The 121,039-nt window shown below is 39.3% G+C and overlaps 7 protein-coding genes, 1 non-coding gene and 1 pseudogene across 11 annotated transcripts; 5 read left to right on the forward strand and 4 right to left on the reverse strand.

The window, feature by feature from the left end:
• Positions 1 to 84: 84 nt before the first annotated feature.
• LOC129553580 (olfactory receptor 2AG1-like) lies at positions 85 to 1,056 on the forward strand. Its single transcript, XM_055422396.2, has one exon. It carries the CDS (start codon positions 85 to 87, stop codon positions 1,054 to 1,056), a length of 972 nt encoding a protein of 323 aa, XP_055278371.2.
• Positions 1,057 to 8,257: 7,201 nt separating this feature from the next.
• On the forward strand, positions 8,258 to 9,181 carry LOC129554572 (olfactory receptor 2D3-like). The gene has a single exon (XM_055423474.2). It carries the CDS (start codon positions 8,258 to 8,260, stop codon positions 9,179 to 9,181), a length of 924 nt encoding a protein of 307 aa, XP_055279449.2.
• A 15,526-nt stretch (positions 9,182 to 24,707) lies between these two features.
• On the forward strand, positions 24,708 to 25,631 carry LOC129554574 (olfactory receptor 2D3-like). The gene has a single exon (XM_055423476.2). It carries the CDS (start codon positions 24,708 to 24,710, stop codon positions 25,629 to 25,631), a length of 924 nt encoding a protein of 307 aa, XP_055279451.1.
• Positions 25,632 to 34,447: 8,816 nt separating this feature from the next.
• LOC129554571 (olfactory receptor 2AG1-like) lies at positions 34,448 to 35,942 on the reverse strand. The gene has a single exon (XM_055423473.2). The coding sequence runs from the start codon at positions 35,477 to 35,479 to the stop codon at positions 34,547 to 34,549; it is 933 nt and encodes a 310-aa protein (XP_055279448.2). The 5' UTR covers positions 35,480 to 35,942; the 3' UTR covers positions 34,448 to 34,546.
• A 4,540-nt stretch (positions 35,943 to 40,482) lies between these two features.
• On the reverse strand, positions 40,483 to 78,929 carry LOC129554569 (olfactory receptor 2AG1). 3 transcript variants are annotated; one of them, XM_055423469.2, is made up of 3 exons: positions 78,792 to 78,897; positions 54,278 to 54,585; positions 40,483 to 52,735 (listed from the first exon to the last, which is right to left on the reverse strand). In XM_055423469.2, exons 2-3 carry the CDS (start codon positions 54,346 to 54,348, stop codon positions 51,769 to 51,771), a joined length of 1,038 nt encoding a protein of 345 aa, XP_055279444.2. In that variant the 5' UTR covers positions 54,349 to 54,585; positions 78,792 to 78,897; the 3' UTR covers positions 40,483 to 51,768. The 3 variants fall into 3 exon arrangements, with proteins under 3 accessions (XP_055279444.2, XP_088699240.1, XP_055279446.2); XM_088843114.1 differs by lacking the exon at positions 78,792 to 78,897 and adding an exon at positions 64,325 to 64,414; XM_055423471.2 differs by lacking the exon at positions 54,278 to 54,585 and having other exon boundaries at positions 78,792 to 78,929.
• Positions 41,328 to 41,433, forward strand: LOC129554961 (U6 spliceosomal RNA). The gene has a single exon (XR_008685684.2). It is a non-coding gene; the product is annotated as a U6 spliceosomal RNA (small nuclear RNA).
• Positions 63,415 to 68,585, reverse strand: LOC129554570 (olfactory receptor 2AG2). The gene has a single exon (XM_088843115.1). It carries the CDS (start codon positions 64,687 to 64,689, stop codon positions 63,757 to 63,759), a length of 933 nt encoding a protein of 310 aa, XP_088699241.1. The 5' UTR covers positions 64,690 to 68,585; the 3' UTR covers positions 63,415 to 63,756.
• On the reverse strand, positions 68,665 to 73,612 carry LOC129554573 (olfactory receptor 2D3-like). The gene has a single exon (XM_055423475.2). The coding sequence runs from the start codon at positions 73,595 to 73,597 to the stop codon at positions 72,674 to 72,676; it is 924 nt and encodes a 307-aa protein (XP_055279450.2). The 5' UTR covers positions 73,598 to 73,612; the 3' UTR covers positions 68,665 to 72,673.
• Positions 78,930 to 89,647: 10,718 nt separating the features above from the next.
• On the forward strand, positions 89,648 to 106,800 carry LOC129553836 (interferon-induced very large GTPase 1-like; annotated as a pseudogene). Its single transcript, XR_016038994.1, has 5 exons — positions 89,648 to 89,762; positions 95,861 to 95,941; positions 97,528 to 97,822; positions 102,117 to 102,215; positions 102,824 to 106,800. The product of XR_016038994.1 is annotated as an interferon-induced very large GTPase 1-like (transcript).
• The last annotated feature ends 14,239 nt before the right edge of the window (positions 106,801 to 121,039 follow it).

The following is a 121,039-nucleotide window of genomic DNA, read 5'->3' on the forward strand; positions in this document are numbered from 1 at the left end:
AAAGGCAAGGAGTCCCCAGTGACCATATCAGAACTATCTTATCTGATTTTTCATAATTTCAGGTACCAAAAAAAAAAACACAGAATGGAGCTCTATAACTCCACCTTGGAAAGTGGTTTCATCTTGGTGGGGATTCTGACTGACAGCGGGTCTCCTGGACTGCTCTGCACTACAATTTCAGTCCTGTACACACTAGCCCTAACCAGCAATGGCCTGCTGTTCCTGGTCACCACAATGGATGCCCGGCTCCATGTGCCCATGTACCTCCTGCTCAGCCAGCTTTCTCTCATGGATTTGATGCTTACATCTGCAGTTATTCCTAAAACACTTGTGGATTATCTGCGTGGAGAGAATGCCATCTCCTTTGAGGGCTGTGCCCTTCAGATGTTCCTAGTACTGACCCTGGGTGGTGCAGAGGGCCTCTTACTGGCCTTCATGGCCTATGACAGGTATGTGGCCATTTGTCATCCTCTGAACTACATGGTCCTCATGAGGCCCAGGATCTGCTGGCTCATGATGGCCACACCTTGGACCCTGGCATTTCTGAATTCTGTGATACACACTTCATATACCATGCATTTTCCTTTTTGCATGACCCGGGAAATCAGGCACCTCCTCTGTGAGATCCCACCCATACTGAAATTGGCCTGTGCAGATACCTCCAGATATGAGTTTATGGTGTATGTGTCAGGTTCCATCTTTCTCATGCCTTCCCTTGCTGCTATCCTTGCCTCCTATACGTTTGTCCTAGTTGCTGTCCTCCACATGTCCTCAGGAGAGGGAAGGCAGAAAGCCCTCTTCACATGTTCTTCTCATCTGACTGTGGTGGGAATGTACTATGGAGCTGCCATGTTTATGTATGTCCAGCCCAGCTCCTACCACAGTCCCCAACAGGACAACATACTCTCTGTATTTTATATTGTCATTACTCCAGCACTGAACCCTCTCATCTATAGTCTGAGAAACAAGGAGGTAATGGGGGCCTTCAGGAGAGTATTAGGGAGGTTTTCTCTTATCCAGGATGGTGGCTGTCAGTGTCATATTGAAGCCCTATAACTCCTAGATGGTGCTTCGTATCCGCTCTTGATGAAAATTCTGAAAATCTGCCACATTAGAACTAAGTCCTCACTTGGTCTTAGAGACACAATTTTATCTCCATCAGCTCTGTATTTTGATAGGTAAGAAGCATTCATTTCTCTGATCAATATCCCAGGATATGTTTGAAATTCTTTTTTTGTTCTGACAGAGTGACTTTACATTTTACTTCAGTATTTTCTTTTCTTACCCTATGACAATCCTACACCCAATCACAGAGAAAGCTAGCCAGATTTTTTGGACAGCTCAATTTAAAGCAGAAATAAAAATTAGAGAGGAAAATAAAATGAAGATACAAATGTTAAATTTTGCTTGTTGCTATTGACAGAATTTCTCAGTTCTTACCTTCTTATTAGTGAGCATTTGTAGTCATATAATATTAAACACTTTACTGTGGGCAGACCTTCCCAGGTTTATATCAGAGTCTTAGACACTGGGAAAAAAAATTCTTATCAGTTACCTGTACCTTGGTTTCTGCATCAACTCCTCAAGCTACTCATGTTGTATCAGGACAGCCAAGTACTTTCTTTTCACATTATTTACAAATAAATCACAATATAAATTATCAATGTCTTAAAGGTCATATGTGAAAGCAGCCAGCACACTTGGTAATGAGCATCTAAATTCAAGAGCTCCCTGCTGGAAACATACTCCTTTAAAGACTCAGCCCTGATTGGTACTCCTGAATAGAAATTAATGGTCAAAATCAACATTTGAAATGCAATCAGTCTTACCAATATCTGCATCATCACCACTTACACTTTGCCCAGTGACCTTGTTTTTCCTTTATTAACTCCTTTCTGCCTCAGACCCTTTGAAGATTTCTTAAATTCTGAATTTAAAATGAACTCCTCAGTTCTACATACCTTGCCTGGAAACTTTCAGCTACTCTATAATGCTTGAAGCTAATTACATAAGGAAACAAATTTTAAAAAGATACCTTTCCTTGAAAAAAAAAATCTTGTCCTTTGGACAAGATTTAGCAAAGATCCAATCTATCAGCAAGTTTTGTGGTATTTTTCTTTCCCTAAAAATATCCCAGATTTCAATACTCAAATATTCCACTCTGGTCCCAATTACCATTATCTCTACCCTGGACTTTTACTATAGTAGATTACTAACTGGTCTTTGTAATACCAGGAGCTAGATAATATACCCTTATTTTAATGCATAATGTATCCGCAAGTAATATATACATATGTATGTATGTATAAGGGATTTCCTGGAAACTCAACTGGTAAAAATCCTCCTGTAAGGCAGGAGACCCTGGTTCAATTCCTGGGTTGGGAAGATCCCCTGGAGCAGGGATAAGTTACCCACTCCAGTATTCTTGGATTTCTCTGGTGGCTCAAACAGTAAAGAATCCGCCTGCAGTGCAGGAGACCTGGGTTCCCTGGAGGAGCATGGCAACCCACTCCAGTATTCTTGCATGGAGAATCCCCATGGACAGAGGAGTCTGACAGGCTAAAGTCCATGGGTCACAGAGTCAGATATGACTAAGCAACTAAGCACACCACAGGATGTATATATATAAATAAACTAGTTCTATACATGTACATATAACATTCTTAAGTATTCACCATCTAGCGTTAGCAATACCACTGACACCTTGGCTTTTCTTCCCTGCTGCTGCTGCTAAGTCGCTTCAGTCGTGTCCGACTCTGTGCGACCCCATGGACTATACAGTCCATGGAATTTTCCAGACCAGAATACTGGAGTGGGTAGCCATTCCCTTCTCCAGGAACAGGAGAAACATATCAAAATATGCTTTTGATATATTATCAAAAAATAGCAAACAAGAGAAACATATCAAAAGAAGAAATGAATCAATCAGCAAGCACACAATCAGATATGTGTGCCCATGAGTGTGTGTGTGTGTGTGTACCCCAAGATTTACATAAGAGTTTTTACTCCCAGATGAAATATAAATAACTTGTGTGAGAAATAAATCCTGATCAAAAGCCCCTGGACTTTGATTGTTCCTATAACTGCCATCTTAAGACCTATCTTCACCCATTTGCCCTAAGGATAAGATGTTCCAATAGCTAATTTTCTACTCCAACAATTATAAAGTTGAAATTGATTAAATACGTTCCCATTCCTAGAAGAAAACATAGGGCGAAATTCCTTAACACTGGTCTTGGCAAATATCTTTCGGATCTCAGACCAAAGACATAGACAACAAAAGCAAAATAAACAAGTAGGGCTACATCAAACTAAAAATCCTCTCCACAGCAAAGGAAAGCATCAGAAAAATAAAAGGGAAACCTACAACACAATAGGTGAAATATTTTCAAATTGTATTACATATATGTCTAACTTATTTTACTAAGCATTATATTTTCTAGTTTCATCCATGTTGATGCAAATGGCAATATTTTTATGGCTGATTAATATTTCAGACAAATAAATACTATATGACATCAGTTATATGAGAAATCTAAAATATAATCAGATGAATCTTTCTGGAAAACAGAACCAGACTCACAGACATAGAAAACAAATTACAGTTACCAAACAGGAAAATGAGGTACAAAGGACAAATTAGGAGTATGGGATCAACAGATATAAGCTACTATACATAAATTAGGTAAGAAACAAGGATTTACTGTATAGCACAGAGAATTATACCAAATATCTTATAATAGCCTATAAAGGAATATATTCTGCCAAAAAAAAAATAATCACTCTGTTGCACACTTGAAACTAACACAATATTATCAATTATTCCTCAATTAAAAAATGAACTTAAAAAAGAAAGATAAAATTTTCTTTACAATATATTCACAAATTGAAAATATAACATGACAAACAGATTTGAATAAGCAACAAAGATGTAGTGGAGATAATTTGACAGAGTAAATTTGTCCCATTTCTCTGGATAGTTGTAAGGACATGTGAAATCACAAGGAGATTTCATAAACCAGAATGCATAATGATTTGACTGAAAAAAGAGGTAAAAATTAACAAGGAAGAAAGGTAAGAAAAATTTAATCACATATCTATAATATAAGAAATGCAGTTTGGATTCAACAGAAAAATTACAATGAGAAATATAACTTGACTTATAAATTTTAAAAATTACATCTGAGCAGTAAATAATTTTCCTACTGCCAGAATAAAAAGGAAAGAAAGATACATGGGAAAATTTAGTAGCAAAGATAATAAATGACTACAGTATTTTTCTTTTATTAAAAAGAACTAAATATCAATGAGTAAATAAAGCATTAAGCAGTTTAAATCTAGCATGTTTCAGAAAAGTATGGATCTGTCTTTCAGTTCAGTTCAGTTTCTCAGTCGTGTCCAACTCTTTGTGACCCCATTAATCACAGCACGCCAGGCCTCTCTGTCCATCACCAACTCCCGGAGTTCACTCAAACTCATGTCCATCGAGTCGGTGATGCCATCCAGCCATCTCATTCTCTGTCATCCCCTTCTCCTCCCACTCCCAATCCCTCCCAGCATCAGAGTCTTTTCCATTGAGTCAACTCATCGCATGAGGTGGCCAAAGTATTGGAGTTTCAGCTTTAGCATCAGTCCTTCCAATGAATACCCAGGATTGATTTCCTTTAGAATGGACTGGTTGGATTTCCTTGCAGTCCAAGGGACTCTCAAGAGTCTTCAACACCACAATTCAAAAGCATCCATTCTTTGGCACTCAGCTTTCTTTATAGTCCAGCTCTCACATCCATACATGACCACGGGAAAAACCATAGCCTTGACTAGACAGACCTTTGTTGGCAATGTAATGTCTCTGCTTTTTAATATACTATCTAGGTTGGTCATAACTTTCCTTCCAAGGAGTAAGAGTCTTTTAATTTCATGGCTGCAATCAGCATAAAGTATCTCAAACCTGTTATTTTCTAAGACTAGTTAAGCTTCTGTAAAAGGTAGCCATAATATCCTCAAATTAACAATAATTTTTTAACAATAATTTTAAAAACAGGTAAAGTGAGAAATAAGGGAAAGGATGCATATTTCCACTTTTCTAAGGATTTAAATTAAAGGATGGACAAATGCCTGTGGGCATAATTTTACATATTGCTTCTGCTCCCTAGAAGAGAGACTTGATTCTTTCTCATATTCAGAACCTATAGAATTTTTTCTTTGATTAGAAAAAGTCTGGGAATTAGAGGATATTCACAGAACTCAATCTATGATTATAAACAGGAAAAAGAAAAATCTACAAAAGATCCCCTGGTATCTCATTGTGTAGAGATAATAGAGGGAGCTGTGCTCAGCAATACCCTGGGGACCTCCTGCTGGCATCATCTCTCAGGACCTCATCTTTTATGATCCTCTCAGAGAAAGACTCAATTCAGTATTGGTGCTTAAAAAGTAGTACAAAATTCACCCAAGAAAACAGTCAGAGATTGAAACAGAATCCACGGAAAAGTCCGTTTCATACCCAGCTGTTAGGAAAGAGGACTGAGAATCGCTGTCATCCAAAATCAAACTCTGGATGTGCAGCTTGGATCTCTGGATCTCACTCTGCAGGACTCACTGGCAGGTCCGCTTACCCACAGTTCCCCATCTCTAGAACAAACTCACCCTTGGTTTCCAGGTAAGGAGGAAGATGCTGAAGGCATTCAGTTCAGTTTAGTTCAGTCGCTCAGTCGTGACCGACTCTTTGCGACCCCATGAATCACAGCACGCCAGGCCTCCCTGTCCATTAAGTCTCTGCAAAACCAGAGTTTATCCTGGGAGAAGGACTGTGTCTTTATTTTTACAGCCCACAGTCTATTTGGGAGAAGAGATTTTTCTTTATCTCTCTTTTCACGAATTCTCACTCTTAGAAATCTTGCTACTGGGCACTTACCGATGTGGTCAGCTTGTGTGCTAAAAGGCACAAGAAATCAAAAGATCCATTGTCTCTCAAACTCGCTACCCCTTTTCAACTATAAGAATCTTCCTGTGTTCTTACCTTTCATCCCTGCTACATAGGTGTTCTCTTCCTGTTTCACTTTTTCCACATTCTCTGGGTGATTCCCACTGAACTCACAGGAAAATATCTAGGACTCAAGACAGAGCTTCTTGTAATGTACGAGGCATTGTCTGGGAGGTGGGAAGAGTCCAAGCACAGGAGTGCTAGTGTTAGGTGTGTGGACACTTCCTGCTCCAGTACCTGGTATTCAGGCTGCTGCCACACTGCACGTCTACTCTCATGGGTAAGAATGAAAAAGAGAACAGGATGCATATTGAGGGTCTGTTCCTATTTCCTCTGGAAGCAGAAAAACTACCACTGACGCCTCTCTCTTATACCAGTGTTCCAGGTGGCCACACCTAGTGTTCCTCCCTCTTCGTGGTCACAGGCTCTCCCCATCCCAAAGATAACATGAAGCTGGACCTGCATCACCTGTGTCTTCCAAATTTCATACTATGCTTTTAAAAGGATTATTAGCTTAGGAGTGTTTGCGTGCAGGTTTGCGACAGTGCCTGTGAGGACGAGAGGAATCTATTCATTTCTGCATGTATTCATTTATATACTAATTCCGTCAGTGGACATTTCCTAAAAATTTCCTGTATACTGGGTGATGCAGTCATATGGATTGAGATAGGATTTTTACACTGAAGAAACATAAAACCTAGTCTGGGAGAGAGGCTTGTACACAATTATGTATAAATTAATGAGAATTTTAAAAACACATGTAATTATATACAGATATCAAAACTCATCAGATTGTACACATGAAATATGCACAGTTCATTACAAGTAAATTTACAGTGATGAAGCAGTGAAAAAATATGGGCTTATCAGAAATCTTTGGGAAATGAAATCAGTAGCGGATTATTTTGGCTACTGAGGTGGCAGTTTATCAATGATTCTCTTGTGTATTCCCTTTACATTGCATCAATGGAAAAGATATTTCTCATTTTGTTTTACCAATTCCTCAAATTATTTCCTGACTTTGCCTTCCTGGTCCCTCAAGGCCAATATATTCTACAGTTGGCTCAGGCTGGATCCATTGCATTTCCATCTGGATAGATATTTATGAATAGAAACCTCACAGTAACCATGTGGTCTTTAAGTCCTACTTAGCAGTTCATGAGCAGGTGGTCCAGTCACAACTGATCAGGTCACATTTGTCTTATATTGCCAGTTAGATGGGAGGTTTTATCTTTGAAAACAAACCCTTGTATGTTGGCAGTCTTCGACTCCACCCCCCACCCCATCCCAAGATGTCCCCGCCAGGTAGCTGACTTGCTGCTCTGACATCTCCTTCATTGTAAAGGGCAGTTCTAGGACTAGTACTTCAGCCTTTCCCTGGAATATCAGACTCCAGCCCTGATTCCTAGCCATTTGCCCATGACCCTGCTACCTTCTCTGAGTCTTTCTAAACTCTTTCCCCAGGAGCTTGGATTCAGCAGATTATTCCTTGCTTGTTCCTGAGGTAAAGCTGTAGACTTTAACAAGTGTTTTCTGCCTACCTGCAGAGCATTGAACCAGTGCCTGATGCACCTCTCTGACTGATTGAACTTCTGATACATCTGCAGCATGAAGGAGTTCGAACATGGTTATGCCAGATGAGTCACTGCAACTCTGCAGGCAGTTGTTGTGGCTGCATTGGGTCACCACAAAAGGCCCTCCCTATTTCCCAAGTGCGTGATGCTGCCTAAGTCGGGCTGGTCTCCACTATCCTGCCTCTGTCATACAGAAGTCTGATCATGCCTTACTCTTGAGTACTTCCATCAAACCTTGATTCTCTGATCCAGTGAAGAATTTAGGACATAATCAGGACTGTGGATTATAAAATCATATAAAATGGTCTCATAAGATTTACTTTCAACTTGGAAGTTTGATAAGGCATCTCTTGGAATCACAAAGGAAAAATTAATTATTTGTTCTGCTTCTTGATGAAATAAAAGTGAAAGTCTGCTGACTAAAAACTACAAAAAATAAAAACCTGGGTTCTCTACTAAATGCAGAAAACTTCATAATTTTTCAAATACACATAATATGTTAGTGTTCTTTTTATACAGCTTCAGTAGAAATATGGTGGTGGAAATTTTTAGAAATTCATGTCAAATATTTACAAGAATTTTTTAAATCAAATACATATTTTATTCCAGTGAGAGCTTTACTTTCAGGATCTGATGCTCAAATGTAGTCAGATTTTTATAGCTCTATTGATACTTATTGTGTAGACAGGAATAAACATCCATGGGCACAAAAAACCAAACCTATCTGACTGAATTCATCTTGCTGGGCCTTTCTTCAGATCAGCAGACCCAGATTGTGCTATTTGTGATATTTTTCATCATCTACCTGCTGACTGTATTTGGGAATCTGCTCATCATACTGTTAATTCATATTGACTCTCGACTGCATACACCAATGTATTTCTTCCTTAAAAACCTGTCGTTTAGTGATCTCCTTTTCTCTACAACAGTTGTCCCCCAGATGCTATTCCATTTGCTGGTAACAAGAAAGACCATTTCCAAGTCAAGATGCTCAATTCAGATGATTTTTTTTCTAGTAGCAGGGTGTACAGAAAGCTCCCTGCTAGCAGTGATGTCCTATGACCGCTATGTGGCTGTCTGCAAGCCCCTGCACTACTCCACCCTCATGACCCAGAGGATTTGTGTTCAGCTGTCTATAGGATCTTGGACTAGTGGAGCACTTGTGTCTCTAGTAGATACAACATTTACTTTATATCTTTCATACCATGGCCAGAACATAATTAATCATTACTTTTGTGAACCTCCTGCGCTCTTGAAGTTGGCTTCAGAAGAAACCTACAAAGCTGAGATGGCCATCTTTGCCATGGGTGTGATAATTCTCCTCGGTCCTCTCTCCCTTATCCTTTTCTCTTACTGGAATATTATCTCTACTGTGATTCAGATACGGGCAGGGGAGAGGAGACTCAAGGTCTTTTCCACGTGTGGTTCTCATCTCATTGTTGTTGTCTTCTTCTATGGATCAACAATATTTACCTATATGCGTCCAAATTCCAAGAAAATGAATGAGGGGGATAAGGTGATCTCAGTGTTCTATTCAGTCATAACATCTATGATGAACCCATTCATTTATAGCCTAAGGAACAAAGATGTTAAGCAGGCATTTAGAAAAGTATTTGGAAAATAGAGTCCCTTAGAGCCAATAATCTCTATATTGACATACCATCATAGGGATGAAGACATTTTAAAGTGATTTAACATCTGTGATAGCTTTCTCTCTGAAGTGTCTCTAGGCTGATACATCAGTAAGGCACATACAGGTGCCCTTGTACATCTAGAATGTTTCAAGTTTGTCTACTGCATCTTGATCAAGATTATTCTTTGTGTTTATAGATTACTTGCCTCATAATAATAATAATCTATTATGAGGCAAGTAAAATACTATATTGCATAGTATAATATTATATTGATTAGATTTATATATTGCATTATATATTGCATTATGTGAATACTTTAATATATTGAATAGGATCTTCATTTTCACTGCACTATTCATTCACTAATCCATATTCACCCAGTGATATTACCTTTTGATTCTAAACTTCACAGCTGGTTGTCAGTCTCATCCCATGCTAATATCAAATACAGTCTTCTACAGATCTTGGAGTCCTACGCTAGACTCTAAAAGTTCTAATGAGAAGATATCAATGACTTTTTTTACCCTGAAACTCTGATACTGGACCCTTGCCTTTTTATTTGTTTCATTTCCTACAGTCTCAAAATACTCCTATAGCCAATTCAGCTGCACATGGTGGCGCTGTTGGCACAGACAACAATGTGTGGGACCTCATATTCCAGTAAATATGATACATCTTCTGTATGTCATGTTTCTTTCCAAGGATCATTGCTGGCTAAGGGAACTAGAATGGAGAGGAACACTGCCCACATCAGAACTCTCAGGTCCTTTACCTGTGACACCAATACACCACAGTTGCTCCCCCTCAGACATGCTCTCCTCTCTTCTGCAGGTGTAACTTGCCAACCCCCATCAGTCCTCTTTTTTGGAAAGTGGAAAAGAATCACTGACATATGAGAAGCAATCCTAGAAGGTGAAGATTAGTCTGTAGGATGAAAGGATGCCTTTAGTCTTTTCTAACTCTCCTATAATCCTCCGTAAGAGCAGAAGCAGCATCACTGATAGACCTGTAGCTTCTAATCAACTTCCAGCCTGGTACAGTGCTCCTCCCTTAGAAGAAAATCCACCGTCCTCTTCTCCCCTGCCCTGAACTAAAGATCTAACTCTAAAAATCAGGAGTTTGAGCAAGCTCCCGGAGATGGTAAAGGACAGGGAAGACTGGTGTGCTGCAGTCCATGGAGTTACAAAAAGTTGGATGTGACTGAACGACTGAACGACAACAGCAAAGATCTAACTGCAAGTATTGAGTGAAATTTCTTAACGCTTCATTGTAAGTGTGAACACTCCCAATTCACATCCATGGCCTGTTTCAGGGATTGTGAGCTGTGAAAACATAGTTGGGGACCATCCCAATCCTGCCCATTTGCCCTCATGGTTGTCCATTTCTTTTGGCAGAAGTCCCATGACACAAACTCATTCCATTACTCTTTCCTCCATTTCCAGACTTACACGTACCTCCTGACTCACCCCCACCTACCTGCTATGGAGCCATATGCAGGGATTCTTGTCATATGAAGACGAGTGCTGCTAACTGTAACCAGATCATCCTTTCACAAAGGGAGAAGATTATGGAAACACTTACCTTTTACTGAGCAATTCCACTTGGAATTCTGTTCTCACTTCATGACCTTCTCTTTAGGCATCTGCAAGGTGATTGTGGAAGAAGGATGGCATGAGCCAGGAATAATGAGAAGCCCTCATGAAAGTCAAATTTGCCACATTGACTTCTGGCAATTCCAGCTTCCATGTCCATGGCCTTTCATGAGTACCCAGTGCTGTTCAGTATATGTGACAAGGTCCTTGCTGAATTGAATGCATTGTGTAGAATGATCCTACGTGGGAGAATAAATCTGTGCAATACTAGATTCACCATGTACATAGATGTATATTGTTTCAGATTATGTGAGCCAGTATGCACCTATACAAGGAAACAAAATCCTGCTCCAAAGATTTTTTGAGAAACTAAGTTATAAACAACAGCAACTACTTACACATGCTGCTGCCTCATGACCATTCAAAAGCTCGGTCCATTACTTGCTCTTTTCTTTCCATTTAGTAAAAGGGAAGTTGTAGCACATAATTGGAATGATTGTTGCAAAAGTGGCCATGGGTCACTTTGAGTTATAGAAAACTCAAACAGAATAAGAAAACACAGATACTTAAACACATTTTTAAAAGATAACACCCCCCTCTGACTGGATGCCAGACTATTGATGACTGTGCAGAAGATAGATGAATTAAAGTGTGTGAGAAACTAACAAGCTCCTGAAGTCACCACAATCTGGGAACTACTCATGTTTTCTAAAGCAAATAGTTTTCCAAGTTTTAAAAGAAATAAATTTCCTTTCATTATGCTACAGGTTGTATGACTGTTATTTTTGTATTAAATCAACCCATATAATATTGCTTTCAATAGCACAGTTTGAGCTTATTTATGCAATGAATATCTAATTGATTTATTAATTAAATATTTATTGAGAACTCTTCTAGGTGCTGAATACATAGGAATGAACAGTTAAAATTCCTATCCCCACTGAATTTACATTTTAGAAGAGGGTGATAAAAATGAATAAACAATAAAACACATAACTTGTCTGTTGGTGATAAGTGCTTTGAGAAAACAAAAGCAAGGAAAGGTAGGCTGCAGTTTTAAGCAGGTGGTCAAGAAAGAGCTTTCTGAGAAGGTGATATTTCATTAAAGGACATCTTATATCTTGTAGATATCAACATTTGTGCTGTGACCAGAAGGTTGAAAATAAAGAACCAACCAAGAAGAGATTTAGAGATGAGCGTTTGGGCAGAGAAAACATAGAGTCTAAAAGGCTTGGATTGGAATGAGTTTTTTTGCAATAAGGACAGAAACAGATCAGAATGTTTGGAGGCTGATGAGTGATGGGGTGTGCAATGAAAGAGGTCGTAGACAAAAGCAGAGGACAGATTGGTATTAGCGTCCTAGGGCCGCCACAACAAATTTCCACAAACTCTGTGACTTAGAACAATAGAAATTCATAGTTCTGGAAGCAAGAAGTCTGATGTCGAAGATATCTGCAGATTATGCTCTCTCAGAAGGCTCTAGTGGAGGAGACTTCCTTGGCTTGTGGAACCATAACTCCAGTCTGTGCCTTTGTCTTCAAAATGCCTTGCTCCTTCATTCTCTTTGTCTTCCTCTTTTCTTAAAAAGGCATCCTTCACTGGGTTTAGGGTCCACTAGCTCAGGAAATGGCAACCCACTCCAATGTTCTTGCCTGGAGAATCCCAGGGATAGGGGAGCCTGGTGGGCTTCTGTCTATGGGGTCGCACAGTGTCGGACACGACTGAAGTGACTTAGCAGCAGCAGTAGCAGCTCAGGATGATCTCATCTTGAGATCTCCCATAATTACTTCTGCAAAGAACTTTGTTCCAAAAAAGTCACATTCTGAGATTCCAAGTAAACATCTTTTAGGGTGACACAATTCAATTCATTACAACCTTGGAAGTCCTGAAAAAGGTGGTTGATTTTATGTTCAATAGAAAGCCATCCCAATATGCTTTTAAAAGTTCCCTTTGAGCATTATATGGAGACTGGATTGTAAGTGCACAAGGTTAGAAGCAAGAAAAGCAATCAGTAAGACTGAGCTTTGCTATGGTAACCCGGGAGAGAGATGATGGTCTTCACTAGACTTGTAGCAATGGAGAGGTATAGGAGATGGTAAGACTTAGGAGTAGATAAGAAATAGAGACGGAAAAAGAGAAGAATGAAATATCTCTGCTAAGGCTTTGAGCAATTCTGTGTATAATGAAGAGGACTCAAATCAGGGGGAGTTTGGTTAGAAAATTAAGAATTCTCGTTTGGAATTGTTTATATAGTCCTGTATTATATGTTTAGTTCTCAAAGTCTTCTGTATTTGAATAGTTATAATAAAGCTTTCATTTAAACAGTCATGACATCTTAAATTGCATCTTGTGCCTCTAGTTTTTTCCCCCATTAGCTGAAAATAATTAAAGCATTCTTAGTATAGGTGCAGACAGGGATCCTGAAATCTCCTGGCACTTTTTAGATAGGGAGGTATCATCAAGATAATTTAGCATATACATATGTCAGCTGTATTTTATTTTCATTATTGAAAACTATTTTAAAAATTCTGACAGAACTTGGAGACCTCAGAGTTTCTCAGACTGATCTGAAAAATAGTAGTGAGGAAATTGACAGCAGGCAAGTTTCAGGTATTTCAGTTTGTGATTACCATAAAAAATGCCCCAGGGTATCTGTCATTGTAGAAAGGTTTAAAAAAAAAAAAGGAGCTAAAAGTGCAGGTTGCTCCAGGGAATGGCCTGTTTACAATAGCTCTTAGGATGTTAGGTTTAAAGACTTCCTTCAAGGAAAATCCTCCAGAGAAGTTTAAAATTTTAACAAAAGGCACACCTTGGCTTGGAATAGAATAAAACTTATAGCCCAGGTGATGTCCAAACCTTCAGAATATTTTGTAAACTGCAGTGGAGGTTGACTGTTAGGATATGGATTAGCAGACTGCAGAAACCACAGCTTTCTTCATTCATTAACTTATTACTTCATCACTGATCCCACTGTCTTGTGTTTGCCTCACGCACCTATCATCCAGGTGAGACTGGGTAGGGCAACTATGGAGCATTGATTCTTTTAGGGAGTCTGAAATTTCGAGTCTGTTCTTTGGAGTTGGGCTTTGCCTTTCACCCTCCTGTTCCTCTCTCTTCAACCTGGTTTCTAGAGAGAATACTTGCTGTCTTTTGCAGCTTCTCCTGAATAACGGACTCATGAATCCTTTAGCGTTAACTCCATGGAGGAGGATTAAGCTATTAACCAGGGATACTAGAGTGACTCCAAGGCTGTGGATACCCACTGCCTCTCTTTTTGCATCAAAAGCTAATCTGCCAGATTCTCCTCTGCCGATTGCTATCTCAGTGCTCTCCTTTCAGAGACTGCTTCCTCCTTCCTTTTAACCACTTAGGTTTGAACACTGGGAAGAAGGAAGACCAGGATGGAATCTGAACCTCCTGTCTTGGCAGGATGGTGTTGTGTTTGGAGGTCCCTGAATGGCCACACAAGGCTATATGAGTCTACTCATTTGTGTGTTCTGACATACACAGATCTTGGTATCTTGTCCTTTATCACACTGAACTTGTCCTTCTTCATTTGGATGTGGCTGACAGTTCACTCACTCTCTTTAATCTGATAATCTAGGATTTAACCTAGGATTTTCATCTTTAACCGAGGATTTTCTAAGTCAAGATCTTCCACCCCAGGTCAGAGTTTGACGGTCCCACAGCTAAGGTAGCCCTCTCTTTTCAATTAAATTTCTCTTGAGAGAGTGAATGTATTGGTGTGCTGTGTAGGCATGAGTCTGTTTATTGATTCATTTAACTCATTTTTAACCTTTACTATGTGTCAGGTGATGTTAGTATACAGATAAGTGAGATAGATTTTACTATCTTGAAAAAACAACTTAGTTCAAGAAGATGGATGTTTAATCAAATACTTCATGTACAGTGTAACATTTTCATGAAAACAAGGATGTATAAATCTTTTTCTGGACACTGTGAAGATAACAGTCAGTTCTACTTTGTATTCTGATTATAGACCTTTAAGAAAGTGATTACATTAAAGCTGACTCTAGGTAACTAAATGGGTGGTTAAAATAGAGGAACCAGAACATTTATGTGAAGGAATGCAAAGTTTTAGAGAACTATAGATGATTGCTTTGACTGTAGTCTAGGGTAATATGTTAAAAAGAGAAAATGTATGATGTATATGTTGGCAGAAGACAGATTACCCAAAGAATTTGAAAAGAATTAAAAGAATGCTATGAAGTTGAGAATTCAGATTTCTACAGTAGTATCATTTGCATTTTTTATGATTCGTTTTCTCACATGGCTTGAGACAACCAGAAATTATAAGTAAAAATTCGGGATGGAGTTGAGAGGACATAATTAAGATGTAAAAAAATAAGAGAAGAAAAGCAGAAAGTGATCCTACAATAGCAAAAGTGAGATATTTTTAAGAAATATTTATAGTTAAATTATCCCAAATTCCTTAGATATTGAAGATGACATGGGATGAGAAAAGGTCATTGAATGGACAAAAGAGTATCTTTGATTTCAATACAATCATAAAAATAAGAAAAGAGACTGAAAGGATTTGAAGAGTCAATGATATGATAAAAAAGTAGAAGTAATGGGTAATGAGTAACTGATGAATTTAGGAATAGAAGTCAGATAACAACAAGGAATACCATGATGAAGGAAGGTTGTGCTGCTTCTCTTTTTTTTTCCCTAGAGGAAAAAGTTAAGATAGTTAAAATTTAAAAGTTACTTAACTATCTTAAGGCTCAGTTTCACCATTTATGAAAAATAATTGGATGATATTACCAAAGAGTAAGATCATTCTAAAGAATGAATGGGATAATGACTATCAAGAGTTAATGCAAGACTTCTCAATGAAAAGCAGCTTTAAGAAACAATATTCATAGTGGTGCAGAATGTAAAGTCAGAGGATAGGAAGAGGCAAGAGATGAGAGTGAAGAGGTAAGCAGGCAACAGACAACAAAGGATTGAGTGAAAGATTGCTTATTTTCTGCATACAAAGCGATTTGTTTTTATTAGAGATATAAAATCACATAAAAATGGAAAGAAAAAATTTTTATAATCCTATCACCCAGAAAGACACACACATGAACACCTTGGCCAGGCAGATTTTTAAATGAGAATATTTTTAAATATAAAATATTTTTATAATTCACATTCCATCTTAAATATTTTGCAAAATTTTGATATTAAATAATTTTATAGTTTTTCAGGGGCTGCATAGTATTCCATCATATGGATGTTCTATATTTGATTTTTTGAGAATATTTCTTCTTTTAAAGAGTTGTAGTTATAATATTGTAATAAAATCCTCACAGCTTTATTTTACCAATATATTTTTTGGCAAAATATTATTATATTTATTCATGACAAAATAGTATGTCTGAATTTACTTTATCAAAGGATACTGCTCATTTTAATGCATTTTCTGTATGTTGACAAATTTCCCATCATGCGGGTTTTAATATTTTTGTTTAAAAAAAAACAAGAACTTCATTATGTTTGAATACTGCAAATTTTAAAAATTCATGCCAATGTGATGGTCAAAAAGGCATCTAATTTTAATTTGCCTTTTCTTGTATTGAGATTGAAATTTACTAATTATGAATTGTCAACTCATGTGTATACCTTTTTCCTATAATATTTATAATTTATTTTCTGATTATCATTAGACTTTTTATACTAATTATAAAATTAATATCAAGAGTATTAATCCTTGATCTCCTACATTTGCTAAAGTTAACTTTTCCATGTTGTTTACTTTCAAATTTTGTTTTGTGAATGCATTAAAAAAATTTTCTCCAGCTTTAATGAGGTATAATTGACAAATAAAAATTGCACATATTTAAGGTACACAATGTGAGGTTTTGATGTGTATATACATTGTGAAATGATTACCAAAATCAAGTTAATTAATATATCTGTCTCCTCACAGTTACTATTGGGGGGGGAGAAAAAAATCTATTCTCAGCGAATAAGTATCAGTTCAGTTGAGTTCAGTCGCTCAGTCATGTCCGACTCTTTGTGACCCAATGAACCACAGCACACCAGGCCTCCCTGTCCATCACCAATTCCTGGAGTCCACCCAAACCCATGACCATCAAGTCGGTGATGCCATCCAACCATCTCATCCTCTGTCGTCCCCTTCTCCTCCTGCCCTCAATCTTTCCCAGCATCAGGATCTTTTCCAATGAGTTAGCTCTTAGTACAATATTATTAACCATAGTCACTGTGCTATATGTCGGATCTTCAGAACTTATTAATCCTGCCTGATTGAAACTTTTTACCCTTTTATCAACATTTTTCCATTTTTCCTACTTGCCAGTCTCTGGTAACCACCATTCTACTCTTGGCTTCTATGAGATCAATTTTTCAGATGCCACATATGATTTAGGTCATAAAGTACTTGTCTTTCTGTCTCTGGTTTATTTCAATTAGCGTAATGTCCATCAGGTTCATCCAAGTTGTCACAGATGGGCAAAATTTCCATCCTCTTTAGGATTGAATAATATTCCATTGCATATGTGTGTGTGGGTCTGTATCACAATTTCTTTACCCAATCACCCATGAACAGATCCTTAGGCTCTTTCCATAATCTTGGCTATTGTAAATAATGCTATAATGAACTTGGGAGTGCAGATGTCTCTCTGAGATACAAATTTCACTTCTTTTGATCATATATCCAGAAGTGGGACCACTGGATCATTTGGTAGTTCTATTTTTAATTTTGAGGGGAAATTCCATACTGTTTTTCAAATCGCTTCCCACCAACAGTGTAAGTGGCCCCTTTTCTCTGCATTCAGTCAAAATGCATTATCTTTTGTCTTTTTAATAGTAGTTCTCCTAATAGGTGTGAGATTATTTGTCATTGTGGTTTTATTTACATTTCCCTGATGATTAGTGGTATTGAGCCTCCTTTCATGTCCCTGTTGGCCATTTGTACGCATTCTTTTGAGAAATATATATTCAGTTCTTTCACTTTAAAATCAGGTTATGTATTTTCTTGTTATTGTGCTGTTTGAATGAATTTGTAGAGATTAAAATTGAAGTAAAATAAGTTGTTTTTTTTTTATAGTTTGTCCTTTTGTTGTAATGCTCAGAAAGGTATTCTACTACATGAGATCAATGGATAATTACCGTATTTTTAAATGTTTAAGGTTATTTATATGTGTGTGTCCATGTGTAATGATCAGACACATATCCTTCACCCTTCTGAAATGTTTTCTTTGTAATGAATGAAGTGGACACATTTCATTTATTTGTCAACTCTAGGCATACCTCAGAGATATTATGTGTTCAGTTGCAGACCTCTGCAATAAAGTGAGTATTGCAATAAAGTGAGTCATGTGAGTTTTTTGGCTTCCCTGCACATATAGTCAGAGAAGGCAATGGCAAGCCACTCCAGTACTCTTGTCTGGAAAATCCCATGGACGGAGGAGCCTGGTGGGCTGCAGTCCATGGGGTCCCTAAGCGTAGGACATGACTGAGCGACTTCACTTTCACTTTTCAGTTTCATGCATTGGAGAAGGAAATGGCAACCCACTCCAATGTTCTTGCCTGGAGAATCCCAGGGACGGGGGAGCCTGGTGGGCTGCTGTCTATGGGGTTGCACAGAGTCGGACACGACTGAAGTGACTTAGCAGCAGCAGCAGCAGCACATATAGTAAAAGTTATATTTACACTAAATATACTAAAGACTATTAAGTGTGCAATGACATTACATCTAAAAAAACAATGTACATGCCTTAAATAAAAAATACTTTATTACTAAAAATGCTAATCATTATCTGAGTCTTCAGCAAGTTATAATCTTTTTGCTGGTGGAGGGTTTGAAATATTGTGAGAATTACCAAAACATGATACAGATACACTAAGTACAGAAATGCTTCCGGAAATAAATGGTGCCAGTTGACTTGCTCAACTCAGAATTGCCACAGATCTTCAATTTATTTTAAAAAAATGCAATATCTGCAAAGCACAGTAAAGTGAAGTGCAGTAAAAAAGAGGTATGCCTGTGGTCAATCATTCCAGCATGGTTTGCTGAATAATAAATGGCTGTCTGAGGAAGCCTTACAAATAGCTGTGAAAAGAAGAGAAGCGAAAAGCAAAGGAGAAAAGGAAAGATATAAGCATCTGAATGCAGAGTTCCAAAGAATAGCAAGGAGAGATAAGAAAGCCTTCCTCAGCGATCAATGCAAAGAAATAGAGGAAAACCACAGAATAGGAAAGACTAGAGATTTCTTCAAGAAAATTAGAGATTCCAAGGGAACATTTCATGCAAAGATGGGCTCGATAAAGGACAGAAATGGTATGGACCTAACAGAAGCAGAAGATATTAAGAAAAGGTGGCAAGAATACACAGAAGAACTGTATAAAAAAGATCTTCATGACCAAGATAGTCACGATAATGTGATCACTGACCTAGAGCCAGACATCTTGGAATGTGAAGTCAAGTGGGCCTTAGAAAGCATCACTACGAGCAAAGCTAGTGGAGGTGATGGAATTCCAGTTGAGCTATTTCAAATCCTGAAAGATGATGCTGTGAAAGTGCTTCACTCAATATGCCAGCAAATTTGGAAAACTCGGCAGTGGCCACAGGACTGGAAAAGGTCAGTCTTCATTCCAATCCCAAAGAAAGGCAATGCCAAAGAATGCTCAAACTACCGCACAATTGCACTCATCTCACACACTAGTAAAGTCATGCTCAAAATTCTCCAAGCCAGGCTTCAGCAATATGTGAACCGTGAACTTCCAGATGTTCAAGCAAGTTTTAGAAAAGGCAGAGGCACCAGAGATCAAATTGCCAACATCACTGGATCATGGAAAAAGCAAGAGAGTTCCAGAAAAACATCTATTTCTGCTTTATTGACTATGCCAAAGCCTTTGACTGTGTGGATCACAATAAACTGTGGAAAATTCTGAAAAAGATGGGAATACCAGACCACCTGACCCGCCTCTTGAGAAACCTGTATGCAGGTCAGGAAGCAACAGTCAGAACTGCACATGGAACAACAGACTGGTTCCAAATAGGAAAAGGAGTACGTCAAGGCTGTATATTGTCACCTTGCTTATTTAACTTATATGCAGAGTACATCATGAGGAACGCTGGGCTGGAAGAAGCACAAGCTGGAATCAAGATTGCTTGGAGAAATATCAATAACCTCAGATATGCAGATGATACTACCCTTATGGCAGAAAGTGAAGAAGAACTGAAAAGCCTCTTGATGAAAGTGAAAGAGGAGAGTGAAAAGGTTGGCTTGGAGCTCAACACTCAGAAAACAAAGATCATGGCATCTGGTCCCATCACTTCATGGGAAATAGATGGAAAAACAGTGGAAACAGTGTCAGACTTTATTTTTTGGGGCTCCAAAATCACTGCAGATGCTGATTGCAGCCATGAAATTAAAAGACACTTACTCCTTGGAAGGAAAGTTATGACCAACGTAGATAGTATATTAAAAAGCAGAGATATTACTTTGCCAACCAAGGTCCGTCCAGTCAAGGCTATGGTTTTTCCCGTGGTCATGTATGGATGTGAGATTTGGACTGTGAAGAAAGCTGATCGCCGAAGAATTGGTGCTTTTGAACTGTGGTGTTGGAGAAGACTCTTGAGAGTCCCTTGGACTGCAAGGAGATCCAACCAGTCCATTCTAAAGAAGATCAATCCTGGGTGTTCATTGGAAGGACTGATGTGAAAGCTGAAACTGCAATACATTGGCCACCTCATGCGACGAGTTGACTCACTGGAAAAGACTCTGATGCTGGAAAAGGTTGGGGGCGGGAGGAGAAGGGGACGACAGAGAATGAGATGGCTGGATGGCATCGCCGACTCTGTGGACATGAGTTTGAGTGAACTCCGGGAGTTGGTGATGGACAGGGAGGCCTGGCGTGCTGTGATTCATGGGGTCGCGGAGAGTCGGACATGACTAAGCGACTGAACTGAACTGCACTGAACTGAACTGATGTGCTTTACTGACTTGTCAGAAGCATTTACACAATTCTTGCACAGCCTTTGAAGGTTCTAATTTCTATTCTGATTCAGTGATATATCTTTCAGTTTTTACATTATTCTAATATTTCTTCATTGTTACAATTTGTATTGTTTGTACTATATTATTGTATTCCTTCAGGTCGTTTTAAATAATTTAAATTTTGTTTTTTACTTAGAAAATGCAGGCTACATTGTTCAAGTGAAATAATACAGATAAGGTTAAAAAGTAACAGCGTGATCTCAGTTACTTGCCCTGCTCCCTTGAGAATTCTACTTTCTGGGGATAATCACTGTTAACAGATTAATTTCTATTGATCTACAAATCATGTATACAAACTATTTTTCTATAGCACAATAGACTTTGTAAGAATCCTTAAATATGGTTATTTTTATTTTTTATGTTTGAATTTTGAGAAAAAGCTAGGTTCTAATGTTAGACTTCAGTTCAGTTCAGTCGCTCAGTCATGTCCGACTCTTTGCGATCCCATGAATCTACAGCACGCCAGGCCTCCCTGTCCGTCACCAACTCCCGGAGTTCACTCAAACTCATGTCCATCGAATCGGTGATGCCATCCAGCCATCTCATTCTCTGTCGTCCCTGTCTCCTCCCACCCTCAATCCCTCCCAGCATCAGACTCTTTTCCAGTGAGTCAACTCGTCGCATGAGGTGGCCAAAGTATTGGAGTTTCAGCTTTTGACAATAATTTCTCTTTTAAACTTTTAGTAATAAAGGAGCTTTTAAATAGCTATCAGTATATTTTATTATGTCAAACTCTAATAAATTAGATGATCAAATTATCAAAACTGATTAATGCATTTGAATCTTATTATTAGGTATTTAACATTTTATTTACTATTCTCTTCACTTTCATATATGTTTGGAAATTTCCATAGTAAGACTTTCAAAAAGAGAGAAAAACATGACTAAATCAAACTATTAAGTTTGTCTTTGCCCATCATTCCTTATACCTTGAAGCCTCTCATCATCCCCTATCATATTTGGCCTTAACATTGAATTCTGCTAGCAACACAGATCCAGTTCCAAAGGATGAACAAAGGGCAAAAGAAGGAAAAGTGTAAAAACAGGGAGAAGAAGCGTTTTCCTCACTCAGACCTAGCAGCCATGTGTTACTGTGCTTTGTCCTTGATTTTCCTAATCTTTCAGTTATTTCTAGATTACAATCTCATTATTATAATGGGATATTATAAAATATTATGGGCTAGCTTTGTTTACTGTCCTAATTTCTTTAAATGCTTTGTATGTTATTTAATGTTTACATAAGCACTATATGTATTATTAATCTCATCATTTTGCAGATGAGGAAAGCAAGGCACAGAAAAGCCAAGTAATTTGCTAATGGTCACACATCAACCAGAAAAACTAGGATTTAAACCCTGTAGTTTAGCTCCAGAGCTCCAACTGCCAATCAGTGAGTTATGCCATCTCCTGACAAATGGCAGCAGCCCGTGAGCAGTTGACCCTCACTATAGAGAAATGACTGTGGAAACACACATATACCACAAATATACGTGTATACACAGATACACACACCCATTCACACTCCATTTAAAAGATTAAAATGATGTATCACATACAAAGTCTGACAATTTGCCTATATATGTATTTATGTTATACAGTTATATATAATTGATTTTGTAAGTCCTTTATATGTTAAGAATAATTTTAAAATTCTGTTAAAGTGTTTACAAATATTTTCTCAGATTTATTTATTTTAAATTTTGTTTAGAGTGGCATTCACTCATAGCATTCTGATATTCTTAAATTGCCAGTTTTGTGGGCATTTTTCTTAATGATTTCTTTCTCTTTGTGTGTATATGTGTGTGTGCTTATTTAGGAAAGTTCTTACTACCCAAAGATTGAATAGATCGATAGATAGATAAATAAAAAAATAGGTAGACTATCTAATTACATAGAAAATTAAAATGTTTTTAAAAATTAGATAATTCAATTGGGATTAATTATTGCTTATACTTAACATTATATGTACATATAAATATGCTTATATAAACATATACATGTAATATTCTAAAGTGAATATCCAGTTGTTCTATATCTTTTACTAAGTGATGCACTTCAGATGCCACATTTGTCAAATATAAAATTTTCATACATACTAGGAAATGTTTCTGTTCTATAATATATTTATTGGTCAAATGCTTTATGGCGGTTCAGTATATACAATATTAGTAAGGAAGGAAAATTTTATTATATATTTTATATCTGGTTGGGTATGTTTCCTCTACTCCCTCGTTTTTCTTTTCCACACTTCAGTTTCTACTATAAAATTACTAATCTAGAAGAAATTAAAAATAAGCTTTTTAATTCCATTAAGAAAATCTTCTGTGAATTTGGTTGGAATTTCAATCAATTTATGGGTTAATTTGGATGAAATGAACATCTTTACAAGATTATGTTCTATGTAAGTCGGACACAACTTAGTGATTGACTGAATTGATGCATAAAATTAATCTGTCTATTCATTTATTCAAATATAATGTTTCATGGTTTTCTTCACATAGGTCTTTGAATGTTTTGTTAGCTGTACACTGTTAAGTTTAGCGACTGTGAAGGAATTCTTTTTTTTACTAAAATTTCTACTTATTTTTCACTTACTTATCTTACTAAGCTTGCTTTGGATCCCTTTGAGTTTTTTAAAGATGTACAATTAGAGATCTGCAAATAATCTTTGTCAGTTTTCTCAATATTTTTCCTTGAATTCTCTCTATTGTCCTTTAGGCGGGACACCTCAAAATGCTTTAAAATATGTTCAAATATGCCTGTTATTTGTGAGCCTATAAATATGAGTTTGAGTTAACTCTGGGAGTTGGTGATGGACAGGGAGGCCTGGCGTGCTGCAGTCCATGGGGTCGCAAATAGACACGACTGAGCGACTGAACTGAACTGATAAATAGCTCTGCCATAGTGGATGAGCTCTAGAACCCTTAAAATGGAAAAAGTCTGTGGATTTATCTTCAAGGAGTGGAGAGAACTGGGCTAAACCTTAACCTTCTCTAAAACCAGTTTTTTAGTAAGAAAGGAACATAATTGCAGGATATAGAAAGGGTGACAAAGGCTTAGAGGAACCAGTTTGAAAATTTCTGAGTCTGTTTCATCATCTGTATTTGGAGGATAATAATAATTAAGTCATGGAATTAAGATTTAAAATTAAAAGGATAAAGAAACAATAATGACTGGCCCCAGGAGAGTGCCTGACACACAGTAATTAGTATTATTCTTGACAAAGGGCTTTGTGCAAAGAGAGAGAAAAGAGTGTGACAGAATAGGGCATATTTAAAGGATACCACAAAGTACAATGACCAAAGAGGCAGCTATTTTTACTGATGCACCTCAGCGTCCTCTTCACATTGAGAACAAATGACAGGTCAATTTAAGGGCCAGGATTACAAACCACAATACCTTCCTTTAACTTCCTTTTCCTGGCTTCAGAGCACTTGTTCAGGATTACTTTGTCAATATAAAGACAAAAACCTGCCTTCACAAATGTTATCAGTTTGCAGCATAAAAATCTAACAGGTTTAAAGCAACTGCAGTGTGTTTGTTTCCCAAACTAATGTAAAAGGAAGGATGTACTGTGAGCAGCAATTAAAATCTTCTCAGAACTATGTGTAGTCCAGCCAAAGCTCGGTCACATAGTATATTCAAGATGATTGCTGGCTCTCTCGTTCTACTGAAAGATTCAAGGGCAGAGAAAATCAGAAATGGATTTCAACTGTCAGAACTACCAAGCAAAACGAAAACTCTTTCTTCTAACGTATGGAAGCAGATAAGAGTTGGCCCAGTTTTGTATATTGATTGATAAAATACTTGCTACTCATATAGTTTTTAACTGATCGATATGTGTGTGCTTTTTTCCCTTGGTGCTGGCCTAGAAAGAATATCAAAAACTCATGGGAGAAGAAAACCAAACATATGTGACTGAATTTGTCTTCCTGGGCCTTTCACAGGATCCACACACACAAGTCCTGCTCTTCTTCCTTTTTCTGATCATCTACCTGCTGACTGTGCTGGGAAACCTGCTTATTGTTGTGCTCATTCACATAGATTCCAGGCTCCATACCCCCATGTACTTCTTCCTTAGAAACTTGTCCTTTGCTGATCTCTGCTTTTCTACTACCACAGTTCCCCAGGTGCTAGTCCACTTCCTGGTAGAAAGAAAAACCATTTCCTTTGCTGGATGCTCAACACAGATAGTTGTTTTACTTCTGGTTGGATGTACTGAGTGTGCACTGCTTGCAGTGATGTCCTATGACCGGTATGTGGCTGTCTGCAAGCCCCTGCGCTATGCCACCATCATGACACATTGGGTATGTGCCCAGCTGGCCATAGGGTCCTGGGCCAGTGGAGCATTTGTGTCTCTGGTGGACACCACATTCACATTGTGTCTGCCCTACCGAGGGAACAATATCATTAACCATTTTTTTTGTGAACCTCCTGCCCTTCTGAAGCTGGCTTCTGCAGACACCTACAGGACAGAAATGGCCATCTTTGCAATGGGTGTGGCCATCCTCCTAGCTCCTGTCTCCCTGATCCTGGTCTCCTACTGGAACATCATCTCCACTGTGATCCAGATGCAATCTGGGGAGGGGCGGCTCAAGGCTTTCTCTACCTGTGGCTCCCATCTCACTGTTGTTGTCCTCTTCTATGGCTCAGCAATATTTGCCTACATGAGACCGAATTCCAGGATAATGAGTGAAAGAGATAAAGTGATCTCTGTTTTCTACTCAGCAGTGACACCCATGCTGAACCCCATCATCTATAGTCTGAGGAACAAGGATGTCAAAGGGGCTCTCAGGAGGGTGACTGCAAAATAGTTTTTTTTGAAAGTGGGAATCTCTGATTTTATGACAATTTTAGGGATGTGGAGAGAAGTGACTTTATTATAAAGTTTTCCCATTTTCATTCCATTCCTACACTTCTGTTTTCTTCTCCTATTTTCCCACATGTCTTCTCAAATAAGTTCAGCATATTGCCTAATCAAAGCAAGGGACCTTGATAGACACAGGAAAGTAATATAGAAAGGAAAAGAAGGGAGAAAAATATAGGAAGAAAGGGAAAGAGAAAAGAAAGGAAGGAAGGAAATAAAAGATTGATGAATAAACAGTCACTACTCTTCAAGCCCATACAAACTAATAAGGAAATCAAAACAACTAGACAACTGTACATCAAAAAAACAAAGAAGCAAACAAAACTATCACAAATACAAGAATGTATTTCTGGCAAATGGATTCATTTTCTTCATACTTGCATGAATCATCAAATATATTTTGAATACATCATATATTTCAGGAAGATCAGGCTATAGATGTAAAAAAAGTAAAGTCTTGATGGTGTTATATTTCTAGCATAGCTTAAAATTCTCATTTTAACAATATCTGAAATTTTAAAGAGAGAATATTTAAGGAACAGCAAATGGCAGAATTTTTCTAGGAGTATGTATATGTTAAGAAAATAATGAGCTATAAAGATGAAAGTAAGACAGAGTTTAGACTGAGAAATACTCTTTTTTGTACTGAAGAATTTGCCCAGCATGTAATTCTGAAAATGCTGAATATGGGTAATTTATAAAACAGTAATAGATAATAAGGATGAAGTTAAAAAAATGAGAACTGTGGCACTACTTTATACCTTGGTAAGGCATTTATAACATAGACCATAGTTTTATATATTATGACTTAAAATGATTCTTAGGTCATTTTTTGAAAATATTGTTCAAAACACGGTGGAGTAGGGAAGCTGATCTTAGGAATCTCCTTTTGTAGAGTCTCAAGTGATTCTTAAGCACACTAAAAATTGTACACTACATTTTAGGTAATGGAATGGCTTTTGTAGAAGCAAATTGTGTAATTATTTGCTTAATATCTGATTCATCCATTAGGCTGCAAATTCCACGGCAATAAAAACTGTGACTGCTCTGCTGATCTCTATATTATCATTTATAGTAAAGTATCCAGCCATTGTTATTGCTCAAGAAATATCATTTTCAAATGAATGGATAAAGTTAGAGTTTAAAAGAGAGATATGGGCTGGAGAAATAGATCTTCAAGTTTACTGTAAATAATTGCAAGTGAAATTTGACATATCTCAGGATATGTGCCAAAGGTTTTAATCACAAAACCTTATACATTGCAGTCTTGAAGGGGTTATATTAAAATGCAAATTCTTGGTCCTCTTATAGACCACAGGGGTGGCAAAGATGGAGGCAATACAGATGTTTTGTAACAATATCCCAAGGTAATTCTGAAGTGCGATCGTGGATGAGAAGTGATATTCAAGAAAGATAGTGGGAAAGAATCCAAGACAGCACCTTGCAGTTACCAACGTTTCAAGGTGGAAGTATAGCCGATCAAGTTAGAGGCAGCAAGAATCAGAGAAACAGATGGAGTGTCAGATGTGGTGAGAGGAGTGAACAGGAAAGATTTCTCAAATGACTCCAAGTTTTATGTATTATTGATAAAAAGCCTATTGAATTTGTCAATTTGGTCATTACTGACCTTGGCAAAGATTATTACAGCAGAATAATTGAATGGCATAATTACAGACTTTTGGAAATCATACAGAATCAATTTGTGAGGAGGCAACATTTAAGTTGAAAACTGAAGGATGAAAGAGTCAACCAGATAAAGGTGTGATTGGGGGAGGGGGTGGATAAGAGGCTAGAATCCTTTTCTTTTTACTAAGAGAGGCTTTTCTCACACTTAATATAACAAAAATATTCTATGTCATCTTCCAGTTCTAGTTCTAGTTTTGATAGCCCAAATCTGGATTCACCTTTTGGTGGGTATCAAGTCAAAAGACACAGCTAAGGGAGTGAAAAGGTTGGTTTGAAGCTCAACATTCAGAAAACAAAGATCATGGCATCTGGTCCCATCACTTCATGGGAAATAGATGGAAAAACAGTGGAAACAGTGTCAGACTTTGTTTTTTTGGGCTCCAAAATCACTGCAGATGCTGATTGCAGCCAGGAAATTAAAAGACGCTTGCTCCTTGGAAGGAAAGTTATGACCAACCTTGATAGTATATTAAAAAGCAGAGACATTACTTTGCCAACCAAGGTCCGTCTAGTCAAGGCAATGGTTTTTCCTGTGGTCATGTATGGATGTGAGAGTTGGACTGTGAAGAAAGCTGATCGCCGAAGAGTCGATGCTTTTGAACTGTGGTGTTGGAGAAGACTCTTGAGAGTCCCTTATACTGCAAGGAGATCCAACGAGTCCATTCTAAAGGAGATCAATCCTGGATGTTCATTGGAGGGACTGATGCTAAAGCTGAAACTGCAATACTTTGGCCACCTCATGCGACGAGTTGACTCACTGGAAAAGACTCTGATGCTAGGAAAGGTTGGGGGTGGGAGGAGAAGGGGACGACGGAGAATGAGATGGCTGGATGGCATCACCGACTCTGTGGACATGAGTTTGAGTGTACTCCGGGAGTTGGTGATGGACAGGGAGGCCTGGCGTGCTGTGATTCATGGGGTCGCGGAGAGTCGGACACGACTGAGCGACTGAACTGAACTGAACTGAAGGCAAAGTCAGGAGAAGGAAGGATTTCTTGTTTTTCTTGCCTTTTCTGTATTTTTTTGCTCTCTTAAGATCATTAATTACTGAGACCTGCTCAAGGGCCAGCAATATGGCTAGACTTAGAGCACAAAATGGTTTAGGTGAAAAATGGCTTCTTCCTATGTCAAGAAAGCCATGCCTGGTTCTCTTTATACAGTGATCCCCTACATTATCTGCTTACAGTTTTCCTTTATGCAAAATAATACTATTTGCTTTAGCATAGTTGTCAACAAACTTTTTCTGTAAAGGGGTAGAAACTAAATATATTTAGGCTTTGCAGGCCATACTGTCCCATCACAACTACTATTGCAGTGGGACAACGAGTCATAGACAATACAAAAATGAATGTGTTCCCATAAAACTTCCCCAGGTGTGTTTACCAATCCTTGTTCTAACAGATAAATCTCAAATCTCAGTGGTTTAATAAGTAGAAGCTTATTTTTCACTTATACAAATTTTAGTTGAGGGGTGGAGTGGAAGATGTATAGGCCTAGGTTGACAGAAGTTCTGCTGTTTGTGGGTTCATGGTTATCTTGCATGTCAGTATCCAGAAAAATGATCAAAAAGTTTTTCATTGGTAGGTTTTGTGCCTTAGAAGGAGCACACATCATACTCCATTGGCTGAAGTTCAATCACATGGTCCCACATATGCACTGAAACAAGAGGGACATGAATCTGGGGTGGGCAGGCTGACATTAGACTGTGTTTTAACCATTAGATCTTAAAAAAATCTGGAATTTATTTTAGGAGAATATATATATATATTCATGTATTATAAATTAATATGGTACTATTTTCCTAAATATTTAGCCATTTTTTCTAGTATCATAGTTACTCATCTTTTCCCATTAATATCAAATACACCATAAAATATATTAAATTTCAATATGAATATTGCATATTTATCAACTACCACACTTTGTAGTTTTAGTTGGTAGACCATATCTCTTATATATCATCTATTCTACAATTTTCTACTTCTTAGCTTGTCCAAATTCACTTTTAAAAATGCCATTAAAGTTTTGATTTGCCATTAAAGTTATAAATTTGAATTTATAGGTTATTTAGCAAAAAACTAATATATTGTATTTAAATAAAATAGTAATCTTTGTATGTATGAACATAGCATACTCCTCTATTTCATCAGTGAAGATACATACATGTACTTACATGCATATGCATTGCTATCGTAGAGACTATTCTATATTCGTACCTCAATTTTTATGGAGAAGAAGCTATGAAACACACATAGCAGAGTCCATGCTCTCAAGGAATTCTCATTTTGGAAAGTGGAAACAGAGTGAGCAGATAAACCAAGGTGTAAGAAAGTTTTACATAATGATAAATACAATGAAAAAAATTAAAACAGTGTGAGATAATGCCTTTTGGTTTGGGTATATGCCACTTCAATCGGTAACCTTTTCGAAAAGCCAAGATTTTTAAGATTAGATGTGAATGACAAGAAATAGTAAGACAAGCAGATTTGACAGAAAACATCACAGGCTAGGAGAATAGCCACTAACTGGCTCTAAAGCAGAAATAATTTTGAACCGTGTAATGGACAATAAAGTCAAAGGAGTTAGAGGGAATGTAAGAGAGCACAGTTTCAAGTATGGACTGACCGGTAGACACAGCAAGATCACGTGTCCCTCTTGAAAAGTGAAATGCTCTGACGTGTTTATGACGGTCCATCTTAAACCATCATAAATAGTTTAAGGAGGGAGAAAGGGAGAAAGCAGATTATAGAGGGACAAGAATGGAAATAAGAAATAACTACTGTGGAACAATAGGCAACAGATTATGGTGACTGGACTAAGATGCTTTGGGGAGAGACTGCAGCAAGTGCCCATATTTGGAATGTATTGTATAGATGAAACCAACAGGATTTACTGGAGTCAATAAGCAAAAAGAGAAAACAGTATCTGTCATTTGTTGTACTATAAATGGTAGCAGCACAGCATATTTAAGCTACTAGAGAATAAGTATGTGTTTTGTATGTGCATGTGAGTCCTCCTTTACAGCATAAATACATATCTGTAGACTCACACATCTACACAGGTCAAACATACCTTTTGCAAGTGTAAGGACATTTCAATATAGCCTTGAGATAATGGAAAACCAGTCTTGTTTGTGTGCTTGTTTATTGTGAAATAATAAACATAGCTGTTTACTTACAGCCTTTGTTGATGCCTTGTTTTTCTCTTTTACTCATTTCAGTATTTTTGGAATTTTCAGTTCAGTTCAGTTCAGTCGCTCAGTTGTGTCCGACTCTCCACGACCCCATGAATCACAGCAGGCCAGGCCTCTCTGTCCATCACCAACTCCAGGAGTTCACTCAAACTCATGTCCACAGAGTCGGTGATGCCATCCAACCATCTCATTCTCTGTCGTCCCCTTCTCCTCCCGCCCCCAAACTTTTCCAGCATCAGAGTCTTTTCCAGTGAGTCAACTCATCGCATGAGGTGGCCAAAGTATTGCAGTTTCAGCTTTAGCATCAGTCCTTCCAATGAACACCCAGGATTGATCTCCCTTAGAAAGGACCAGTTGGATCTCCTTGCAGTCCAAGGGACTCTCAAGAGTCTTCTCCAACACCACAGTTCAAAAACATCAATTCTTCGGCGATCAGCTTTCTTCACAGTCCAACTCTCACATCCATACATGACCACGGGAAAAACCATAGCCTTGACTAGATAGACCTTTGTTGGCAAAGTAATGTCTCTGCTTTTTAATATGCTATCTAGGTTGGTCATAACTTTCCTTCCAAGGAGTAAGCGTCTTTTAATTTCATGGCTGCAATCAGCATCTGCAGTGATTTTGGAGCCCCAAAAAATAAAGTCTGACACTGTTTCCACTGTTTTTTCATCTATTTCCCATGAAGTGATGGGACCAGATGCCATGATCTTTGTTTTCTGAATGTTGAGCTTCAAGCCAACCTTTTCACTCTCCTCTTTCACTTTCATCAAGAGGCTTTTGAGTTCCTCTTCACTTTCTGCCATAAGAGTAGTGTCATCTGCATATCTGAGGTTATTGATATTTCTCCCGGCAATCTTGATTCCAGCTTGTGCTTCTTCCAGCCCAGTGTTCCTCATGATGTACTCTGCATATAAGTTAAATAAGCAAGGTGACAATATACAGCCTTGACGTACTAAAAAGTCTCCATGTCAAAAACAAAACAAGCGAAGATAAACAAATAAAAACACCTGTTGGAGTGTCCAGACAGGGGAGTTTCCATGACGGCTGATGTTTGGAAAAAGGAGGAGTGAATATGATGCAAATACATCCAAACCACTACTAGTGTGGGCATTAAACTAGGCTGCTAACATGATCTTTTAAGAAGGTTGTATGCACATGCTCAGTCGCTCAGTCATGTTCAACTCTTTGTGACACCCCAGACCATAGCCCACCAGGCTCCTTTGTCCATTGAAATGTCCAAACAAGAATACTGGAGCAGGTTGCCATTTCCTCCTCCAGGGGATCTTCCTGACCCAGGGATCGAACCCATGTCTCCTGCATCTCCTGCATTGGCAGGCGAATTCTTTACCACTGAGCCACCCGGGGAAACCCTTTTAAGAAAGTAGGTTGGTCTAAAATTTGTACAAAACTCAAGTCCCTGCCCCGATGACTACATCTCATCAGCTGTATGATCCATGCTTAGGCTTCCCAGTTGAAATTTTTGGGGGGACCTTATATTGATTCAATATGGACTCCTCCAAGTCAGAGGTCATGTCTGAAGTTTGCAAAACCTCTCTCCCTATTTAACCCTGTAGTTAATTGGGAAAACAAAGGGTAAATTTTAAATACAATATGATCAAATAACAAATGCTGGAGAGGGTGTGGAGAAAAGAGAACCCTCCTACAATGTTGGGGGGAGTATAAGTGCAGCCACTCTAGAAAACAATATAGAGATTTCTCCAAGAGAGAAAAATTGAATTACCATATGATCCAGCAAGCCCACTCTTGGGCATCTATCTGGACAAAACTACAAGTCAAAAAGATACATGCACCCTTTTGTTCATACCAGCACTATTCACAGTAGCCAAGATGTGGAAATAAAGTAAATGCCCATTAACAGATGAATGGATGAAGATGTGGTATAGGTATATAATGGACTACTACACAGCCATAGAAAAGAGTGAATTAGTAAGTATAATTACAATACTTAATTATGATATAAATAACTATAATTAAATAATTATATATTATATCGATACAGGTACTATATATTTATTGATTTAATTATATACTTGATTTACTATCAATAATTAATTATAATTATCATGTGCTGTGCTTAGTTGCTCAATTGTGTCTGACTCTTTGTGACCCCATGGACTTAATTAATAATTAATGAATTAATTCATTCTTCCTATGTCTGAGTAGTATGGCAGCCCACTCCAGTGTTCTTGCCTGGAGAATCCCAGAGACGGTGGAGCCTGGTGGGCTACCGTCTATGGGGTTGCACAGAGTTGGACACGACTGAAGTGACTTAGCAGCCTTCATCTGTTCATCTGTTAATGGGCATTTAGGTTGCTTCCATATCTTGGCTATTGTGAGTAGTGCTGATATGAACTTGGGGTGCCTGTATCTTTTTGACTTGTAGTTTTGTCCAGATAGGCATCCAGGAGTGCAGTTGCTGGAGCATATGGTAACTCAATTTTCTTTTTTTTTCAAGAACCTCTATACTGTTTTCTATAGTGGCTACACTAACTACAATCCCACCAACAGTGTAGGAAGGTTTTCTTTTCTCCACACCCTCTCCAGCATTTGTTATTTGATCATGTTGTATTTAAAATTTACTCTTTGTTTTCTCAATTAACTACAGTGTTAAATGGGGAGAGGAGTTTTTGAAAACTTGAGACAGGACCTCTGACTTGTGGGCGTCTATACTGAACCAATATAAGGTCCCCAAAAAAGAAAATTTCAACTGGGAAACCCAAGCAAGGACCATATAGCAGGGACAAGGACCTTGAGTTTTGTACAAATTTTAGACCAACTAACCTTCTTAAATGGAGAAGGAAATGGCAACCCACTCCAGTGTTCTTGCCTGGAGAGTCCCAGGGATAGCAGAGCCTGGTGGGCTGCCATCTATGGGGTCGCACAGGGTCGGACACTACTGAAGCGACTTAGCAGCAGCAGCAGCAACCTTCTTAAAATGGTGGTTATAGGAAGATGGGGGCTTCACTGATGGCTCAGATGTTAAGAATCTGCCTGCAATGCAGGAGACTGGGTTTGATCCCTGGGTCAGGAAGATCCCCTGGAGTAGGAAATGGCTACCCATTCCATTATTCTTACCTGGAGAATTCTATGGACAGAGGAGCCTGGTTGAACTACACAGTTCATGGGGTCACAAAGAGTTGAACATGACTGAGTGACTAACACTTTCATTTTTGGAGACATGAATTCAATCCCTGGGTCAGGACGATCCCCTGGAGAAGGGAGGTGGCAAGAACACTGGTATCTTGAAAGATACCACGGACAGAGGAGCATGGTGGGCTACAGTCCAAAGGGTCGCAAAGAGTTGGATATGACTGAGCAGCCAAGCACAGGCACACAACAGGAACATGGATGGAAATAGAGATCATCATACCAAGTGAAGTAAGTCAGAAAGAGAAAGAATACCACAGGATATCACATATTTGTGGAATCTAAACTATAACACAAAGGAACCTACTTACAAAATAGAAACAGACTCACAGACATAGACAACAGACTCCTGGTTGCCAAGGAAGAGGGAAGGAGGAGGAGGGATAGACTAGGAGTTTGGGGTTAGCAAATCAAACCATTACATACAGAATAAATAAACAAGGTCTTACTGTATAGCAGAGGAAGTTATATTCAATATCCTGAGATAAGCCATATATATATATATATAATTGAGTCATTTTGCTATATAGAGAAAATCAATACAACATTGTAAACCAACTATAATTCAATAAAAATAAATAAGTGAATAATTAAATAAATACAGTCTGATACATATAATTACTTCACAGAAAGACAATTTAAAATAACATTTGACAAGTAAAGGTACATTCTTCATTTTTCTATTAAAAGATATACTCTCCACTATGGTGCTTTTGCCATGAATATTTCATTTTTAGCAGAAAACTTCTGACTTTGAGGAGGAATGAATTTTGGTGTCAAGCTATAAGCTCTCCCAAGATGATGAAGTGTGTTCACAGCATATATTTTCGTAGGACCCTCCTCAAGGCCCCCATAACCTCTTTATTCCTCAGACTATAGATGAGGGGGTTCAGGGCTGGGGTGACAATCGTGTAGAAGACAGAGATGATGTTGTCTTGCTTGGGGCTGTGGAGGGAACTGGGCAGAACATACATGAATGTGGCAGCTCCATAGAACATCCCGACCACAGTCAAGTGGGAAGAGCAGGTGACCAGGGCTTTCTGCCTCCCTTCATTTGAGGGCATGTGGAGCACAGTAAGTAGGATTAGCGTGTAGGAGGCAAGGATAGCAACAAGAGGAGGAATCAGGAAGGTCACACCGGTCACATACAACATGAGCTCATATCTAGAGGCATCTTCACAGGCCAACTTCAATAGAGGTGGAATCTCACAGAGTAGGTGGTTGATTTTCCGGGACATGCAGAAAGGGAAGTGCATGGTATACAGGGTATGACATAATGCATTCAAGGAAGCCAGGACCCAGGGTGTGGCCATCATGAGCCAGCAAACCCTCGGCCTCATGAGGACCATGTAGTTCAGAGGATGACAAATGGCCACATACCTGTCATAAGCCATGAAGGCCAGTAGGAGGTCCTCTGCACCACCCACTGTGAGTGCCAGGAACATCTGAAAGGCACAGCCCCCAAAGGAGATGGTATTTTCACTGAGCAGAAAATCTATGATGGCCTTGGGAGTGACAACAGACGTGAAGAGAAGGTCCATGAGAGAGAGTTGCCTCAGCAGGAGGTACATGGGCACGTGGAGCCAGGTATCCATTGTGATGACCAGTAGCAGCAGGCCATTGCTGGTGAGGGCCAGCATGTATAGGACTGATATTGTGGCACAGAGCAGCCCAGGAAACCCACTGTTATTCAGAATCCCCAACAATATGAAGCCACTTCCCAGGGTGGAGTTCCAGTCCTCCATTCTGTGTTGTTACTTTAGTTGCCTAGAATCAAGTAGATTCTTGGTGAATTTTTGTTATGATGGCTCCATAGTTTTGTAACATCAGAGGCCCTATAGGATGACCAATCCAATGGTAACTGATTTTTCTTCTTGATCTCTCAATTTCTGACTCTATATCTTGCTAAAAAGAACCCATCTAGTTGGAGAATAAGCATCACAGTAATAGCTAAACAGTAAGAGGTCACTAGATGAGAATATTATTCAGGATCTAAAACCTAAATATGTATCTCCCCAGAAATATCAAATCACCTCTCTCATAACAATAAAGCAATATTCTGACATTCATGCTTCTGATTTTTCTGGTACTTAGGTTTTAAATATAACGTTTAATCAAACGATTTACCTACCCAGTCAGTGTTCTGCATAGGCCTATTTTGAAAATGTAATCCTAAAACAGGTACAGAAATGTGATTTCAATAAAGCACCTCAATATACTTCCCCAAATAACTTATGTTCACTTTGCTTACAGCATTCAAAACTGTAGTCACAGCCTCATTATAAGAGATAAAGTATGTCCAACTTAGTTCACTGGACCAGGCTTTCACTGTCTATGAGCCTACAAGGGAAGGGATTACAGACTGAGACTAGAGATTGGTGAGTTTGAGGGACTGTCACTATTAGAGGTAAACTTTTAGGATCAATGCCAAAAAAAAGGAGTTTTTTTTTAAACAGGTTATGATAAAATGTCAGCCTGAGATTACTGAGAAATATGATAAAAAATAAGGACCTACTCAAGAAATTCAGATTGTTTGGGGCAGAAGTGGTAAAAGATGTCGGAAGCAAAAGAGTCTGTGTTGTATGTTGTAATCAGGCTCAATAATCCTAGCTTTTCTCTCTTGCACCGTATCCAGATCCCCATTCTCCCTCCTGCAGGGCCAGGGTATCCACACACCACTGAGGAGTCGCAAAGAGGAAGAAGATGAGTTCCTGTTCTGGAAGCTGCTCTTGGGGTGTGGTACCCAATCTGAGGGAGAAAATCAAAGAGACAGGGATCTGAGGATGACAAAAATCAGCCTCATGCATCTTAGGAACTGGGCAGATAAATCTAACTCTGAACATAGGAATCTGTAAGTGAAACACAGTTCTCTGAGTCATTTCCCTCTACGGTGTCACAGATTTGACATCTACTGGTTTCTATTAGTCCCTATGGGGTTTACAGGGTTTTAATGGTAAAAAGGTGTTAGAGCATGTGATAGACCTTTCAGGTGCTTTTTAAAGTTCCTTTGGAGGCATTTATTATAATCTAAGTGTAAACACGTTTATCAGAAGCCAGAAAAAGTACATGGGGTCTGAAGACAGGTCCTGATGCTTCCACCAGGAAGTAGATACCCTGGCCTGGGATGTAACATAGAATCTTCCATCAGTCCTCACTGATTCCTTTTCATGTTCAGTAAACCAAGAATAGAGGGAGTTGGGAAAGTGCTAGAGATCCTAGAAGACAGAGTAGCTGAAGTTCTTAGGTCTGCACTGGACTTCATCTTTCAAGAGATTAATGGTATGGACCTAACAGAAGCAGAAAATATTAAGAAGAGGTGGCAAGAACACACAGAAGAACTGTACAAAAAAAGATCTTCACGACCCAGATAATCATGATGCTGTGATCACTCACCAAGAGCCAGACATCCTGGAATGTGAAGTCAAGTGGACCTTAGAAAGCATCACTACAAACAAAGCTAGTGGAGGTGATAGAATTCCAGTTGAGCTATTTCAAATCTTGAAAGATGATGCTGTGAAAGTGCTACACCCTATATGCCAGCAAATTTGGAAAACTCAGCAGTGGTCACAGGACTGGAAAATGTCAGTTTTCATTCCAATCCCAAAGAAAGGCAATGCCAAAGAATGATCAAACTACCGCACAATTGCACTCATCTCACACACTAGTAAAGTCATGCTCAAAATTCTCAAGCCAGGCTTCAGCAATACATGAACTGTGAACTTCCAGATGTTCAAGCAAGTTTTAGAAAAGGCAGAGGAACCAGAGATCAAGTTACCAACATCCTCTGAATCATGGAAAAAGCAAGAGAGTACCAGGAAAACATCTATTTCTGCTTTATTGACTATGCCAAAGCCTTTGACTGTGTGGATCACAATAAACTGTGGAAACTTCTGAAAGAGATGGGAATACCAGACCACCTGACCTGCCTCTTGAGAAACCTGTATGCAGGTCAGGAAGCAACAGTTAGAACTGGACATGGAACAACAGACTGGTTCCAAATAGGAAAAGGAGTATGTCAAGGTTGTATATTGTCACCCTGCTCATTTAACTTATATGCAGAATACATCATGAGAAACGCTGGGCTGGTAGAAGCACAAACTGGAATCAAGATTGCCAGGAGAAATATCAATCACCTCAGATATGCAGATGACACCACCCTTATGGCAGAAAGTGAAGAGGAACTAAAAAGCCTCTTGATGAAAGTGAAAGAGGAGAGTGAAAAAGTTGGCTGAAAGCTCAACATTCAGAAAACTAAGATCATGGCATCCAGTCCCAATACTTCATGGCAAATAGATGGGGAAACAGTGCTGACTTTATTTTGGGGGGCTCCAAAATCACTGCAGATGGTGATTGCAGCCATGAAATTAAAAGACGCTTACTCCTTGGAAGGAAAGTTATGATCAACCTAGATAGCATATTAAAAAGCAGAGACATTATTTTGCCAACCAAGGTCCGTCTAGTCAAGGCTATGATTTTTCCAGTGATCATGTATGGATGTGAGAGTTGGACTGTGAAGAAAGCTGAGGGCCGAAGAATTGATGCTTTTGAACTGTGGAGCTGGAGAAGACTCTTGAGAGTCCCTTGGACTGCAAGGAGATCCAACCAGTCCATTCTAAAGGAGATCAGTCCTGGGTGTTCACTGGAAGGACTGATGCTAAAGCTGAAACTCCAATACTTTGGCCACCTCACATGAAGGGTTGACTCATTGGAAAAGATTCTGATGCTGGGAGGGATTGGGGCAGGAGGAGACGGGGATGACAGAGGATGAGATGGCTTGATGGCATCACCGACTCAATGGACATGAGTTTGAGTGAACTCCGGGATTTGGTGATGGACAGGGAGGCCTGGCGTGCTGTGATTCATGGGGTCGCAAAGAGTCGGACATGACTGAGTGACTGAACTGAATTGAACTGAACACATCCCTGAAAGTGAGACAATATTCTTATCTCAGGTGGTTGAGAAACCCAGCTGCTTGACCACACAGACTACCCAGGGGATTGTTTGAGGGTCAAGGAAGATCCAGTAGAAAAGGAGAAGGAAGGGGACTTCCATGGTGGTCCAGTGGTTAAGACTCTGCAGGGAGCAAGGTTTCAAGTCCTGGTCTCGGGACCAAGATCCCACATGCTGTACAGTGCAAGAGTTGAATAAATAAAATAAAGTAAAATAAACTTTTTATGAAGAGAAGGAAGATAAGACCTTTCCAGCAGTATTCAATTTGTAAAATTTTTGCTAAATTAGGTTAGAAGTCTGAGGAGTCTGACCAAGAGAAGTATAGGATTCCTGTTCCTTCAGTTTCTCTGCAGATGTGCTCTGGAAATGTGGCACTTACAGATAGAGAGCTAATTGAGTCCTTGGGCCTTGGAAGTTTCTATGAAACAAGAATATGGCTTACCTCTTGTCAAGCCTGTAGAGAATTAGGAGAAACTGCTTCTGTCACACAGCTCCTCAAGCAAGAGGCTCATCTAGCTATGGTGCATTTGTCAGACAAAGTTCATGGGTACTGATGTTACTCTTGCTGGAGCTGGGAGAAAAAATGAAAGCAGTAGAAATCTGGAGGAAGTAGATATTAGAAAGGCTGCTCAAAGGAGACCCAGCAATGACTGATCTCACTGTCCCTGGGGCCAACACTGAGCCAGGGCCTGTCCTGGGGGAGGCTGCTCAGTTTCCTCATCCCATGCTCCCACTCCTCTATTCTGCCCCTGTGTTTAGAGGGACATTACCTAACCTCTCAGCTGAAATGGTCTCCCCTAGAAATGCTGGTCATAGAAACAGGGTGGTAATGAATCCCTTTGGGTCTGTTTCCTGGTCCTGTATCCCTGCACTCTTCTCTCACTAAATGAGCTTGGAGGCCCTGGGTTTCTGTCACCAAAGGGAGGCACTGATGGCCCGTTTCCAAATTACTGACAGAACTGAGCAGGAAGCAAAGGTCCCTTTCATGGTCAGCCAGTCCTCTGCCCCAGATTGAAGATGGGTTTTAAGGCATCTGTGGAATGTTGCTTCTCACCTCCATAACCCTGGCCTATCTTATCATCCTCTTCAGTTCAGTTCAGTTCAGTTCAGTTTTTAAAATAAGAAGCTAAAAGCAGAGGTTAGGTAGCGACAGCACACAGACATCTCAATAGTACTGAGTTTCTGTCCTGTACTCCCACCCTACTCCTTGGAAGGAAAGTGATGACCAACCTAGATAGTATATTAAAAAGCAGAGACATTACATTGCCAACAAAGGTTCATCTAGTCAAAGCTATGGTTTTTCCAGTGGTCATGTATGGATGTGAGAGTTGGATGGTGAAGAAAGATGAGCGCCGAAGAATTGATGCTTTTGAACTGTGGTGCTGGAGAAGACTCTCGAGAGTCCCTTGGACTGCAAGGAGATCTAACCAGTCCATTCTAAAGGAGATCAGTCCTGGGTGTTCACTGGAAGGACTGATGCTAAAGCTGAAACTCCAATACTTTGGCCACCTCATGCGATGAGTTGACTCACTGGAAAAGACTCTGATGCTAGGAGGGATTGGGGGTGGGAGGAGACGGGGATGACAGAGAATGAGATGGCTGGATGGTATCACCGACTCGATGGACATGAGTTTGAGTGAACTCCGGGAGTTGGTGATGGACAGGGAGGCCTGGCATGCTGTGATTCATGGGGTCACAAAGAGTCGGACACGACTGAGCGACTTAACTGAACTGAAGGGATGTTTATAATACAGGAAGCAATAGTGAACACGGAAATTAACTCAATAAATGTGTTGCTAATTTTAACTGACCAATAATAAATACATTTGTATTTCAAAACAGTACAATCGAAATTCTTGACAAAAATCAAAAGATGGCAGGGGAATTTTTCTATTGGTACTTAAAGAAGGCTGTCAAATTAGAATATTAAAAAGCTTCATATATATTTATCTCCAATTATTATTTCCCACATTTTATCATTTTTATTAAGGTACAATTTTCATACAGGAAAGTTCACCATTTTTAGTACATATTTTGCAGGTTTTGACAAATATGTATAGTATATAACGACCACCAAAATCAAGATAGAGACGTTGTATTGACTCCCCATATTCTCTGTTGCCCGTTGGTATTCCTATCCCACCCTCACCCAAACTCTTGCCAACTCTCTGATCTGTTTACTGTTGCTCCTATTTTTGTGTTTCTGCATGTTATATGAATGATTTCAGATGTTTTGAATCTAGCTCCTTTCACTTAACGTAGTATGTTTGAGATTCATCCAAATTCTGCTATTAGTAGTCTGTTACCATTGTTTTGCTGAGCAGTGTTCAGTTGTGTGGGTGTATCATAATTTGTTTATCCATTCACCAGTTAAAGGACATTCATGTTGTTTCCAGTTTCTGTTGTTTGTGGGAAAAGTCATTCTAAATATTCACATATAGGTTTTTGAGTAAATATAAGTTGTTATTCACTTGGGTAAGTACCTTGTAGCAAGCTTGCTCAGTTATGATAAGTGTATTAAGTTGATAAGGAACTGTTTTCCATTGTGACTAATCCATTTTCATTCCCAATTTTATTCTCATTTTTCATTCTGTTAAGCGATTAAATATGGAGTCTTTAAATTCTGATTAAAAGTGAGGAAAAGTGCTTACTTTGGCAGCACATATACTGAAATTGGAGCAATACAGAAAAGATTAGTGTGGCCCCTGTGCAAGGATGACAAAAGATTCATGAAGTGTTCAAAATTTCAATTCTATCATTTATATAACAATGTTGATGGACCTAGAGAATATGATGGACTCTTTTGAAAGAAAAAACACTATGTGCAGATGGGCTGGTAAATGTGGTATTGGAAGATGAGGGAGTCCTATATGACACCTTCTCTTCTCAGTGATGCAAAATCATAAGCTAAGAGTCCAGGGCATTTTTTAAAAGAATAACAGATTTATTAGGGTATGGCAATAGGATACTATGTCCCTGGAATTTAAGACTGAGTATTGCAAGAAGACATTATTTCCAAATCAGTGTATGAGTTACATACAGTTGCAATTAATATACAAATAGGATTTTTTAGACATTTAGCAGATGACTCAAAAGTTCATCAGGAGGAATAAACAGATGATAAAACTTTAAGAAATAGGAGGAAATATGGGAAAGGATACCCCTTATCAAACACAGACACTAGAGAACATACCCAGAAATACTCCCTACTGCTCTATTTCTAAGAAGACAGTTTATAGTCAAGGGATTGTAAATAATAATGAGAAGATCCATGATAGGAGAGAGTTATTAAGGAAGCTAAAAGTAAAATCAGCTATTTAGAAACATATTAACTTAAAGTTTCACCATCCATCATGTATCAAAAAAATTAATTGCAGAGAAACTAAAGTCATTTGTGAGATAATTAAACATATCTAAGAGAAATATGCAAATTTATCTGAATAAAAAATGGGAATTTTAATGGCACAATCGCCTTAAAAATACAAAGGAAAATATGAATATATGAAACTACATAAATACTGTAGCACTTCTCTATCCAACATATTCCACTATATAGCTAGGTAATAAACTAAAAATATATGTTGGAACATGAATAACTGTCAAATTATTGGGGACCTTTGTCTATAAAGAGCTAAAATAAAGAGTTAAAATCAAGTAAGTAATATAAATGAAAACATCTGTTACATTTTCATTGATATGTTTAATAAATTAGCAAAGAGTTCATATGATGAGACAGCCCTAGAAAGAGTACAGTGAGGCAGGCACTCCCACATAATCCTAGCCAGTATGCAAACAGTTTCTAACTTTCTCATAAGCAGTCAGCTCTGGCTCTTTGTAACAAGAATTAAAAAAATTTTTTGCCTATATCCAGTAATTTCACTTCTAGAAATTTCACCTACCATAAAATCATACATTCATGTAAGAAAATTTGGGGGAAAAAATTAAGTGTAAACAAATCCCTAAATACATTATATAGGATTCAAATGATGATACTACATAGTCATTTATATTGATAATTTATCAAGACTATTTATTAGTTATTCATATAACAGCTAGCACATATTAAGCACTATTTGCCAGGCTCTGGTCTAAGTGTGTAATTATCTTATTCAAGTCCCTACAAAACATCATGAGGTTATCATAAATCTTGTTATTATCATCACTTTTCAGATGAGCAAACTGAGACACAAATGGTTCAATTTAATGTTCCCAGATGATAAAGTGACAGCAGAGATTACACTCGGCACTCTGACCCCCTCCCTCCCTCCTCCTCTTCTCTCCACCCCTACACTATAGTGTTCTCTCTTCACAAGGAAGAAGCTTCACCAAATTTTAAATGACAATAAAGCAAGACCTTAACCAACATGTACAGAACTAGTTGGTAAATTGCATGTATGAATAACCGAAAAAAGTGAATGGCAAACTTGAGAGTCCCTTGGACTGCAAGGGGATCCAACCAGTCCATCCTAAAGGAAATCAGGCCTGAATATTCATTGGAAGGACTGATGTTGAAGCTGAAGCTCCAACACCTTGGCCACCTGATAAACCGACTCATTTGAAAAGACCCATGATGCTGGAAAAGATTGACGGCAGGAGGAGAAGGGGATGACAGAGGATGAGATGGTTGGATGGCATCACCGACTTAATGGACATGAGTTTGAGTAAACTCCAGGTGTTGGTGATGGACAGCGAGGCCTGGTGTGCTGCAGTCCATGGGGTCGCAAAGAGTCAGACACGACTGAGCGACTGAACTGAATTGAAACTTTATAGGTGATTTTTGCTTCTTTCTGAATTTTCTGTTTTTATAATGAACTTGGATTATAGTTTCATAGGTTAGCTTTTGCCTTTGCATTATGGTTGATCTTAATAGATTAAGTAATTTAAGATAGTTCTGCAAAAAATATATATTTCTGAATCTTTACAAAGCCCTATCTGCAAAAATAATTCCAATGATGTGAGCAGGAGTACTTTGTCACCTCTTAACAGAATAGACTGAAGTTACCAGATTTGTCCAAAATATTCCCACACTAATAAATAAAATCACAGAAATAAGGCATAATTAAGGTAGATAGAAACTTTTATATATATATATATATAGAGAGAGAATTTATATATATATATCCCTCCTTTCACATGGACACAGAGATATACATATACTCATTTCACAATTGTTTTGATGTTTTGAAAATTTTCTGTACCTATGTAAACTACATGTTTAAAAAATTCAAGCAATATACACAATAGATGTTTCTATGGCTGTATCTCTAACCCTAATTTCATACTGAGGAATTCTACATTCAGTTTTATTGGTTTCTATCTTTTAATTTTAAATTAAATTTTCCCATTTGGATTTTTCCATTATCTCAACAAAAACTCTCCCTTAAAACTGAAGTAGATGCATAGACACAAACTGATTCTTCTTTCCAAATAATTATTTGAACAACAGCTACATAACAGACAAGAACTCCAGTATATCTTCTGAGGATTCTTGTTCCTGCAACAGTCTAAGAATCTTGTTCAAACAAGAGAAGTCTTCCTCTGATTTTAAGAGGCTATTGGAGTTTGCTCAGGCTAAATCTACTGCTATTGATGATCACTGATACATGATATTGATTGAAACTTACTCCCCTACCATGTCTATTTTGTAACTGTATCAGGAATGTCCACAGCATGTATTTTTGTAGGATCCTTCTGAAGGCCCCCATAACCTCTTTATTCCTCAGACTGTAGATGAGGGGGTTTCAGGGCTGGGGTGACAATCGTGTAGAAGACAGAAATAACATTGTCCTGCTTGGGGCTGTGGAGGGAACTGGGAAGAACATACATGAATGTGGTAGCTCCATAGAACATCCCGACCACAGTCAGGTGGGAAGAGCAGGTGACCAGGGCTTTCTGCCTCCCTTCATTTGAGGGCATGTGGAGCACAGTAAGTAGGATTACCGAATAGGAGACAAGTAGGAGAAGACTCTTGAGAGTCCCTTGGACTGCAAGGAGATCAATCCTGGGTGTTCATTGGAAGGACTGATGCTAAAGCTGAAACTCCAATACTTTGGCCACCTCATGCGATGAGTTGACTCACTGGAAAAGAGTCTGATGCTGGGAGGGATTGTGGGTGGGAGGAGACGAGGACGACAGAGAATGAGATGGCTGGATGGCATCAGCGACTCGATGGACATGAGTTTGAGTGAACTCCGGGAGTTGGTGACGGACAGGGAGGCCTGGCATGCTGTGATTCATGGGGTCGCAAAGAGTCGGACACAACAGAGCGACTGAACTGAACTGAACTGAATGGTCGAGTGGTTTCCCCTACTTTCTTCAATTTAAGTCTGAATTTGGCAAAAAGGAGTTCATGATCTGAGCCACAGTCAGCTCCTGGTCTTGCTTTTGCTAACTGGATAGAGCTTCTCCATCTTTGGCTGCAAAGAATATAATCAGTCTGATTTCAGTGTTGACCATCTGGTGATGTCCATGTGTAGAGTCTTCTCTTGTGTTGATGGAAGACAGTGCTTGCTATGACCAGTCCGTTCTCCTGGCAAAACTCTATTAGCCTTTGCCCTGCTTCATTCTGTACTCCAAGGCCAAATTTGCCTCTTACTCCAGGTGTTTCTTAACTTCTTATTTTTGCATTCCAGTCCCCTATAATGAAAGGGGTGTTAGTTCTAGAAGGTCTTGTAGGTCTTCATAGAACCGTTCAACTTCAGCTTCTTCAGCATTACTGGTCCCGGCATAGACTTGGATTACTGTGATACTGAATGGTTTGCCTTGGAAACGAACAGAGATCATTCTGTCGTTTTTGAGATTGCACCCAAGTACTGCATTTTGGACTCTTTTGTTGACTGTGATGGCTACTCCATTTCTTCTAAGGGATTCTTGCCCACAGTAGTAGATGTCATGGTCATCTGAGTTAAATTCACCCATTCCAGTCCATTTTAGCTTGCTGATTCCTATGTCAACATTCACTCTTGCCATCTCCTGTTTGACCACTTCCAATTTGCCTTGATTCATGGAACTAACATTCCAGGTTCCTATGCAATATTGCTCTTTACAGCATCAGACTTTACTTCTGTCACCCATCACATCCACAACTGAGTGTTGTTTTTGCTCTGGCTCTGTCTCTTCATTCTTTCTGGAGTTATTTCTCCACTGATCTCCAGTAGCATATTGGGCACCTACCGACCTGGGGAGTTCACCTTTCAGTGTTCTATCTTTTTGCCTTTTCATACTGTTCATGGGGTTCTCAAGGCAAGAATACTGAAGTGGTTTGCTATTCCCTTCTCCAGTGGGCCACATCTGGTCAGAACTCTCTACCATGATCCATCCGTCTTGAGTGTCCCTACATGGCATGGCTCATAGTTTCATTGAGTTAGACAAAGCTGTGGTCCATGTGATCAGATTGGTTAGTTTCCTGTGATTGTGGTTTTCAGTGTGCCTGCCCTCTGATTGAGAAGGATAAGAGGCTTATGGAAGCTTCCTGATGGGAGAGACTGACTGAGGGGGAGACTGGGTCTTGTTCTGATGGGCGGGGGCATGCTCAGTAAATCTTTAATCCAATTTTCTATTGATGGGTGAGGTTGTTTCCTCTCCCTGTTATTTACCTGGGGCCAAACTGTGATGGAGGTAGTGAAGATAATGGTGACCTCCTTCAAAAAGATCCCATGCATGCCCTGCTACCCTCAGTGCCCCGAACCCTAAAGCAGGCTACTGTCAACCCATGCCTCCGCTAGAGACTCCTGGGCACTCATGGGGGAGTCTGGCTCAGTCTCTTGTGCGGTCACTGCTCCTTTCTCCTGGGTCCTGGTGCCCACAAAGTTCTGCTTGTTCCCTCCAAGAGTCTGTTTCCCCAGTCCTGTGTAAGTTCTGGTGGCTCTATGCTGGGGTTAATGGCTACCTCTTCCAAGAGGGCTTATGGCATACCCAGGTCTGTGGCACCCAGAGCCCCTGCCCCTGCAGCAGTCCACTGCTGGCCTGTCTCCACAGTAGATGGTCAAACCCAGCTCTGGCTCAGTCTCTGTGGGCTCTCTGGGTCCCGGTGCACACAAGGTTTGTTTGAGCCCTCTGGGCATCTCTGGCGGGTATGGGGTTTGATTCTAAATGTGTTTTTGCCCCTCCTACCATCTTGCTGGGGCTTCTCCTTTGCCTTTGGATGTGGGGTATCTTTTCTCAGCCTCTGCTCCAGCGCTGTGCTGTGTAATCACTTCCATTGCATCGTAAGGGCTTCCTTGATAGCTCAGTTGGTAAAGAATTCGCCTGCAATGCAGGAAACCTTGTTTCAATTGCTGGGTTGAGACGATCCACTAGAGAAGGGGTAGGCTACCCACTCCAATATTCTTGGGCTTCCCTTGTGGCTCAGCTGGTGAAGAATCTCCCTGAACTGTAGGAGACCTGTGTTCAATCCCTGGGTTGGGAAGATACCCTGGAGAAGGGAAAGGCCACCCACTCCAGTATTCTGGCCTAGAGAATTCTGTTGACTGTATACTCCATGGGGTCACAAATAGTTGGACACAGCCAGTCCCATCACTTCATGACAAATAGACAGGGAAACAATGGAAACAGTGACAGACTTTATTTTGGGGGGCTCCAATATCACTGCAGATGGTGACTGCAGCCATGAAATTGAAAGATGCTTACTCCTTGGAAGAAAAGTTATAACCAACCTAGACAGCATATTAAAAAGCAGAGACGTTACTTTGCCAACAAAGGTCCATCTAGGCAAAGCTGTGGTTTTACCAGTAGTCATGTATGGATGTGAGAGTTGGACTATAAAGAAAGCTGAAGAATTGATGCTTTTGAACTGTGGTGTTGGACAAGACTCTTGAAAGTCCCTTGGACAGCAAGGAGATCCAATCAGTCCATCCTAAAGAAATCAGTCCTGAATATTCATTGGAAGGACTGATGCTGAAGCTGAAACTCCAATACTTTGGCCACCTGATGCAAAGAATTAACTCATTGGAAAAGACCCTGATTCTGGAAAAGATTGAAGGTGGGAGGAGAAGGGGACCAACAGAGGATGAGATGGTTGGATAGCATCACCAACTCAATGGACATGAGTTTGATCAAGCTCCGGGAGTTGGTGATGGACAGGGAAGCCTGGTGTGCTGCAGTCCACGGGGTCACAAAGAGTCAGACACGACTGAGCAACTGAACTGAACTGACTGAACATTAAATACCTTTTCAAAGCAGATAGGATATAAATAAAAATTTTGAAATTCACAGAAAAAAATCAAGATGACGGGGACTTTTTCTATCGGTACTTAAAGAAGGCTGTACAAACAGAATGTTAAAAACTTTATTCAATTATTTCCTACTTTTTAAATTTTTATTAAGGCACAAATTTTCACCCAATAAAATCTGCCTCTTTTCCTATAGAGTTCTGCAATTTTTGACAAATATATGATAGTATATGTTAAAAGGGAAAATGAAAGTGTTAGTCTCTCAGTCTTGTCCAACTCTTTAAGACCCTTTGGACTGTACCTCACCAGTCTCCTCTGTCCATGGGATTCTCCAGCCAAGAATACTTGAGTAGGTTGGCATGCCCTCCTCCAGGGGATCATCCTGACACAGGAATCAATCCCACATCTCTTGAGTCTTCTGCAGTGCAGGTGGTTTCTTTACCTGCTGAGCTATCAGGGAAGCCCATAATAGAATATAACCACCACCAAAACCAAGATATAAAAGTTGCCTCAACCCCCCAAATTCTCTGGTGCCTTTTGATAATCATCCCATGCTCACCCAAACCCTTGGGAACTCTCTGATCTGTTTACAGTCACTCCTGTTTTTTCCTTACATGTCATATGAATGGTATCAGATACTTTGAGTATCTGATAGCTCCTTTCACTTAGCATAATATGTTTTAGATTCATCCAAATTCTGCCATCTATTAATAGTCTGTTCCCATTTTTTGCTGAGTAACATCCAGTTGTGCGGATGTGTCATAGTTTCTTTATCCATTCACCAGTTAAAGGACATTTGTGTTGCTTCTGGTTATTGTTGTCAGTGGAAAAAGCCATTATAAACATTCATGTATCAGTTTTTGAGTGACTATAAATTGTTATTCACTTGGGTATGTCCCTTGTAGTAAACTTGCTCTGTTGTGAGGTATGTGTTTAATTTGATTAAAAACTGTCCATATGTTTTCTGTAGTGACTGAACCTAAATTCTCATTTTGCATTTTTAAGCTATAAAATATGGGTTTTTTAAATTAAAAATGAAGCATATATTGCCTGAAGTTTTAAATTTCATGTCTTCCTAATTAGTATTTAAAGATAAAAAGAAGAGCTCTGGGGAATGAGCAGGATTATTTATGCAAGTAAAGAAGAAGTTGCAATTCAAGACAGAAAGTCATACAGGGACACACACACATACACACACTCAGGACTGGAGACTGAAAACCTTAATGATAGTTAAATCCTGTCTAGTTAGCAATTCTGGAAATATTTACAATTATTTAAAATTTTTATGAGATACGTGGACTATAAAGATCTATTGTATCTCCTATGGAATATAGGTTTTAATCTCTAAGCCCTTTGAGGCTCATTGGTAATCACAGGTAATGATTCTAAAATTCACATTTTACAATTTTATAAAATATATAAACTATTATTTCTTTGTCAGAACAGATGAGAGATATACCTCTGTCACTGTCGACACACACAACTACAATGTGGTATGGAGGGGAGGTGTTCCTGGCTGTGGAGGGGAGCTTGATTACAGTGACATGAATCATGAATGGTAGAAAAGGACCAGAAGGTATAGGTACGGTGAAGTCTTTTAAGACGATTTTCTCTGAGGAATGGGGTAGTACTAGACTAGTACTAGAGACACCCTCTACCGCTATACTTACAAGAAGAAAATATATAGTCAAGCAATTGTAAATAATAATAACAAACACAAAATAAGTAAAGATTATTAGGAATGCTAACAGGAAAATCAGCTATTTAGAAAACAACTAACTTAAAGTTTCACTATCCATAATGTATTTAAATAATATCAGAGAGATTAAAGTTTATTAAGCAAATCTAAAGATTTATGGCAATATTATCTGAATTAAAAATGGTAATTGTAAGGGTACTGTTGCCTATAAAATACAAAGGAAAAATTGAATCTATGAAATTTTATAAATGTTGTAACACTTCTCTATCCAACATATCTTACTACATATGTAATAAACTGAAAATAAGTGTTGCCACGTATATAACTGCCTAATTGTCTAGGACCTTAGTCTATATAGGGCTATAGAAAAACCATGAGATTAAAACAAAATAAATATTATAAGTGAAAACACCTGTTACTTTTTGTTTATGTGCTTAATAAATTATCAAAGGGAGTTTATATAAGACAGCATGGGAAAAAGTACAATGAGGCAGAGACTCACAAAATGCTAGCCAGCACTCAAAAGGTCCCTAACTTTCTCATGAACAGTTAGCTCTTTAAAATAAGAATTTCAAATAGTTTCTTTGCTTATATTCCATTATTCACACTTCAAGAATTTGACCTCACATAAAATATACCTTTACATAAAAAAATTTGAAGGGACAAAATTAAACGTAAGGAAATCCTTAAACACATTATATAAAGGATTCGTATGATGCTATTATGTAGTCATTTGAAATGAAGTTTTATCAAGACTATTTACTAGGCATTCATATAACAGTTAGCATGGTTTAAGAACTATTTGCGAGGCACAGGTCTAAGTGCATTATCATGTTATTCAGTTCAGTCAGTTCAGTTCAGTAGCTCAGTCATGTCCAACTCTTTGCAACCCCATGAATCACAGCAAGCCAGGCCTCCCTGTCCATCACCAACTCCCAGAGTTCACTCAAACTCATGTCCATCGAGTCGGTGATACCATCCAGCCATCTCATTCTCTGTCGTCCCCGTCTCCTCTCACCCCCAATCCCTCCCAGCATCAAACTCTTTTACAGTGAGTCAACTTGTCACATGAGGTGGCCAAAGTATTGGAGTTTCAGCTTTAGCATCAAGTCACCCTAAAACATGAGATCATCATGAGTCTTATTATTCTCACTGCTTTTCAGAGGAACAAAGTGAGAAACGAATGGTTTAATTTGTGTTCAAAGATACACAGATGATACATGGTGAGCAGAGATTAACCTCAGCACTCTGGCCACCTACCTCCCTAAGCCACCTAGCCCTAAACTATAATGTCCTCTCTTCAAAGGAAGAAACTTCAAATTTCAAGCAGCAAAAAAGCAAAACTTCAGCCAGAATGTACATAGTTATTCAGTAAGCTGCATATAGATAAGCAAAAAATGAATAGAAAATCTTATAGATTTTTGCTTCTTTCTCAGTTTCTGAATTTTCTGTTTTTATAATGAACTTGGACTAGTTCCATAGATTATTAGCTTTTATATTATCATTGATCTTAATACACTAAGTAATTTAAGACAGCTTCTGAAAAGAAAATATTTCTGAGTTTTAAAAAAACACTACCTCTCAAAATAATTTCAATTAGGTGAGCCAGGAAAGTTTGCAGTTTTTGTTATAAATATTTCCACACAGGTAAATCAAATGATACAAATAAAGCATATCTAAATTAGCAGAAAGTGAATTATATATGATAGCTTTCCTTTCCTGTGGACACAGACAAAGACATATACTCACCACGCAATTGTTCTGATGTTTCAATACAGGTCTACATGTACATAAATCACATTTTTAAAAACTCAAGCAAAATACACAACACATGACTCACACTGCTATTATATTTCCAATGCTCACTTGAAATCTGGGAACTTCCACATTCTGTTTTACTCATCTCTGTACTTTAATTTTCATTTGTGGTATAAAAATGACCCATCAGCCTTTCCCACTCTCTCAACATAAGTATTTGTACAAATGTACACAAATCGATTATTCTACCCAAATTGTTTGAACAACCATCTACCTAATAAACAAGAAACCCAATATGTCTTATGAGGCTACTTCTCTCTACAATTGTCTAAAACTCCAATGAGAGCAGCTCTCCTCTGATTTAAGAGGCTATTGGAGTTTGATCAGACTTCTATAAGCTACCATTATCACAGGCACATGATACTTAGTTCCCTGTCATGTCTACTTGGCAACTCTGTCAGGAGTGTGTCCACAGCATATATTTTCCCAGGATTCTCCTTAAGGCCCCCATGACCTCTTTATTCCTCAGACTATAGATGAGGGGGTTCAGGGCTGGGGTGACAATCGTGTAGAAGACAGAGATGATGTTGTCTTGCTTGGGGCTGTGGAGGGAACTGGGCAGAACATACATGAATGTGGCAGCTCCATAGAACATCCCGACCACAGTCAAGTGGGAAGAGCAGGTGACCAGGGCTTTCTGCCTCCCTTCATTTGAGGGCATGTGGAGCACAGTAAGTAGGATTAGCGTGTAGGAGGCAAGGATAGCAACAAGAGGAGGAATCAGGAAGGTCACACCCATTACATATACCATGAGTTCATATCTGGAAGTATCTGCACAGGCCAACTTCAACAGAGGTGGAATCTCACAGAGCAGGTGGCTGATCTCACGGGCTTTGCAAAAGGGATAGTGCATGGTATACACAGTATATACAAGGGCACTAAGGGATGCCAAAGTCCAGGATGTGGCCACCATGAGCCAGCAAACCCTCGGCCTCATGAGGATCATGTAGTTCAGAGGATGACAAATGGCCACATACCTGTCATAGGCCATGAAGGCCAGTAGCAGGTCCTCTGCACCACCCAGTGTCAGTGCCAGGAACATCTGAAGGGCACAACCCACAAAGGAAATGGTGTTTTCACTGAGCAGAAAATCCATGAAGGCCTTGGGGGTAACAACAGACGTGAAGAGGAGGTCCATGAGAGAGAGCTGCCCGAGCAGGAGGTACATGGGCACGTGGAGCCGGGCATCCATTGTGATGGCCAGGAGCAGAAGGCCATTGCTGGTGAGGGCCAGTATGTACAGGACGGTGATTGTAGCGCAGATCAGCTCAGGAGACCCACTGTCATTCAGAATCCCCATCAATGTGAAGCCACTTCCCAGGGTGGAGTTCCAGTGCACCATTCTGTGTGGTTTCTTTAGTTGCCTAGAACCAAGTAGATTCTAGGTGAATTTTTGTTAAGATGGTTGCAACATTTTGTAACATCAGAGGCCCCATAGAATGACCAATATGAGTCCAATATGGTGATTCCTTTCCCACTGGTAGCTAATTTTATTTCTTGATCTCTGTTTCTGAATATTTTAAGTATCTTGAAAAGAATCATCTGAATGGAGAACAAGCATCACATTAACAGCTAAATATTCAAAGATCACTAGATAAGAATATTATTCAGGACATCAAACCCGAACATGTATCTCCCCAGAAATTCAAATCATCTTTCTCATTACAATATATCAATATTCAGGTATCCACGCTGTTAATAATTCTTATACCTATGCTTTAGTTATAATGTTTGACTGATGATTTAGGTAACCAGTCACTGTTCTGTGTACCTATTTTGAACATGAAATACTAAAACAAGAGCATCAGTGCGATATCAATAATGTACCTCATTATTTTTTTCCATATATCATATGTCCACATGGATTTGCAGCCCTCAAAGCTGTAGACACAGTCTTATTAGAAGAGCTAAAGTGTGCACCTTAGCTCACTGGACCAGCCCTACACTCTCTGTGTGCCAAAGAGGGAAGAGAAGTTAGATTGTCTGAGACTATGGAATAGTGTGCTTGAGGTGATGTCACTTTCAGAACTTAACCTTTAAAATCAAGGCAAACATAGCTGTTTCTTTTATAACGTATTATAATAAATGTGACCCTGAGATTACTCAGAAATATGAAAAACATAAGGAATTGATAAGGAAACTCAGGGAAAGCTGTAGGAGAAAAAAGAGCATGTGTTGTATTTGTAATCAAGCTCATTAACTTTAGCTTCCCTCTCTTTCACCATCTTAGGTCCCCAAACTACAGAGCCAGGGTATCCACACTGCACTGAAGAGACACAGGGGGAGGAAAAAGAGCTCCTGTTCTGAAAGCTGCCATGGAAGTCTGGGACCCATTCCCAGAGAGAAGCTTTCTAGAACAGGGACACGAGATTGACAGAAATCAGTCTCATGCATCATGGAAACTGGGCAGATAAATCCAACTTTGAACATATCTTAAAAAGTCTGTAAGTGAAGCATATTTCTAAAACTCACTTTCCTCTATTATGTCATATATTTTGACATTTAACTAGTTTCAGAATTTTAATAGTAAAGAGGTACTAAAGCATGTCACAAAACTATCATCTGATCTTAATGGTCCAGAGGCATATATTATAACATAGCTACAAATATTTTTATCAGATGCCAGCAAAGCCTATGAGGTCTAAAGACGGATCCTGATGCTACCACAAGGAAGCAAATACCCTGGTCTGGGATGTAGCATAGAATCTTCCATCAGGCCTCACTGATTCCTCCTCAAATTTAGAAAACAAAGAATAGAGGAGTTTGTGATGAGGTATAGAGCCCAAGCACCAGAGAACCTGGAAGATAGAGTAGCTGAAGTTCTTGGGATCTGCACTGGGCTCCATTTCTCAAGTCAAAATTCCTCGAGACTGCACCCTTCCCTGAAAGTGAGACAATACTCTTACCTGAGGGGGTTAAATGCCAGCTGCCTGACCACATGGACAACGCTGGGGATTGTTTGAGGGTCAAGGAACATGCAGTAGAAAACAAGAAGGAAGATGGGACTTCTTCAGCCGTATCCAATAGGTTTGATTTTGCTAAGCGATGTTAAAAGTCTGAGGGATCTGACCCAGGTCGGTTAGGATTCCTTCCGTTCCTTCAGTTCCTCTACATGTCTGCTCTGGAAATGCAATGCTTGCTGACAGAGCCAACTGAATCCTTCTGACTTGGAGAGCTTCTACAGAACAAGAATATAGCTTTCCTGTTTTTACACCTGTGGAAAATTGAAAAAAACTGCTTCTGTCACATAGCTCCTCAAGTAAAAGTTTCATCTATTTATTGTGCATTAGTCAGACAGAGTTCATGGGTACTGATGCTCAGACTTTTATTTACTCTTGCTGGGGTCTGGGAGAAAAAAATGAAAGCAGTGGGAATTGGAAGGAAGTAGATATTAGAAACGCTGCTCAAAGGAGACCCTGCAATGACTGACCTCACTGTCCCTGGGGCCAACACGGAGCCAGGGCCTGTCCTGGGGGAGGCTGCTCAGTTTCCTCATCCCATGATCCCACTCCCTCTGTTCTACCCCTGTGTTTAGAGGGACTTAGCCTAGCCTCTCAGCTAAAATGGCCTTCCCTGGAAAGGCTGGTCCAGGAAACAGGATGGTAATGAATCTCTTTGGGCCTGTTTCCTGGCCCTGTTTCTTTGTACTCTTCACTAAATGAGCTTGGAGGCCCTGGGTTTCGATGTCACCTAAGGAAGGCACTGATGGCCCATTTCCAAATTACCGACTGAAATGAACAGGAAGAAAAGACTCTTTCATGGTCAGTCAGTCCTCTGCCCCAGATTTAGGTGGGTTTTGATGCATCTGTGGGACGTTGCTTCCCACCTCCATCCCCCTGCCTCACTTATCATCTTCTTCATCATCTTCTTAGCCTGGACTATTTAATTCAACATAACTGTGCTCTGTGGAGTCTGTAATTACCAAGTCTTCCCTCCATAACCTTTGGCAATCTGTTCTGTCCTGTACACACAGATGTGTGTTTGGTGTTATATTGTGTGCCACAAGTGACATTTGAAGAGAAAGTGTGCAACTTCATAAACATTGAGCAGTCAATAAAAAAAAAGTTATCCAGACATTACTGAATATGGAGAATATCAGTGTTAATGAAAATCTTTTAAATTCTCTCAAAGAAACAAGACAGATTTCCCACTGATAAAGACAGAAGATAGTGGAGTTTTCACTGAAGTTATCAGACAAGAGAGAAATAACTTCAAAAGTGCTGAGGGAACATAACTGCCCCCACAGAGAGTTTTCTGCATAGATAAAGCATCAGTAGAGAGTGACAAAAAATGACAAACAAAACCATAAGGCTTTACCACCAAAGATGCCCGAAAATAATAATTTCATCAAGAAGGAAGGTGATGCCTCAGTTCAGTTCAGTTCAGTCGCTCAGTCGTGTCCGACTCTCCGCGACCCCATGAATCACAGCACGCCAGGCCTCCCTGTCCATCACCAACTCCCGGAGTTCACTCAAACTCATGTCCACAGAATCGGTGATGCCATCCAGCCATCTCATTCTCCGTCGTCCCCTTCTCCTCCCGCCCCCAACCTTTCCCAGCATCAGAGTCTTTTCCAGTGAGTCAACTCGTCTCATGAGGTGGCCAAAGTATTGGAGTTTCAGCTTTAGCATCAGTCCCTCCAATGAACATCCAGGATTGATCTCCTTTAGAATGGACTGGTTGGATCTCCTTGCAGTATAAGGGACTCTCAAGAGTCTTCTCCAACACCACAGTTCAAAAGCATCGATTCTTCGGCGATCAGCTTTCTTCACAGTCCAACTCTCACATCCATACATGACCACGGGAAAAACCATTGCCTTGACTAGACGGACCTTGGTCGGCAAAGTAATGTCTCTGCTTTTTAATATACTATCAAGGTTGGTCATAACTTTCCTTCCAAGGAGCAAGCGTCTTTTAATTTCATGGCTGCAATCAGCATCTGCAGTGATTTTGGAGCCCAAAAAAACAAAGTCTGACACTGTTTCCACTGTTTTTCCATCTATTTCCCACGAAGTGATGGGACCAGATGCCATGATCTTTGTTTTCTGAATGTTGAGCTTCAAGCCAACCTTTTCACTCTCCTCTTTCACTTTCACCAAGAGGCTTTTGAGTTCCTCTTCACTTTCTGCCATAAGGGTAGTGTCATCTGCATATCTGAGGTTATTGATATTTCTCCCAGCAATCTTGATTCCAGCTTGTGCTTCTTCCAGCCCAGCGTTCCTCATGATGTACTCTGCATATAAGTTAAATAAGCAAGGTGACAATATACAACCTTGACGTACACCTTTTCCTATTTGGAACCAGTCTGTTGTTCCATGACTGGTTCTAACTGTTGCTTCCTGACCTGCATACAGGTTTCTCAAGAGGCAGGTCAGGTGGTCTGGGATTCCCATCTCTTTCAGAATGCCTAGGGATGTATATATATTACAGGGAGCAATGATGAACATAGTAATTGGCTCAACAAATGATCTGGCAAGTTTAACTGACAGAATAAATACAATTGTATTTCAAAACTATAACACTAAACTCTTGACAAAAAACAACATGGCAGAGGACTTTTTCTATTGTTACTTAAAGAAGGTTGTAGAAGCAGGATATAAAAAGTTTCATATCCTTTTATTTACAATTATCTTTTCCTATATTTTTTTCAGTTTTACTAAGGTACAATTTTCATACAGTTAAATTCATCTTTTATAGTATATAGTGCTGCAAGTTTTCATAAATGTATATATGCTGTTCAGTCACTAAGTTGTGTCTGACTCTTTTGCGACCCCATGGACTGCAGCTTGCCAGGTTTCTCTTACCAGGGGACTTCCCAAGCAAGAATACTGGAGTGGGTTGCCATTTCCTTCTCCAGGGGCTTTTTCTGACCCAGGGATCAACCCACATCTCCTGCACTGGCAGAGTCTTTGCCACTGAGCTACCAAGGAAGCCCATATATAGTATACAGCCACCACCAAAATCAAGATATAGAAGCTGTATCAACCTCACAATTCTCTGGTGTCCTTTGGTAATTATATCCTACCCTCCACCAGTCCCCCACCAACTCTATGATCTATTTACCATTGCTACTATTTTTCTTTTTTGCCTTTTCAGCATATCATATGAATGGTATCAGATACTTTGAGTGTAACTCCTTTCACTTAGCATAATATATTTGAGATTCATCCACATTCTCCTGATTATTAGAAACCTGTTCACACTTATTGCTGACTAGTGTCCATTTGTCGGAGAAGGCAATGGCAAGCCACTCCAGTACTCTTGCCTAGAAAATCCCATGGATGGAGGAGCCTGGTGGGCTGCAGTCCATGGGGTCGCTAAGGGTCAGACACAACTGAGCGACTTCACTTTCACTTTTCACTTTCACACATTGGAGAAGGAAATGGCAACCCACTCCAGTGTTCTTGCCTGGAGAATCCCAGGGATGGGGGAGCCTGGTGGGCTTCCCTCTATGGGCTCACACAGAGTTGGACACGACTGAAGTGACTTAGCAGCAGCAGCAGCAGTGTCCATTTGAAAGGATGTATCATAACTTGCTTATCTATTCATCAAAGACATTTGTGTGTTCTTTCTGATTTTTGTTATTTGTGTAAAAAGCCATTACAAACATTCAGGTGCAGATTTTCAAATGAACATTAACTGTTACTGACTTGGGTAAATATCTTTCAGTGAACTTGCTCAGTTTTTTGGTAAGTGTATTTTTGAGGAATTATCTTCCATAGTGACTGAACCATTTTCATTTCCAACTTTATTTTCATTTTGCATTCTATTAAATTGCAAAATATGGCTCTTGAAGTTGTTATTCAAAATGAGGGAATTATTGTCTCAACCCTTAAACCTCACATCTTTCCAATAAGCATTGTAGAAAACAAAAAAGGAGTTTTGGGAAATGAGCAGAATTTTTTATGCCTATAAGAAGGAGTGCAATTCCAGAGAGAAAATCATGTAGGAACACACAAACTGAGTGTAAGACTAAAAACATTAATGGAATTCTGTATAGTTAGCTGTGTTGGAAGTTCCTACAAATTGTTCAAAATTTTTCTGAGACATGTAGATTATAAATATTTGTTGTATCTTCTATGGAATTTAGTTTTTAATCTCTAAAGCCTTTTTATGGTCATTGGTTATCATGGGTAATTAAAGTTCACATTTACTATTTTATAAAATATACAAACTATATTTTCTTTGTCGGACAATGAATCACAAACCTGTCTTTGTTGACAAGCACAACTGCGGTCCTCTGGGTATGGAGTGGAAGGGAACCTGATTACAGTGGCACGCGTCCTGAATAGTAGGAAAGGACCTGAAGCCGTACGTGCAGTTAGGTCCTAAACCCATAGTTTCTGATTTGTTCTGAGAAATAGGTAGTAACTGGAGGGGAGAGTAACTTCAAAGAAGAGTTCTTTAAGATGGGGGTTACTGGAGCAAGTGTGTAAACTGTAGCAAATGTTTCTGTAAAGAGATGCTGCAGAGCAGAAGCAGATAATTCTAATACCTATTTCTTTGAGTACTAAGAGAACTTGGTTCAAGAGCCCTTAGTGTAGTGTTTGGTCTCTCACAGGCACTCTTTAAATTTTAACAAAGAAAAATAACTCAGCCATTTAAAAAAGAGTGAAATTCTGCCATTTGTAGCAACATGGATTGTCCTGGAGAATATGATGGGCTCTTCCAAAGATAAAAACTCTATGTGCAGCTATGCCAGTCAAGCTGGTAGTGGAAGATGACGAAGTTCTATATAATTACTCCCCTTTTCCCTGTGATGTATGATGCAAGTCATAAGCAGAGAGTCAAGGTGTGAAATGGTATTTTTCAGTTCAGTTCAGTTCAGTTCAGTCGCTCAGTCATGTCCGACACTTTGCGATCCCATGAATCACAGCACGCCAGGCCTCCCTGTCCATCACCAACTCCCGGAGTTCACTCAAACTCATGTCCATCGAGTCGGTGATGCCATCCAGCCATCTCATTCTCGGTCGTCCCCGTCTCCTCCTACCCCAATCCCTCCTAGCATCAGAGTCTTTTCCAGTGAGTCAACTCATCGCATGAGGTGGCCAAAGTATTGGAGTTTCAGCTTTAGCATCAGTCCTTCCAGTGAACACTCAGGATTGATCTCCTTTAGAATGGACTGGTTGGATCTCCTTGCAGTCCAAGGGACTCTCAAGAGTCTTCTCCAGCACCACAGTTCAAAAGCATCAATTCTTCGGCAATCAGCTTTCTTCACAGTCCAACTCTCACATCCATACATGACCACTGGAAAAACCATAGCCTGGACTAGACGGACCTTGGTTGGCAAAGTAATGTCTCTGCTTTTTAATATGCTATCTAGGCTGGTCATAACTTTCCTTCCAAGGAGTAAGCGTCTTTTAATTTCATGGCTGCAATCACCATCTTCAGTGATTTTGGAGCCCAAAAATATAAAGTCTGACACTGTTTCCACTGTTTTTCCATCTATTTCCCATGAAGTGATGGGACCAGATGCCATGATCTTTGTTTTCTGAATGTTGAGCTTCAAGCCAACCTTTTCACTCTCCTCTTTCACTTTCATCAAGAGGCTTTTAAGTTCCTCTTCACTTTCTGCCATAAGGGTGCTGTCATCTGCATATCTGAGGTTATTGATATTTCTCCCAGCAAAAAAAAAAAAAAAATGGTATTTTTAGGGAATAACAAATAAATTATATTAGGTGAGGCAATGGGATACTTCATTCCTGGGAGTTAAGACTGAATACTGCAAAAAGATAGCATTTCCAAATCAATGAATGAGTTAAATACAATTGCAACAGTATACCAGTGGGGTTTTTTGGACAGTTAGCAGTTGAAACTGCAATACTTTGGCCACCTCATGCGATGAGTTGACTCACTGGAAAAGACTCTGATGCTGGGAAAGGTTGGGGGCAGGAGGATAAGGGGACGACAGAGAATGAGATGGCTGGATGGCATCACCAACTCTGTGGATATGAGTTTGAGTGAACTCCAGGAGTTGGTGATGGACAGGGAGGCCTGGCGTGCTGTGATTCATGGGATTGCGGAGAGTCGGACACGACTGAGCGACTGAACTGAACTGAACTGAGCAGATAATTCAAAAATTCATCAGGAAGAATAAACCGATGATAAAACCTAAGAAAATTTTGGTGAGGAAAAATGGAAACAGAGACTCTTTATTGACCAACAGAACTAGAGAACAGGAGCAGAAACATTCTCTACTGCTAGACTTACAAGACAGCATATAGTCAGGCAATTATAAATACAGTAATAATAATAATAAACACATACTAGGGAAAGGTGATTAAGAATACTAATAAGAAAATCAGCTATTTAGAAACACAATTAACTTAAAACTCACCATTCATCATATACCTAAATAAACTGCAGATTAAAAAGTCAAATGTCACTTATGAAATTATTAAGCAAATCTGAAAGAAATTTGAAAATATTTTCTGAACAAAGAATGGGAAATGTTAGGAACTACAAACAGCTACCAAAAAAACCTCATTAGATGAAGGAAAATAAGTAATATAAATGAAAACATTTGTTACATTTTCATTGATATGTTTAATAAATAAGCATAGCAAGTTCAAATGATAAGACAGCTCCATAAAGTGTTCAATAAACAGGCACTTCCAACTCAACATTATGACAGAATGGAAAGGGTTTCTAAATTAGTTGTTAGCAATCTGGCTCTTTATAATAAGAATTTAAAAGTAGTTTCTTTGCTTACACCCCACTATTTCCACTCCTACAATTTGACCTAATATAAAATATACACTTATGTAGGAAAATTTGGAGAGACAAAATTAAGTGTAAGGAAATCCCTAAATACATTATAGCAGATTCATATGATGACATTATGTAGTCATTTGAAATGAGGCTTTATTAAGAATATTTACTAGTTATTCATGTAATAGTTAGCATGGTTTACAGAGAAGGCAATGGCAACCCACTCCAGTACTCTTGCCTGGAGAATCCCAGGGACGGTGGAGCCTGGTGGGCTGCCGTCTGTAGAGTCGCGTAGAGTTGGACACGACTGAAGTGACTTAGCAGCAGCAGCAGCAGCATGGTTTAAGCACTTTGCCAAGCTCTGGTCTAAGTGCCTTATCATCTTATTCAAGACTCCTTAAAACATCATGAAATCATCATGAGTTCTATTAATGTCACTGCTTTTCAGATGAGCAAACTGAGAAACAAATGGATTAATTTAGTGTTCAAAGATGCACAGATGATAGGACTCAACACTCTCCCTCCCTGCTACTGTCTCTCTTTACCCCTACACTATAATGTTCCTTCTTCACAGAAAGAAGTTCACCAAATTTCAAACAACAACAAAGAAATAACAGAACTTTAACCAAAATGTACATAACTATTCAGTAAAATACATATGTGAAAAAGCAAAAAATAGAAAACTTAATAAGAGATTTTGGCTTCTTTATCAAGTTTTCTGTTTTTATGATGAATGTGGATTAGTTCCATAGATTATTATATTTGTATTATCATTTATCTTAATAGATTAAGCAATCTAAGACAGTTTTTATAAAGAAAGAAAGTTTTTCTGAGTTTTAACAAAGCATTACCTCAAAAATAATCTCGACTATGTGAGCCAAGGTGTTTTTGGAGCTTCTCAACTGAACAGATTTTAGTTCCCAGTTTTTGTTATAAATCTTCCCACACTGATACATTGAATGATAAAAATAAAGCATATCTAAACTAATAGATATGCTTTCCTGGTAGCTGAGATGGTAAAGAATTTGCTTTCCAACGTGGGAGACCTGGGTTCAATCCCTGGGTCATGAAGATCCACTGAGGGGCAACCCACTCCAGTATTCTTGCTTGGAGAATTCCATGGACAGAGAAACCTGGAGGGCTACAGTCCATGGGATCGCAAAGAGTCACACATGACTGAGCGATTACATTTTGTTCTGAGCTAATAGAAACTGAATTATATTTGGTAGTCTTCCTTTCCTGTGGACATGCTGCTGTTGCTAAGTTGTTTCAGTCGTGTCCGACTCTTAGCAACCCCATGGACTGCAGCCTACCAGGCTCCTCCATCCATGGGATTTTCCAGGCAAGAGTGCTGGAGTGGGGTGCCATTGCCTTCTCCGTCCTGTGGACATAGACATATACATATACTAACCATGCAATTATTCTGATGTTTCTAAACAGGTCTGTATGAATGTAAATTATATTTAAAAAAAAAAAATCAAGCAAATACACATCACATGACTCTCACTGCTATTGTATCTCCAGTCCTCACTTGAAATCTGAGAATTTCCACATTCTATTTTATTCATTCCTATAATTTTAATTTCAGGCAGTATAAAAATGTCCCATTTAGCTTTTTTTTATCTCAACATAAGGGCTTCCCTGCTGGCTCTAATGGTATAGAATCCACCTACCAACGTGGGAGACTCAGGTTCAATCCCTGGGTCGGGAAGATCCCCAGGAGAAGGGAATGGCAACCCACTCCAGTATTCTTGCCTGGTGAATCCCATGGACAGAGGAGCCTGGTGGGCTACAGTCCATGTGACTGCAAAGAGTTGGACACAACAGAGTGACTAACAATTTCACTTTAGCATTTTCAACATAAGTATTTGTACAAATATAGTCACAAATTGATTATTCTTTCCAACTAGTTGTTTGAACAACCATCCTAACAAGACAAGAAGCCCAAGATATCTTCTGAAGATATTTCTCTCTACAACTAAGAATCCAGTTCAAATGAAATCAGTCCTCCTCTGATTTTAAGAGGCTGTTGGAGTTTGCTCAGCCTGTTATTAGTTATATCATTATCACTGCTATATGATATTGAAATTGAAACTTAGTCTATCACGTCTGCAGCCATGAAATTAAAAGACGCTTGCTCTTTGGAAGAAAAGCTAAGACAAACTTAGACAGCATTTAAAAAGAAGAGACGTTACTTTGCCCACAAAGGTCTGTCTAGTCAATCTATGGATTTTCCAGTAGTCATGTGTGGATGTGAGAGTTGAACCATTAAGAAGGCTGAGCACTGAAGAACTGATGCTTTTGAACTGTGGTATTAGAGAAAATTCCAACCAGTCCATCCTAAAGGAAATCAGTCCTAAATATTCATTGGAAGGACTTATCCTGAAGTTGAACCTCCAGTTCTTTGGCCACCTGATGTGAAGAGCTGACTCATTAGAAAAGACCCTGATGCTGGGAAAGACTGAAGGCAGGAGGAGAGGGGATGACAGAGGACAAGATGGTTGGATGACATCAGCGACTCAAACGACATGAGTTTGAGCAAGCTCTGGGAGAAATGGCGAAGGACAGGGAAGCCTGGAGTGCTGCAGTCCATGGGGTCACAAAAAGTCAGACACCAGTGAGTGAGTGAACAACATCTACAACATCTACTTAGTAACTGTGTCAGGAGGTATGTCTATAGTATGTATTTTCCCAGGACCCTCCTCAAAGCCCCCATGACCTCTTTATTCCTCAGGCTGTAGATGAGGGGGTTCAGGGCTGGGGTGACAATCGTGTAGAAGACAGAGATGATGTTGTCCTGCTTGGGGCTGTGGAGGGAACTGGGCAGAACATACATGAATGTGGCAGCTCCATAGAACATCCCGACCACAGTCAAGTGGGAAGAGCAGGTGACCAGGGCTTTCTGCCTCCCTTCATTTGAGGGCATGTGGAGCACAGTAAGTAGGATTAGCGTGTAGGAGGAAACAATGGCAGAAAGGGGGAGCAAGAGGAAAGTCACACCTGTCACATATACCATGAGTTCATATCTGGAAGTATCTGCACAGGCCAACTTCAACAGAGGTGGAATCTCACAGAGCAGGTGGCTGATCTCCTGGGACATGCAGAAAGGGAAGTGCATGGTGTACAAGGTATGTCCTAGAGCACTCAGGGAAGCCAGGACCCAGGATGTGGCCACCATGAGCCAGCAAACCCTCGGCCTCATGAGGATCATGTAGTTCAGAGGATGACAAATGGCCACATACCTGTCATAGGCCATGAAGGCCAGTAGCAGGTCCTCTGCACCACCCAGTGTCAGTGCCAGGAACATCTGAAGGGCACAACCCACAAAGGAGATGGTGTTTTCACTGAGCAGAAAATCCATGAAGGCCTTGGGAGTGACAACAGACGTGAAGAGGAGGTCCATGAGAGAGAGCTGCCCGAGCAGGAGGTACATGGGCACGTGGAGCCGGGCATCCATTGTGATGGCCAGGAGCAGAAGGCCATTGCTGGTGAGGGCCAGTATGTACAGGACGGTGATTGTAGCGCAGATCAGCTCAGGAGACCCACTGTCATTCAGAATCCCCATCAATGTGAAGCCACTTCCCAGAGCGAAGTTCCAGTGCACCATTCTGTGTGGTTTCTTTAGTTATGTAGAACCAAATGGGCTTGACGAAAGCCTTTCTAAGGGAGATTACCCTAGTTTTGTATGGTCTTACATCACTATGGAATAAGAATTCCATGAGATGATATCTTTTCCTCTTGGTAGCTAGATTTGCCTTCTGTCTTCTGAATTTATGAATCTTTTCATTAAATTATTATAAAGTATCATATAAATTAGAAAGAAGCATGCTGGTCATAGCCTGTCATCTTTAAATAAAATAACCAAGAGAATGAACCCAAGCAAATATCTTTGTAAATTGACAAAATCATAGCTATCTTCCCAACAAAAAAAAATACACTGCACACTGGCTTTTAATTCAGTTGCTTTTCTGCTTTAAATTTCCTTGGGATTCCAATTCTGTTTTTTCTGCTCCCCTAGACATGACATCTGGCTTCATTTTCCAGTCTCATTGTTCTTAACAGCTTTCTCAACAGGGAACCTCTTGGCTCTTGGACCACTTGGTCTCTTGTGTTCTTGAACTGTCCTCACATCCTTGATGAGCATACTGCTACTTATGGAAGGGAAGAGGAATTCCGTGCATGACTGAATCATTGAGATAGTATAGATTTTGGAGGTCCATATTCAGGAACAATACAAAAGATGTTTGCTATTTTCAGGTAATGATAAGCTGTTTGCTCAGGAGGAATGAGGACAGAAATGAAGGTGATGCATGAGATTTGAAAAGATATGGCAAGGTATTTGTGTTTAGGGTACATGATAGAAGGGGTGAGTTATAAAAGAGGGGGATTTATAGAAAATGTCCAAAGCCATCCCATCACTTGAAAGTCAAAGTAAGATCTTGAACAAAAAAAGAGATCCTCTATCTCATAGTATTAGCTGTATGAGGAAAGATGCTGGTTCTGCTGAGCCCTGAATCTATGTGAAAGTACTGGTGGTAAGGTTGGACCAGGAGACCAAGTGGTGCGTGGAACAGTGCTACTTAGTCTCCTCTACATGAATGCAGACCTTTCATAGTTGGATGGAGGACTCAGAAGGCACTCTGGAAAAGAAGAGAATAATCCACCAAATGTTTAGCTTTCCTTTGGATCATCTGCTCTTACCCCTCTGTCTTCAGTTTATGTCACCAACATTGTCAACTTAGGTTTGGGACCTTTCAGTAGTTGGATGATAAAATCCTAAAATTGGAAGGCTTTTCCAATTGATCTAGTTCATTTCATTCATTCCATAAATATTTATTAAGCACTTACAATAGACCAGGCACTGTATTTAATGCTAGGGAAATTGCATTCACACATCTAATGGCAATGAAATATGAAGGAAAGTATAATATACTACGAGTCTATCTAAGTGAAGTATCAGGGAAGGAAACTTTATATAATCACTTATATGTCACTTATACAAGGTACAGGCTGCGATTAATATAAGGTGGCTAAGGAAAAAGGGGTCAGACTGCAAAAACAGAGAGGTCAGAACATTGAAGGTCAAAACATTGAAGCAGTACAAGTGCAAGTATCCTCCTTGCACTTATGCCACAATGAAGTCTAGGCAAGAAGTCAATCAGAAAATCATCTTCTTGTAAAATTGTTTCATCATTCTTTGGGGCCTGAGATCTTTCTCTGGCCTCACAAAACCAGGTATATACGTTGAAACTAAGAAATACTGACTGGAAGAACTTCTGTGTCCATTGGCAGCGACAAAAACACAAATTCAAAGACAATTCTTAGTACTGTTCCTAGTATATATATGACTTGAAATACTTTCCTTGAATTAAAAAGATGAATGGATATATTAATAAAGGGAAGAAAGTAATTAACTGGTTATATTTATCCAGATTTATGCTCCAGGAATTTGGACAGGACTTAAAAGATAAAGCAGAACTTAAGTAAAGTGGTGATACTTAGGACTCAAGATCTTTTCTATCTGCCTTCCTCCCCTTGATTCAGAGCCCTGCTCTCCCTCCTTCCATTCTCTATTTTGTCTCCACTATGGTCATCTGAAAATAAATGCCAGAAAACATATAGTGTGCCTACACGGGATGAGACCCCTTTCTGGAAAACTGGTGATGGGTGAATAGCTCACACCAAAGGAAGAGAATAGAAACCAAGATTAACAGAGGGGCATTGTTGTACTTTATAGGAAATGGTCAGACAAAGCCAATGAAGAAGATGGAGTCAAAAATTTGGAATCACATCTTTATGTTATTACTCTGTATCACTGTTAGCACACTTTAAAATATTCATTGACTTCAATTAGCTTTTTCTGTAACATTGGACTTTAATATCAAGCAGGCATATAAGGAACAGGCACTTCAACTGATTTTACATCATCCTCTTTTGAGATCCCAGTCTTTTATGGGTACACATCAGACCATCTGAGGCCAGGATAATCTAGGTCTAGAGATAATACTGAGACTTTTACCAGGATGCCAGCATCAGGAAGTATAGGAACCCAGGTCTTGCCAGTGGAACAGATCAATTGTGGGTATTTGAAAGGGTACCTAAAATATAGAAGGGAATGGACGAGCTATAATGGCTGAGGGACTGAGAATCTAAGAAGCAGAGCAGTGAGGTCTTGACCATATATCTCAAGACTTCCAGATTCCACTCAATTTTCTTGAAACAAAGAAAGAACCCTTACCTCAGATGGGGAGGGGTTCAACTGCCTGAGTACACCTACTGCCCTGTGATTCATTTGAGGGATGAAGATGTTCAAGAAGATGGAGAAAGAGGTGATGGTTCTTCTGGTAGGGGAGGATGTAGGCAGGTGTACAGCTGTGACTGAAATCAGAGGTCAAAGACACCTCCAGTCACATTGCCAGTCCTCTCTGGAGGTGGAAATGGATGCCAACGAGCAGATAAGAACCTAGGCAGGATCCTGGGGAAGCAAGGAGCTAAATCTCTACGCACTTCTCTTGTCCATTCTCCTTACTAGAAAGCCTTCGGCGCCTTAGAATCATTCTAACTGAATTCTTGAGTCCAGGTACTCAGACTTTCAGGTATTCCTATCTTACTGGGAGCCACGAAAAAAGATGAGAAGGAATTTGACTAAAGGGTATAAAAGGAGCTGCCCCATGGAGATTCTACACCAGCCTCAGTGTCCCTAGGGTGACAGTGAGCTGGGGCCCTGTCCTGGGGGAGGCACCATGGTCTCATCCCCTCAGCTGACATGACCTCTCCTGAAAATTCTCCTCCAGGAAACAAAATTTTAATGACTCTCCCGGCATGTCTCCTGGCCTCCAACTCCAGCAAACTTTACCCACTAAATGAGCTCTGAGGCCTGAGGGCTATGCTGCCCTCACATGGATTTACCAAGGCCGTTTCCAAAGTCCTACTAAATGGACAGTGTCAGTGAATGACCTAAGAATCAAGGGCCCCTGGTTAGCTCTCTTTCCAAACTACAAAGTGTATCTTGTGAGTTCTGTAAATGCTGCCACTCCCCGTCCCCCAGTTTGTGCCTCTAGCCTGGGCCATTATCAGCCAGAGAGAAATGAACTTTGCAGTGCTTCTGTCATATCAGGCCTTCCTTCCTTGAGCTTTAATTAGCATCAAAGCACTGATTTATTGAACCTTTCTAGACTTTTAAGTTTTTTATTTCTCCCTTTTTCTTTCATTAATTCATGAGCACACATGTGTGCATGTTCCTGCTCTCAGTTCAAGTGGACTCAGCTGCTTCTAAGATAATGAATGATGAGGCACCTGCCTCTATCCATCACCGCTTAACTTCAGGCCATTCCCTCACCCAATTTTTTGCCAGGTCTTCCTCATTCTTTAGTCTCTCTTTAATCACTTATTTTTCCAGAAAATTCTGAAACCGCTGCTGAAGTTATATCTTTTTTCTTTCAATTTTAAGAAAATTAAAAATACATTTTTAATGTTCTGATTATAAAAAGAATATGCTCAAGAAAATTATTGTAGAAGTACAACAAAAGAAGTAAAATACAAGATTTTTTATTTTTCTCATTATAAAAAGAATGTACCCCAAAGAAGATTTTACACATGTGAAATGTAAGAGCACATTATTCACAATTAGAAAAAAACAAACTGGAAACAAGCTTTATGTCCATCAACAGTGGAATAGATAAATATTCACACAAAAGAATATCATGCAGCCATCAAAACAAAGGAACCAGACATATAGCAAAACAAATAATTCAGCAATTTAATATTAAGTGAAAGTTCAGTTCAATTAAGTGAAAAAAGAGCCCTAAATATTAAGTATCATGGTACTTCATTTATAAGGTTAAAAACTCAGAGAAAATCTTTTCTTTTAATTGGCAGATAATTGTTTTACAATGTTGTGTTGGTTTCTGCTGTCCAACAATGGGAATCAGTCATAATTATATATACATGAGCCTCCCTCTCTGCTCTCATCCCACCCCTCTAGGTCACCACCGAGCACCAGGCTGGGCTCCCTGTGTTTAACAGTGGCTTCCCACTAGTTATCCATTTCAGACATGATAGTGTATTTATGTCAATACTACTTTCTTAATTAGTCCCACCCTTTCCTTCCCCCACTGGGTCCACAAGTCTCTTCTGTATGTCTGTGTCCCTGTTTCTGTGCTGTGAATGGGAATTTTTAAAATAAAAAGTACGGAACACTTTTATAAGGAATAGGAATAACTTTTATAAGATTAAAAACTCAGATAAAATCTTTAGAGGAATACTTGTGGATTCAGTAAAACTGTATAAAATAGAACAAAAGAGAATGATGGACATAGGATCTGAAATAACCTGTTACTACACTGAAGGGAATCAGAAAGAAGGATAATATATTGAATTATTGAAGTATATAATTCAATATTAACACTTATTTAATTTTCTGAATTATATTATTATCAATTATTTGGGATTTAGTCATATTAGAACTGGAAAGGAATTGAAATATTATATAATTTAATTCCATATTGATTTTATAAGTGGATTTATAAGAGGATTCTTGTTGCCAACAGGAAATGACTAAATCATGGATAAAAAATGAATAATAAAAACCACTGCCTGCAGGCACCTATCCAATATCTCTTCTTCTTTGATGAGCAGTCTTTCAGTTCTAATCTTTTTGACTATCCTTTTGCATGTCACTATTGAGTACTTCTCATTTCTTAAATCTTTTTCTTTCTTGTATTTATGACACACCACTATAGCCAGGTTATTGATATTTCTCCCGGCAATCTTGATTCCAGCTTGTGCTTCTTCAGCCCAGCGATCCTCATGATGTATTCTGCATATAAGTTAAATAAGCAGGGTGACAATATACAACCTTGACGTACTCCTTTTCCTATTTGGAACCAGGCTGTTGTTCCATGTCCAGTTCTAACTGTTGCTTCCTGACCTGCATACAGGTTTCTCAAGAGGCAGGTCAGGTGGTCTGGTATTCCCATCTCTTTCAGGATTTTCCATAGCTTATTGTGATCCACACAGTCAAAGGCTTTGGCATAGTCAATAAAGCAGAAATAGATGTTTTCCTGGTACTCTCTTGCTTTTCCCATGATCCAGCAGATGTCGGCAATTTGATCTCTGGTTCCTCTGCCTTTTCTAAAACCTGCTTGAACATCTGGAAGTTCACAGTTCACATATTGCTGAAGCCTGGCTTGGAGAGTGAAAAAGTTGGCTTGAAGCTCAACATTCAGAAAACTAAGATCATGGCATCTGGTTCCATCACTTCATGCGAAATAGATGGAGAAACAGTGGAAACAGTGTCAGACTTTATTTTGGGGGGCTCCAAAATCACTGTGGATGCTGATTGCAGCCATGAAATTAAAAGATGCTTACTCCTTGGAAGGAAAGTTATGACCAACCTAGATAGCATATTCAAAAGCAGAGACCTTTGCCAACAAAGGTCCATGTAGTCAAGGCTATGGTTTTACCAGTAGTCGTGTATGGATGTGAGAGTTGGACTGTGAAGAAAGCTGATTGCCGAAGAATTGATGTTTTTGAACTATGGTGTTGGAGAAGACTCTTGAGAGTCCCTTGGACTGCAAGGAGATCCAACCAGTCCATTCTAAAGGAGATCAATCCTGGGTGTTCATTGGAAGGACTGATGCTGAAGCTGAAACTCCAATACTTTGGCCACCTCATGCGACAAGTTGACTCACTGGAAAAGACTCTGATGCTGGGAGGGATTGGGGGCAGGAGGAGAAGGGGATGACAGAGAATGAGATGGCTGGATGTCATCACCGACTCAATGGACATGAGTTTGAGTGAACTCCAGGAGTTGGTGATGGACAGGGAGGCCTGGGGTTCATGGGGTCGCAAAGAGTCGGACACGACTGAGCAACTGAACTGAACTGAACTATAGCCAGATTCCTTTTACAGATGTTGGATTTTTATTAATTTTGCCATTCCATCTTTCAAGTTGGTTTTAATCAGGATGTTTCCAAATGAATACAGATAATTTCAGAGATAGAAGTCCCATAAGCACAAAAGCAAGCAATAATGGAGACAGAGAGTGACTGGAAAGGGTGTTGTCTTAGACTGTATGTTTGGTGAAGGCCCCTGCTGAGCTGACAGTTTTGTTGAGAATCAACTGTCAATGTTGAGTACGAGTTAAGTGCACCAAGGTTGATTAGCAGAACATTTCAGATGCAGGGAATATCCAGTGCTAATGATTGGAGGTTGAATGCACTTTTCATTTTTGAGGAAGAAAAAGAAAGTCATTGTGGCTAGAATATAATGAATATAGACCTCTCAGACATTTTAATAAAAAAAAGCTCAGTGTGAGTTAATTAAGAAAATTACAGAGATTAAAGCATTAGTTAGATAATATGATCAATAAGATTTCTTTAAACATTGAAATTAAATAATTAAAAAAATATTTTTTTTAAATTGTGATCCTCTGTTCATGCAGCTTCTCTTGTGGCTCAGCTGGTAAAGAATCCACCTGCAATGTGGGAGACCCAGGTTCGATCCTGGGTTGGGACGATCCCCTGGAGAAGGCAACGGCTACCCACTCCAGTATTCTGGCCTGGAGAATTCCATGGACTGTAAAGTCCATGATTGAGTGACTTTCACTTACTTAAAGCTATGCAAATTGCCAAGTTTAATTTTCCATTTAATCATGGTCTTTTTCCTAAAAGGAAGGCATGACCACGCAGTTTTCCATAGTGGCTGCACCAATTTACGTTCCCATCAACAGTGTAGGAGGATTCCTTTTTCTCCACACCCGCTCCAGCATTTGTTATTTGTAGACTTTTTAACGATGGCTATTTTGACCAGTGTGAGGTGACTTCTCATAGTCTGACTTGCATTTCTCAAATAACTAGCAATGTTGGGTATCTTTTCAGGTGCCAATTGGCCAACTGTCTGGTGGCACTAGTGGTAAAGAATCCACCTACCAGTGCAGGAGATTCACGAGACGCAGGTTCAATCCCTGGGTCAAGAAGATCCCCTGGAGTAGGAAATGGCAACCCGCTCCAGTATTCTCACTTGGAAAATTCCATGAACAGAGGAGCCTGGTGGGCTGCAGTCCATAGGGCTGTGCTCAGTTGGACACAACTGAACACACACACACAAACGGTGACAGTGACTGTCTTCTTTGGAGGAATGTCTGTTTAGGTCTTCTGCTCATTTTTTGATTGGGTTGTTTTTTTTGTTATTGAGTTGGTTGAGCTGTTTGTGTGTTTTGGAAATTAAACTCTTGGTTTAATTTGCAAATATTTTTCCCAGTCCATCAGTTTTCATTTTGTCCATGGTTTACTCTGCTGTGCAAAAGTTTGTAAAATATTTCTTCTTTATTTAGCCTTTGAAAGAGTTACCTCTTAAAAGAGTTATATTTGTGTTATCTTGTGAATTTCAAGTTTTTTTTAAGAAAGGCATTAAGTTACTCATCTTTTGAGGTTCTGGGCACAGTGTTTTCATAGGGTAGGCATTCAGTGAATATTTGTAGAGAAGAAAATCAACTGAAAATCAACTGAAGCTGGTAGAGCTATTGTTGTCTATCACAGTGTTCAAAGTACTTCTTTAAAATCTCAAAAATCACTGCCTCTGAATGTTGACTATCTTCCAGCCAGTTTTCTCAGAGCTCCCTTCACATCCTTGTTCCTCAGGCTGTAAATTATGGGGTTCAACATGGAAGTCATAACTGAATAGAACAAAGAAATGACCTTATCCCTTTCATTCATTGTCTTGGAATTGGGTCTCATGTAAGCAAATATTCCAGAACCATAGTAGAGAACCACAACAGTGAGATGGGAGCTACAGGTAGAGAACACCTTGAGCCTCCTCTCCCCTGACTGCATCCGAATCACAGTGGAGATAATATGCCAATAAGAGACCAGGATAAGAGAGACAGGAGCTAGGAGAACAATCACACCCATTGAGAAGAGGGCCATTTCAGCATTGGAGGTGTCTGCAGAAGCCAGCTTCAGGAGTGCAGGAGGTTCACAAAAATAATGATTAATTATGTTCTGTCCCTGATAGGGGAGACAGAGTGTAAATGCACTGTCCACTGAACATACAAATGCCCCACTGATCCAGGACACTATGGCCAACTGGACACAAACCCTCTGGGTCATGAGAGTAGAATAGTGTAGGGGCTTGCAGACTGCCACATAACGGTCATAGGACATCATCGCCAGAAGAGCGCACTCTGTACACCCTGCTAGGAGGAAGACAACTATCTGCAGTGAGCACCCAGCAAAGGAAATGGTTTTCTTTTTTACAAGGAAGTGGACCAACATCTGGGGAACGATGCTTGTAGAGAAACAAAGATCAACAAAGGACAAGTTTTTGAGGAAAAAGTACATGGGAGTGTGAAGTCGAGAGTCAGTTTGGATAAGGATTATTATGAGCAGGTTTCCAAAAACAGAGAGAAGGTAAATGATCAGGAAAACACAGAACAGCAAGATTTGGATCTTTGGATCTTGTGAAAGTCCCAGCAAGGTAAATTCAAGTACAAAAGTACGGTTTCCTTCTCCCATTGATGTTTATCCCTGTTTACCTGTTATCAGAAGGAGAGTAGATGCACTCTGAATGTTTGATTTCACAAGCTTTATAAACAAGTGCAATGTTAGCAAGTGTACCTTGGGGACTGTTTGCTTCTGGCTGCTTCCTACAATGTGCCAGTTAGCAATAGAATGCATATTGTCCTTTCCACCAGTTTATATAGCTTTTTAAGCCCAGTTTGCCTTGCTTGATCCACTTGGTAGTCTGAGTACCACAGTCTATAGTTTCCTGACAACTCCTAACAACAAGGTACTTTACATATTGCTAAATTACTGTGAAAATATGTTACAGGTATTGTCTTTGTTTTGACTTCATTTTTTCATCTCAAGAAATATTTTGTACTTGTGAGACTCAGCAGTCTAAGAATGAGGTGAACTTGTTTTGTCAATAAAAGCCACTCAGTTTTTATATTTCAAAATAAAAAAATAGGGGTCAATGTCAAATTTGTCCATAATACTCCCAAAACATAGCTTGGGAGTTCAAACAGATAAATCATTATTATTAATTCTTGCATTTTTCCATTGTGTTTTCATAAAGAGGCTTAAGTAGCAATCCAAACAGGACAAGGAAGAAAAGAGGAAGTTATGACCATGGACTATAATCCTGACCCTTGTACAAATATTTCACATGATAAAGAGGAGCTTCTGAACTGAATATTACACAGCCCTGTCACACAATTTCAGCTCACCTCAGACCTCAGGTTTAGCCATGGTGCACAGTTCTGACTCCCCAGGCACCACAGACAATTTACCTCAGGGACCCCCTGCTGTCTTTCAGCATTCTGCCCACAGTGTTGGAAGCATGGGCAAGTTAATGTCCCAGAGGCAAACTTTAACCAATGGGCAATGGGAATTGATGAATAAATGCATCAGACATTTCTGGGAGGCAGCCTGTAGAAGTTGAGCTCTATATAGTTAAGCCCCCATTGTTTATTACTCCTACCGTTGTTATTATTTCCCCTAAAGAGCTTTTTTTAGAGTTTTTTTCCTAATCACCATCTCTCATGAACCCATCCCTGGAATCAGTTTTCAAATAAACTGTACCCAAGCTCTTTTCTCAGGTTCTGCTTTCAAGGACCTAAACTAAGAGAGAAAGTACAGAACCTGATATGGAAGCCTAATGAAGGCAATACGGATAGGCTGCCTTCTGCAGCTGGGGAGTCCCAGCTGTGCCTGCCAATAGTAAATAACACTTCTTGGGTGCTAGCAGGGCCAACACGCATCAAGATCAGTTTGAGTCTGGTGCCACCAGTGGCCATACAATTACCATAAATTTACCTTTAACACTCAGATTACTGGATTAGACTTGCAATTTAGAAGATTTTGTAGAGATATAGGAGCCTAACTATTGTGTCAAGGATCTTGTATGCAGGTACTAGAGCATGCTTTCGAGTTGTGGTGCTAGAGAAGACCCTTGAGAGTCCCTTGGACTGCAAGATCAAACCAGTCAATCCTAAAGGAAATCAACCCCAAATATTAATTAGAAGGACTGATGCTGAAGCTGAAGTTCCAATACTTTGGCCACCTGATGCAAAGAGCTGATTCATTGGAAAAGACCCTGATGATGGGAAAGACTGAGAGCAAGAGGAGAAGGTGGCGATAGAGGGTGAGATGGCTGGATGGCATCACTGACTCAATGGATATGAGTTTGAGCAAACTCCAGGAGACAGTGAAGGACAAGGAAGCCTGGCATGCTGCAGTCCATGGGATCACAAAGAGTAGGACATGACTTAATGACTGAATAACAACAGAGCATGCTACTGCTAACACTACTACTAATAATGAAAAAAAAAGGTAACATAGATTTAAATTACTGAAAATCCATTTTAGGGCTGGCTTCAGGTGAGGTTCTATCCAAACCCTCAACATATTTCCTTATAGTCTTCCATATAGTCCTCATCCTAACTATGAGGGATGCACAATTTCTTGCTCTCATCTAATCATTAAGTTTCTTTGCAACAGCTTTCTCATCAAAGGTACTAAGATAAAGTCTGATGTGGAATAGAGTCAGATTCCCTGCAAAAATATGTATCCCCAAAAGAAATCAGGGAATTCTGAGCAAAGATAAAAGGATATTAAAAAGATAACCAACAAATATCCAATTCACCTATATATTTTCCATTTTATTTTACAATACATGCCAGAATCTAATGCAAAAAAATATGATAAATAGAACACAAACAGTGACGAAAAATAATGGAAGAGAAAGTACAAAGAATTATTTTTTAATCTTGGAATGAGAAAAAAAATAATTATGATACCAAAACCATTAGCCATGAAGAAATAGGCATCTGATCACGTTTGTTACCTTATTTATTCAACAGGTAATTATCAAGTGTCACTTTCTAAAATCAAATTCCCCCAGAAATCAACATTACTTTTAAAGAATTGTTAACAAAGGCAAGAAGTTTCTTTTTTGTCTTTTGGAAGTAACAATACAATTTGAGTTTCTTTTCTTATATTTGATTTTGTTTTTGTCTTCATTTAGCCAAATATGTTAAAACATCCTTTATATTAAAATACACACAGACACAGATACACAAACAGCCTCTCTTTGGTTCTACTGTCCTTTCTAGCCATTGCCTGATTTTGTCTTCATTTTGCTGCCAAACTTTCCAATCATTCTCTTTCATTGCCAAATATATTCATGACTGAAAGTTCCCATCCATTTTTCCTTTTTAATTATTTTCAATATAATTCCTACTCCTGTGATTCTACTGAAAAACTACTATTCCAAACTCTCCCATAACTTGATACTCAACACTTTTGGGTACATTCTTCATTTCTCTGTTTTTGGCACTGTTTGGCACTCTTTCTCCTTGAAATTCTTTTCCACTGGGTTGTGTTAAATCTATATATAATTTCCTGAATCTGAAGTCTGTATTAATTTGATTTTGTCTCATATATATTTCAGCTGTTAGGTTAAGTTGGATAAAAAGCACAACAAATGCCGAAGTTTCTTATGACAGCCAATTCCTCCACAAATCTTGGTCTCTTTTCTTTACTTCTTCCTTGTGTCTTTCCAATACTCCCATCATAGCTAGGGAAACATTATTCCTCTCAAGTTCTCTGCCCTAACCCAACTAAGGTCAATCTCATCACTCAGGATTTTCTCTCTGACTGTATAACAGAGAAATTAAAATGTCAACATAAATAGGTTCAACTGCTCACCTCTTCACATCCCTACATCTGTGTAATAATCCACCCTTTCCTCTCAGCAGAAGAGTTGTCTTAGCTATAATAAGGGGATTCCCTTGTGCTTATAATATCAAATATTTCTTCTCTGGCTATTTTTCCAACATAACCTCTTTTTTTTCCTTTTTACTTTCCCCATGTTTTGTGCTACTGGTTTCTCTTTCTAACAAAGGAATTTTATCTTTTTAGTCTCTTCTCTAAGCTTCTTGAGACAATATTTTTAATCTCTCCAATAAATCTATTTTGCACAATTCAAAGAGACCTTTCAATGCTCAAGTATATTAATTGTGCTTTTGATTATCTTGTGTGATCACTCAGTCACACGTACAACTATGGATACTCTTGAAGCTATATTCTCCCTTGCCTTCTCTTAGACCTTTTTTCTCCCAATGACACCTCCTTTTGTTTTCTTTATCATACTTTTCTTTTGCCCATCATTTAGTATTGGCATTTTCCTCTTTTCTACACTTTCTGAGCCTATATACTCTCTGCAAGATCTCACCTACTCTTCTGACTTCAGCCATCATTTAACTGTCTATGGCTTCTAAATCTCTATAAGCAACTGAGTCATTTTCTTTCAAAGTTCTGATTCACATATCAAACTTCCTACTGAACCTCGCTGACAATTTCCTTTTATATATAATAGAAATAATAGCAATAGTAATTATTATAATTATGATGTTACAGTGATGGAATAAGTCTTGTGGCCAGACAACTTGATTTGAATCTGAGCTCTATAGATCATATTGAGCAAGTTATTTATGCCACATAAACTTTAGTTTCTGCATCTATAAGATAAGGATATTAGTATCTATTACAGTAATTAAATTAAATTATTTATAAATACACAGTTATTGTTTGGTGTACATTATGGTTTAATTATCTAGAATAATAGTAAATATTCATGACTGAATGCACACATACAGACCAATTACTTCACATGCATTTTCTTGTTTAACTTTTAATTTAAGATAGCCAAAGTTGAAACTATGATCTTTTTTTTCCCATAAATACTCCTTTCTTTCCCTTATATTGACACAACTACTAAGACAAATTTTCAGATTGAAAATTGGAGTTATTTTCTCTTCCTTTTTTTCCTTTCCATCAATTGGACAATTTAAATAGTCACTGATTTTATCTCAGGAGATCCCAAATCTCTCTCCTCCTCTCAATTGCTAGTATCACCAACCTATTTTCTGATCTCATAATTTCTACTTATTATATCTCTCTGACTTCTCTGCCTCCCTTATTGCTCTTTCAAATAATAGAGTTATCTTCAGAAAATGCTAACGGTATCATTTTCAACTCCCCGTTAAACCAGTTCAATAATTCTTCATTGTTTATAGACTTAAACCAATTGTATCGTCAGGTTCTAGAGCATCTCTGCTTGCCTGGGAGATGTCTGCAAGGTCATCTCTCCTTGCTCACTAACTCTTACCCATGACGTCCATACCTAAAGGTACATGGACCTGTGCCTTTGCCTGCACCCTTTCCTCTATGGAACTTCACTTTTTGCTTGATCAAGGAGATAAACTCCTCGTCATTCTCCATTATCCTCCTCTAATGGCTTCACCCAAGCTTCCATGCACTCTGTTAAGCTGAGTTGCTATTTTCCATTTTTCTGCTTCTCTAGGTTTTATCCCGACAACTATTAATACATCTTTTCTATCACATAATATATACTTGCTTTCAAGTCATTCTGGTTTTTTCTGTTTTGAAGAGAAATATCATCAGCTATTTTATCCCCACTGCTTGACACAGATAAGTTTTTCAATAAATATCTGTTGGACAAATCAATAAATCAATATGTGCATGTTTATCCCATGTTCATATTATCACATATACAAATTTACATATATTTACACTCATATACCTAAACATGAATACTCACACAACTAGGAACAACAAAATGAATTAATATCTATTAGCATTGGTACCCACAGAAATGACCATCAAGAAAAAAAAGCATGCTCACCTGGGCTTGGGAGTAGGTAAAGTTGCAAAAACCATAGATTTTTCTTCCTTCCTTGAGTTCAAGAAGAAGCAAATATTATAAAGTGGACAAACACTTTACCTTCCATAAAAGTTGTGGCAGAGATGTTAGAGCAAGGTTTTGGGTCTTGTGGAACCAAAAGTCCTCAAGTAGCTGTTGCATTCATCTCCAGATCCAAGAACTTTCGAAATTAAAATAAAAAAACAGATTTCCTGTAACTTTATACCTGTAGTAATAGGAAAAGTACAAGGGGATGAGAACACAGAGTCATCCAAGGACAGCGGGTGTGTGGCAGGCTCCAGCTATCAGAAGAAGGTCATTGTGGGAGATTATCATCCTACAGATTTCAGGGTAAAATCCTAAATTTTTTTTTTCAGTGTAGAATCCGATCCCTGCAGGCATCTTGAAACAGGATTTCTATGCTGCGTTTTATGTAAGAAGAATTAAAGAGAAACCCTCCACAAAAAGAAGAGAAAGAGACAAAAGAAGAAAGGAAGTGAGGAAGGAAGGGAAGGAGAGATAAAGGTAGGTGGCACTGAAGAGAAAATGCCAAGTCTCTCCAAACTGCAAAAATGTCTAGAGAGAGGCAGCCTCCTTGACATATTCTGTACTCTGACCTGCTGGGCTGAGGACAGAGCAATGGAGTCAGTGGAGAGGGCGTCAAGGGCTGAATACAGGACAGCGAAATCTGCAGTTTGAAGATCAAAATCCCATTTAGCATTTCTCACTGGATTTTTATTTCCCCATCCTAAATCTTTGCCAACCGCTAGTCTCAAAGACCTGAACCTAAAGTCTCTAAGGGCTTGAACAGTGGCTTTTCCTGGGAGGAAGTCATTAAAATTAAGGTCCTGAGAGCTGAAGTAAACAATGCGTTCCCATGAGTCTGACTTCGTAAGATATTCTGAAGCCGTTTATATTATGTTTGTAGACACAGATCGGAATCTCTGTGTCTCCCCTGATTTCAAATTCTATTTAACACAGACCAAACTTTAAATGGACATGTAGAATACAACATAAGTACATGTGTTATCTAACCTAGTACTTCCATTCCTAGGTTCAGTTCAGTTCAGTTCAGTCGCTCAGTCGTGTCCGACTCTCCGCGACCCCATGAATCACAGCACGCCAGGCCTCCATTCCTAGGTACCCAACATAAATTAAAGCCTTTGCTTATACAAAAGCTTATAATTGTTCTTATCAACTTTATTCAAGCTAGCCAAAAGCTTGGGAAAAAACCAACTGTGTATCAATAGATGAATGCACAAAGAAACTGGCGTATCCTTATGGAGCATCCATTTAACAAAATAGTACTCAGCAGAAAATAGAAAATAATACACTATTGATAAATGAACATCGTGGTTGAATCTCAAAAACATTGTGCTGAACCAGTGAACAAAGACTGGCTTAAAGTGGAAGAATGGGGGGGAAATTGTAAATTTTTTGAAGCAATCAGAGGCCAGAGGTCACAAGGCCATAAAACAGTCAAAAATAAAAGTTGAGATCTCCAAGAAAAGATCAACCAAGCTGATCGCCAGTGGCAGAGCCACTATTATTTCATGTGCACTTGAAAACAATGTGTATTAGATGAACTATTCTTTCTATATCTATTAAGTTCATTAAGTCAAATGTGTCATTTAAGGCCAATATTTATTTACTGATTTTCATAAATCAGTATGAATCATTTGTACATTGATGTAAATGGGGTACTGTGGGGTTTCCTCCCCGGCTTCCGGCCTGGCTTCCTCTTTCTCTTCCCCTTATCTCCTCTCCTGCCTTGTAGCGCTCCAAGGCAGGAGCCAGAGACTGAGGGGTGCCTCGGCCTCGGCAAGAAAGCCGCCCAAGATTAGCTCCTCCAGGAGACTGGGTCTGAAGGAGCGAGCCCCAAAGAGGAAGTGAGCGGGCCGCAAAGAGGAAGTGAGCGGGCCGCCCGCCCCACAGTCTCCCTCACCCGGAAAGAGAGACACTCAGACGCAGCGGGGGGGTTCTGTCAAGGCAGTTCCCGTTTTATTGGTGTAAGTTTCTCATATATATATGCAAGCAAGGGGTAAGCGCGGGATTTTTTAAAAGAGGCTTTCCACTCACATCAAAGCATGTAAGGGTGGGGGTGTTTAGGAGCCACTCAGAACCTTTTGGGTTTATCTGGGCCGCGCCCCCCTGACATCTGTCAGGCGCCATCTTGCTGTGAGCACATGTAAGGTGCCTTGGCCACGCCCCCTGTCATCAGTCAGGCACCGTTAAGGCACCCTATAGGGTACTGAAGTTTCCTACTATTATTGTATTACTGTCAATTCCTTCCTTTATGTCTGTTCATTCTTGCTTATATATTTAGGTGCTCCTATGTTGGATTTACAATATATCCTCTTGGATCTTCTCTTTATAACAACATAATGACTTCCATTTTAATTTGTTGCTGCCTTTGTTTTAAAGTCTATTTTGTTTCATATGAGTATTGTAATACCAGCTTTCTGTTTCCATTTGTATGAAATATCTTTTTCCCCATGACTTTACTTTCAGTCTTTGTGTGTATATAGATGTGAGAAGAGTCTCTCATAGGTAGCATATAGATGGGTCTGTATTTTTTATGCATTAATTCATCCTATGTCTTTTGATTGGAGCATTTCATTGTTTCACATTTAAAGTGGTTATTGATATATACGTCCTTTATTTCCATTTTGTTAGCTGTTTTCTGATTGTTTTTGTAATTCTTCACTACTTTTTCTTCCCTTTGTCTCTTCCTTGTGGTTTGATTTTTTTTTTTTCTTAGTGTTTTTTGTGGGTTCCTTTGCCTTTATTTTTGGTGTATCTGTTGTAGGTTTGTCATTGGTGATTGCTATTAGGTTCATGAATATACGTTGTTGTTGTTCAGTCAATAAGTCATGTCCAACTCTTTGCAGCCCCACAGACTGCAACATACCAGGCTCCCCTGTCCTTCACTAGCTCCTGGAGTTTACTCAGATTCATGTTCATTGAGTCGGTGATGCTTATCTAACCATCTCATCCTCTGCCGCTCCTTCTCCTTTTGCCTTTAATCTTCCACAGCATCAGGGTCTTTGCCAGTGAGTCACCTCTTCATATCAGGTGGCCAAAGTATTGGAGCTTCAGTTTCAGCATCAGTCCTTCCAATGAATATTCAGGGTTGATTTCGTTTAAGATTGACTGGTTGGATCTCCTTCCAGTCCAAGGAACTCTCAAGAGTCTTCTCCAGCACCATAGTTAGGAAGTATCAATTCTTCAGTGCTCAGCCTTCTTGTATGGTCCATCTCTCACATCCATACATGACTACTGGAAAAACCATCCCTTTGACTATATGAACCTTTGTCTGCAAAGTGATGTCTCAGCTTTTCAATTTGTTGCCTAGGCTTGTCCTAGCTTTTCTTCCAAGGAGCAAGCATCTTTTAATTTCATGGCTGCAGTCACTGTGAATATATATATATATATATATATATATATATATATATATCAGTTTATTTTAAGCTGCTGCTGCTGCTGCTAAGTTGCTTCAGTCGTATCTGACTCTGTGCAACCCCATAGACAGCAGCCCACTAAGTTCTGCCATCCCTGGGATTCTCCAGACAAGAATACTGGAGTGGGTTGCCATTTCTTTCTCCAATGCATGAAAGTGAAAAGTGAAAGTGAAGTCGCTCAGTCGTACCCGACTCTTAGCAACCCCATGGACTACAGCCTACCAGGCTCCTCCATCCATGGGATTTTCCAGGCAAGAGTACTGGAATGGTTTGCCATTGCCTTCTCCGTATTTTAAGCTGATGATCACTTAACTTTGAATGCATTCTAAAAGCACTACATTTTTACTCTTCCTAATGTTATGTGTTTTTAACATCATATTTTACATCTTTTTTGTGTGTATCCCTTAACTGCTTATTGTAGTTATAATTTTACGACTTTTGTCTTTTAACCTTCATAGTAGTTTTATTAAGTGGCTTATCCACTACCAGTGGATCTCTACCAGTGACAGTTTTTTCTTTTGTGTATTTCCTTATTTCCAGTGATTCTTTTTTTTTCTCCACTTAAAAATTTGCTAACATTTCATGTAAGGCCAATTTAGTATCAATAATCTTTTTTACTTTTTACTTGTCTGGGAAACTCTTTTTGCTTGTCTGGGAAACTTGTTTATCTCTCCCTAATTCTAAATGATAATCTTACCAAGCAGAGTATTCTCCGTGGTAATTTTTTTTCTTTTCAGCACTTTAAACATATCATGCCACTCCCTTCTGGCCTGCAGCTTCTGCTAAAAATCGCTGATTTTTCAGTCTTCACTGATATCAGTCTTATCAATATTTCCTTGTATGTAACTAGTTGTTTTTCTTTGCTCCCTTTAAATTTGTCTCTTTATCTTTAACTTTTGCCATTTAAATTATGATATGTCTTTGGTGGTTCATTTCAAGTTTATCTTGTTTGGGACTCTGTGATTCCTGGACCTAGATATGTTTCCTTCCCCAGGTTAAAGAAGTTTTTAATCATTAGCTTTTCAAATAAGTTGATCTCCCTTTCACTATCTCTTATGCTTCTGGGACCCCTAAAATGTAAATGTTACTATGCTTGATTTATGACTTCAGGGATCTTCACTTAAAAATATTTTTTTCCATTATGCTACTCTGACTGGATGAGCTCCATTGCTTTGCCCTATAGTTCACAGATTTGTGCTTCTTCTTCGTCCATTCAGCTGCTGAACCCCTATATTTTTCAGTTCAGTTTAACTTTTGTTTGGTACTTTCTTATATTTTCTTTCTTTGTTGACGTTCTGATTGTGTTCATCCATTCTTCTTCATTTTTACAACTGTTACTTTGAACTTTCATCAGACATGTTGTTTATCACTGCTTAATTAAAGCCTTTCCGGAAATCAAGGGACTTCCCACATGTGGGCCCAGCATGTGCCCCACCTGCTGTGGCAGGGTTGCAGCTGTGGTGTGGGTGTGGGTGGAGCTCTCTCCCTCAGGCTGGTTGGGACGTGCAACTGTTGCCACAGAGATAAGCAGGGCTCTCAGTGAGGGACACACCCAAGCTCTAAAGATTTCCAGTGGAGTACCAAAGTGGCCCCTAGCATTAGCAAGATAGGATGGATAAGCTCACCAAAGTGGTGCTTCCCAGAGAGGATTCCCTGCTTCTCTGACAAACACTTTAAGATTAGCGAATGAGGCTCCTTCTCTTTTGTTCTAAGCATTTTTCCAACTGGTGTTTTTGTGTATGAGTCGAGTTATAGGGTAAGTGAATCTAAGTCCTTTCAGAGAGAGCTCTTCATCTCCTGCAGTTCTAGGGCTTTTCTGGATATAATTAATCCCCATTAGTTTTCAGGGCCAGACATTTAGGGGGCTTGTCTCTCCTGTGCGGTATCTAAGGGCTAGGGACACCTTGGCAGGACAGCTGGAGCAACAGTGAGCATGGGCCATGCGTTCTGGGAAATAAACTCACTCAGATGGACAATGCAGACAGAGGAGTGCAGTTATTTACACCGGCGGGCCCAAGGCAGAGTCTCCTCTTAGCCAAGGACCCCAACCAGTTTTTGTGAAAACTTTATATACCCTAAGTGTGCGTGCTCAAACCCACCTCCCCAAACTCTCTGAAGCTAGTCTCAACAAAGGAAAAGAAAGATACAATCAAAGTTAACCCATGGTTCATGTGTCATAAGCCTAGATAGTTAAATAGTGGACATTTATCAATAGGCCTGTAGTCATACCCCTATAAGCATAATGGGATTTACGACTTTGTTCTGTTACAGGGTAATTAGCATATTCTTTTAGGCGCCAGAGCGTCTAGGTACAAGTCCTGAGGCTCCTTCATCCAGGGGGTCTGGTTGAGACCCCATGGACTGCAGCACTCCAGGCTTCCCTGCCCATCACCAACTCCCAGAGTTTATTCAAGCTCATGTCCATTGAGTAGGTGATGCCATCCAACCATCTCATCCTCTGTCGTCCCCTTCTCCTCCCTCCCTCAATCTTTACCAGCATCAGGGTCTTTTCAAATAAGTCAGTTCTTGGCATCAGGTGGCCAAAGTATTGGAGTTTAAGCTTCAGCATCAGTCCTTCCAAAGAATATTCAAGACTGATTTCCTTTAGGATGGACTGGTTGGATCTCCTTGCAGTCCAAGGGACTCTCAAGAGTCTTCTCCAACATCACAGTTGAAAAGCATCAATTCTTCAGCACTCAGGTTTCTTTATGGTCCAACTCTCACATCCATACATGACTACTGGAATTTTTAATTAATTTTTATCAGAGTATAGTTGCTTTACAATGTTGTGTTAGTTTCTACTGCACAGCAAGGTGAATCAGCTATACATATACATATATTGCTGCTTCTTTGGATTCCTTTCCCATTTAGGTCACCACAGAGCGCTGAGTAGGATTCTCTGAGCTATACAATAGGTTCTCATTAGTTATCTACAATATACATAGTATCAATAGTGTGTATGTGTCAATCCCAATTTCTCAATTCATCCCACCCCCCATGAATCAATTTTAAACTTACTCTAATGATTGATGTTTCAAAAAACTCCTGGTGATTATTTCCTTATTTTATACTGGAACAAATTAAGTTAGGGCTTCCTAGTCATGCACCAATATTTTCCACTCTCAACAGCATACGAGGCCATCCCTGCAAAGTTCCTTCTACTAATTTTCAGGAATCTCTGCTGCCCTAATCTTCTCAGCCCCAGTTTTAATGCCTTTCATGTCCCCCGCTATCTAATGCTACCAAAACATTTGACTTACCTGAAAAGGAACTGACATTAATGGTCACACACATCCTTACCCACTCCAATGACTTAAGGAACTGTTGCCTGAGAAATCCATCAGGCCAAACAGTGTTACTCTTAGCACTAACCACAGAAACTGATCAGTATATAGGTATATTACTTCATTTTCCTGGACACTCAGCTAGCAGTATTGAAGTTTAAGATCAAATGAAGCTGGGATGGAGAAGTTGGGTAATGGTATGAGGGCAATCATTTTGAGAAATATATATATATATATGTACTATATCAATACATTGTACATTTGAAACTTACAGAATATTACATGTAAATTATACCTCAATAAAGCCGGAAGAAGTCAAATGAATCTTACTCAATAGGACCATCTGACTTTGGCTTATATGGAGCCAGTTTGGGACTGAAATTTTAGGATATTTAAAAATTATTATTATTAATTAATATGAAGTCAGATCTCTTAATATTATATTGCAGTAAAGATTTATGCAAAAAAGCAGTTAAGAACAGGGTCCATTTTACCCCGAAGCTGACTCTGAGAAGTTGCAGTGTTTTGACTGTAATTTCTCTTGGGGCATGATGCAAAGAAGATAACTGGAGGTGATTGTAAATGAGAAATAGCAAGCCCTCTCTGAATTCTTAAAGTGCCAGAAGTTCTGAGTTTTAATTATCAAAAAATGAGCATATCTCCAAGCCTTGATTCTCTAGCAAGTTTTGACAAGCTTAAAGAAGCTTTCCCTGGAAATTCCCCATGCCAAGGACAGCTGCAGCTTGCATGAATATGGGCCAAGTTGAGACAACTCAAACACACACACACACAAAACACACAGCTGCTGGGAAAGGAGTAAAAGAAGTAGAATTGGGGTTGAAAGAAGTGCATGGAAGCCTATAGACACACAACACATTCATTCAGAGCTACATCTTCCTTTTTTTTTTTTTTTTTGTTCATTTATAAAAATCCCTACTTTCCTGCCTCAGAGAAGAGCATAATGCAGAAGGAGAAGCTATAGAAATGAGAGAGACTCTCCTTTGTGACTTTTCAAAATTAGCAATAGTTGAGGAAGCAGAGGTGAAAAATATTAAATCTGATCATAATACTAAATGCTTCCAAGATCATTAATCTGGTCAGACAGAGATCTGTACTAAACCAATAGGGACAGAATGAAGGGAAAAAATAGGTAATTAAATTGTTAATCCCACTAGGGGATTGTAAGTAGAAAGATATGGGTAGTGGTGGTGGATTAGTCGCTAAGTCATGTCTGACTCTGGCGACCCCATGGACAGTAGCCTTCCAGGTTTCTCTACCCATGGGATTCTCCAGGCAAGAATACTGGAGTGAAAGATATGGGAGACCCCCATAAGTTAATGATTACTCAAGAAAGTAGGTTTGCTTAACCACAAAACCAAGCAGGCTTTGCTTAGCAACAAAATCATACAACAGAAGCATGGAACATGCCCCCAAACAATAAAACAATGGTGCCATGAGACCCACATTCTGCCCAGTGAGCTGACGAAGTTAAAGATACTTAAGATATACTCACTACACACATAAAAAACAATAATTTGTGGATCCAGCTTGACAATGTATGGACAAGAAAACTTCCCTGCTCAACCTGAAGGAGAAACTAATGAAGAAAACATAACGTCTACTCAAGAAAGACAAAGAAGGACTTCTCCCTCTCCCTACTTTTCCTTTGATTATAAAACGGTAGCCCACTAAGTTCTCGGGGTATGGCATTTCTCACCCACCAGTTTGGAAGCCTCACAAAGTCCTGTTCTAATAAATCACTTCTTATCTACCACTTCACTCTTGCTGAATTCTACTCTGAACTGAGACATACAGGAAAATGGTATCATAACTCTTCGGAGTGCCTCTCCAAAATGATACCAATCATGTCAAACAAGATAGGTATTATATCCCAGGGGCTAAATATCAAGGTTACAACCTTTTAGACTTATCAAATGTTCAGGTCAAAGAAACAATGCTCTTGGAAGCCTTGTCTAAAGGAAACACTCCATCTACTTTTCCCAATACTGTGAAACAAATCAGCTAACAATTCATACTCAATGCAAGACAGCACCTCAAAGCTCACCCCTGCATCAGCCATGAGACTGTCATTATTTGCTACACAATTAATGAACTGGTCCTAGTACTACAATAGTCATGATTCTCCTAAGTGGTTTTAAAATTTTCAAAGACAATAAGTTGTAGGACTGTAGGTCCTTCTCACTTTTCTTTACTAGAAAAATTAATAATCAAGAATGTGGGCTCAGAAGCCAAACTGCCTGAGTGTTAGTCCCAGTTCTGTCATGCCCTGGCCTTTGGAATTTAGGTAAATTAATCCAATTTCCTATGCCTTAGTTTCCTAGGGGAGCAAAATTCACCACCCCAAAGCATGATTCTTTGGCATGACAATTAATTTATGCTATTTAATTTTAAGAAACCGAAGACACAGGAAGTCTTTCATTTTACCTAAAATTTAGCTGTCTAAGATATTTAGATAAAGGACCTGCTACCAGAATAGAGCTACTACCAGAGATAGTAGCTAGGTGTGATGAATGAAACCCAGCAGGGTTTCAGGATCAAGAGTCTGCTGTCTGCCCCATTGTCTCTGCACGACCCAGTAAGCATTTGTTTACCAAACATTTGCTTTTCATCTCCATTTCAACTGCCTTCTTCCTCTTTTTGAAGTCCCAAGCCAGTACCCCTAATACATTCTCTTGTCTTTAGACGAAGATGGTATTTAAGATGAGGGGTTTCTGCCATTTTGGGTCCCTTTTACAAGTATAAAAGTTATAAAATTTTTGCTTGGTTTTCTTTGGTTTATCTGTCTCAGGGTCCCCCACTAGAAGAAAAATAATAGTTAACTTTTATTGAATATTAAGGGCCAAACACTATGCTATATGATTTACATGATTATTTACTTTTCAAAGCAACTCTTGGATAGAAGTATTGTTTTTATTCCCATTTCATAATTAGAAGACAGAGAGACTGTGAAAAGCTAAGTAACGTCAACCACAAATCGGCACTTGCCATCTGCCTCAGAGTGGAGATTAGAAATGAGGCACTCTCTGCTGGCAGTGTTAGAGTCCGGAGTCGCCCTTCCCTCAAAGGAACAGAGGACACTCACGATAATGCAAGACACACAGAGAGGTTTATTTCTAGCTAGCTGGGGTCCAAGTGTCTGCCCGACGCAGCGGGTTTCAACAAGGACCCCGAGCACTCAGAGCCAAGGGGTTATAACTCACAGGAATTTTTCATACACACACACACACACAGCAGTGCATACCTCTATCCTGGTGTCTTAATGAGATAAGTTTATCAGACCTGTTTACCTAATTTTCAGTGTCGCAGCCGCCCACATTCTTGGTACTTAAGATAAACTTGTCTCCCAGGTTTTATCTAGTTCTTCTTCCCTCAAGTCACATACTCAGTAAAAATGGTTTTTCCGGCCTCTAAGATGGCCGTTCTTATGCTAACCCATTCTTACAGCAGGACAGGTCTTCAGACAGTTAAAACGTTTTCAGGAGCTGATTTTGTGAGCCTAATTATTGTATCTCCTCATATCTAGGAAAGAACTAAAGTCCTTCATGGTGATGACTGTTCCTTGTGACTAGCAGAAATCTTCTGGAAAAATATGTGCTTGATTGCATGTATTCCCCCCTTCACCAAAATGACATATATACTGACCTTCCACCTGCCTCTTCAGAGCAGTTTCTCAGAGCTATCTGAGGTGCTGCCTCCTGGGCTGCAGTCTTCATTTTTACCTCAAATAAAATTTAACTCACAGCTCTCACATTGTGTACTTTTTTGAGTCAACAGTAACTTGCCCTAATTCAACTAGTAAGCAATCACACAGGGCCTTAAGGTCATATCAGTCTGAATACAATTCAATCCATTCTCTTATTTACTAGCTAGATGGATCTTAAATCCCCAAATTGAACTTTATTCAACAGATAAAGAGATGCAATTGACAAAGCTTTAAATCAGGGGTAAGATAACACTTCTAGTTTTGCCCCAGTCCCCCCCACCCCCCGCCCTGTCCTCTCAGCAGCAGATGAGTAGGTGTGGGCTGGCAGTGATTTGTATTACTACACCCTACATTATTCAGACACATGTAAAAAAAATCAAGCCAGCTGCTTGGCTCACACAAAACAGCCACATTTCTAACCTGCCAGAGCAATCTCCCATCCCAAGGTCTGAATGAACTGGAAGAAGACCTAGGATTCATACCTGTGAGTATCCTCTTGCCCAGGGGCCCATGATGGGGTTGCTGCTGCTGCTGCTGCTAAGTCGCTTCAGTCGTGTCCGACTCTGTGCGACCCCATAGACGTCAGCGCACCAGGCTCCGCCATCAGCTTTCCCTTTACCCATGTGGAAGATGGGAGCACAGCTGACTAAGAAAGGTCTGTAGTATGTATGAAAGTCTTCTTGCTCCTGGTCTTTGCTTTCCTTCCTGATTTGACTGTCTCCGTCTGTCTATCTCAGTCTTTCTCTCGTATATATGTGTGTGCGGGTCTCTTTCCTCATCACTCTCTATTGCGCTGTTATGATTGCTCTCTGACTCGCTCGTGTCACCCTTTCTGTCTTTGTCTTCTTTGACTTACAGTTTGTTAAGGTCCTGCTTTAAGCACATTTTGTTATGCCCTGCGTCCAGTCCCCCCATACTGGTAGAATAAGACACTCGCAGCAATGCAAAAGCAAGAATGGGGTTTATTTCTAGCTCAAGCTAGGGCTCATGCCTCCTCCAGCGCAGTGGAGTGCGGACAAGAGCCCCGAGCCCAGGTCACAGCGGTTTTTGTAGTCTCAGATTAGGTAAGCACCTATTTTTGTTCAAAAGATCAAGCTGGCAGAAGCTCATTGGCGAGCTCATGCGCCTACGCGGGGTTTTTCTGGGGGATTTCCCTTTTTCCTCTGATTGGTCTGATTTTTGGCACCGGCAGGACTTTTCTAGGGAGGAGTTTCCGTGAACTTTAGCCTCCACCCTGTCTCCAGGAAATCGAAACTTAGGCCTAAGCAAGGTCTCAGGCCTATCACGGCTACTCAGATGTCAGGGCTTCTAACAATTTCAGAGTTCTTTGCTCAAATTTAGGAAACCTGGAAAAGAGTCCTCATTGAGGACTCCAGGTCTGAGCTATCTCTGAAAATGTGAACAGTCTCCAGAGGACACACAAAGACCAAAGTACATGTACACCTTGGTTCAGCCTGAACTCAACAGAGAATATGGTGTGAGGCAGACGGAAGGTCTCTGGATAGGCTCGAATTGGGTGGGACTCATGGCTTAGCCAGGAACTAGCCTACCTGTAGGTCCAAGATTTCCCATCTGCAAAATGGAGGGACAGGTTAGACAATCTCTAAGTAATTTCCCATGAAAGTTGGAATCTCCTAAAGACTGTGTAAGAACTCTTCTGTCTTTAAATTCATTGAAACCTGGGTCCATTTTTTGGCTATCATTGTCACTGGAACTGCTCAATACTGGCTTTTGCTCCCATTATGTTCTACTATGTCCTCTACTGTATCTATTTTTGTCTTAAAATACACAGGTAAATCAGATCTGTGTCCATGTCTTCCACCAGACACTCAGCACTTGAGGAATGGGATTTTATCTTATTAGTCTTGCTTAAAAATAGCTTTTTATCTAAGTAAAATGAATGAATTGAATAAATAAATGACAATAATTGCTGTATTCTCTGGGCTCCTAAACCACACTATAAAATAATTGCATTCAAGCTTAATCACATTCATGCCATGGTTATATGTGCCATTTTTCATAAATCTCTTGAGGACAGGAAAGATATCCCATTTCTCCTTTATTCCCCATTATCTGCCACAGCTCCACAGAATATATTGAATAAATACTTATTTTTAAATGAAATAGTGAATATTTCTCCTGGCAGGGCCCACCCAGGGTTCCTTAGATCCTGGGAAACTAGGGTGGTGGTGGGGTATATAGGCTAGAGAAGAATCTAGTAGTCCCCCATATGGAAGCACTGTGTGTAAATATTTAATAGTTGATAAGGTTACCCTACAGCCTAACAGCTGTATATCAGATCTGTATAAATAGGGCCTGCTAATCCTTTCTCTGAGCATATTTTCCCTGCCTGATTGCATCTATTTTTTATTAATTTGACTGTTATCTATATGCTGATGATTCCTTAATCTAAATCTTCAGCCCAAACAGGTTTCTGGTATGCAGGACCGTGTAACCAGCCTAATAGCAGGCATCCTCACTTAGATGTTGATGTGGTAGCTAAGGGCATTTATTCTATAGCCAGGTTTTCATAGAATCTTGAGCAAGTTACATCTCTGAATAATCACGATAAAATAAAGATATAATAATACTTATCTTAAGAGGCAAGTTTGTCATCAGTATTAAATTAAACAATATAGGGACTTTCCTTGTGGTCCAGTGGTTAAGACTTTGTGTTTCCACTGCAGGGGGCATGGGTTCAATCCCTGGTCAGAAACTAAGATCCCACATACTGTGTGTCATGGCAAAAAAAAAATTAAAGTAAAAACAAAATAACAAAAATCAATACATGTAAAGTATGTAGAAGAATGTTTGGAAAATACAAACAGCACATGTTAACCATTATTTTAATCTCAAACTCAATCTGTTAAAATTAAATGAATCATCTTCCTTCAGTCTCAGATCTGCTCCATACCTTGTAGTCTCCTAGAAGGCATTGGGCATTTCAATAAAATGCCCAATTAAGTATAAACCTAGGAATCACCTGCAAGACCTTCATTTCCACAAACAATAAAAAAAAGTTCTATTTATTTAAAACTCTTAAATATGTTTTGACTCTATATCCTTTTCTCTGTCCTTCCTAACACAGTTCTACTTCTTGTCCTAATCATTAGCCTCTCTTTTCTCTCTCTCGGATGCACACTTTTCTTATATATCTGATAGGCTAAATAATAGTCCTCCCTCCTTCCAAAATATCCATGTTCTAATTCCTGGAATCTGTAAACTTTACATGGCAAAGGGACTTGCAGAGGTGATTAAATTAAGAATATTGGGATAAAATTCTGAATTATCCAAGAAAGCCCTAAATGCTACTAACGCATATATATGGAATTCAGAAAGATGGTAACGATAACCCTGTATACAAGACAACTAATCTTCGAATGTACAGGTATAAAGTTGTTTCTATTATTTATATTCTTAATGCTTCTATGAGTAATTCCCATTTTGAGTATTGTTTATTTGCAAGATCTTTCTTGTTGATTATTGTTACCTGATGTTTCCCTTTTTAGAGAAGCTTTTTAAGGCAGCTTTGACTCTGTTGAGCCTCTCAATTTTATCTTTATTTTTATTGCATTAATACCTGGTATGTATTAGTTGCTTTCTTTTCTTTATGATTATTCTGTTTATTCTGCTAACTTCTTAAACCGGCTGTACACTTGTATACTCATTGCTTTTCCTTTTTATGTAAAGTCTACTACATTTAAGGCCTCAGTGGATAATGTTTTCCATATCCCGTAGGTTTTAAGACTTTGTATTTTTGTTATCTTTCTGTAATGATGTAGTTTTTAAATGCCATGTACTCAGTAAGTGATATAAACACATTGTAAATTTCAGTTTTCTAATAAAAATTTTTGAAAATTAAAAAATAAAAAATATTGGGATAATATCCTGAATTATCCAAGAAAGGCCTAAATGCAGTCACCTAAGAGAAAAGGCCGGAGAAGGCAATGGCACCCCACTCCAGTACTCTTGCCTGGAAAATCCCATAGACAGAGGAGCCTGAAAGGCTGCAGTCCACGGGGTCACTGAGGGTCAGACACAACTGAGCGACTTCACTTTCACTTTTCACTTTCATGCATTGGAGAAGGAAATGGCAACCCACTCCAGTGTTCTTGCCTGGAGAATCCCAGGGATGGGGGAGCCTGGTGGGCTGCCATCTATGGGGTTGCACAGAGTCAGACACGACTGAAGTGACTTGGCAGCAGGTTAGTGAGAGAAAAGGCAGATGGAATTTTTACTACAGAAAGGGAGAAAGCAATGTAACCACAGAATCAGAAACTGGAATAATGAGGTCACAAGTCAAGGAGTGCCAGTGGAAGCCAGAAAAGGTAAGGAGTGGATTCTCCCCTGGAGCTGGTTCTCCAAAAAACTATACGTCCTGCCATAACCTTGATTTTAGTCCCATAAGACAGACTCAATATAGAATTCTGGACCCAGAATTATGAGACAAAAATTTTTTTTGTTGTTTTAAGCCACTAATTTTATGGTAATTTTTTAATAGCAGCAATGGGAAATTAATACAGTCTCCTTCATCAAAAATTTCTCCCTCCCTATAGGATCATTCTTACCAAGTGTTTTGCTAAATCCAACACCTAAAATAAATTTTCTTAACCACATGACCCATTCCTGTAATAGTCCCTTTACTCTGCCTATACTGAGAGCAAAATATATTGAAAGACTTAGCTGATCATCTTATCTCAAAATTTCTCTTTATGCACTTCCAGTAAGCTTTTTCCCCCACCAATAGAAATGGCTTTTATCAAGGTCATCAATAAATTTCTTCTTAAAGGACACAATGATTAATTCACTATATTTATCCTCCTGATGCCTCAGAAGCACTTAATATGGTTGACCACATCTTTCTTTTAGAAACACTTCCTTCTCCAGGATTCAGTGAGTTCATATATGCCTCATTCCCCACCTCTTCTGCTTCCTTTTAGTCTCCTCTTAACTCTCATCTACGTGCTGGAATGCTGCTCACCTTCAGGGCCCTTCTTTCTTCTCTATCTATACTTTTTTCCTAACCAAGCTTACCAGTCCCATGTCTTTAAATACTAAATATGGGCAACTCTCTGGTCTGTATCTCCAAATTGGACCAATTCCTTTAAAGGTATGCCCACTTTAGTCTACTTACCACCTCCACCAGCCTACCTAATTAATTCTGTAAATTAAATATTATGTACAATCTGTTTATATAAAGAACTGACCATCTCAGGGCATGACACCAGAATCAATCTATTATACTCAGGTCAGAATCTTAGAAGTCATCTGTGTTGTTTTTTAATCTCTGCACAACAAATCAGCAAAAAATTAGTAGCTTAAAACACCACCAATTTATTATTTTACAGTTTCCATGGATTAGGGGTCCATGTAAGAGTTAGATAAGTCTTTTGGGCAAGATTGCAAAAGGCTGCAATTGAAGTGTTTTCCACGCTCCTTATCTCATCTGGAGCTCAGGGTCTTCTTCGAACTTCATTTAGGTTAGAAAAATTGAGCTTCCTTCAGATTATGACTTAAGTCCTCATTTTCTTGCTGGCTGTCAGCCCAGAATCACTCTCAGACCCTAGGAATATTACCCAAACAGGCAGTTCAACACACTCTGTCTTCCAGATCAGCAAGAGCATACCTAATGCTGCTTCTTGCCACTTTTAAGCGCTTACCTGATTAAGTCAAAACCATTCAGAATAACGCTCCCCCCTTTTTTTTACATGAGCTGTCCTGTGCTTGGTCGCTCAGTCGTGTCCAACTCTTTGCAATTCCATGGACTGTAGCCTGTCAGGCTTCTCTGTCCATGGGGATTCTCCAGGTAAGAATACTGGAGTGGATTGCCATGCCCTCCTCCAGGGGATCTTCCCAACCCAGGGATCGAACCCAGGTCTCCCACTTTGCCAGCGGATTCTTTACCGTCTGAGCCACATAAGGTAACATAATTTCACAAGTCATATCCCATCATATTTATAGAATCTGCCCAAACTGAGGGGAAAGGGACTATATAGGGCACGAACACAAGAGAGGGTGGGGTGGACTCTATCTTAGCATCTTAGAAACCTGCCTACTACATTATCCTTGAGTTTTCATGTTTCTTCAAACCCATAATGAATTCATCAATAATTCCAGACAGCTATGTCTATAATATAAACTCTATATATGGCTATTGTTCATTATCTTAACTTGCTAAAAAATTTAGTCAAGCTACCATCGTTTTTAGATCGTTAAAAGTCTCTTAATTTTTACCACTTTGTTCTTGTGGTAACTCGATTCTCTGTCCTCATCCAGAAGACAGAATGATCTTCCTAAAGTTCAACCATATTATGTCATTCTCATGTTTAAAATGCTCCAGTTGCTTCCCACAGCACATAGAAGAAACCCCAAATCTTTATCATGACCGAAAATATAGAATATGAATCACAACTTTCTATCATCTACTACTCTTTCTTCTTTTTCAATTTTGCATCAACAACAGTGGCCTTTATTTTGTTCCTCAAAACATCCAACTGGTTTCTGTTTCAAGCCTTTGCATTTGCTATTTCCTATTCATGGAAAGTTCTCCAAGTTCTTCACATTCCTCTCATCTTCTTTCAGGTTTAAACTTAACTATTGCTTCTCCTGGCTTCTCTGATGGCTCAGCAGTAAAGAATCCACCTACCAATGCAGGAGATACAGGTTTGATCCCTGGGTTGGGAAGATCCCTTAGGGAAGGAAATGGCAACCTACTCCAGTATTCTTGCCTGGGAAATCCCACGGACAAAGGAGCCTGGTGGGCTACAGTCCATGGGATCACAAAAGAGTCAGACACAATTTAGGGACTGAACAACAACAACATTGAATCTTCAGAGTTCAGTTCAGTTCAGTTCAGTTCAGTCGCTCAGTTGTGTCCGACTCTTAGTGACCCCATGAATCACAGCACGCCAGGCCTCCCTGTCCAGCACCAACTCCCGGAGTTCACTCAAACTCATGTCCATCGAGTCAGTGATGCCATCCAGCCATCTCATCCTCTGTCGCCCCCTTCTCCTCCTGTCCAAAATCCCCTAGCCCCTGTCCCCTAGTAATGTTTCACCACATCACATTCAATAATCTTTATAGCAGAAAAATCACATTAAAGATTTTTATTTTCTTGATATTGTCTTTCTCACGCATATCCCAACATCCTACCTTGCCATAGAATGAAATTTCTTTGTGGAAAGGTATTCTGTCTTGCTCATAACTGAATATCCAGCACATGGATCATTGCATGGTGTATGGTGAGCGTTACACAGTTATTTGATGCACTTTTTGGCACTGAAAGTAAGAAAGAAATAAGTAAATTTATAGGGGTCGTTTTCAGAAATGTGGGGCAAAAGAAGCAAAAGTTAGGGTTTTTTTGACAATTATAACTATTTTAAAAATCATTCTGATGTGTCCTGAAGTGTACTCAATGAGGAGTAACACATTATCCATTGGAAATACTGAAAGAATCATGGTTTTGGGATTTGAAAGACTTGTGTTTGATTTTTAACTCTTCCCTTAAAAAAAAACATGTAAACTTGGAAATCTTACTCTGTCTCATTCTTGGCTTTCTTACCTATAAAATGAAATAATATCTAATTTTTTATTAAAAATAAATGCAATACAGGCTTCCCTGGTGGTCTGGTGGCTAAGACTCCACGCTCCCAATGCAGGGGGCAAGGTTCAATCCCTGGTCAGGGAAGTAGATTCCACATGCCACAACTAAGACCCGGCACATTCAAATAAATAAATAATAAATAGTCTAAAAAATAAATAAATGCAATAAATTGTGCAAAGGATCTGCTAAAGTTTTCAGAATGTAAATGATGCTCAGTACATAATAATTTAATTATTCATTCGTTTCGTTCCGTCGCTCAGTCGTGTCCGACTCTCTGCGACCCCGTGGACTGTAGCCTACCAGGCTTCTCCGTCCATGGGATTCTCCAGGCAAGAATACTGGAGTGGGTTACCATTTCCTTCTCCAGGGGATCTTCCCAACCCAGGGATCGAACCCGGGTCTCCCGCATTGGAGGCAGACGCTTTAACCTCTGAGCCACCTGTTTAATTAATAGTGTTCTCTATTTAACAGAGGAAAATGATTGAAGTACATAGGCACATAGTTGGGGGCCCAAGCGTTTTGTTTTTGTTTTTAAGCATGGCAGTCTCTGATCTCCTCTTCTTTCACTCACTTCTCTTAAACCATCTGCCTCATATGTGTTTTCTCATCATTCCTGTGATCTTCCATAATTATCTCTCCATTTCAGGTCATCATTTCCCAGATGCACAGAATGGAAAGCACACTGAAGGCATGCCTTCTTCACATCCTTGAGGATCTCTTAGAGGAGGAGCTGGTTAAGTTCAAATTTCAACTCACAAACATAGTTCTAACTGAGGGATACAACCGTATGCCTCGGGGCACTATTCAGCAAGCAAACCCAGTGAAACTTGCTGACCTACTGATCCAGTATTATGGGGAAGAATACTCCAATACTCAGGAGGTCCTGAAAGCCATAAACCAGTGCAACCTAGCAGAGAAGCTCTGCCAGGCAACAGAAATATGTGAGTCTAGACCAAACCTATTCCCATCTGCAGATGTGGCTCAAGACTTTTCCTGAAATCTCTGCATCTTAATTAATTCAACACACACATTGAGAACATAAAATATAAAAGGAGTTGTGTGTCACGGTGCTTTTAGAAATTATTTTTCAGATAAAGTTCACATCTTTCCAACATCTTAGCCATACCTGAGTTTGATTCTGATGCTTATTCTGTCTCTTCAAACTGTATGGGGTTTAGTTTGTTTGTTTTTTAGCATGCCTTGTAACTTTTTGTCGAAACTCAAAAGAAACTAAGGTAGATAGGCCTTTAGAGTAAAGTTCTGTATTTATCTGGCTAGGAGTTAGGCTGTGCTATTTACTCTGGTATCAAAGACTAAAACTTCCTCTAATGTCCTTGTTTTTTATCCTCGTTGTATTTGAGTTTTCACGGAAACTTCTTAAATTAAGTCTGAGATATGCAGTCTTCTCAAGTATATTCCCCTATTATTATAGGAATATTATTATTATTCAGGAAATTTACTAATGGTGGTAAGGTAGGGAGGAAGAAGATGTATTCTATAGTCCAATGATTAGGTCTCATTCTTTTAGTGAGCCCATGCCACTTGGCTATGATCATCATAGTCTTAATTCCTACCCATTATTCAAGCTCAATGGCAACCCACTCCAGTGTTCTTGCCTGGAGAATCCCAGGGACGGAGGAGCCTGGAGGGCTGCCGTCTATGGGGTCGCACAGAGTCGGACACGACTGAAGCGACTTAGCAGCAGTAGCAGTAGCAGCATTCAAGCTCCAACTGAAATGCTCCCTCTGTAACCATTCCTATTTCTGCCTCAACTGAAAGTACTAGCCTTTTCACCTAAATTCACTGTGTATTTTCTCCTCAGTTCTCATTGATCATATTGTTGTTTCCTTTTTTAACTATAATGATAATTTGTGATCAATAAACACTGAGAAGAATTTGAAAAAAGAAAAAACATCAGTAATATCCCCACCAAGAGACTAACACAACAAACAATGTGTCATATGGTATCTTCACTGGGATTAATTTTTTTCACCTAGATTATACTCTATATACAGTTCTAAAACATTAGAAATTTTGGGGGGCTTAAAACATATAACAAGCTTTTCCCAAAGCAATAAAATCAACTCTTAAGTACTATTTTAAACTATTTTATTATCCCATCCTGTTGGTGCTCTCTAAATAATTCTGCCAAAATGCCATTTAAGATATTGTTTCCAAAATATGAACATTATGAATAATGTTGTGAAAATCATCTTAGTGATAGATTTTGGTGCTCATTTTATTTCAGTCCCTTAAATTCCTAAAATTGAAATACATGAGTCAAAGAGTATGAGTTTAAATACATATTTATATTCATACAATTATTTCCAAATAATTTTCTAGAACTACCATATTGACTTGGTCATATAGAGTGTATAAGCATACCTCTCTTCCTGCACTCTCAACAGCATAAAGCAATTTTTAAATTTTAATTTGTAAGGGAGAGTGTTAGCACTTTAAAAATATTTAAATATATATTAAATAAAATTTTAATTTATTGAAATAAATTTTCAACTTATTTAATAAATTAATTCACGAATACAGTAAAAATTAAAGCTTACAAAACATTACCTTGACCCTTCTCTCACAAAATAACCCCATGGAATTCAATGTTTCTTTTGGTAGTTACTGACATGTCTCTGAATATCATGCTTTTACCACTCTTCCATAAGTTTATCAATATAGTGCAATCATTTTATCATTATCAACATCACTATCAATATTATTCATTGTTATCCTACGATCAGGAGGTAAGTTTTTGCTCAGTTATGCCACCTCTTGCTTCCCCACCTACTCTCTTCCCAATAGCAGTATTTTTTAATTTATATACAGGCTACATTTGAATTTTATTTTTTAAATTTTTTATTTTGTTCCTTTATGAGAGGCACTACCTTGAAATTCCCTAAAATACTTTTACATGGCCAAAGCTGAAAAATTTTTATTTCTTGCGTGAATCATAATAAAAATCTTGTATTTTTTAATTATAGTTTTTTTCCAAAAGTTGAATGTCAACAATTTATACTATTATACATATGTAAATTTTATTCATAACAATCAAATGGAGTTCAGTTTTTATTGTTTTATTTTTTGCTTCATGAAAACTTCTCATAGTCATATTTTTTTGCATGCGCATCTTGATCACATCCTTGTATTCTTCCAATATCTCCAATATCTTACCAAGTGAAGGAAGTCCTCTATTCTTCCATTTATTTCTTAGATAATTTCCTCTGGAGCCCACCTAATAAAGGGTATGTGAACAGCAAACTTTCTAGGTTGTTAGTTTTTTGAAAATAGCTTTATTCTCAAACTTGAAGAGTAACTGGGATGGAGTTAGGATTTTAGGTTAAAAATCCTTTTACGTCATTATTTGGAAAGGATGACTTAATTGTCTTTGTTACTTACTGATGGTGAGTCTGATGCCAACCTGATTATCATTCTTTTGTCAGTGGTCTATTCAGCACCCCGTCCCTGTCCCAGATGATTTTAAGGTTGGTATTCTAAAATTTATCATGAAGTAGAAATTTCTTTCCCCATTTCTTGTGCTAGAAACTTTAAAGGCCTTTTAGATATGAATACCAGTGTCCTTTAGTTCCACAATGGTAAAGGTAAAGTTTCACAGTCTTGGCTACAGGCTGATTTCCTACTTAGCTATAAGTAGGTCATTCAGATCAGATCAGATCAGTCACTCAGTCGTGTCCGACTCTCCGCGACCCCATGAATCACAGCACGCCAGGCCTCCCTGTCCATCACCAACTCCCGGAGTACACTCAAACTCATGTCCACAGAGTCGGTGATGCCATCCAGCCATCTCATTCTCCGTCGTCCCCTTCTCCTCCCGCCCCCAACCTTTCCCAGCATCAGAGTCTTTTCCAGTGAGTCAACTCGTCGCATGAGGTGGCCAAAGTATTGCAGTTTCAGCTTTAGCATCAGTCCCTCCAATGAACATCCAGGATTGATCTCCTTTAGAATGGACTGGTTGGATCTCCTTGCAGTATAAGGGACTCTCAAGAGTCTTCTCCAACACCACAGTTCAAAAGCATCGATTCTTCGGCGATCAGCCTTCTTCACAGTCCAACTCTCACATCCATACATGACCACGGGAAAAACCATTGCCTTGACTAGACGGACCTTGGTTGGCAAAGTAATGTCTCTGCTATTTAATATACTATCAAGGTTGGTCATAACTTTCCTTCCAAGGAGCAAGCATCTTTTAATTTCATGGCTGCAATCAGCATCTGCAGTGATTTTGGAGCCCAAAAAAATAAAGTCTGATACTGTTTCCACTGTTTTTCCATCTATTTCTCATGAAGTGATGGGACCAGATGCCATGATCTTTGTTTTCTGAATGTTGAGCTTCAAGCCAACCTTTTCACTCTCCTCTTTCACTTTCATCAAGAGGCTTTTGAGTTCCTCTTCACTTTCTGCAATAAGGGTAGTGTCATCTGCATATCTGAGGTTATTGATATTTCTCCCAGCAATCTTGATTCCAGCTTGTGCTTCTTCAGATACTAACCTTATTCTCAACCAAACCTTAATTTGAATCAGCCTGAATCTCATTTTTTTCCAAGCACTGATTATCATATGGACCATCATCAGAGGTGAGCTAGGAGATTCAGGAATAATCAGTGAGAAGCCTAGAAATATGAGGTGCTAATAAACCAGATGCTCAATATTTTGGCAATAATATAGGAGAAACATTTGTTTAAAAGCATCATTTCTAACAAAAAAGAAAAAAATTGATATCCTTAAGGAAGTCTCTTTAACAACTTTACTTCGATTTCCTTTCTCAGTAAACTGAAAAGTATGGGGAGGAAGACAATATAATTATTAAAAGCCATCACAAGACTCTCCAACACTCAGCATACCCTCAAATCAATGTGCTATGGCTGAGATTTCTGTATAAATAACACTTTATTTGTCAGTAATAGCCTAGTTACTTTGACTCATCCTCCTTGTTTGACCACTATTTTTTCTGTGTCATTTTTATACCCAAGACCTCTCAGTCTATGAGATGGTTATTCTTATTTCCTAATCATTCCCATAACATAAAATACCTATATCTTTTCTTGGGTCATTCCTGGGAAACAGATGCTATTGTTGAACTTATTGATAGTAAGCTGCTGGCACCAAGCTAGTGATTGTAAGTGGGGAAGGCACTAAGCTTCAGCAACACTGCAATTCTGACTCCATGTTTTACTAATGGTGAGAATAATGAACACTACTTTCCTTCCAAAGCTGGATCTTCCACTGAAAAAGTTGCAAAAAAGACAAATAAGAGGAAGCAGGAGAATAAAGCAGGACTGAATGAAGATAAATGGCAACTAACGATGTCAAATGTTTGTAATTTGCCCTGGGAAAGATAATTTGCCCTGAAATTGAGTGGAGTGTCTAGACCAAAGGATGCTCAGAATCTCAGAGGTTTGCTGGTTTCCAGATCCTATAGCTTGGCATCGTCATTCCATGTTAGCACCAAATGTCTCCAAGGTGTTTTGGAGAAAAGAAAGATCCCAGAGAAATCTGGTTGTGACTCTTGTCTCTGTCGCTCATTCTCAAGCACATTGCTTAATTTTTATGAGTTACTCTTCTCCAAAATGGGAATAATAATAATGGGGGCATTATGAAAATTGATGGTCACTAAATAAAAACCAATTCTTTTTCTTTTCAGTTTCTCTCACTAAACTCATTTTCTGCTTGTGTTCATAAGTACTAGATACTTTCTATTTCCTAAGCATATCCAGTACTTCATTCCTCCGTCATCCTATTGCTTCACACATAAAATGACTCTATTTATTTTTGGAAAGAATATATGCATGTATTCATAAACGATAAACAATGAAACCCCTTTGATACAGAAAAATAACAGTCATTATCATTGTCTTTTTTTCTTTCAAAAATATCTTTCAAATATCTTTCAAAATATCTTTTGAAAATATCTTTCAAATATCTATTTCAAAATATCTTTCAAACTAAGTCAAAGGAAACACCCAATGAAACTGCTTCTTCTCACAGAGACACTCAACTAGTCGATAATAAGGAAGAAACAATCCAAAAGCAATACTTTCCTGACTTAATCAAGCGGCTTAATCTGGAAAGTTATTATCCCAAAAAGATGACCAAAGTAAATTCTCTTTTGATAAATAAGCATGGCACTCAACCAAGAACTGAAGAGGAGCTGCCATTTTGTTTTCTAGAGAAACTTTTGGTATTAGACTGTCATTTGTGATATCAAGTTTACAAAGGTAATATAGACAGAATACCTACTGGGTGTGTCCCAGACACTGAGAACCACAGAACTAGAAAAATCATTTGAGGACTTTTTTATTGTCAAGGAAACACAATCAACTACAGTACCAACTTGCATCTACCCAATGGACATACAGATGGCAGTTATTCACTGTGCAGATGACTTTACAAGACAGTATATTTTAACCAAACTTTCCATTTGTCAATTTGCTCTCCCACTTTTGGTGCCAAATCCTTGCAATTTCCACATTGAATTCCCTCTTCAGTCTCTGAGGCAAATCAGGAGAAGCTGGAGAGAGGTGGGAAAAATAGGATGGGAGAAAAAAATTAAGAGTTATAACAACCAGCTGATCAGTTGGCAACCTATACACACTGTATCTTTCATAAGAATTGGAAATTATGCCTCTATTTCCAAATCACAGATTTTGAATTCACTCCTAAGTAAGAGCAAACATGACCATTTTTTTTCCTTCATCATTCTAGGGAAGACAATAATAGATGTCTATTGGTAGATGGTATGGTGGAAATCTGCTGGTTCTGTCCAGGTGGGAGAGCTTAGGACAGATTTGAAAATTGTATTGCCTTCACCAATCTCCATCGAAATGCTGAAATACACGAGAGGCAGGTAAATTTCCTGCAGGAGGTCTCCTAGGTCACTGTTATCCTCCTGGCAACTTCTGATTTTGACATAATGAATAGCTCCATTCTACTTGAATTTTGGAATTCACCCAAACCTCTCATCTGTTTGTTTGAGAATGCAGAAAATATTATGGATAAGAATTATGCTCACAAAGTGAGAATTGGAATTAAAAATCTAAATAAGATAGAATTAGCTGATAAATTTACAGCTACATTAGCACAGCTACTGAAGAAATCTGGATCTCCTTATAGTCTAAGTAACTGGGCCAACATGGCAAGGAAGTATGAGTTTATTATTGATGAGGACCAAAGAGATTGCCAAGAAGCAGGGAAAAAAGCAGACATCCTTATGGACATCTTGAGAAAAGTAAAATTATCTGAGATAAAGGGGAAGTTACTACCTCTTCAAGGAGGTCTATGGCATGACTGGTGTAAGAAGGATAAAGAACTCCATCAGCTGCAAGAAAAAGGAAACAAGAGCATTGAACAATACAAGAACGAAATTGAGAGGGAAAAGCTGAAGATACACTGTGAACAGTATCACAAAGTCATTAACCTTAACGACCTGATGAAGTCCCTGCTTCAAAGCCTTCAGTCCCACCTGGAGACCCACATAGAGCTCTACTTTCTGCAGGCGCTGAGTATGTCAATGGACCAACTAACCACTACAGAGTTAGAGAAGCTCCACCAGAGGCACAGTTCTTTGTTGGCTCAAGTACGAACAGAAAAGCAGAAGCAGTCAGAGAGACTCCCTCAGATGTTGGAAGGCTGAGCTAGAAGCTGTTTCCAAAAAAATCAGTGATTCCACCCTGAGAATTGAGCACCTCTTGAGAGAGCTGGGTCAGATCTATGAAGCTTTGGAAGAAGCTTCCTCCCAAACAAATACACTATTTCTTTCTCTTCCCCAAATGGCTGCTGACCTGATGATATCTGGGGCTCCCATTGAACTGATGGATGGGGATGCTTCATATGTGCCCCTGAAGTGGGTGGCAGCTGTTTTTGACAAGGTCTCTGAAAAACTTGGAGACAAACGTGTGTTTGTTCTCTCTGTCCTTGGCTTGCAGAACTCAGGAAAGTCTACTCTGCTGAATGCAATGTTTGGGCTGCAGTTGAGCCTTAGTGCTGGAAGACATACTCGGGGTGCCTACATGCAGCTTCTAAAAGTGGACGAGATGCTCAGAGAACAGCTGGGCTTTGAATTTGTGCTTGTTGTGGACACAGAAGGACTTCAAGTCTCAGAGCTCATGAACAAAGAACAAAATGAGGAAAATGAGTTAGCAACCTTTGTTATTGGACTTGGAAACTTAACTCTAATCAATATTTTAGGAAAGGATCTTTCAGAAATATAAGATATTCTGCAAATAGCTGTCCATGCCTTCCTCAGGATGAAACAACTGAATATCTCACCAAGATGCCTATTTGTTCATCAGAACATAGAAGAAATTATAGATACAGATCAAAGTATGGAAAGGCAAAGGTGGCTGCAAGAGGTATTGGATGAAATGACAATCGCGGCGGCCAAACATGAACAGTGCTCAGAGGTGTGTCACTTCAGTGATGTCATCAAGTTTGATGTCAAGAACCACATCTATTACTTTGCTAACCTCTGGGAAGGGTCTCCCCCAATGGCCCCTCCTAATCCCTGCTATAGCCACGATGTTCAGGATCTGAAAAGCAGGATTCTTAAGCATGCCAAAGAAGAATCTAGAGGAAGTATTTTGAAGATATCAGAACTTAAAGTCAGGGTACGGAATTTATGGAAGGCCTTAGTGAATGAGAACTTCATTTTCAGATTCAAGAACACTCGGGAGGTCATGGCTATGAATAAACTGGAGACCATGTACAGGAGCTGGACCTGGGAGCTGAGAAGTCATATGCTGGACTTGCAGAATCAGTTGACCAACCAGATTCAGAAAGGAGAAGTTAAAGAGATCAAGAGAAGCTCAACTGAGAATCAAGTTGTGGAAAATATGAAGCCATTAAGCAAGAACTTGAAAGATGTTTTCGAGAAGATAGAGATAGAAATATCTTGTCTCAGAGGAAAGGAATATTTAAAGATGACTTGAAGAATCTTAAAGAGGATCTTATAGTAGAAACTATGAGAAAATGTGAGGATCTAATTAATGGAAAGAAAATACAAGACCTTTTCAAGGAGCAAAGAGTAAAACTGGAACATAAGTTATTAGAAAAAATCAGAGGGATGGCTAAGTCCCCCTGTAGGAAAGAATTACATGATAAAGAACTGAGAGATATGTTCAACAAGATCTGGTCAGAGAACATCTCCATTCTGTTGCCTCCCACACTTGCATCTGCTGAGGGCCTGATACTGATATTGAGTTAAAGAATGTTCTCCTGGAGCATTTTAAACAGCACCCCAATATTGTGAACAAAATTCAGTATCACAGTACAAAGAAAACATTTTCTATCAATTATTCTTAACATGTTATCACCCATCAAGAGTTCCCAGTATATGAACCCTCTGAGGAAGAGTTTGAAAAAGATATCATAAAGAAGACAACAGCTCAAATTGTGAAACTGGTTCAAGACATCATACACAACAGAGAACAACAGAATGAGGGTTACAGTTCTAGTTACTTCCATGAAATTCTGCAAGTGATCCATACTGAAGCTGAGGCTGCATCTCAAGGAGTCAGATTTATGCTGACAAACAGATTTAAACTAGAACTTGCTCTAGAGCTACTGAAAGAGGCAGCAAACAATTTTAAAAAGATGTTCATTTCATTCAAGACAGCCAACAACCCTGTTCTATATGTAGAAAGTAAAAGAGAAGAATTTTTTACTAATTTTAAGTTGGCCTACATAAACTTCCAAAACACTGACTGATGTCCTTTGGGATAAAGAATTTCTGCTACTTATGAACTGGGATAAACACCCGAGGATCTTATCTATTCTTCACCTAGCTTTTTCACTCCAATACAAAATGAAAGTTAAAAAAATATATATATATAATATGTTATGCTACAAAAATAAAAATACATACGAGCTGTGAAAAAGTCATGCTACTAGTGTTATCAAAAAACCCAAAAAGTCCTTAGACTCAATCCACTAAAGAAAATTATGAAAATTTACTGACACACATAAACATCAAAATAATAGGAGCCAACCACATTTGTGGAAGAGAAGTTGCAGTAACAGAAAATGGTCATTTTCCCCAAAATGAATTTCTAAACTCAATGAAAGTATAGCCAAAAACTTGACAAAGTTTCCATGAAACTTTAAAAGAGTACAGGAGGTGGGAGGGAGGTTCAAGAGGGAGGGGACATATGGGACATATGGGTGAGAGGGAGGTTCAAGAGGAAGGGGAATACCTATGACTGACTCATGTTGATGTATGGCAGAAATCAACACAATATTGTAATTATCCTCCAATTAAAATATAAAATTTAAAAGATTACTTTAAAATAATTATGCACTTCAAACTAAAGAACTTAATATAATCAACACTACAGGAAAAAGAAAAAAGATACCCAACCACGTAACCAAGTCTTTTAAAAATCCACACTACTTAGAATAATCTAACAAAGACAGGGAGAAGACAAATATAGCAAAGCCACAGAACAATAGTTTAGGAGAAAAAAATCTTGCATGTATACAAATTTGCATACACAGAGGTTGTATTACAAATCAGAAGAGGAACATGATTATTAAATATATTAGGATGGAAAAAATCAACAATGTAGAAAAAATAACTTAGGTGTCTACTCATATTAATGAATTTAATGACTTCTTATGACAAAGCAATTACCTTCCTTTGCATACATCTTTTAGAAATATAGAAATATTTCAAATATTCAAATAGAAATTTGCAAAATCATTGCACAATCACTGAAATAGCAAAAAGAGAATTAGAATCTATCTACCTCATGTGAAGAGTTGACTCATTGAAAAAGACCCTGATGCTGGGAGGGATAGAGGGCAGGAGGAGAAGGGGACAACAGAGGATGAGATGGATGGCATCATCGACTCGATGGACATGAGTTTGAGTGAACTGCAGGAGTTGGTGATGGACAGGGAGGCCTGGCGTGCTGTGATTCATGGGGTCACAAACAGTTGGACACGACTGAGTGACTGAACTGAACTGAACTGAACCAACTCCCAATGGGATGGAGCACTGGATAAATATGGTATGATATGTTCATACAGTGAAATTTAGACACTGTGTTTTCATACAGAGAAAATGCATAAATTAGATCTGTGTATAAAAACACAGAAAAATCTCAATAATGTAATGTTCCAAAGGCAAGCTGCAGAAGTATGGATATAGTGTGTAGATTTTGAAACATAAAAGTAATGCAACTAACTATATAGGAAAATTATATAAACTTGGACAGAAAAGACACATACAAACTTCGTAACAAAGGGTATTAAGGAAAGATGAAAGGAAAGGAACTCAGGTTATACAAAAGGATTATTATAGTATCTGTAATGTTTAGTTCTATAAAAATCCATAAAGGAAACATAGCAAATTGTTAAATTTCTTAAATATATGTAGTGCACATTTTATTATAGTATTTTTTAAAATATATGAAATACTTTACCATTTCTAAATTATCTTACAATATGATAAGAAGTGGTATGGATTCTGGGTAGTCCACCCTACCCCACCCCCCACTGCTGTATCTCTAGCACAAAGAAGAATTTAACACATAAAAGCAGAGACATTACTTTGCCAACAAAGGTCCGTCTAGTCAAGGCTATGGTTTTTCCAGTCGTCATGTATGGATGTGAGAGTTGGACTGTGAAGAAAGCTGATCGCCGAAGAATTGATGCTTTTGAACTGTGGTGTTGGAGAAGACTCTTGAGAGTCCCTTGGACTGCAAGGAGATCCAACCAGTCCATTCTAAAGGAGATCAATCCTGGGTGTTCATTGGAAGGACTGATGCTAAAGCTGAAACTCCAATACTTTGACCACCTCATGCGACGAGTTGACTCACTGGAATTACACTGTAAGATACAACAAAAAGAAAAAAAATAACTGCAATATATAATAAAGACAAAAATTTGCCATCCTTAACGTATAGTTTTTTTAAAATATATAAGTAAACATGAAAAAATAAACACATCAAAAGGAAAATGAGTAGAATTTAAAATGCATATCCAAACAACTGAAATAAAAATCTCTTCTGGTAGAACTATAAACTAGTACACTGGAAGACAATTTCATGATGTATATCAAAAGCCTTAATAAAGGACACGAGTTAACAATTTTACTTTTAGGAATTTATTCTAAGAGGGGCGGCCGTGAGGAGATACCTTTTGTCCAAGATAAGGAGCAGAGGCTGTGCTTTGCTGGAACAGCCGTGAGGAAATACCCCACGTCCAAGGCAAGAGAAACCCAAGTAAGATGGTAGGCGTTGTGAGAGGGCATCAGAGGGCAGACACACTGAAACGTTAATCACAGAAAAGTAGCCAGTCTGATCACACGGACCACAGCCTTGTCTAACTTAATGAAACTAAGCCACGCTGTGTGGGGCAACCCAAGATGGATGGGTCATGGTGGAGAGGTCTGACAGAATGTGGTCCACTGGAGAAGGGAGGCAAACCACTTCAGTATTCTTGCCTGAGAACCCCATGAACAGTATGAAAAGGCAAAATGATAGGACACTGAAAGATGAACTCCCAAGGTTGGTAGGTACCTGATATGCTACTGGAGATCAGTGGAGAAATAACTCCAGAAAGAATGAAGGGATGGAGCCGAAGCAAAAACAACACCCAGTTGTGGATATGACATGATACAGAAAGGCCCAATGCTGTAAAGAGCATTATTGCACAGGAACCTGGAATGTTAGGTCCATGAATCAAGGCAAATTGGAAGTGGTCAAATATGAGCTGGCAAGAGTGAACGTCAACATTCTAGGAATCAGCGAACTAAAATGGACTGAAATGGGTGAATGTAACTCAGATGACAATTATATCTACTACTGTGGGCAGGAATCCCTTAAAAGAAATGGAGTAGCCATCATGGTCAACAAAAGAGTCTGAAATGCAGTACTTGGATGCAATCTCAAACAACAGAATGATCTCTGTTCATTTCCAAGGCAAACCATTCAATATCATGGTAATCCAAGTCTATGCCCCACCAGTAATGCTGAAGAAGCTGAAATTGAACGGTTCTGTGAAAACATACAAGACCTTTTAGAACTAACACCCACAAAAGATGTCCTTTTCATTATAGGGTACTGGAATGTAAAAGTAGGAAGTCAGGAAACACCTGGAGTAACAGGAAAATTTGGCCTTGGAGTACAGAATGAAGCAAGGCAAAGGCTAATAGAGTTTTGCCAAGAGAACACACTGGTCATAGCAAACACCCTCTTCCAACAACACAAGAGAAGACTCTACACATGGACATCACCAGATGGTCAACACCAAAATCAGATTGATTATATTCTTTGCAGCCAAAGATGGAGAAGCTCTATACAGTCAGCAAAAACAAGACCAGGAGCTGACTGTGGCTCAGGTAATGAACTCCTTATTGTCAAATTCAGACTTAAATTGAAGAAAGTAGGGAAAACCACTAGACCATTCAAGTATGACCTAAATTAAATCCCTTATGATTATACAGTGGAAGTGAGAAATAGATTTAAGGGACTAGATCTGATAGACAGAGTGCCTGATGAACTCTGGACGGAGGTTCATGACATTGTACAGGAAACAGGGATTAAGACCACCCCCAAGAAAAAGAAATGCAAAAAAGCGAAATGGCTGTCTGAGGAGGCCTTACAAATAGCTGTGAAAAGAAGAGAAGCAAAAAGCAAAGGCGAAAAGGAAAGATATTCCCATCTGAATGCAAAGTTCCAAAGAATAGCAAGGAGAGATAAAAAAGCCTTTCTCAGTGATCAAAGCAAAGAAATAGAGGAAAACAACAGAATGGGGAAAACTAGAGATCTATTGAAGAAAATTAGAGATACCAAGGGAACATTTCATGCAAAGATGGGCTCGATAATTGACAGAAATGGTATGGACCTAACAGAAGCAGATGATATTAAGAAGAGGTGGCAAGAATACACAGAACTGTAAAAAAAGATCTTCACGACCCAGATAATCACGATAATGTGATCACTCACTGAGAGCCAGACATCCTGGAATGTGAAGTCAAGTGGGCCTTAGAAAGCATCACTACGAACAAAGCTATTGGAGGTGATGAAATTCCAGTTGACGTATTTCAAATCCTAAAAGATGATGCTGTGAAGGTGCTGTACTCAATGTGCCAGCAAATTTGGAAAACTCAGCAGTGGCCACAGGACTGGAAAAGGTCAGTCTTCATTCCAATCCCAAAGATAGGCAATGCCAAAGAATGCTCAAACTACCGCACAATTGCACTCATCTCACACGCTAGTAAAGTAATGCCCCAAATTCTCCAAGCCAGGTTTCAACAATACGTGAACCGTGAGATCCAGATGTTCAAGCTGGTTTTAGAAAAGGCAGAGGAACCAGAGATCAAATTGCCAACATCTGCTGGATCATGGAAAAAGCAAGAGAGTTCCAAAAAAACATCTATTTCTGCTTTAATGACTATGCCAAAGCCTTTGACTGTATGGATCACAATAAACTGTGGAAAATTCTGAAAGAGATGGAAATACCAGACCACCCGACCTGTCTCTTGAGAAACCTATATGCAGGTCAGGAAGCAACTGTTAGAAGTGAACATTGAACAACAGACTGGTTCCAAATAGGAAAATGAGTACATCAAGGCTGTATATTGTCACCTTGCTTATTTAACTTATATGCAGAGTACATCATGAGAAACGCTGGGCTGGAAGAAGCACAAGCTGGAATCAAGATTGCCGGGAGAAATATCAATAACCTCAGATATGCAGACGACGCCACTGTTATGGCAGAAATTGAAGAGGAACTAAAAAGCCTCTTGATGAAAGTTAAGGAGGAGAGTGAAAAAGTTGGCTTAAAGCTCAACATTCAGAAAACAAAGATCATGGCATCTGGTCCCATCACTTCATGGGAAATAGATGGGGAAACAGTGGAATCAGTGTCAGACTTTATTTTTTTCGGCTCCAAAATCACTTCAGATGCTGAATGCAGCCAAGAAATTAAAAGATGCTTACTCCTTGGAAGGAAAGTTATGACCAACCTGGATAGCATATTTAGAAGCAGAGACATTACTTTGCGAACAAAGTTCCATCTAGTCAAGGCTATGGTTTTTTCAGTGATCATGTATGTATGTGAGAGTTGGACTGTGAAGAAAGCTGAGAGCAGAAGAATTGATGCTTTTGAACTGTGGTGTTGGAGAAGACTCTTGAGAGTCCCTTGGACTGCAAGGAGATCCAACCAGTCCATCCTAAAGGAGATCAGTTCTGGGTGTTCATTGGAAGGACTGATGTTGAGGCTGAAACTCCAATAGTTTGGCCACCTCATGCAACGAGTTGACTCATTGGAAAAGACCCTAATGCTGGGAAGGATTGGGGGCAGGAGGAGAAGGGGACAGCAGAGGATGAGATGGCTGGATGGCATCACTGGCTCGATGGACATGGGTTTGTGTAGATGCCGGGAGTTGGTGATGGACAGGAAGGCCTGGCGTGCTGCGATTCATGGGGTCACAAAGAGTCACACACGACTGAGTGACTGAACTGAACTGAATTATGGAAAAGCACTGGTCATAGAATCGTAAATAAAATCAAAATGTGAAAATCGTTTAAAAGTCCATTATTTTGAAGATCCTAAGCAGAAAAACACTCTATCTCTTCAATAGGATTTAATAAGAAATTAAGAAAAATTCGACAACTCCTTGTACATCTACATGAAAAATATGAACACACATTAAATAGACAAAGCAAGGTACAAATAACTGTCTATAATATGATCCAATTTTGGTAAAATAAAGAAACTATTACTATTACATATGTTCAATAATCATTGAGGTACATTCTGTGTTGTAGCTACTATTATAAAAGTTAGTGACTCAAGTATTAAAACAAAGAGAGATAAAGTCCTTATTTTTTATAAACTTTCTAGTGGAAAGAGACAATAAATAAACAAGGATATAAATAGTATGTTCAATTCAGTTCAGCTGCTCAGTCATGTTCAACTCTTTGTGACTCCATGGACTACGCATGCCAGACTTCCCTGTCGATCCATTACCAACTCCCAGAACTTGCTCAAACTCATGTCCATCGAGTTGGTGATGCCATCCAACCATGCCATCCTCTGTCATCCACTTCTCCTCCTGTCTTCAGTCTTTCCCAGCATCAGGGTCTTTTCCAATGAGTCAGCTCTTTGCATCAGGTGGCCAAAGTACTGGAGCTTCAGCTTCAGCATCAGTTTTTCCAATGAATATTCAGGACTGATTTCCTTTAGGATTGACTGGTTTGATCTCCCTGCAGTTCATGGAACTCTCAAGAGTCTTCTCCAACACAACAGTTCAAAAACATCAGTTCTTTGGTGCTCAGCTTTCTTGAGCTGAGCCAGTCCAACTCTCACATCCATACATGACTACTCGAAAAACCATAGCTTTGACTAGATGGACCTTTGTTGGCAAAATAATGTCTCTGCTTTTAAATATGCTGCCTGGGTTGGTCATAGGTTTTCTTCCAAGGAGCAAGTGTCTTTTAATTTAATGGCTGAAGTCACCATCTGCAGTGATTTTGGAGCCCAAGAATATAGTCCGTCACTGTTTCCATTTTTCCCCATCTATATCCATGAAGTGATGAGACCAGATGCTATGATCTTAGTTTTTTGAATCTTGAGTTTTAAATCAGCTTTTTCACTCACCTCTTTCATTTTCATCAAGAGACTCTTTAGTTCCTCTTTTCTTTCTGCCATAAGGGTGCTGTCATCTACATATCTGAGGCTATTGATATTTCTCCTGACAATCTTGATTCCAGCTTGTGCTTCATCCAGCCCGGCATTTCACATGACATACTCTGCACATAAGTTAAATAAGCAGGTTTACAATATACAGCCTTGACATACTTCTTCCCAATTTGGAACCAGTTCATTGTTCCACATACAGTTCTAGCTGTTGCTTTTGACCTGTGTACAGATTTCTCAGGAGGCAGGTAAGGTAGTCTGGTATTCCTATCTCTTAAAGAATTTTCCACAGTTGGTTGTGTTGGGCTTCCCTGGTGGCTCAGAGGTTAAAGCGTCTGCCTCCAATGCGGGAGACCTGGGTTCGATCCCTGGGTCGGGAAGATCCCCTAGAGAAGGAAACGGTAACCCACTCCAGTATTCTTGCCTGGAGAAACCCATGGACGGAGAAGCCTGGTAGGCTACAGTCCACGGGGTCGCAAAGAGTCAGACACGACTGAGCGACTGAACGGATTGGAATGGACACAGTCAAAGGCTTTGGCATAATCAATAAACTAGAAGTAGATGTTTTTCTGGAATTCTCTTGCTTTTTCTTTGATTCAACAGATGTTGGCAATTTAATCTCTGGTTTCTCTACCTTTTCTAAATCCAGCTTGAACATTTGGAAGGTCTCGGTTCATATATTGTTGTAGCCTAGCTTGGAGAATTTTGAGCATTACTTTGCTAGTGTGTGAGATGAGTGCAATTGTGCTGTAACTTGAGCATTCTTTGGCATTGCCTTTCTTTGGGATTGGAATGAAAACTGACCTTTTCTAGTCCTATGGCCACTGCTGAGTTTTCCAAATTTGCTGGCACATTGAGTGCAGCACTATAATAGCATCATCTTTTAGGATTTGAAATATCTTAATTGGAATTTCATCACCTCCACTAGTTGTGTTCGTAGTGATGCTTCCTAAGGCCTACTTGACTTCGCAGTCCAAGATGTCTGGCTCTAGGTGAGTGATCACAACATCATGGTTATCTGGGTCATGAAGATCTTTTTTGTATAGTTTTTCTGTGTATTCTTGTCACCTCTTCTCAATATCTTCAGCTTCTGTTATGTCCATTCCATTTCTGTCCTTTATTGTGCCTATCTTTGCATGAAATGCTCCCTTGGTACCTCTAATTTTCTTGAAGAGATCTCTAGTCTTTCCCATTCTATTATTTTCCTCTATTTCTTTGCCCTGATCACGTAGGAAGGCTTTCTGATCTCTCCTTGCTATTCTTTGGAACTCTGCCTTCAAATGAGTTTATCTTTCCTTTTCTCCTTTGCCTTTGGCTTCTCTTCTTTTCACAGCTATTTGTAAGGCCTCCTCAGACAACCATTTTGCCTTTTTGCATTTTTTTTCCTTTGGGATGGTGTTGATCACTGCCTTCTGTACAACATCACAAACATCTGTCCATAGTTCTCAGGCACTCTATCAGATATAATCACTTGAATCTATTTTTCACTTCCACTGTATAATCATAAGGGATTCGACTTAGGTCATAAATGGTATGTCAGATGATGGCAAATGTTAAGAAGAAAAAATATAGGCAAACAAAGAAGGTAATGAGTGCTGGGCATACAAGACTGCTATTTAATATAGGGTCATCAGGAAATACTTCCCCAGGTGCAGTGAAATATGAGCAGAATTCTGAAGAAAGGGATGGAAACAAAAATTTTTTTTCAGACAGAGTAAGAGCAAAGACTCCAAAGATGGAAGCAAGTGAGGTCTAACAAAGAAGCCAGTATAGTTGTAGCACAAAAAAAAATGAGCATTTTTTTGTGCTCATCAGAGAGGAAACTAATATAAGGGCTTGTGGGACATTGTAGGACTTGCTACTTTTGCTAAGAGAGAAATGGGAGGCTCTTGGAGATTTCTAAGTAGAGGAATGACATCTTCACCAGCTGAACTACAGAACATGCTGCATTTATTACAGGGCCATACAAGGAGTCATATGGGCTCAAAAGGTCCAGATTCCCCAGTAGATTTCAGAAAAGGTTTTGTTTTTTGTTTTTTTTTAAGGCAAAGTGAGGGAGAGAATCACAGGTTTGTGATCAGCTTGTGCATAATTCTCTGATTGGTTAATGGTGATAAAACAAGTTGGTGTCATAGGGGTTAATACCATCAATCCTCAGACTCCAATCAGTCTGGGGGCCATGTTCTCATAGTCATAATGTAGTTAACTTCTTACATCTGGTCGAGGTTTCCTAGTATTTGCAAAACAACTCAGGAAGTTTTATCAGACACCATGATCTATGTACTTCAGCAAGGAACTAAAGATCCTTTAACTTTGCTATATAGCTGATCTATTGTTTAAATTGTTACCAGTTCTCCTGGCCCAGCTGCTATTTTTTTGTCAAATTCACAGTCTTTAAATCAAGTCTTGAGCCTTTTGTGACTCAGGGGAGACCTGGGAGATTAAAACTTTTCTACAAAGAGGTAGATGGAGCACACGGGAAGGTGGGCAGTTTGGTTTTGGGAAAGCCCAATAGGGTCCAACTTAGTTACTGAAAAATGGAGAAAGATCAAATGAGTAACCAAAGTTTGCATAATTAGAAAGTAACAACAATGGAGTTTGGGTCCACTTTCCATCTAAATACATATATTTAAGGAGACTAGTACTGACAGCCATTCCTAAACTTGATAAATCAGCCCAAATTTTTATATCCCTGTCATCTGCAAGGATAATGCCACCTAAATAGTCGCTTAGAAATTCATGTTTTCTAAAGGGAGTAGACTGTAAGTAGGATCAGACAGCAGAAGCAGGAAAATCTCAGGGTTCACAGGAGAAGAGGACGCTCTTCCTTTCCACCTCTACCTAGGGCTAGCAAAGCCCTACTGGTTGTAGCTGGGCACTGTCCTGAAAGGTAGGGGGAGAAGTCCATTGAAGGCAGGATCTGATGCCTCTGTGTCTTTCCCTGTGTAATATTGTTATTTATAATAAGAAATATATAGTTGACCTTTGTCCCAATTCATAAAACAGGGTTCTTGAAATACTTATAAATTCCTAAGTAGTAAGAATGGTAGAAGCACTTTTGATCTAATGAGGTAAGTCCAGGTGGGCCCCTGGATGGGAGATGGCCACCAAAAAGACAAAGCCATGATTAGAAGTTTGATATTTTCAGGCCTCCACTTCCCATTCTCCAGAGAGAGGCTAAAAATTAAATTAATAATATATAAATCCTATGTGAGAAAGCCTACATAAAATCCCAAGAGCATGGGGTTTGGAGAGCTTTCAGTTTGGTGAACACATCCGCATATACCAAGAGAGGGATGGACCCCTACTCCACAGGACAGAACCCAGCCAGACCTCAACCTATGTATCTCTTCCTCTGTGTGTTCATCTGTATCCTTTATCACCTTCTTTACTAAACTAGCAAACATAAGTCTTCCTGGAGTTTTAGAACTTGCTCTAGCAAGTACAGGTTTCTCAAGAGGCAGGTCAGGTGGTCTGGGATTCCCATCTCTTTCAGAATGTTCCACAGTTTATTGTGATCCACACAGTCAAAGGCTTTGGCATAGTCAATGAAGCAGAAATAGATGTTTTTCTGGAACTCTCTTGCTTTCTCCATGATCTGCTGGGAAAGGCTGGGGGCGGGAGGAGAAGGGGACGACGGAGAATGAGATGGCTGGATGGCATCACCGACTCTGTGGACATGAGTTTGAGTGAACTCCGGGAGTTGGTGATGGACAGGGAGGCCTGGCGTGCTGTGATTCATGGGGTCGCGGAGAGTCGGACACGACTGAGCGACTGAACTGAACTGAACTAGCAAGTACATCAAACCTAAAGAGGCAGCTTTCCAGAATTTCTGATTTACAGTCAAGTCATATAGAAGTTGAGGGTAATCTGGGATCTACTGCCTGAAATTGACATGTGAAGCCAGTGGCAGTCTCCTGGGATTGAGCCCTTAAACTGTGCAGCCTGACAATACATTCAGAAAGATACATAGTGTCAGAATCAAGCTAAATTGTAAGCCACCCGGAAGTGCTGCAGAATTGCTTGTTGTGGGAAGAGCCCCACACACATCTGGTGTTGAAACAAAGAAAAACTGTTTTTTTCTTTTTCTAAAACACCTAGGTTGTCTGATATTTTCTTCCTCTTTTTCCTCTCTTTTGATGGGATACAGTGCAGGTGACTCAACATGTGCCACTTGGGTGTGTAGATTATTTCAACCTGAAAGTAAGGAAGTTCCAAAAGACTCAGAAAGAAACTTTCCACTTCTGCCTAACTGCCTAAGAGAACAATATAGAGCCTGTTCCAGGAGGGAGATACCACTAAAGATAACTATACAACACTATATATAACTATAGTATACTATGAGCTAGGTGTGCTAAACAGGGAGGAACTTAGCTAGGCCAGTTTGATCGAAGTCCTCTCTGTGTCCTATTCTCTCTAGATTGACCCGCGAACATTTGTTTAACAAACATTAAGTCTCTATGTTGTCCTGTGAATTACTTTACTTCCCTTTGAAGTCCCAGATGCCTACCTCTTTCTCCTTAGTCCAGTATGAATTATAAAATTACCTCACCTTGCCTTACTATCTTTCAAATTTCTCATGCCTATGTTAATTCTCCAGGCATATGTATTAAACTTATTTTCTACTGTGAACGTCTTATGTCATTTTAATTATTTGACTTGCCAGAACAAATAAAAGGGGAAACAGAAAAATGCCACCACCTCTTTTTTGTTGGCAAGTATCACCCACCTGATTTCAGAACAAGCCAACAGAGTCCCTTAACGGACATATTCTCTTAGTCAAAGAAGAGCCAATTAGAAGGAAAGACTCAGGAGAAAATGTCACACAAGAGAGACCCAGTGATCTCAGCTGCCCTTTTCACTGTAATCAATGGGTTAGAGATGGACTGGTTCATGCCAAGATTTTTAGCTGATGCTAAAAGAAGGGCTGAAATTAGGGTGAAGCAAGTGAGGTACCCAGACTACAAAATTCAAACCTCTCTCACCCTCAAGTTCCTTGTGCCCTAAACTCTTCTCTTGCCTCACCCTAGTTCCAGCCCTGGGTGCCTGGCTCTCTCTAGCATCACTGTGGAGGACTGGGTGATTTCCTTTTTCCTCAGTTTATTCAGAATAAGGCTATAATTTTTCAAAGAGAACTTAAGATAAAAACTGGCAATAAAAAAAGAAACAAAAAAGCCCGGAGAAAACATCTCTCAAAAAACATTCACTGGTCATTGAACCGAAGTTCATGTTAAAAACAAACATTTCCTGGAACTGAGAGATAAGTGAAAAAGAAAGCAAAAGTCTGTTTTCTGTATTGGGCGTTGACAAGGAGTAATGGGAGGGAAGTGTGTGATGAAATAAACTTGTTTTCAAATCTGATTTCATTCCAAGGGATTGCTTTAACTCCTTCACTAATTTATACATTTACTGAAATCTTACCATACACAGAAAATCTACTCACTCTGTGAGAGAATCTGAGGTGCATCAGACAGACTCCATGATCTCTAGACCCAAAGCATAGCCATAGAGAAGACACGGGCACTGACACAAAGCCCAGTGCAAGGATGCAAAAACACGTACTCACACAGAAACACTCAGAGGTGCAGACTAAAGAGTGGAGGGAACTCTGCCACTAAAGACACGTCCAGTGATATTTCTTGTTCTGACAGATTCGATCATCAAACGAATTGTGTGCTGGGGGAAAGAATTCATACGTGAACATCTGCTTCAGGCCAAGCACTGGGTGAGGTTAACCTACCTTATTTTATCCTCATTAATATTATGCGAGTGGATGGTGCTGCTGACACAAATTCATTCCACTACTCGACAGCTCCTCATTACTTAGGTCACCTTCTCCACACTCATAAGCAAATATACCTAGGAAATGCTGGATCCTGGACTCAAACTAATGGCTAACATTTAAACTCTGGCCTACTAGAAAACACTTTCATTCCTAATCTAAAAGTAGGAAAAGGGAAGTTTTATTGGAAGGGTACCATTCCAGCCCTTCTTATACCTTCCTGTGTCTCACGTCACTCACTGAAATAGCTATTAATATTCTCACATATAACTGAAGACATACGCTAAAACAGACCAATCATTTTCTTACTCAATCATGACATTTTGTTCATCTATATGGTTCATGCACTATGTTTGGGATACAAAGACGAATAAGACGGATCCCCCACAACTGGGAGGAACAAAGGGAGGTGGGATGTTTGAGGTTGGGGGATGGGAGAAATGAGGTAGACAAGCAGCAGTCACAGTGCAGCACACTGTGACAGGAGCATCGTCAGAGTGGAGTCGGTGCTCTGAGAGCACAGCACAGACAGCTCAGTATAGGCCCGTGTAGGGGAGACCTGCAGGTGCACTGGGAGTGGAATGGGGAAATATGAGATGACGTGGGGAGACTTTCTAGAGGCCCTGGGAAAAAATGAGCATGACATTCTCCTCCAAGAAGACATGTGCAGACATATACAGTTTGAAACAGAGCAACAATGGAGCAGGCGGTACTGTCTACAAGCAAAATTATAATGAATTAAATCATTGAGTAAGATAATAATAAAAAATGAGACAAAATGCTTTACATGAACTGTGTAAGGGAAAACAGATTTTTAACATTACTTAAAAGCTCTGCTTCCCTTGTAGCTCAAAGAATCTGTCTGCAAGGCCGGAGACCTGGGTTCAATTCCTTGGTTGGGAAGATCCCCTGGAGAAGGAAATGGCAACCCACTCCAGTATTCTTGCCTGGAGAATCCCATGGACAGAGGAGCCTGGCAGGCTACAGTCCTTAGAACTGCAAAAGTCGGACATGACTTAGCAACTGCTGCTGCTGCTAAGTCGCTTCAGTCGTGTCCGACTCTGTGCAACCCCAAAGACAGCAGCCCACCAGGCTCCTCTGGCCCTGGGGTTCTCAAACTACTACGAAAATTCTAATATAAAATCAGAGAACAGTAAAATTCTCTTTCTCACTAAAAACACACAGTATGCTTTTAAGAATTTAGCTCATGAGAAGAGTTGACTCACTGGAAAAGACCCTGATGCTGGGAGGAATTGGGGGCAGGAGGAGAAGGGGACGACAGAGAATGAAATGGCTGGATGGCATCACCGACTCAATGGACATGAGTTTGAGTGAACTCCGGGAGTTGCTGATGGACAGGGAGGCCTGGCGTGCTGTGATTCATGGGGTCGCAAAGAGTCGGTCACAACTAAGCGACTGAACTGAACTGAATTGAAGTGTTGAATCATTCACATCAGCTAATACAGTTTTGAAACTTTGTTAATTTTCAAATCAATCACACAGCTAGAACATTAAAGCAGTTAAAGCAAGTTCCCTGAGGAAGACATTCTAATGTGCCCTTGTCTCTTTTCTGAAATTCCCTATCCTTTTTCTCCTATGTTCTTAATCTGATGCCCATCCCAGGCCTCCATAAATAAACATGCACACATACCTCTCCCCCCCAAATATTAGTCTTCCATTTGCAATAACCTTAACACCCAGGAATCACAAT

The sequence above is a fragment of the Moschus berezovskii genome, chromosome 14 (genome assembly GCF_049115385.1).
Source record: "Moschus berezovskii isolate FMDL1 chromosome 14, NW_MosBer_1.0, whole genome shotgun sequence".
In the NCBI taxonomy this organism is placed as follows: domain Eukaryota; kingdom Metazoa; phylum Chordata; class Mammalia; order Artiodactyla; family Moschidae; genus Moschus; species Moschus berezovskii.

Bases quoted from the DNA above. Each gene is read 5' to 3' on its own strand.
- LOC129553580 (XM_055422396.2), top strand. From the start codon at position 85: ATGGAGCTCTATAACTCCACCTTGGAAAGTGGTTTCATCTTGGTGGGG.
- LOC129554572 (XM_055423474.2), top strand. From the start codon at position 8,258: ATGGGCACAAAAAACCAAACCTATCTGACTGAATTCATCTTGCTGGGC.
- LOC129554574 (XM_055423476.2), top strand. From the start codon at position 24,708: ATGGGAGAAGAAAACCAAACATATGTGACTGAATTTGTCTTCCTGGGC.
- LOC129554571 (XM_055423473.2), bottom strand. From the start codon at position 35,479: ATGGAGGACTGGAACTCCACCCTGGGAAGTGGCTTCATATTGTTGGGG.
- LOC129554569 (XM_055423469.2), bottom strand. From the start codon at position 54,348: ATGTTCCTTGACCCTCAAACAATCCCCAGCGTTGTCCATGTGGTCAGG. The intron at 52,736-54,277 runs GTAAGAGTATTG...ACTTGGTTCTAG, and splicing joins CTGGCATTTAACCCCCTCAG to GCAACTAAAGAAACCACACA.
- LOC129554570 (XM_088843115.1), bottom strand. From the start codon at position 64,689: ATGGTGCACTGGAACTTCGCTCTGGGAAGTGGCTTCACATTGATGGGG.
- LOC129554573 (XM_055423475.2), bottom strand. From the start codon at position 73,597: ATGGGAGAAGGAAACCGTACTTTTGTACTTGAATTTACCTTGCTGGGA.